The sequence below is a fragment of the Furipterus horrens genome, unplaced genomic scaffold (genome assembly GCF_987537825.1).
Source record: "Furipterus horrens unplaced genomic scaffold, mFurHor1.1.pri manual_scaffold_8, whole genome shotgun sequence".
Lineage (NCBI taxonomy): Eukaryota > Metazoa > Chordata > Mammalia > Chiroptera > Furipteridae > Furipterus > Furipterus horrens.
Genome location: NW_028327178.1, coordinates 74,604,610 through 74,748,788, shown reverse-complemented (window position 1 = coordinate 74,748,788; position 144,179 = coordinate 74,604,610). Strand labels below are relative to the sequence as shown.

General features: G+C 37.9%; 1 pseudogene across 1 annotated transcript; it reads left to right on the top strand.

Moving 5' to 3' along the window:
• The first annotated feature begins 64,775 nt into the window (after window positions 1–64,775).
• On the top strand, window positions 64,776–126,407 carry LOC150003173 (ADP-ribose glycohydrolase MACROD2-like; annotated as a pseudogene). Its single transcript, XR_016512606.1, has 6 exons — window positions 64,776–64,812; window positions 65,157–65,231; window positions 65,488–65,577; window positions 108,610–108,687; window positions 120,266–120,334; window positions 126,317–126,407. The product of XR_016512606.1 is annotated as an ADP-ribose glycohydrolase MACROD2-like (transcript).
• Window positions 126,408–144,179: the final 17,772 nt, after the last annotated feature.

Here is a 144,179-nt window from a genome sequence, read left to right as displayed (position 1 = left end):
TATTTTTATAAAAATTTTGAAATGTCTTGCATGTAGTATATGCTCAACATATAATGGTTGAAACAGTGAGGAGTAGGGTACTAATACTGGAGAAACCAAAAGGATGGCACCACTAGAATTCTCGCAGATTACTATGCTTTTGGGCATAAGAAAGTAAAGTATTATGTAACACTCTACATGAGTGCTGTGAAAATTTACCATCTGAAATAAATGCATGACCTTTTGGTATATTAATTAAGAGAATTTAGCTTCTGCACAACATTTTTTAAGCTAATGAAATAGCATGCCACTTCCTTGTATTTTCCCTTCCCATTTATTATAAGCCTTTCAAATCCCTTCTAAAAACCACACATTTAGATGCCCCACTTTACTAAACTTTTATTGTTTATGTGTTTCCTGTGATGACAGCTAGACCGACAAGGATGATAAAAGGAACTACTGTCCATATTAAATCCTTAAGGGTAACTATTTAATGGGACTTCTTTTTTCTACCAGTAGAAGCCCACTGTTTCACTCAGAACTCACCCATTTGAGGCATTTAAAATGGATGGAAACTTATATGCTGCCAAACTGTCCTTTTAAAAGAGAGTGAAATGAATGCTGATCTAATTGCCCAGGAATGCATAAACTGGTTCTTGAAAGCAAGACTTCTACATTGGTTCCCCCTGCTGGATTTGCAGATGAAAGTCTTTGGAAATTGATGAAAGCAATATACCTGAACCTTTTCATTTGAGAGCTTTTTACTCAAATGGCAAATCCAGCATTCTTCTAGAATGCATGTACTCCGTGATAAACATGCCAAGTGTCTCTTGAGCTTTCTGCCCAAAGGCAGTATACTATAACTAGAACACTCTGCAGCCAAGACTCGAAATGGAAAACAAAAGCATGTCCCTCGGGTGGCTGCATTAGGGGATGGCGTAGCACACATGGATAAAAGTAAAAACCCAGTAAACAGTAAACTAGGAAGACAGCCAGACTGGTTTTTATTATTATAAAGCTGGACCTGGGGTCTGATCATGAATTTACTTTTCATTCATTTAGAACTGCTGGAACCAATTTCTCACTTTCCTATTACTTAATTGTTGTTTCTCTTTTCCTTCTTATCCTCTTCCCTTCACAGAAAGCTTTTTACCCCCATTCCATAGGGATGTGGTAATCAGACTAATTTTAAAGGCAGCCTATCACTGTAGGCTGCAAGCCTATTGTGAAATCTGTGTTAAAAGGTCTGTCTGTTAGGTGAGACAAAAAAGCTGGCAGATTTTTCCTTCTTGACTCTGAGTCCATCTGATGAGAAGAAGAGGGGAAACACTGACATATGTTTTTGACACATACTCCTGCACCAACTTGGCCTTGTTAAGGGAGCAAGAGAAACAGTGATGGCTATTTCATTACTAGAGCAGAAGCCAATGCCATTGCCCACTTGGAGAGAATTAGAAGAGAGAAAATGTCAGATCATGTGTGGTACTTGTAAAACCGCCAGTGAGCACATTGGATTTAGATAGCTATAGGGCTGTCCCAGGTTCTCATATTAACACTTATGCAGTGTCCCCTAAGTTGTCCCCCATGACAAATGGCACAGTGCAGGGCAGAGGGAATTCTGTCCATACTTACATATTCATTGATAGCATTCCTTCCCCACTGCATGTCACTATTTTTACTTATGTATTTACTGTTGCCATTCTATTATAAACTTTTTCTTTTATCCAGGTCAATTCTGAATGTTTTCCCATCTGCAACCCTTTTCAGTAGGTTATTTTTCAGAGCTGCTCAGAGAAACATTTCCCCTTTGTTTCTCTGAGGCTCTTTCTGCAGCTCTACTAGCTGAGTTCTCCTCTGGAGAAAAACCATCCTCTTGCCTCTGGATTAAGAGCTGGTAGTAATAGCAGATGGTGGGTCAAAGCACGCAATCAAAACAAGACTAAGTGATCTGGCCTGGTTGTGGATCAGGAATTTTAAAAAGACTCAGCTGGGTGATTCTTCTGTTCCTTGTGTCTTTGGCTGAAGCCATGATTCAGCTGCATTCTTCTGGCAGCTGGGCTAGTTTAGAGGGCACCTAGAAGGCTTCACCCAAATGTCTGGGATCTCAGTGCTCCTCCACATGGCCCTCTCCCTTTCCATGTACCTCTCTCCATTTGGTAGGCTAGCACGAGTGTCTTTATATTATGGCAGCTGGCTTCCCAGAGGAGAAAGTGGAAGCTACTAGTCCTCTAAGGCCTTAGCTTAGACCACATTTCATTGGTCTAAAAAATTTACAGAACCAATCCGGATTGAAGGAAAGGGGAGAGAGATTACGCTTCCTGAGAGACATAGGATCTGTGACCTGGCCATCTTTAACCCATAGTAATATATGCTAGTAACTTCTACTTTAACTACATGTTTTATATCTTGTTTCTGTGTCTTTGTGTAAATTTATCATTAATTTTCATTCCAAACAAAGAGAAGTTTGGAAAACCTCCCAGCAATGAATTATAAAATATGCCTTTATTTCCCTTTGAAAAGTTTGTTTTTCTACACATAAATTCACAGGTCTATATTATACATTTCAATCCAAAAGAAAATTTTAGCTAACTTCTAGTGTATAGGCACCATTGCACCTGCCCAGTTATTTATTTTTCAAGGATTTATGTACTATAGCATAAACTTGACCAGCATAATTTGTTCAAGACAAAATATTTTATAGCATAGATATGTTAGGTTTTGGTGCACAAGTTAAATAAAAATAGATACTTTTGCAACATATATCAAACAGGAATATAAAGGGCATAAAAACTTAACCAAGTTTTTTTATATCATGTAGATTGTTTGAGTCAGGGAGAAAAGATTGGATTTAAAATCTGTATTGTGTTTTGGGAAATACTGTGCAAGGAGAGAGATGTTACTAGGACTGCTGAGTGAATTTTGTTTACTGCAGTTCAATATTTCATCAAGCAAATCATGTGCAATGGGAAGAGTATAAATGCACCTATTTATGTAGGTAATTTTTCTGTTTCATGCCTCTGATTCATTTCTCTGCCTTGTTTTATGGGTAGTCATGCTACATTGGTTATTAATTTCAGTGCTGCATATTAGCCATAAAGAAATATTTTATAAATTGACTTGATGTAATTGTTTTTCCTCTGTGGTTTTCTTGAAAGATGAGAATGGTCCAGAGAGAAAACAAAGTGCAGAAGAAATGGAAGGGCAGAGCCAGGAAGCAGGTGGGCTCAGATTCCTTTTGAGGAGTCTCCTAGGCCTCATCCACAGAGGTGAACAATGACTTTACTCAGTGTTATTTTCTGAAAATGCTTATACTTTTTACCAGGTTAACTTCACTGTTCATTCAGGTGTCCCTCAGGAAGCCACTAACTCTGTTAACTTTGAGCCAGGCCTTCCTATCAGAAGGGTGCATAGTCATGCCTCATTCACCAATTCCTTTTTTTTTGCATGTAATAACAGTTTGTTTAGTAATGACCTAAGAGGGGCGAGCAGAGGCTGAAGTGCCAGGTAAGAGGTTGGCTGACTTAGGGCAGGTTAAAGTGAGCAAATGTAGTTTAAGGGGAAAAAATAAATGAAAAATGTTTAAAGGAAATAAACAAGAGGCTTCTCTGTACAAAGAGTGGAGTGTTCTTTACTGTTTTGCATTAAATTGTGAAGAGCCATATTTCTTGTTATTTTTGTGTGTGTTGTAGGAGATGGTGTAACAGAGCCTGCCTGCCCCACACACAGAGTTAAAGCAAGATCCAAAGCCTTCTTGACATCTCCTCTGTCCATTAGAGAACAGATGTGTCAACTGAACATATTAAAATAAAATAGCACTTAAGATGCAAAATAGGTTGCCATCACCTTCAATTTATTGTCTCTTTCTACCCAGTTTTGTACTCAGGCATGCTCGCTTTTAAAAATAATAGACACAATTATGCAGCTATCAACACAATCACCCAAATAAAAATATCTTTCTTCTCTTTAGTTTGCAAGTCGTTCTCCTGGTTCTAATGAGCCCCATGGTAGTGGCGGCGGCGGTGGTGGTGGTGGTGGTGGTAGGGGAGCATTTTTGAAATAGGGGCTCTATCTAATGTGTGCCAGGCACGTACTAAGCCATATGCTGAACTATTAGAAATAAACCTGATAGAGGGATAAGTTGTTCACTGTAAACTTCCTACATTAACCTTGGAACTTTTGCAAAAGAACTGGAAGCTTTTATTATTAACCTGGAAGATGGAATTGAAGAAGGCCAATCGGAGAAAGCACTGAAGCAAGGCAGCAAAGACCTTGTGCGGCTGCTGTAGGGTCAGTGGGCTCTCTTCGCTGAAATGTAGTGCTTGCAATGAAATGAATTCTGATACAGCAAACTGTTGTTGTTCATGTCCCCACCCCAGCTCCCAACCCACACATCATTATGCTCTATGGAAGATGATTCTTATATGAAAAGCTGTCACTGTTTTTACTGTTTGGAGCTGATCAATATTAGTCAACTAACTGCTGACAGCTGAGGTTATTCTCTGAATGTTGAGGTTTCACAGGTTTTTTTCACTCAATCTTCTGTCCTAAATTGTCTTTACCAACATAAATTTTTCCTATCCCTGTTTATACACACAGGTATACACATGCACATGTATATACAAGCACACACATTTACCTTTGTTTTATTTATTCACCCTTTTCCCTTAATGAGTTGAGAACAGGCAGTTTCTGTTTTGATTTGGGATCACCCTTGCAAGTAAAATGTAACCTCTCCTCCACCTCTCGGAGCAATAGTGTTATCACCATCGTATGGGAACCTCTCAGTCTGAGAAGGAGTCCTAAATGCACACCCGAAGGGCTCCTCTTGCTCTTCTAAGTGAGACTGCTGGTGGGCATGGAGCCCAGTGGCAGGGTTCACCCATGATCCAGGCCAGTGTCCACATGAATTGTTATGTCCACTCTGCTCATTTCATAGCCTCCCTAATCTACATGCAAGGAAACTGAAGATGTTGTTCTGGTTATTAAAGCCCTTTTGACCTGCTGTTACTCTTCAAAATAAAATACCAGTTTTTATTCAATATAATTTCCAACTTAATTTTTATTATACAATTCTGCAGGCCTCTTTCACTTCAAAAAAGAAAACTACTCTCAAATTAACATAACCCAACAGTTTTTACTGTTACCATTTCAAATCAAATCAAAGTTGTAGATAATATTCCTTAGTCATTTAATAAATGCATACCAAAGGTTACAGGCACTGTCTGGGCTCTGGGATACAGCAGTAAACTGTAAAGACAATATCTCTGCTTCCTTGAAGCTTATATTCTGGTGGAGAGAGTCAAAAACAAAAAAACAAAAAGCAATAAACAACAAAAAAGTTAAAAAATGGTGACAAATATCTTTCAGAGAAATGAGGTAATGTAGAAGGAATACTGTGAAAGCCACCTTCCCTTGGCTAGATTGGGGAAGATTCCCTTAGGAAGCGATGATTAAAATGAGATCTAAGTGATGAGATGATGAAAGTGCATTCAAATGGAAGAAAAAGATAATGCAAATGCCTCTAGGTAAGTTTACATTTGGCATGTTGGCAAAAGAAGGTAGAATGGCTGAAGCACCGTGAATTGGAAGCACATGGTATGATATCTGGTAAAAGGACATAGTAGCAGATTACTTCTGACTATATAAGATTTCACTTTACTAGAACTACAAAGAAAAACCTATGGGCATTTTTAAGTATGAAGAGACATCAGCTATGTTTTAATAAGCTTGCTTTGCCTATTAGTTAAAATGGTCAAAAGAGCCAAAGTGAGAATGTTTAGAATGCTACAGTAGGAAAGCAATAATGGTGGTTTCTGCAAATGGTGACCCAAATGGACTGAATTGTGTTATATTCCAGAGATAGAGGTAAAAGGATATGCTGATGGATTGGAGGTGAAGAATAGGGGAAAGAGGAATAAGTCCTAGGTTTTTAGCATTAGTAACTATGAAAATGATGATGCCACTTACCTGTACAGTATATGGAGGACTGGCCACAGGGCACAGTTTTGCTGAGAAAGGTAATAGCTCAGTTTCGGCCATGGTAAATTTGTGAGGACTTTTAGTCATATGGGATGTCAAAAAGCCAGTTAGATATACAAGTTTGGACTTCTATGGAGAGATGTAGACCAAAGATACAGGTTTGAGAGTCATTGGCATATAAATTATATAAAACTGAATAAGATTCACTAGAGACAACATGTCAGTAAGGAAAACAATGAGACCTAGGACACTGTTATATCTACATATATGGCAACAGAGGAGAAGGAGCAGCCACAATAAGAAAGTGTTTCAGAAGGAACCAGAGTAAAGAAGTGCTACTGAGAAATCAAGTAATAATAATAAAAGAGAAATGACCATTGTATTTGGCAAAGGGAGGTCATCGGCACTTTTGATACAAACATCTGAGGAGGAATACTGAAGCCGATTGGTATGGGTTCTGGAAAGACTGTGAAGTGAGGAAGTGTACAAGGGTAATACACACAGCTCTTTTAGGGAGTTTTCTGTGAAGAGAAGTAGAGAGATGGGAAGATGTGACGTCAAGGTTAATAGTTTGTTCTTTTTTTTTTTTTAATAGAAGATAGTCACTTAACAAAAGAAAGTAATTCATCATCTTCAATTATCCCTCCACTAAAATTTTTATTCTGTGTTCCAATGATCTAAATGTAATAGTCATATACATTATGGACAAGAGACAAACTAAAAAGTGTGTGATTTGCCTTTAAATATATTAGTTGCCATGCTCCATCCCTAACCCTGTTACTGCATGGGAAAAAAAAAATGCATTCCTTTTCCAGTTGTATTAACCATTTTAAATCGTTTGATAATCTTTCATGTCTTAAATTTACCATTTTAGTGTTAGTAAGTTAATTATTTATCATCCTGGAGGCCAAATATGAGTGGAATCGCTGGGGTGCCCATGATACTGAGAAGACAGTTCAACTCTGACGAGGGTTATTGCTGCTATAAGGGGACAGAGGTCTCCAAGTTTCTTATTCCCCACTCTGTGCTTGGGTGATGTGAAATCTCCAAGGACTTTTGGTGCTTTCCTACAAACGATGCCCTCTTCGGGGCCTCTGCACTGACAGCTATCAGAGGAGCTCCCTGCAGTTTGGCAGCCTGGCTAAAGGAGCAGAAGTGCTGTGCTAAGAAAAAAACAAACTAAAATCGCACATATAAAAGCACTTTGTAGACACTTGCAAGAGCATACTTTCTTTCACAGTCTGTTACTAAGAAAAATAAAGTACCATTCTACTGTTCTACTAGAAGTAGGGAAGAAACAAAATGCTAAAGTAGAATAGTACCAACAAATAGCATTTTCACACACACAAAAAGAAGTTTTTAAATTCATTGGCTTCTCTCTTAACTGAAGGTTTGTGTTTCATCAATTATAAAGGGAATCACAAACCACTAACCCCTTCAGAGACAGACAGTTCAATACATTAGAGCATGAAGCAGGCTCGGACTTCCTGTGGTGCGGTGGGGAGCGAGCAGGGCTGGCAGGGAGGCTCCAGCTCAACAGTGTTAACTCTGAGACAGTGTTGCTCTTTTCTGCCTTACAGATGGTGTCAGTGCTGCTACTGTGCACAGCCCTGCTTTAGAAGAGGCAGCTGAAGTCTGTAAAGATGAAGGTATGAGGCTAACAACTATACCTAAAACTCAAAAACTCTTAGGAGATCATCTGGGTTTTGTTTATTTGGAAAAATGAAGTAGTGAGCGAAGTCTGTCTAATTCTCTTTAAGCATCTCTATTGCCAGCACAAAGATCCCATCCACTCTGTTTAATTCCATATCTGCCTTTTCCAGAATTTATCTGTACATTTACATTTGTTCCTTTAAAAAGTAACTTTGTGAAACAATATAATGATTGGAGAAAGTATGCTTCAAGAAGATATTTAAACAGAATTAGGCATTTCTGCTGTTTATAGCTACTCGTTGACATCTGGGAACCACCTACCAGAGAGATTCATTATCCAGGCATAAGAAAGAAGAAATCTTTGAAAGGCCTCCTTAGAAATAAATCTTTGGCAAGAGCATCATTCTTCATTCTATGGACAGTTACTTTAAGGAAATGCTGCTGACCCAAGTATCTCCAGAAGAAGCAAAAAGTAAATTGGATTTAGGTTCTAGAAGAAAATATGAGGGAGAAATAGTGAGAACATTCATGTGTGGAAGAGTATATATATATATATATATATATATATATATATGTATATATATATATATATATAAAGGAAAAATAAAATTAACTATCTGCACAGAAAAATAAAGATAGTATTATTTATTTTTGGTGTCTATTTTTTAATTTTATTTTTTAATTACAGTTTACATTCAATATTATTGTGTATTAGTTTCAGGTGTGCAGCATAGTGGTTAGATAACCATATACTTTACAAAGTTGTCCCCTTGATATTTTGAGTGCCAACCTGGGACTGTACATAGTTATTACAATATTATTGACTATATTCCCTATGCAGTACCTTACATCCCTGAGACTATTTTGTAACTACCAATTTGTAGCTCTTAATCCTTTCACCTCAGAAAGGTAATATTATGTTATATCTGTCACTGATAACTACTAAAAAATCCTTCTGCCGTATTTGCACAAATGGACATCTGGTAAATCATGTGGCCTACCTGGAACATTTGATAGATATGCTGAATGTATTTCTTCAGTTTGGAGTGATGTGAAAATAAACCTATACTAGCTATTCTTTGAAATGGTGTTTAGAAAATAAAAGTAGTCTTAAAATTTTAATACTCAGCTATTTGCATCATTCATTTCATTTCATGTTCCCTGGTTAATGGGATTTTCTAAATTAAGTGTTTTGTGTAGTGAGGGAGTTGCAGATGGATGAGGGCTGCCTTCAGTTGGCATCATCTACACTGTTCTTTTCAGTGGGTCCTTTCCTTGTTCATTGCCAGTTTTTACTTGAATCTCTTAACACCTCCCTTCATCTACTCAGATACGTGTTCCGACATTCCTGGTTTTACCTGGTATATCTATCCCTGGTAATTTGGTACATCTAAAACTGAAAATAATGTCAGATATCCACACAGGTTCTGATAAGAAACTCAAGGTCACCTTATAGAAATAAATCTGACCAAGTGAGAGTGAAAAGACAGAAAGTGATGTGATGTTCCTTCTAAGTAAATGATTTTGGACATTCCAATTATTTAGCTGTGATAGAAGTTTTTTTTTTTAATGTCATGAAGTTGAATGGTAGAGTTTAGGAAACAAGAAAGATCATCTACTTTAAGTGTTTAAAGCTGAGATTTTTCCTGTTGAGTCGTTTGGTTTGGAGATACCACACCTTTATAGAAATACACCATTTGTGATGTTTCTTGATGCTTTTATGATCTCACACCATTGCCGTGCCAAGATCAATTTCTCAGAATACTTTTAGGATTCTTTTTTCTACATGAAACTTATAATGGTAGTAACTCCAAAGAGTTTTGCCACATAGTACAAATGTAGTTCTCTAATAGTGACTAAATGTGAAATGCTAAGGATTTTACAGAAATTAATTGCTAATATCCATTAACATCTTGATCTAGGGGAAAGAAAGTGTTTTAAAATCCCCACTAGCATGTAATTCACTATAAATAGAAACACAGGATAAACTTTTTGCCTTTTCCTTCCGAAATAGCATGTACACTATTTTTAATTGATTATCAGTCCAAAGCTTAAGCCGAGTGTCTAATGCTCACAGGACTGCTGTCCTGACTGATAGATACATAGCTTATAATGAAAAAGAAATAAATTTGCCATCGAAATTCCCCAAGATTGAGGTCAAGATGAGGTTAAAAGGCAGTCATATAGGTTGAGGATTCATTTCAAACATTCACCATTATTAGTTTCATGCAGAAATATATCTCCATGGTGACAACTGGGCTATTTATGAGCTCTTCAGTTATAAGATTGCTTATAAAAATGACTATTATACCCTTTGATTTAAATGGCAGAACATGTTTGCTGACCAAAGATCCTGAAGGAGCCCTTGCTCTTGTGCCTTTGTTTCCAGACTTTTATCCTGACCCAACATCTACTTCTTTGGTTTAGAACAACCAATCTAATGAACTGCCTTTTTCTTTTCCTCTCTCTTTCCGATATAATTCCCATATATTTTGAGACTCATCAGTTATTTACAGCTTTGCTTGTTGGTTATCTGGCTTTATTTTTGTCATAACATTGGTTCCTATGGGAAACTAGTGCCTCTAGAGTGCAAGGACTAAAAACAAGCAAACAAAACAAAAGCTGGCCAATGTGACTTGGTTTGGGAGATAAGATTTTTTTTAATATTAAAAAGGTATGTGAAAGTTGAATAATTTCAACAGGACATGTCTTCTGGGGTGTCTTCTATGACAAAGAATTTGTCAAATCTTCTAGACATGTTTCCTACTGGGTTTCCAGAATGGATGCTTATTGCCATATACCTCGCATAACTGCTTACAGTTGAAGCTGCTGACAGAGGAGGTACCACTGATTGACTTATGTCTCAAGAGCTAGATTGTGAGCTACATACTAAAGATACCTGTTTCCAATGATTATTAGAGCCCTCAGGTGGGCAGGAACTGAGTTTGAGAGGATGAGATGTGAGACGGAAGAATACTGATGAGTAATTCAACCACACAGGGTACCTGCCCAGGATACAGCAGTCAGGACTGAATTGAAATGAACTTCATCTGGCTTGAGAAATTAATAGAAGTTCTAAGGTTATTTATAAAAATACAGCATTCATTTATCTGTTGAGAGATTTCTTTCTCTACTGGCAAAAATATTGATTTAATGGCTGTTTGCACTTTAAATCCTTAAAAACAAACCCAGGAGTACAAATGTTAAGGCTATTTACACTACCAAATATAGAGGCAATCAGATAAAAGGGAGTATAAACACAGGAATAAAATTTATACTAGAAATATTAAGTACTCTAGGTGAAACTGCTATAAAGTTTATTATTATTGCTATTGTTATTGTTATTATTATTATTATAAATATAGCCAATCTTTCTAATTCAAGGAGAACTCTTTGTTCTAGTTGTCTCAACACTCATAATAGTTCATCTCACTACGAAGGCCAAGGCACCTTGGTGGGAGGAAACTGCTGTTTAAACATATCTTGATTCTCCTGTTTTAGTTTTTAATTACTCAATTTGAATTTGAAGGTCAACTAGACCAAATCATATGCTCATTAATATTAAAGGCTAAATCAATTAATACTCGGGTGCATGCACAACGTGCTGCTATTTTTTTGGAGCTTTGTGTAAGTCATGCCATTGCTGTTTGGTATTTATGAAGTGGGAATGTCATCTGGCAAAAGATTTCTTAACCCTTAATCTAAGCTTAAGACCTCTTGGAGGTCAAATTTTCTATAAAATGGGAGAAAGATATAGCAGGAGTCAGCCTTGACAAAGATGACAAAAAAGAAAGGATGAGTTTACATATGAAAAAGCAGACTTGAGAATTTATGAGAGATGAACATAAATGTTCCTAACTGTACATCACCATAAGCCTTGGCTGGTGGAGTGGTCTCCAGATGGCTCTTAACATTGTCTCTATCTCTTATCTAAATCTTTAGAGAGAAACAAAACATTGTACCAGCCATGAAATTCCCCTCAGGCTTCTTCAAGCTGATTTATCTTCCAATTTTTGGTATTCAAAATCCCTCTAATAAGTGTCCTCCCACTACCAGCAAAAGTGGGACAAAGCTGTCCCCTGTCCTAGAGTTGCACTGGTAGGGTGTCTGGATACATTGTCACACACTTCTTAATTTTAAGAGTCTGAAGTACGGAATGAAAACTGCTGCTCTCTGGAAGTTCAGCGAAAGGGAAAGAACCAAGATATATGGAGAGTCTCCTATACTTAATGCTTTACATTTAGGTATAGTGTATTTTTTATTTTATAAGAGGGTAACCAGAGACTTGGGAAAGAGAGAGAAAAGTATGAGTGTAGAGGGTGGGAAAAGGAGAACCACTTCATTAAGGTTGACTCCTTAACTGATACCTACATGAGTTTACATAATCCTTACTTCATTTTAATACAACAATTATTTATTTTTTGTTTATACTACAGTTTTATTTTAAAAGAATTTAAAGACAGACAAATATAAAAGGTAAAAAAGTATATATAATCATTTTTCCATTAAAGATTAGATTGTTAAAAAAGTCTTTATTCTGTTTTGCCAGCTAACAATATTCTATGAATATTTTCCCAAATATTTTTAAGTATATTTTATTGATTATGTTGTTACAGTAATTCCAATTCTTTTCCCCTTCTCCCCTCTGCTCAGTACATCCCTTTCCTCCAGCATTCCACTCCACTTAATTCATGTTCATAGGTCGTACATATAAGTTCTTTCTCTTCACCCTTTCCTATATTATTTTTAACTTCCCCCTGTCTATTTTGTACCAACTGATTATGCTTCTTCATCCCTGCACCATATCCCCATTTCTTCCCTTCCAACCTCTCAGCTGATAACCCTCCAAATGATCCCCATACCTATGATTCTGTTCCTATTATGGTTTGCTTAGGTGGATTTTGTTTTTATTTTTTAGATTCAGTTGTTGATAGTTGTGTTAGTTGTCATTTTAATGTTATGATTGTTCTTTTTCTTAAATACATCCCTTTGACATTTCATTCAATAATGGCTTGGTGATGATGAGCTCCTTTAGCTTTACCTTGTCTGGGAAGCACTTCATCTGCCCTTCCATTCCAAATGATAGCTTTGCTGGATAGAGTAATCCTAGTCGCAGGCTGCCATTCATCATATTGAATACTGCTTGCTAGTCCCTTCCTGCCTGCAAACTGTCCTCTCAGAAATCAGCTAATAGTCCTATAGGCACACACACCCCACCCCCCCGTAGGTAACTCTCTGCCTCTCTGTTGCTGCCCCCAGAACTCTCTTTTTATCTTTCACCTTTGGCATCTCAATCATGATGCATCCTGCTATGGTCCCTCTGGATCCAGCTCACCCGGGAACCTCCATGATTCCCGGACCTGTATGTCCATTTCTTTCCCAAAATTTGGGAAGTGTTTCTCATTTTTTTAAATTCTTGTTTCCTCATTCTGCATTGGTTGACTGTTTTCTTCTTCCTTATGTTCTAATCATTGATTTGAACCCCAGTTTCCTTCCCTTCGCCATTGGCTTTGTGTGGATTTTCCTGTTTCACTTAGCATAGCCTTCACTTCTTCTCTTATGCATTTGCCGTACTCAAGCATATCTGCCAAAACTGTGAGCATCTTTATCACTAGTGTTTTGAATTCTTCATCTGTTAGGTTGGCTGTCCCCTCATTTGTGAGGTTGGCTATCTCCTTATCACTTAGTTTTCCCACTGGAACCTTGATCTGTTCCCCCTTTTGGGACATGCTTCTCTGTCTCCTCATTCTGACAAGCTCCTGTGTTTGTTTGCCTCCATGTCCCAGGTAGAGCTGTCGCTCCTGTTACATTGTAAGGGGTGGAGCCTTAGGGATTCTTCAGTACAGGGTGACCGGTTTCACCACCTTGTGGTGCTGTATGTGGGGGAGGGGTCCGAGAGGGAACAATGCCACCTGCCCAGCACTCGCCCCTTATCCAGGTACCTCTCCCACTTTTGCACTGGACTGGCACCCCTCTAGCTGCTACCCTTCCCATTGTTCCCAGAGTGGGTGGGTCTGCGGATGTTCTAGGACTGTGGGGGCCCTTTAAACAAGCGGACTTTGCTGAGAGACCCGCAGTTTCTGCCTACACACCAACCTCCACTGGTCTGCACTGTCAGAAGCAATGAGGCTTGGTTGGAGCATTGTCCTACACAGCAAAAGTTTCCAAATTTAATTCCCTGTCAGGACACACACCTAGGTTGTGGGTTTGTTCCCTGTCAGGGTGTGTACGGGAGGCAACTGATCAATGTTTCCCTTTCACATCGACGTTTTTCTCTCCTTCTTCCTTCCTCTCTCTCTCTTTCTCAAATCAATAAGAAACACATGTCCTCAGCTGAGAATTTTTTAAAATTGTTTTAAAGTAATAAACATTTATGAGATAAAAAATAAGCAAAAGAAGAAATAAAAAATATCACCCCTAATAATTTCAATCCATGGTGATAAGTGCTGATATTTAAATTGCCTATCTTTTCTAGGCTGCCACATACAGATATCAAACTTTTTAGGGTATTCTGTAATGTATATCATTTTGAAACTGTCTTATAAACATAACAATAGATTGTTAATTTTTTTATGTCTTTTCATAATCTAACATTATTTAATTGTATAGAGTGACCCTCCATAATTTACTTAGCCAGTCTCTGTTTTGAGTCCTTTCTTTAGTTCCAGTTTTCAATTTTATACTGGCCAGAAATATCCTTTTAACTTTATAAATTACATGATCATTTCTATAAGATAATTCTAATAGAAATACATAAAAAACTTTGTTTGACTGTAATGAATAAAGTTTTTTTTTAATTTTTTTCAATAATATATGTTCATTGTAGAAAACTCAAATAATGAAAGAATATATATGGAAGAGAATAAGCAAATGTGCAATCACAGTACCCTGAGATAATTATCATTCACACTTTGAGGACAAGCCTTTCATGAAGCACTTTCTAAATATACGTGCACAAAATTTCATATAAATTAATCATATTATGTGTGATTAAGAGTCTAGTTTCTAATTTCAACTCATGAAGTCCATATTCCGGCTCCACCCTGACTTCTGTGACCTTTGGAAAAATTACTTACTCTCTGTGCACCTCAGCTTCCTCATAAGTAAAACAGAAATGATAGTAACACCTCTATCACAGAACATTAAATCAATTTAAACATTTCAAGACAGTGGGAAGCTCAAAATTTTTATCTATTGTTAAATACACATTTATTTTATAAATATTGTATATTATACACATTTTTCTGTATCTTCTTTTGTTTCAGACCACAGAACTTTATGGTATTTCTCTGACTCATTCTGTATTGCTTTAATTCCTCTCTTTTAAAGTTTTCATGATATTCTATAGCTTGAATGCACTATAATATATTCAACCATTCGTCTACAATGAGCGAACACTTTCTTTCCACTCTATTGTCATACAAACAAAGCTGCAATAGGCATCCTTGCCCACATATCCTTATTAGCAATGCTCTTATTTGTATGGGAAAGACTCCAGGAGTGTGAGTTCTGCTTGGAGGAGTATGTGTTTTTAATGGATGTTGCCAAATTGCTTTCCTAAAAGTCTATGACAATTTGTATTTCCATCAACAAGCATTATTTTTATTCTTTCTAATTTTTGCCAATTCAATAGGTGGAAAATATTACCTCGTTGTTTTTAAAAGGTCGGTATTATTATTTCAATTTTTCAGGTAACTGAGGTTCAGAAAGTTTAAGTAACTGGTCCAGTTAACCAAAAGGTAGAACCAGAATTTGGAAACCAAGTCTGCCTGAACCCAAAGCCCATGCTTTCTCCATTCCCCATGCTGCATCCCATATCATGCTTTAGGAGAAGGGGCATTTATTGCCTCAGGGGATAGCAGATGGGTACAAAGCAGTCAGAGGGAAGTATGGGAAGGCTGAGACCCAAGCTGGGTGAGCAGGGCCTAAAGATTGTGGCAACAGAGAGGGGAAACAGCCTACTTGGTCCACATCACAACCTTGACTCTAACCGGGTCCTACAGTGATATGAGTACACAGAAATTTCCAACCATCTACACCACTAAAAATATATCCCAAGCTCCTTTGCATCTTATTCATGATTTTTCTGTAGTCTGGTTCCATGCCTCCACGTACCCTGCTCGGTAGCCCAATTCACTCACTTGTCATTTTCCCAGAGACTGCTGGCCTACAACATTCTGCCATCATTCTGTCACATCTATTTTATTCAGGATTCAAAAATCACCTTCCAGGATTTTACCCTTACATTGATCCTTTACTCCATTGTGTCTTTCTTCCCACCCTCTCTCCCATTTGTCCTCCCTTCTCTTTCCATCACAAATTATTTGAGCAAACATTTCATCCCCTACAATAGTGAACTGTCTGTTCTACTATTTCTTGCAACCTTTTTAATAAAACTTAAAAAATTATCATGTATCTTGTATAACTAGTAGTTATATATATTTGACATATCTGCCTCACTAGAATGTAAATATCTTAAGATTAAGTACAAAATATCATTCATTTTCATATTCTATACACAGCCCAACACAGCGACTTGTTGATCGTAGGTTCTCAGTATTGGATATAGAAGTTGTTGTAGAAAATGAGCCACTATTTTATTTTCTCTGCCTATTTTCACTTCACTTTATTTTGGCCATTAATTTTGGAGAGAAAGAAAGAAAAAAAGAAAGAAAGAAAGAAAGAAAATTTTAAAAATAAAGAAAAAGTAAGAGTATTCAAATGAAACAAAACTATTTTTAGGCCTCTTATAATTCTAATATCATGGCATTTTCACAAAAGACTTATTACTAATAATAGAGGAAATTTCTTTTCAGAATTCTCCTGTTTTGGGAGCAAATGTTCCTCAAAATGTCATGCGGCAAAAGCACAAAGATAAAGTCAAGCCAGAGACTTTCTTGTGTATTAACTTTCAGACTTGAATATTCTTACCCTATGAGAGGAGAAAATAAACATCTTCTAAGTGATAAATGTTTACAGATTATTTGCCATGGCTGAAGCTACTTATTTATGCTTTATTTATGAAGTTTTTCTGATAATTTTTTCAAATGCTTTGATTATATATTTATAAATTTGGATTAAGTAGGTGAAAATAAATGAAATCATTTATCTACTTTATAGTATTAAAAATATTTATCTACCTTTAGTGTAGTTTATACTTTCACATATATTATTTTTTCCTTACAAATAAAGTGTGGCTGCAATTATATATTTGTAACAGTTCAGTTATATAACCTCTTGGGACATATTTCTAAAGATTTTGTGGGTAAGGCTTGGAAACAAAATCATTCATACTAGGATACAGGGATTACTTGGAAGGATTGAAGCCCTTTTGCCCAACACCCAATTTTGGACCTAAACTTAGAGCCAGGTAGGTCTAAATTAATATGAACATCTCTGTGACCTATTTTTGGATTCATTGGCCTAATTTTCTAATTCTACAGGGCAAGTCATGCAGCCTACAAAAGCCTCAATTTATTTTGGATTTACATCACTACTTCTGTGTAACCTTGGGTACCTTTCCTAGGTTGTACCTCAGTTTTCTCCTCTATACAATGGGGATAATAGTATTTATATACTGAGTTGTGAAAAGTAAAAGATTAAATATATTCCAAGTGCTTAGAATAGCTTCTCAAGTACAGTAAAACTTCAACAGGTATTGGCAACATTTTTTTTACATTACTGTTATTATTAAATTTATGTGCTGGTTTTTGAATTCTAACTACTCCAAGTAGGACTCCCATATCTCATTGATTCATCACCAAGTCACTAAATCTATGGATGTGTGCATTAAGATTAGAAAGGCTCAATCACAGGTAATGTTCTAAATATTAAACAACAGACTTAGTCCACTACCTGGCCATAAAAGTGAACTCCTTCCAATGTGCCATTTTATATATATATATATATATATATATATATATATATATATATATATATATATATCAGTTAAATATTGAAAAACAGCTGTATCAAATGGTACAGGCAAGCAGAAACACTTCAGAACCTTCCATCTAGCCCCCATACACCAACAGGGAATTAATAGCTGGGTAGCCTGGCTTTAACACCAGTCACAGATTTTCCTTGTGTCCCTTCTATAGACCCTTCTACCTGCTTTGTGTTTTGTTCTCATATAGATAAGAAGTAAAATGAAAACCCTGTCTGTCCACATTTTATGATGCTTTTGTTAGCATCCTAATAAGAATAATTGGATATCTTCAAAATGAGCACATTTTTTAGAGTAATGTGGGCACAATTTATAATTATACTAGTAACAATTGGCCATATTGAGACTAGGGAAACCAAGATGTGTACTCATTTTACTGAAAATGCATGAATTCTTTTCCTTCTAAAAATCAAAATTATATCTGTCACTTATATTCAAAAATGTTTCTTGAACTTTAACCTCTAAAAATGTACTATTCTTAAAGTAACATTTTTATCCTGACCTTGTCAGTTTCTTGTTAATTAGTATAAAAATAATCTTTGTAGTTACTCTTTACAATAATCCTACAGATGGTATTTCCTAGTCAATCTGTATAGATTCAGAATATCTGTTAACTAAGTGCTGTCTATTTTTTATAAAATATCTTTTAGACTAGTTAAATGATTCTGAAACTTTAATATGAACTGCAGTCAAATATACATTAATATTTGAATAAAAAACTGATTACTGTATTTTAAAGCTGTTTTAAAGTATTTACAGAGTTAATTTTGAGCATAAGTATTTTTGGTACTATGTAAGATATGCTCAAGATGAAGGCCTAGACAGACACAGTGCATCTCCCTCCACAAGTAAGAAGGAATAAAACTACCTCAAAACGAGAGACAACCAGAAGTTCCAGAAAATCGAGCTTCATGGAAGTACAACAAACAAAGATATAAAGAAGAAATACTCACCCAGACAGGTAGAAGGGGCGGAGCCAGGGCAGAGAGGATGCTGTGTGGTGGCAGCAGCAGTGCAGCAGTGGCAGGCCAGTGGAAAGCATAATCACATGTTTTAAAAAGTAGAGACACCTGGGGAGCACCGGACCAGAACACACAGTTCATGGTTCCAATGCCAGGTATAATAAAGCCTCATTGCTTCTGAACAGCGGGGATTGGGGAAGAAAAAGAAACTGCTGCTCTCTCAGTAGAGTCTGCCTGTTTAAAGGGCCCAGATGGTCCTAGAATATCTGCAGACCCATCCATTCTGGGATCAATGGCCAGGGCAACACCTAGAGAGGCACCAGTCCCATACGGAAGTGGGAAAAGTGCTTGGAAGGACATCTGGCCAAGATGGAGGCATAGACTGACACACTCCATCTCCCTCACAACTAAGAAGGAATACGACTACTGCAAAACCAGAAATAAGCAGAAGTTCCAGAAAATAAAGCCACATGGAAGTCCAATGTATGAAATTATAAAGAAGCAGTGCTCATCTGGACGGGTAGGAATGGCAAAGTCGGGGCGGAGAGGTCAAGCTGTGCTGGAGGCAGCAGCTGCAGTGACAGCAGTGGGACAGCGGTAAGCACAGATGCCCATCTATAAGGGGAGGAGGAGAGAAGCGCCTGGGGAGGACCCCTGGCAGCAGACCAAACCCGGCAGCTCACAATTCCAATGCTCAGGAAGGCAGACCCCCATTGTCTCAGAAAGTGAGGGCTGGAGGAGGTAGGGATGGAGGAGGATGCTCCTGGTCTCTCAGCTGAGAGTGAATGGCAGGAATCCATCTTGGACCCCTGCCTCCACACAAAGTACCACAGTGTGATGAGAAGGGTCACCCAGTAGTGATGAGTGCATGGTGCTCTGCCCCCTGTAGCATATGTGGTGTGACAGCCCTGCCCAGGAAGCAAAGGTAAACACAAAAATGTCAGGATGGCACAGATCACGATGGAGATCCCAGTGACACAACTGGCCAGACAGCAAATATCTAATCTAATGACTCAACAGATAGGAAATCTTTCTGAGGCACAGTTCAGAGCTTTGGTTATACGAATGCTTACAGACCTAACAGCATATCTTAAACAAGACAGGGAAGGAATGAAGGCCAGTCCTGCTGAAATGAATGAAAACACATATGAAACTAGTGGTGAGGGAAAGAAAACCAGGGATCAAATCAACAAATTGGAACATAGGGAAGGAACAGTCAACCAGTGCAGAAAGAGGAAACGAAAAATGAGGAAAATGAGGAGAGGCTCAGAAACCTATGGGACAGCCATAAGCAGGCCAACATCCAAATCATAGGGCTGCCAGAAGGAAAAGAAGAAGAACTAGAAATTGAAAAATAATGTGAAAAAATAATGAAGCAGAACTCCCCTAACTTGGGGAAGGAAATAGACTGACAGGTCCAGGAAGCACAGAGAGTTCCAAAAAAAACTGGACCCAGGGAGAACCACACCAAGACATTATAATCAAAATGGCAAAAATTAAGGATAAAGAGAGAATCTTAAAAGCAGCAAGAGAGAAGAAGAGAATTATGTAGAAAGAGGTCCCAATAAGACTATCAGCTGATTTACTAAAAGCAACTCTGCAGGCAAGAAGGGACTGGCAAGAAATATTCAAAGTAATGAAAAGCAAAAACCTACAACCACGATTACTCCATCCAGAGAAGCTGTCATTGAGAATAGAGAGGCAGAGAAAGTGCTTCCAAGACAAAGTGAAACTGAAGAAGTTCATCAGATCCAAACCACTGTTATATGAAATGTTAAAGGGACTTGCTTAGGAGAAAGGATCAAAACTATGAACATTAAAATGAAAACTGTATCACAACCAACAACAGAAGCTAGGGAATCAAACAAAGGCAAACTAAGTAAGCAACGAGAGTGGGAAACAAATTATAGGTATGGGGCCTATTTTGGGGGGAGGTCAGTGGGGAGGGGGAAGGGGGAAATGGAGGGAGGTGGTACAGGAATTAAGAAGCATAGAAGGAGGAAGTGGAGTAGATAGGAATATGTTGAGAAGACCTATATGCACAACCAATGGGCATGGACTAAAGGGGGAGAAAGTTGTAGGGAAGGATGTCACTGGGTGGAGGGGGTCAAAGGGAAATAAATTGGGACAACTGTAACAGCATAATCAACAAAGCTTTTTTTTTTTTTAATGCTTGGAAAAGGGGTTACTGCTGAGGAAGTGGCATTGTTCCATCTCAAAATCCTCCCCATGTAGAGCACCACAATGTGGTGAAATGAGTCACTCATACTGATCAATAGCTAAGGCTCCACCCTTTACAATGTAACAAGTGTGACAGCTCTACCTAGGACACAGAGGCAAACAAACAAGGGAGCCTGTCAAGATGAGGAGACAGAGAAGTATGGCCCAAAAGAGGGAACAGATCAAGGTTCCAGTGAAAGAACTAAGTGATGAGGAGATAGCCAACCTAACAGGTGAGGAGATAACAAACCTAACAGATGTAGAGTTTAAAACACTGGTGATAAAGATGTTCACAGGCTTGAAAGATATGCTTAAGTATGGCAAACGTATAAAGGAAAAAGTGAAAGCTATGCTAAGTGAAATAAAGGAAAATCCACACAAAACCAATGGTGAAGGGATGGAAATCGAGCTTCAAATCAATGATTTGGAACATAGGGAAGAAAAAAACAGTCAACCAGTACAGAATGAGGAAACAAGGATTGAAAAAAATGAGGAGAGGCTTAGGAACCTCTGCGACAACTTTAAATGTGCCAACATCCAAATCATAGGGGTGCCAGAAGGAGAAGAGGAAGGGCAAGAAATCAAAAGCTTATATGAAAAAATAATGAAGGAAAACTTCCCAAAGTTGGCAAAGGAAATAGACATAGAAGTTCAGGAAGCACAGAGAGTCCCAAACAAGCTAGACCCAAAGAGGACTACACCAAGACACATCATAATTAAAATGCCAAAGGTTAAAGATAAAGAGAGGATCTTAAAAACAGCAAGAGAAAAGCAGAGAGTTACCTACAAAGTGTGGCCTATAAGACTGTCAGCTGATTTCTCAAATGAAACTTTGCAGGCAAGAAGGGATTGGCAAGAAGTATTCAAAGTGATGAAAAGCAAGAACCTACAGCCAAGATCATTCTATCCAGCAAAGCTATCATTTAGAATGGAAGGGCAATTAAAGTGCTTCCCAAACAAGGTAAAATTAAAGGAGTTCATCATCACCAAGCCCCTATTATATGAAATGTTAAAGGGACTTATTTAAGAAAAAGAAGATCAAAACTATGAACATTAAAATGACAATAAACTCACAGCTATCAACAACTGAATCTAAAAACTAAAAACAAAGTTCAACTAAACAAACCAGAATAGTAACAGAATCATAGATATGGGGATCATTTGGAGGGTTATCAGCTGGGAGGGGGCAGGGGGAGAAATGGGAAATGGGGCAGGGATTAAGAAGCATACTTGATCGGTACAAAATGGACAGGGGGAAGTTTAGAATAATATAGGAAACGGTGAAGCCAAAGAACTTATATGCACAACCCATGAACATGAACTAAGGGGAATAGGCTTGCTGGAGGGAAGTGGGGCACTGGGCGGAGAGGAGCAAAGGGAAAAAAATTGGGACTACTGTAACAACATAATCAATAAAATATACTTTTAAAAAAAAAGATATGCCCTCACTAAAAAAGTGATAGTTGATTTTGTAATCGTACAAAATTTGTTCGATTTGTAATCGTACATAATCATATTTGGACTGGGCAAAGACACTAGACAAAGCCAAAACTAAAGAAATTAGTTTCAATGTATAAGCAACATGGTGAGGCTCTTTTTTACATGGTCCCATGTTTAAAATATTATAGTATCATTCAGGATTTTAATAACTGTTTCTTGATAAAAGAGCTCAACAGTAAAAATAATATTAAAAACTACAAGATTAGACAAAGTTAAGTAGTTTCTGCAGTATAGGACTTCTCAGAGCCACTAACATGCTAACTTGCATTGAGAAGCTCAGGGGAGATGGAAGCATAAGGCATTTTCAACATTAATTGACTAAATCTTATTTTTAATTTTTGTTACATTTTATTTTATATAGGATTTTTTTTAAATCTCATAAAATACAGTTTAGAAAACAATTCCACATCCTATCCAAAATAATTAAAGAATGCAGTTTAAGGTTTTGATTTCAAGAAATCATACTATTATAATGCAAAATAAGCAATGGTAAAGTTACTTTAAAAAAAACAGCGTCTGAGTTTCTTAAATTAATGGTGGTACAATGTTATTGAGAAAGCGTTCTCCCAAGTCTCAGAAAAGGATGTAATACATCATAGTTTTTGACAATAGATTTTCATGTGTGAAAATGTGTTGTCCTTCCTCATTCCTAATGATGTTTGTTGTCATCGATTCTTCCCACCACTCTTCCCAAGGAGTTACTGCTCTTACAACAAAAAGAGGGAAAGAATGTCTCAGAATTACTGCATTCCTTAACAAAAGAAAGAAATAATTTTCTAGCTAGGAACAAAAACCGGAACATTTTAAAATCAAATACAAAGACAACACTTATCTTTCTAATAAGTATTGATGGCATTTAATGGATTTAGAAATTGGCCCTGACACTTTGCATGAGATATGTCAAACTGAAGTGGAAAGGCAAATAGATTATTTTCCTCAGGCAGAGAAATAGTAACACTCATGTACACATGTGTGCATACACAAAAACAATACATGTGGGGGGGAGTGGAACAGCTGTAATAGAAAAACAAAAATCAAAAAAAAAATTTTTTAATGTGTGCGCACATGTGCATGCACACACGCACCCTGTTCTGAGATCCAACACCAATCTGTATAAAACAACATTTATCCCAGCTTGATTTATGATGTTTCTCTGATACTAGGAGACTTATAAAAACCTAAGACTTTCAAAAGACATATTTCAAATGACATAAAACTGCTTCAGTTTACTTAAGCCATCCATCAGTGTTACCTAACTAAGCCAACCACATATTGAAGCAGAAGCAATTACTAAGTATTCACTCAATAACTCTATCCTAACTATTTAATGAGACAAACATTTTTGTCAACCTCATCCTCAGAACAGACAATTAAGGCCTTTAGACCACTACAAGCACCAGGCACCGGGTTTCTTTAAATCTTCCTTTTTAGTTTCAGGAAAATAAACAACCATTCTTTCTCATCCTGCAAATAGAAGCTTTCTGCTTTCTAGAGCTCCTTCTAGCTAGAAGCGCTGTTGTAGATCAGCCTAGAGAACCTGGATCTACAGCTGCTTATTTATTACCTAACACTCATGTTTACCACAGTCACCAGGGGGAGCTCAAGTGAACCCTTCCACACATATACCTTCCTCACCTGGACCACACTCTTTATCAAGAGTCAAAGCCCCTTACCAATTCTTCCCCAGTGCTTCCTCCAACGTTAAACTAAAAGAGAACATCAGTCTCTGCTTCAATGTTATTTCCTGAAACAATGTCTCCTAAATTTACAAGCATCAATCCTTCCATCTCCACTAAAGCCTTTTCCCTCCTCCTGCATAATGGGTCTCCTCTCTGAGCCACACTTCCTACTCAACAATCTCCCTTTAAAAAAAAAAATCAAGATAAAGAAACCAGGAATTCACTTGTGGTCCATATGGTGACCATCTTCCCTGGGTTTTTAAGTATATTTCTCACTCCAAAGATTCCATCTTCTTACCAGACCCCATAATGGGATTTCCGGGAGGAAAGGAATTTAAAAAAGCAAAAACAAAAACAAAAAAACCTTCTTCCTGATCATAGACTATCACCCCATGGTAAACTAGATTTGACTGTTGTCCACACAAGTTTTTTTGCTATGTTTTCAGAGAAAAGAAAAACAAAATTTAAAAATAATTATATTTTTATTCTTCATTCTCAAAATATCTTTTCTGTCATGTCATGTCATCTTTTCTAAATTCTTCCTTTATTTTGAAAATCCTTTCAGTAATAATAAAGAAAGTGTGTGTGCTAAGAACTTTATTCACAAATTCTACAGTAATGTTGAATAAGTGTCAATTTTAAAAATGATTAATTGTGCCCAAGTATTATCTCATTCAATTTTTCAATGACTGTTTGAGATGGAATATCTGATAGGCAATGCTAGCTGCTGTACACAAACATCAAACTAATACAAAAGAAATTTATTTTCTTACATAATAAAATTCACAGTGAGAGGCCGTATTCTATACAGTAAAATAATGCTTAGGACTAAATGACATGTTTACATTTTTGCATTCTGTTCTTTATATCAGAATCATTCTATAATTTTTATGATATTTTTATTCTTTATATCCTTCCTTATTTCGGGATCATATTTAAAGCAGTTCCCTCAAAAATGACACCTGTCACGACCAGCAGGGTCTTTACATAAGCTAATAAAGGTGAAGGTGTCACAATGGAGGCTCAAACATAAATCTGATTCATGAATTTGCTTATTGGTTTTCCAGTGGCAGATATCTTTATTATATTTGGTCTAAGATTTCATATGCACATGTGTTATACAGACAGCTGGTTTTAATAAATCCAAAGTCAAGTGTATATATGTTAACTCTGTATAAATCAGCTAACCTTATATAGTTGAATTTCATGGTCATATTAATGTCATACTTGAATATGGTCTCATTCCAAAAACAAAGTAAAAGGCGACAGCTCCTGAGGTCTACTGATATTACCAGACAAAATAAAATAAACATATCACAGCCTACTCCTTCTTGAATTCCTGTAATGCCTATATATTTCCTCAAAATAAAATGCAAAGGCCTAACTATAACCTGTAAGGTGCAGCATTAAAGATTCTCTCATCCATCCACTTTTATCTCACAGGATCCCCCCTCCTCACTGTGCCTCAGTCTCATCCAGTTTTCTCTGCTCATGTTTTTAGATGGAGCCCTGCTCCACTAAACCTCCATCCCCACCTCCTGTTCAATACTTCACAGCACAGCTACCTGTAACTATGTAAACCTCTGCTTCCTTTTGCATACATACCTTTGTCCATCTCCCTCCATTATAATTTAAGTTTCATGGTGGGGGTGGGAGACAGTATCTGAGTTGTCCATCACTGTATCCCTAGTAATTAGTACACAGTCTGGCCTACAGAAAATATCATTTAAAATGTTACAGTGTTTCTTATGATTAACAACAGATTTTTATTGGGTTTTAACTTTTTGTAAGACCTTCTGCAATATAAAGAAGAAAATATATTCTTTCTCATCAAGGAATTTACAATCTAGATGGAAAAATAAAATATGCTGGTGTGCGTTACAAAGCTAATATCAACAACAAAAATAATAATAGCAGCTGATATTTATCTAACCTTTATTATATATGAGATTCTATTCTAAGAATTTTGTACTCTCACTCATTCTACTCTAATCTATAATATAAATATGATATCATTTCACTCTGCAGACAAGCCCACTAAAGCACAGAGCAATACAATAAGTGTACTGAGCCCACAAAGCTAGGATGCAAGGCAGCTGACAAAAGAGAGAATGACAAATACCAAGAAAGGATTATACTGAAACATAGTAAAAGGGCTTGGGGTCAAGAAGCATCTCTGGCCTGAAGTAATCTGTGACATGTAGGAAGAAAATATGAGATTTGAGCTGAGATCTGAAAGTTGCACTAATGTAATGAAGTAGAAAGTAGCTACTTTTGTTAGAAAGAAGAGCATCCATGAAACATTAGAAGCAAGACATCAAAACATTTTAGGTACAATGAATAGATCCAAGTGGTTTGAATGTTGGATCCATCTAGCCCCTCATTAATTTGTTGCTAAATTGAAGCCCTGATTATAGGGAACTCTGAAAGTCAGGATAAAAAATTTGGGTCAAATCAAAATAAAGCAAAAATTTTCAATCATTGAATATTGTTTGGGTGTAAGTAATTTTTTTTAGTGTGGTAGTTTTAAACAAATTCATCATTCTATTTTCTCTACTAATTTCTTCTTAGAACATCCTATCTCTGATTATACCTAATTAGATATTTTTTCTTCCCAGCCATACCTATTAGCATTTGTAGATGCTTCCTATTAGCCTAATGTGATTTTCTAGTTTCTGATGAATAATTCTTTGGAAAGTTGCAATTTCGCATCCTCATAACTAGCCTTTAAGCATGTCGTTAATTATTTGTATAAGTCAGGCTAATACTAAATCCTCTAGAACAGCACTGTCCAACTGAAGTAAATGTGAACCACAAATGAGAGTCACATATGTAATTAGGTTTTCTAATAACCATATTAAAAAAGGAAAAAAGCAGGCAAAACTGTTTTAATAATATATGTATATGTTTTCCATTGGAAAGCTTTTTTTAAGTTTCTTTTTTAAGTATATTTTGATTATGTTGTTACAGTAGTTTCAATTTATTTCCCCTTTGCTCCCCTCCCCCCAGTAACCCCCTTCCCTCTAGCAATCCCACCCCCCTTAGTGCATGTACATGGGTCATGCATATAAGTTCTTTCTCTTCACCCTTTCCTATATTATTCTTAACTTCCCCCTGTCTATTTTGTACCAACCGATTATGCTTCTTAATCTCTGCACCATATCCCCATTTCTTCCCCTCCGCCCTCCCAGCTGATAACCCTCCAAATGATCCCCATACCTATGATTCTGTTCCTATTCTGGTTTGCTTAGTTGGATTTTCTTTTGAATTTTTAGATTCAGTTGTTGATAGTTGTGAATTTGTTATCATTTTAATGTTCATAGTCTTTATCTTCTTTTTAAGTACGTCCCTTTGACATTTCATATAATAATGGCTTGGTGATGATGAGCTCCTTTAGCTTTACCTTGTCTGGGAAGCACTTCATCTGCCCTTCCATTCCAAATTACAGCTTTACTGGGTAGAGTAATTCTGGTTGCAGGTTGCCTTTCATCACATTGAATACTGCTTGCCAGTCCCTTTGTGCATGCAAAATGTCCTCTGAGAAATCAGCTGATAGTCCTATAAGCACCTCTCTATAAGCAACTCTCTGCCTCTCTCTTGGTGCCCCAGGACTCTCTCTTTACCTTTCACCTTTGGCATCTCAATCATGATGCATCCTGTTGTGGTCCCCTTTGGGTCCAGCTTGCCCGGGACCCTCCATGCTTCCCGGACCTGTATGTCCACTTCCTTCGCAGAATTTGGAAAGTTTTCTCATTTTTTCAATTTTTGCTCCCTCATTCTGCACTGGTTGACTATTTTTTTCTTTTATATGTTCCAAATCATTTATTTGAACCCTGATTTCCTTCCCTTTGCTATTGGTTTTGTGTGGATTTTTCTTCCTGTTACTTAGCATACCCTTCATTTCTTCCCTTATGTGTTTGCCATACTCAAGCATATTTGTCAAGCCTGTGAGCATCTTTATCACCAATGTTTTGAATTCTGCATCTGTTAGGTTGTCTATCTCCTCATCTGTTAGGTTGGCTATCTCCTCGTCGCTTAGTTCTCCCACTGGAACCTTGATCCGTTCCCCCTTTTGGGCCATACTTCTCTGTCTCCTCATTCTGACAGGCTCCTGTGTTTGTTTTCCTCCATGTTCCAGGTAGAGCTGTCACTCTTGTTATGTTGTAAGGTGCGGAGCCTTAGGGATTCTTCAGTACAGGGCGACCAGTTTCACCACCTTGCGGTGCTGTATGTGAGGAAGGGGTCCAAGAGGGAATAATGCTGCCTGCCCAGCACTCACCCCTTTTCTAGATACCTCTCCCATTTACACACCAGACTGGCACCCCTCTAGCTGCTGCCCTCCCCGTCGTTCCCAGAGTGGGTTGGTCTGCAGACATTCTAGGACTGTGGGGGCCCTTTAAACAAGTGGACTCTACTGAGAGACCAGTAGTTTCTGCCTCTGTCCAAAACCCCACTGGTTTGTACAGTCAGAAACAATGAGGCTTGATTTTCCCTGGTGCTGGCACCGTGAGCTGCGAGATCTAGTGAGGAGCTTGGAAAGCTCCCCAGGTGTCACTCCTGACTTTTTAAAATGTGTGACTGTGCTTTTTGGCCAGCGTGTCACTGTTGGCGCCAGCACACTGTGTCCTCTCTGCCCTGGCTCCAACCCTCCTACCTGTCTAGATGAGTATTTCTTCTTTATATATTTGTTTGCTGGACTTCCATGCCGTTTGATTTTCTGGAACTTCTGGTTGTTTCTAGTTTTGAGGTAATTGTATTCCTTCTTAGTTGTGAAGGGAGATGCAGTGTGTCTGTCTACACCTCCATCTTGGCCAGAAGTCTCCCATATTTCCAATAATATAGTTTATTGAACCAATATATCCAAAATATAAAAACCTCATCAGTCAATACAAAAATTATTGGTGAGATATTTTATTTTTTTTTGTACTAAATCTATGAAACCTAGCACATGTCATTCAGACTGGAAACATTGCAAGGATCAAGGATTCACTGGCCATATGTGTCTGGGGTCTAATGTATTAGACAGTGTCTAGAACTAGCTTGAGAGGAATACATTTTGGTGATGATTTATTACTTTTAGTTGAAAAGATTTATTCTTTAGGGGCACTTGCCTGCATGATTTGATGCAAGCACAATGATATAACCTGGGTCCTTCTCAATACTTGGGCATGTTTGTTTCTGGATACATGACAAGCTGCAAGGATTTTCAGATTTTTAAACAGTAAGATCCACTATATAAAATGTTGAGGTGTGGTTTCTCTAAAAATGGCTCTCACGTCTTCACATACTGATGTGAGTCTCCTTGGATTCAGCCACTCATAGAGCTTCCTTACCACATGTGAGATGGGTACCCCCTGCAAGAGAAAACACATGGGGACTTCAAATGAGAATACTTATTTTAAAAATCCTACTTTAAATGAAAGTTGACTTAGAAAGAGAAAATAAATGCACACAAATGGTTTTTGGTTAACAAATTCAATATATTTTAGTGTAGTTCTTAGAGTGGTCCCTAGAGCAGCAGGATCAGCATCCTTCAGGAACTTGTTAGAAATGCAAATTGTCAAGTCTCACCCCAAACCTATGCAATTGGAAACTCTGGAGGAAGGCCCAGCAGTCTGAGTGCTAAAAAACCCTCTTGGGTATCCTAAGATTTAAAAACCACAAAGTATGGGGAGGCAATGAATGAAGTTTGGAAAGAGAAAAAATATTATTTTCACTCTTCAAATAAGATTCATCATATGATCTGGTAACATGGACAGTGTTCATGATGCAATTAAAATCCACTTTTTTTTTTATTTTGGTTTTTCAATTACAGTTGTCCCCTTTTCCCCTAATTTCTCTCCCCCACCCAACCCACCCCCTCTCCCGCAATCATATCCCTCCCCGTTGTCCATGTCCATGAGTCTTTTATACAGGTTCTTTGACTAAACCCTTTCCTTACTTATCCCCCTTCTCTCCCTCTCCCCTCCCCCCTATTGATTGCTATTCTGCTCTTTGTTCTATTTAGTTCCTTTGTTTGTGCTGTTCTTTAGTTTCCTGTATTAGGTGATATCATATGGTATTTTTCTTTCTTTGCCTGGCTTATTTCACTAAGCATAATTCTCTCTAGTTCCATCCATGTTGTTGCAAATGGCAGGAGTTCCTTCTTTCTTTCTGCTACATAGTATTCCATTGTGTAGATGTACCACAGTTTTTTGACCCACTCATCTACAGATAAGCACTTAGGTTGTTTCCAGCACTTAGCTATTGTAAACAGTGCTGCAATGAACATAGGGGTGCATAAGTTCTTTTGAATTGATGTTTCAAGATTCTTTGGATATAATCCTAGTAGTGGAGTCGCTGGTTCAAAAGGCAGTTCCATTTTTAATCTTTTGAGGTAATTCCATACTGTTCTCCATACTGCCTGCACCTGTCTGCATTCCCACCAACAGTACAGTAGGGTTCTCTTTTCTCCACATCCTCGCCAGCACTTGTTGCTTGTTGATTTGTTGATGATGGCCATTCTGACTGGTGTAAGGTGGTATCTCATTGTGGTTTTTATTTGCATCTCCCTGATTGCTAATGATGTTGAGCATTTTTTCATGTGCCTACGGACCTTCTGTATGTCCTCTTCGGAGAAGTGTTTGTTCAGGTCCTTTGCCCATTTTTTAATTGGGTTGTTTGTTTTCTTAATGTTGAGTCATATCAGCTCTTTATATATTTTGGAAATCAGTCCCCTGTCTGTGATGTCATTGGCAAATATGTTTTCCCATATGATTGGTTTCCTTTTCATCTTGCTGATGTTTTCTTTTGCTGAGCAGAAACTCTTTAGTTTGATGTAATCCCACTTATTTATTTTTTCCTTTATTTCTCTTGCTTTAGGAGATGTATCCATGAAGAGATTGTTACGTGAGATATCTGATATTTTCTTGCCTATGTTTTCCTCTAGGACTTTTATGGTGTCACGGCTTACATTTAAGTCTTTGATCCATCTTGAGTTTATTCTCGTGTGTGGTGTAAGTTGGTGGTCTAGTTTCATTTTTTTGCATGTCCCTATCCAGTTCTCCCAGCACCATTTGTTAAAGAGGCTCTTCTCACTCCATTTTATGTTCCTTCCTCCTTTATCAAATATTAGTTGACCATAGAGGCCTGGGTTTATTTCCGGACTCTCTATTCTTTTCCACTGATCTATATGTCTGTTCTTATGCCAGTATCAGACTGTTTTGATTACAGTGGCTTTGTAGTATTGTTTGATTTCTGGTGTTGTGATTCCTCCTGCTGTGTTCTTCTGTCTCAAGATTGCTTTTGCTATTCGGGGTCTTTTTTGGTTCCATATGAATTTATGGAGTATTTGTTCTAGGTCTGTGAAATATGTCATTGGTATTTTAATAAGGATTGCATTGAATCTGTAAATTGCTTTGGGTAGTATGGCCATTTTAATGATGTTGATTCTTCCCATGCAAGAACATGGTATTTGCTTCCATTTATTTGTATCTTCCTTAATTTCTTTCTTCAATGTTATGTAATTTTCAGAGTACAGGTCTTTTATCTCTTTGGTTAAGTTTATTCCTAGGTACTTTCTTTTTCTTGTTGCTATAGTAAATGGTATTTTCTTTTTTGTCTCTGTCTCTGCTATTTTATTGTTGGTGTACAGAAATGCCTTAGATTTCGGTATATTTATTTTGTACCCTGCGATTTTGCCAAATTCACTTATTATATCAAGTAGTCTTTTAGTGGAGTTTATAGGATTTTCTAGGTACACTATCATGTCATCTGCATATAACGAAAGTTTTACTTCCTCTTTCCCAATTTGGTTGCCTTTTATTTCTTTTTCTTGTCTGATTGCTGTGGCTAGGACTTCCAACACTATGTTGAAAAGGAGTGGAGAGAGTGGACAACCTTGTCTAGTTCCTGAGTTCAGGGGGAATGCTTTCAGTTTTTGTCCATTGAGTATGATGTTGGCCTCATATATAGCCTTAATTATGTTAAGGTATGCTCCCTCTATTCCCATTTTGCTGAGCGTTTTCATCATAAATGGGTGTTGTACTTTGTCAAATGCTTTTTCTGCATCTATTGATATGATCATGTGATTTTTGTCTTTCATTCTGTTTAGGTGATGTATTATATTTATTGATTTGCGAATATTAAACCATCCTTGCATCCCTGGAATGAAGCCCACTTGATCATGATGTATGATCTTTTTGATGTATTGCTGGATCCTGTTTGCCAATATTTTATTGAGGATTTTAGCATCGATGTTCATCAGTGATATTGGCCTGTAGTTTTCTTTCTTTGTTGTGTCTTGACCTGGTTTGGGGATTAGGATAATACTGGCTTCATAGAAAGAGTTTGGGATTTTCACCTCTTCTTGGATTTTTTGGAACAGTTTGAGGAGGATAGGAGTTAGTTCTTCCCTGAATGTTTTGTAGAATTCGCCTGTGAAGCCATCCAGTCCAGGGCTTTTGTGTGCAGGGAGATTTTGGATTACTGTTTCAATTTCCTTTTTTGTTATTGGTCTGTTGAGACTTTCCACTTCTTCTTGATTCAGTTTTGGAAGGTTGTATGTTTCTAGAAATTTGTCCATTTGTTCTAGATTGTCAAATTTCTTGTCATACAGTTGTCTGAAGTAATTTCTAACTACCGTTTGTATTTCTGAGGTATCAGTCGTGATTTCTCCTCTTTCATTTCTGATTTTGTTTATTTGGGTGTTCTCTCTTTTTTTCTTGATTAGACTGGCTAGAGGCTTGTCGATTTTGTTTATTTTTTCGAAGAACCAGCTCCTAGTTTTGTTGATCTTTTGGATTGTTTGTTTAGTCTCTATGTCATTTAGTTCTGCTCTGATCTTGATGATTTCGTTCCTTCTTCTTGCCCTAGGCTTTGTTTGTTGTTGTTGTTCTAGTTCTTGTAGCATTATGGTTAGGTTTTTTATTTGAGATTCTTCTATCCTTTTCAGATAGGCCTATATTGCTATGAACTTCCCTCTCAGGACTGCTTTTGCTGTGTCCCACAGGTTTTGGGCTGTTGTGTGCTCATTATCATTAGTTTCTAGAAATTTCTTGATTTCTTCTTTGATGTCATTGTTAACCCATTCATTATTTAATAGCATGTTATTCAATCTCCATGAGTTTGGGTGTCTTTGATTTTTTTCTCAGAGGTTGATTTCTAGTTTCAAGGCATTGTGATCTGAAAAGATGCTTGATATGATTTCAATTTTCTTGAATTTGTTGAGGCTTGTTTTGTGTCCTATCATGTGGGCTATCTTTGAAAATGTCCCATGTGCACTTGAAAAGAATATATGTTTTGTGTCTTTGGGGTGAAAAGTTCTATATATATCAGATCCATGTGGTTTAGTGTGTTGTTCAATGCCTGTATATCCTTGGTGTTTATTTGCTTTGATGATCTGTCTATTGTTGATAATGGAGTGTTGAAGTCCCCTACTATGAGTGTGTTGTTGTTGATATCCTTTTTGTGGTCTTCTAGTATTTGCTTTATGTATTTGGCTGCTCCTATGTTGGGTGCATATATGTTTATCAAAGTCAAATCTTCTTGATGGATTGTTCCTTTAAGTATTATGAAATGTCCTTCTTTGTCTCTTTTTATTGTCCTTGCTTTGAAATCCGTTTTGTCTGATATGAGGACTGCTACCCCGGCTTTTTTTTCCGGTCCTTTTGCTTGGAATATTTTTTTATATCCCTTTACTTTCAGTCTGTGTAAATCTTTTGTTTTGAGGTGTGTTTCTTGTAGACAGCAAATATGTGGGTCCTGTTTTCTTATCCATTCCGTTACCCTGTGTCTTTTAATTGGAGCATTTAATCCATTTACACTAAAGGTTATTGTTAACATGTATTTATTCATTTCCCTTTGTACCTCTGTTCCTCTCCTCTCTTGTTCTTTTCTTCTTTTTTCTTAGAACACTCCCTTTAGCATCTCTTGCAATGCTGGTTTGGTGGAGATGTATTCTTTCAGTCTTCCTTTGTCTGAGAAACTCCTTATTTCACCTTCTATTTTGAATGAGAGCCTTGCTGGGTAGAGTGTTCTTGGTTGTAGGCCTTTGTTTTTCATTGCTTGAAATATTTTTGACCATTCCCTTCTGGCTTGTAATGTTTCTGTTGAGAAATCAGTTGATAGCCTTAACGGAGCTCCCTTGTATGTTATTTGATGTTTTTCTCTTGCTGCTTTTAGGATTCTCTCTTTGTCTTGGAATGTTGCCATTTTAACTATGATGTGCCCTGGAGTGGGTTTTTGGGGGTATCTCTTCATTGGAACTCTCTGTGCTTTCTGAACTTGTATAACTTTTTCTCTCATCAGGTTCGGAAAATTTTCTGTCACTATTTCTCCTATCAGTTTTTCAATTCCATGGTCCTTTTCTTCTCCCTCTCTAATTCCTATGATCCTGATATTGTTTCTTTTCATGCTATCCTGCAATTCCCTTACATCTTGTTCATATTTTTTCAATCGTTTTTCATTTTGCTGTATTGTCTGGGAGTTTTTCTCTACATTATCTTGTAACTCACTAATCCGATCCTCTGCTTCATTTAGTCTGCTTTTGACTGATTCTACTGTGTTTTTCAGTTCAGAGATTGCATTCTTATGTTCTTCCTGGTTCTTGTTAACAGTTTCTATGTCTTTTTTTATGCTGGTGTAGTTCTCTGCATGTTCCCTGTAATTTTCTTGGAGCTGCTGGTAACTTCCTTGGAGGTTGTCATAGTTGATTTTAAGGATGTCGAGTATATTGAGCTTCTTTACCACCATTGTTTTGAATTCCATGTCTGACATTTGGGCTATGTCTATTTCATCTATCTCTCTTTCTGAGGATTCCTCTTTTCTCTTCATTGAGGGGTTATTTTTGTGTTTTACCATGTTGGATTCCTTTTGTTTGTTTTTATTTGTCTATTTATTTGTTTTTTTTTGGGGGGGTAGTCTGCTTTGACTTCCCTCCTTTGTGGTGTGAGATTCTTTATCGGAGATCTGGGGGTTTCAGTGGAGCAGTCTCTTTGATATCCTGAGCCTAATGTTCTTGAGTTACCCTTTATGTCATTTGTTTATGCTGTTTGGTTATATTTCAGATGTTCTTTGATAGGATCTTCCTTCTGGCTAGTTGGTTGAGAGTCACTCTAACCGCTTTGTCTTGAGTTCTTTTGTGGATATGCTGTTAAAAACATAAACACACAGCCCAGGCAGGAGACCCACACCCTCAAAACGTATCCCCCACTCTATCCTGCTATCGTCAGCCAACGAGCCCGTATTAATATAAATGTAAAGAGATTAGAGTTTTTATACTATAAGAAGAATAGATAAGAGTTGTTTTGGGGGAGGAAAAATATAATTTTTGATAGAGGGGGTGATAGATTAATAATGGTTGAGACTGTGCAAGCCAGTAGGTAATATTTACATTGTATGTTAATAAAAATAGAAGAAAAGGATAGAAAAATGCATAATATAGTAAGAAAGTGGGATTGTATTGTATTGGGTTTATATAGTAATTATATTCTATTATTTAGAGTGATAGGGGGGCTAAACTAGACACATAAACGAATAAACAACGATTAAAGAGAAAGGATGAGAAGGAGAGGTTATATGCAACATGTTAGAGATAAAGTTTGTTATTCTTTTTGGAAGGGGAGAAAAAAAACACCCCCCCAAAAAACCCAAGGAAATAGAGTAAAGAAAAGAAGAAAGAAAGAAAGAAAGAAAGAATATAGAAGAAAGAAGAGAGAAAAAAATTGGAAAAAAAATACCCTCAAAACCCCTCCAAAAAAATCCAAGAAAAGAGAAGAAAGAAAAGAATAAAGAAAGAAATAAAGAAAAGAAAGAATTAAGAAGAAAGAAAGAGGAAAGGGAGAAAAGAAATTGAAAAAAAATACCCCCCAAAACCCTCCCCAAAAAAACTCAAGAAAAGAGAAGGAAGAAAAGAATAAAGAAAGAAAGAAAGAAAGAAAAGAAAGAATCAAGAAGAAAGAAAGAGGAAAGGGAGAAAAAAAATTGAAAAAAAAAAAAGCAATGTTTTTACTCCATTTTAGCCTTGGTGTGTTGCCTTCTTTTTCTGCGTCCGCAGCTGGTCTAGTGTGGCAGTTCAGAGGTTCTTGTTTCTTGCAGCACCGGTGTGCGCCCGCGGTTGCCGCAATGGTGCGCACCCTCGGTTGCCGGCACGGCACGCTCCCTTCCTGCCCGCTGGAGCCAGTTGAGGTGCCCTTTCGCACGAGCCCCTGTGCACTCGGGCGGCCCGGGAGTTTGCCCCACGGTTGGAGCCTATTGTTGCCGGGCCGAGGTGTTTCTGTGTTCGCGCTGAGGTGTCCCTGTGTGCGCCCCTGCACGCGCGGGCGGACCGAGAGCTTGCCCCGGAATTGGCGCCTATTGTCGCCGGGCCACGATGGTTCTGCGTTCACACCGAGGTGTCCCTGCTTGCGTCCCTGCACGCTCGGGTGGCCCGGAAGCTTTCCCCGGGATTGGCGCCTATTGTCCCCTGGCTGAGGTGTTTTCGCGCTCGCGCGCCACCCGTGCCCTTAGTCCCGCTGATCCGAGCTCCAGGAGTTGATCTCTCGCCTCTTAGGACAGGGCCGCGGACACCTGTGCTCAGTGGAAGTGAACATCCATGAGTCGCTGCCTCCCGCTGTTCCCGTGCTGCAGCCGGCTGCCTTCCCTCACCCATCTGGGCGGGCACAAACAGAGCCAGTGCTAGTGGTCTGCTTTCTGGCCTGGGGCCCTGCGCCCATGGGAGCTGTCTAGGGGTATCTGCGCACGGTCCTCTGCATGTTCAGTGGGCCCTCCCTGTGCCCGTTGGGGCACTGATCTTATGTCCGTTGGGGAGTGTCTGAGGGACGCCTGGACTCACGGCCCCGCGCACCTGGGCCAGTGAGTGAGAGCACTTCCCTATGTGCACCCCCCGACCCAAGGGTAGGGTTGGGGAGTGGATGAGCACGCCTCTGTGCCTGTGCTCCTCAAGAATGGCCTACCACCCCCAAACTTTCCTCCCCTCTCCACCGTCCACTAGAGAAAGATATAAAGGAGAGTTATGTTCTCACTTGCCCGGCAGCACGCTGTCTCCTGTCCTTCGGCGCCAACGCCACTTGGTCGAGTCCCATCTCTGCCAGCGGGCAGAGATCCGCTCTCCTCCCGACTCCTCTCCGGGGCAGCCTGTGGTCGCCAAAAAGCCTTTGTGTGCTTCCCGCCGCAGCTCAGGCTGCCGCCCCAGTCAGGAATCCCGTTTTTCTAAAATCCACTTTTATAAGCAACAACATGAATGAATTTCCCCTTGCAATGTTGAGCAAAAGACACCAGACATGAAAGAGCACTTATCGTGGGTAATTCCATTTATAGAAAGTCTGAAAACAGGCAACTGATACAGGTCATTGAGAGTCAGAGGGGTCATTTTTGGTGAAGGCAGTGCCTGGAAGGAGGGATGAACAAGGCTTCCAGGATGCTGGATACGTTCTGTTTCTTGACCTGGTACTGGTTATATAGGAGTATTCAATTTGTGATAATTTACCAAGCTGTACACATGAAATTTTAGAAGTTCTACTTTAAATCAAAGTTGACTCAGACATAGAAAAGAAAGGCACACAGATGGGCTTTAGTTAACAAATTCAATATATTTTAGCTTTACTTTTCTTTATGCATGTTTATCTTCAATGAAGAGTTATGAATTCAAACTTTTTTACAAAAAATTATGAATGTAACTCTTGAGGAAATTATTTAGTAATATAAATAACATACCCTGTAACTTAGTAGCCCCCCACCACCTGCCCCTTTTAAACAACAAATAGAGATTTCCTGTTAAGGTGACTCCAGTTAGTACTTCTCAGGGTTAGAAGATCCACATCAGCCATCTTGATGCTCTCCTGTGTCTTTTAATTAAGGTCCTTGTCATCCTCTTGGTCTCTGCTCAGTGTCATTCTTTTATTTTTCTCAGCTGGCTTCAGACCCATTTCTAGCAATTGATTATCAAATCATTGCAATAACATGGTCTCAAGAAAAATCCTTCCAAGGAGATCTAAAAGTTCCCAAAAAGACAGAAGTTTCAAGTCCCAAAAGAAAGAAATGCCCCCTGGGAACTGTAAGAGGACTGTGTGGATATTTTGGAACTGATGGTTTTATCTGGTGTCCCCTTACATCTCACAATAGACAGCCATAGATCTATCAGCTTCATCTACTAAATAGCCACCCTGATCAGATGTGTTACCTCAGCATGAGTCAGGGAGCAGTAGAATAGTGTGTCTGAAACAAAGGGGCAGGGGATGTGATGCTGCCCTAAATAGGATGCAGTGTTCCAGACAGAAGTACTACTAACCTAATATTTTTGCTGATTCTATGTGCAGTGGTGCTTTATCAGGAAAGGTCACAAAAGAGGAGGTAACCACAAATGTGTGTTTGAGGATTATTCCATCCCTGCATGGTAGACAATTTGGGTCTATAACAGCAAAGCCACTACTTCTCATTTCTTCAACCAATATTGGAACATTGGAGTTCGTTGATTATTAAACTACTTACATTATCTTTGTTTTGAAACTTAGCAATATAGTTCTCTACCATGAACAGAACTTATATTCTGCTGCTATACACTAGTATTGCTGCAAGTTTTTTTTATCTGAAATATTTACATGTTTTTAAGCAAATAGTGACTTAATTCCCTCCTTGCAAGTAATTCCTCTCACTACCACTCTGCCATCCCAGGCACACCAGTGGGCTCCAGGATACTGCCCCATGCTGTGGATATACCATTCTGGTTGGCCAACTCTAATTCCAGTTATCAAGAGTTTAAACTATTATCCCAGAGTTCCTTATCACTTCCATTTATGCTATCAAAACACTGACTTGATGAAGTTTAAAGGTTGATGAAAACTGACTCAAGAGAATTGGAATGGGGAAAACAAACCTTGCACTTAGGGAAGATCTAGTTTGAGACTTTGTTCTGGTATGCAAGAGGAATACCAGCTTGAATAGCTCACATTCAAAGGTTCAATAAATCATTCCAATGGCCATGTGCACAAATGCATATACCAGTGTTATGGACAGAATGTTTGTTTCCCCCCAAACATAAATTTCATATATTGAGCCCTAACCAATGTGATGGTATTTGGAGATGGTGTCTTAGGGTTAGATTAGATCTTGAGGGTGGAGCCCTCATTATGAGATTAGTGTCCTTATTAAGAAGGAAAAGAGAAAGGGATCTCAATTTCTGTCTTCCCGCACATACTCACTGAGGAAAGGCCAGGTAGAGGACACAATAACAAGGTGTCCTTCTGAAAGCCAGGAAAAGGACCCTCACCAGAAACTGAATCAGCCAGTACATTGATGTTGAACTTCTTACATCTAGAACAATGAGAAAATAAGTTTCTGTTGTTTAAGTCACCTCATCTATGCTATTTTGCTATGGCAGTCTGAGATTAATGTGGTCAATGATTGCATTAGGAAAATCTATAATAATGATTTCTAGAACTTATAGTTAAACCTTGTCTAAATTAGTAGGATTAAAATAAATTTTTTCTAGAAATAAAAAATAACACTTTTAAGTTAATCTTAGTATACTTCCCAAGGCCCTCATAAAAGAACATTGTACAATATTTTATTTTAATACACTTTTCTCAGTTTATGAGGCAAAATGTTACCATCATCATACAAATGTCTCTGTATACCCCATTTCCTACAATACTAGTTGTCACCTAGTATTTTTTCCCTACCAGAGTCATTGTTGAAAGTGAAATTTACTGAACTGGTTTTATTCTGCATGACCAGGTGGTTCCCCTCTATAACTTTCTCTAAGTCTCTCAGTCCAGTATCTCTCAATCTGTGTACAAGCTTCATGAGGGTGCTGAATATTTGAAATGACTAAAAAGGTGAGTTTTTTTAATGGATCTGAAGGAATGCTATACTTCTTAAAATAACATTTGTATATATTTTACAAATTTTTAAAGTCTATATACATAGTATAATTAAATATGAACTTTCAAAAACCACAAAGCAAGTAAGTCAAAGTTTTTTGTTTTTTGTTTTTTATCCTCACCCAAGATTTTTTAATTGCTTTTATAGAAAGAGGAAGGGAGAAAGAAAAATTGATGCAGGAGAGAAGCATTAATTGGCTGCCTCCCATACATGCCCATACTGGGAACCACACACATCTGGATTGGGAAATGGGGATTAAACCTACAACCTAGGTGTGTGCCCTGACCAGGAATCAAACCTACAACCTTTTGGTTACAGGATGACACTCCAACCAACTGAGCCACACTGGCCAGTGAGAGTCAAACTCTTTTTAATTATGCAAAAGTGACATTTGCTTAATTATATAAAAGTGACACATGTTGAGATCACCTCAGGTGGTAGAAAAATCAGAGAGTGAGAAAACCATTTCATTAACCTCACAAACTGGATCATTTATTTGGGAGGCAACAATTCAAGCAGTTCTGGAAATTCAAAACTTCTCCATCTTCCACTCAAGAAGTTTCCAAGACTTTCACTATCCTCTTTTCCTCTTTCTACTCTTATAGTGCTACCAAGAAACTCTTTATTCTTCTTTGTTCTACTTTATCCATGGTTTGTGTTTGCTCCCTTCACTGTCAGTAAATCTCTGCCTTTACACAACTCTACACTTCAAAATTTCTTTGTAAATGTTACCACCAAACACTATGAGTTAAAGAAGCTAATGGATTCCTTTCATCATAATAGAACATTAATTCTCTATTGGTAGGTGGAACTCTCATTATAAGCTACCTTAATGTCTGTTGGCCAGCCTGTGGGTGATTGCCCAGGGCTCATCTCTCACCAATAATCTGTGGTCCAGCTCTCAGGGTTGTGTGGTGCATAACATGACAATCTTTTCTCCAACTTCCCCATGTCAGTGGTAGACACTTTTCCCAATGTTTCCTAATAAAAGGGAGCATGGTATAAAAATCATGAGAATAGGATGAACATTTACATTTTTGCTGCTAAGTAGCAGGAGACAGGTTAGTGACTATCTTGATTGTCTTAGTTTGAGTTCTCCAAAAGCAAATCCTAAGACATGGATGTGGGCACAGTGGGTTTATTTGTGAAATTATCCCAGGAAACACAGGTGAGGGGTGGAAAATGACACAGGAAATGGAGAACAGCCCATAGAGGGTATATTAGTGAGCAGGTTACTGCTGAGGAGAACTGAGCTGCTATTACTCTAAGAGATGTTTAGAGTAGATTCATCATTGTCTCCCTGATGGGTGAGGAAACTGAAGTTCTATCTCCTGAATCCTTTGGAAGTCAGGAGTTGGGTAGTTCTGTGTACGTCTGCTCATCTGGGGCAAGAAAACCCATAGTTAGAGTCTCAGAAATAATTTCATCTCCTGAAACCAACTGCTGCAATATCAGAGGTAGTCCAATGGGATATGGGCACTGTCTGCAATAAGGTTTAGCTGATATAGATTGTTTCTATTCTAGCTACTTTGGCTCGAAAGAGGTCTATAATCTCTAGATCTCACATGGGAGTGGGCCAAGAAGAAGTAACAGAGAGTTGAATTAATCCAGCCTTGGGACACCCAACACAACAACATAGGATTACTTAAAATGGATGAAAATTGAATTCAATTTGAATGGCTGATAAAAGAGGCAATAGTGAAATATCTTGTGGTAAATCCATATAATAAACCACTCGACGGTTATAAAAATTATAGAATTATATCCAAGAGCATGTGCAAAAGTTGAATAAAAATCAACAGAAAAAAAGTAAACAGACTTCTTGCCAAGATGGAGGCCTGGAAGGACATGCTCTGTCTCCCTCCACAACTAAGAAGGACTACAACTACTGAAAAACCAGAAATAACCAGAAGTTCCAGAAAATAAAGCTACATGAAAGTCCAATGTATGAAGTTATAAACAAGTGGTGCTCATCCTATGGGTAGTGGGGGTGAAGCCAAAGCTGAAAGATCAAGCTGTGCTGGAGGTGGCAGCTGCAGCAATGAGCATCGGGACCCGGTAAGCACAGACACCTGTATTTAAGGGGAGGAGAGAAGCACCCAGGAACCAACACTGGTTGCAGACCAGACCTGTCAGCTCACAATTCCAATGCCAGGGAAGGCAGACCCTCATTGTCTCAGACTGTGAGGCCCAGAGGGCATGGGGACAGAGGAGGAGGCTCCCAGTCTCTCAGTGGAGAGTAACAGCAGGAATCCATCTTGGACACCCACCCCCACACAAAGCGCCACAGTGTGGTGAGAAGGGTTGCAGAGTTGTGACAAGTACATGGGGCTCCGCCCTATATAGTGTAGGAGGTATGACAGCGCCCCGCCCAAAAGGAAAGATAAACAAAACAGTCAGAATGGCAGAATTAATGATTGAAATACCAATCATGCAGCAACCAAAAAGCAAATATGAGACTTAACTGATGAACAAATAGAAAATCTTTCTGAGGCTCAGTTGAGAGCTCTAGTCATAAGGCAACTTACAGAGCTAACAGCAGGACTTGATCAAGGCAGGGAAGGAATGAAGGCTAGTTCTACTGAAATGAACAAAAATACATACGAGACAAGTGGTTAGGAAAGGAAAACCAGGGATCAAATCAACAAATCAGAACATAGGGAAGACACAAACAGTCAACCAGTGCAGAAAGAGGAAACAAAAAGTAAGGAAAGTAAGGAGAGGCTCAGAAACCTATGGGACAGCTATAAGCGAATGAACATTCGAGTTATAGGATTGCCAGAGGGTGAAGAAGAAGAAGTAGAAATTGAAAAATTATGTGAAAAAATAATGAAGCACAACTTTCCTAACTTGGGGAAGGAAATAGACTGACAGGTCCAGGAAGCACAGAGAGTTCCAAAAACACTGGACCCAGGGAAAACCACACCAAGCAAGACACATTATAATCAAAATGGCAAAAATTAAAGATAAAGAGAGAATCTTAAAAGTAGCAAGAGAGAAGAAGAGAATTATGTACAAAGGGGTCCCAATTAGACTAACAACTGATTTCTCAAAGGAAACTTTACAGGCAAGAAGGGACTGGCAATAAATATTCAAAGTAATGAAAAGCAAAAACCTACAACTGCAATTACTCTCTCCAGCAAAGCTGTCATTCAGAATAGAAGGGCAGAGAATGTGCTTCCAGGACAAAGTAAAACTGAAGGAGTTCATCAGATCCAAACCACTGTTATATGAAATGTTAAAGGGACTTGTTTAGAAGAAGAAGGATCAACTACAAACATTAAAATAAAAACTGTATCACAACAACTAACAACAGAAGCTAGGGAATCAAAACAAAGGCAAACTAAGTAGGCAACGAGAGGGGAAAAAAATTATAGGTATGGGGAACATATTGGGGGGAGGTCAATGGGAGGGGGAAGGGGGAAAAGGGAGGGAGATGATGCATGAATTAAGAAGCATAGTAGGAGGGAATGGAGTAGACAGGAAGAGGTTGAGAAGAACTATATGCACAACCAATGGGCATGGACTAATGGGGGGGGGGGACAACTGGAGGGAGGGGAGGTCCCAGGGTGGAGGAGAGCAGAGGGAAAAGAAATTGGGACAACTCTAACAGCGTAATCAATAAAATAAAATAAAATAAACAGTAAACACGTCCATTTTTCATTTGGATGGATCTGAGGATTCTTCTAGGTGGGAAGAACAAATAGGTGCTAGTGAGCAGGTCTTTGAAGCTCACATAAAATAAATGACTCTCAGAAAGAGTTAAATGCTTTTCTTAGTATCCACATATGTTTCATCACTTGGGAAAAACAACTTAAGTTTTCCTCTATTGGGGTAGGATATGTCTCACACCTTGAGGACTGTAGGGAGTTTATGGCTCTCAGCAGCATGAAGTCCTGGCACCTCAGTCACACTCTCCAACCATCTAGCTGAAAACAGCCTGAGCCCAGAAGGTGAAGCATTTATAAATCTGGAGACAGATTCTGTCTACTTTCTCAACTTCTCCATGAAATAAAATAACTGAGAAGTAGTTGCCAGCTGCTAGGTTGTAACCCTGCTCAGAGTTAGAAGCAAAAAAGCCCTTATCATTTCTCATTTGGGGAAGGTCAGTAGTACAATCACAAACAATTTTATTATTAGATGGAATTAAACCAAAGTTTAAATAAAACACTTATATTCTTCTTAACTTATAGATGAACCTTTAATAGAATTCTAAGTCAGTTCTTATTTAGAACCATAACTAATTCTCATGCTTGTGACCTGGTCAGATTTTTTTTTAAGATGTCAAGAGAGTCTCTAGTGGGAAGTTTAGCAAGGCAGAGGGAAGCAAGAATGGAAAGAAATCAGAAGGATGGAGGTCAAAAATAGCAGGTCACAGACAACCAAAACAAGAGCAGATTTGCCTTTGTTTACTTTGCCAAAGGGGAAAAATTAACTTGATGGAAAGGGTAATTAAGCAATTCTTTTTCCATCATGGTCCAGCCTAGCTTTATATCCAGCTGTTCTGTTTTACATGGTAATGATTCTTCCTCAAATTGCAGACTTAACGATGGCCAGTGTGGCACCAAAGTCACATGGCACTACTCCCCTGACTGGTAACCTTTACTTTATAAATAGAATGAGAACTGTCTAACTGAGGTAAGCCTGGGAATTTTTACAGCAAAGTGTTGTTTCCTACGAAGAGAATTTGAACAGATCAGCAGATTAGCTTTGTAAGGTATTTGAGAGAGATTATCTGGCTCAAACTCAGTTCCTACGTGCAGAAACTAAGATTATGTAAGGGGAATGGGTTTTACTAAAGTAACTAATCTTAAAGTTGTAAATCTAGAATCCCAACCCCAAGCCACTGTCCACCCTAACATGACTGATTTTCTTATTTGCTTGCATATTCAATTACAACCTACAGATGAATATCACCTCCAATATAGGAATGAGCTGATTTACACAAATTCACCATTTAGAATTTAAAATGTTAGTGGTACATGATGGTACTTTTCCTAGTAGCTTCTCAAAGACTGTTAGTAACTGGATTCAATAACTCTTGGGGTGATTGGCTGCCTTTTAATGGGGGTTAATGAGAGCATAATGAAGATAAATGACTAGCCATAGCTCATCGGGCCTCCTGACGAACCAGGCAATATTTTGTCCTGTAGACCAAGTTACTTCTCAGGTAAATATAGTTTAGCCTTGTATGTCCAACTTCACAGGACCAACCTGAGTTCAAATCATGGCCATGTAAATACTCTGGGACCACATTACAGGTTATATTTTTCCTATATAGAGGAATAGTCACTGCAGAGGTTCAAAGAGACCAGAATTGGCTGTAGAGACTCTACATTATTGTGGATTAGGACACTCTTCAGATAAAGGAAATTCTGCTTTATTCTAATTGCTTCACATAATAAGCGAGTGATTCAAATAAAGCAGGGCAGGATAAATGTTCTTTTGCTTGGTATACTTGAATCAGTTTACAAGAATCAAAGAAAACCCAAGTGATTGTGTTTCTGTGCAACTTCTACGTCAAGCTATGGCACTCATGTGTGGATGTTTACATGTTACAGGGTGAGGATACTTCATATGTAGGTGTTTTATAGAGCATTTACTATTTTGTTCAGACCCATTATAACTTTTACACCAAAATCACCTCCTGCCACTACTTTAAATAGTCGTCAGGGGCTACCTCTCTTGCTAGGTGGCTTTTGGCTTGAAATGTCCTCAAAGACAGTTAATTATCTATACAGTTTCTTACATTATAGTCACCTCTAATTTTGTTTCTTGTGAGTTGGAGTGTCTTATTCATTTATTAAACATATCTCCATATTTTTTGTCTATTTCCTCAAGCCAAATATACCTCAAGAATTCAAGAATCACCATCATTGATGAATTAATGGAGTGGGCATCAAGTTCTGTAGCTAGTTCCTCAATAATAGTCCTATAAATGTTTTGTAAGATGACAGTGTCACTGGCATTTAGGGTATGAATGTCTGTAGTTATTTTCAACCTTATTGGCATTATGGGTCCTTATGAGAGTGTGATGGTAGCTATCTCCTCCCAGAAAAATGAACATAGAATGAATATATACACACATTTTGCATATCATTTCACAATAATTTGTGTACCCCCAGAGTATATTCAGAGAAACCTTAGGGTTAAGAACTTTTGTTCTTAGAGGACATTATTGAAAGAAAGCACGTATGTTTTAATTTATACTTTAGATTTATACTTTAGATATGTTTCTTAAAAATTCAATAGTTTTCATCATTTATTATCACAACTTAAATCTATAAATGTAATTTACTATTCTGTGTGGACATGTGTAAATGACTGCATTAAAAATAACCTACTTTTTGACCCTGGCTGGATAGTTCAGTTGGTTAGAGCACCATCCCAATATGGCAAGACTGCACATTCAATCCCAGGTCAGGGCACATACAAGGATCATCCAATGAATGCATAAGTAAGAGGAATAAGACATTTCTTTCTCTCTTTCTCTCTCTCCCTCTCCTTTCCTTTCTCTCTCTTTCTCTAAAATTAATAAATTTTTTTAAAACCTACATTTTTGGAATTTCTCATGTTTTTTATTTTGATCTATTTTTCATTTTAAAAGATTTTCAGCTTTCTAAATAAGGAGATATTTTAAATTTATGAAAGTATCTATTATTTATTCTTGTTAATCTTAAACGATAACCTAGCTTTAGAACTTTAGCTTGACTATTGGATTTAATATTTGCATTTGAAAAATATATTCTAATAGGACATTCACCTTAAAGATTTTGAAAGTCAGGATCTACATATAAATTTAATTCTAGTTCCCTGCTATTAAAATAACATTGACTGAATCTCAGAATTAGGTGATAACTCTACATTGTTTTTAACATTGTCACATGATAATTTTTAAAATTAAGTAAAATATGAATCCAAGGTGCTGCAAAAAGTTAGTTTATCCAACTACATTTTTTCATAATCATTTATAGAATGTATATAGAAATAATAAGCTCTTTTAGTGACCACATATACTGGATATATATAGTTTCTTTTTTTGTCATTATAAATAATAATTTTATATACTTGTGCAGTGCATCTTTACTACATATTGAATTATACAATTTTCTATAAACAAGTAAAACTAAAACACTCTCAAAATAAAAGTTTGGCCTGATCCATATAGTAACTTTTTCAATCATTGTTTATTTTCAGTGTTAATATGGAAAAAAAAGCATTCAAAGGATAGATTCAGAATTAAAAAACCATATATTAAGGGGAGCTGGTTTAAAACAATTTGACATGAGTGCAGTAACAGTTTGGAAAATGCATCTATGCTTAGTTTTGCTTCCAAATTTGGACTTTGAAACTTATTGTCAGTCTCAGACAGAAATAAGAAGCTGTGCAGATAATTAAACATTTGCCTTGGGGGAATTATTTGAAGTTAATTAAAACCATACACTTTGGGTGTATACTTGCTTCACTGGTTATTAAATTTGAATCATGTGTTAACTACCCAGGTTTCACATTTGTCCATCAAATGTTGTTTGCAGTATGTTTGAGAAACAAACTTTCTAATAATATTCCAAACTATGTTGTTCAAAGCTATCTCCTAGTTTGGGGAGAGAGAAAGAAGAGAGGGAAAGGGAAATAAAGAATGATTTATTTTAGATTTCACCAAAATCTGCTCTGTTAGGGAATTAAAATACAACTGGGCAATATGAACTCAGTGGAAAACCCATTTGTAATTTACAGAGGTGCCATTCTATCATCCCCAGTTTTCTTCATGGCCATATGCATATAAGATTAACTCATGGTTTTCTATATCTTTGGATTAACACCCTTTTAGCTGCATGAAAAATATCCACTAGATTGAAACCTCTATGAAGGCAGAAATTTGGCATATTGTTTATATAGACTTCCCAGAGTCAAAAACAGTGTCTGGTATAGAGTGGGCCCTTAATAAATATTTGTAGAATAAATGAGAAACCTGTTTTCTATCTGCTGACTGACTCACATGTTCTTTATTATTTTTCTAAGGAGCCTCCAAAGAGGCCTCCAATATCTAACAGGGTATCCTTTCCAGCTTGCAAGAGTACACAGTCATTGGGAACCTTTTAGCCACTGTTAAGTATATAATATGTTTATCCCATGTTTAAATGTGCTATACAGGGTGAAGATGAAATTGCACAGAAGGATTGAATTCCCTTTTTGCTATTGTGCTACTGTATACAGTTCCTAAGGAAGATAAACTTAATTACTACTAAATTTCAAATGTTTACATCTGGCTTTTTCAAGGATTCAAGATTTCCCTCTATGAACAACTACAGTAATGGAAGCATTAAGAACATTAAAATTAAATATTCCTTTAATCTTCTTTATTTTGTCTTCCTTTCATATTCTTTTGCACAAGTCTCCTAAAAACTTTCACTGTTGCATAAAACTTGCTTATATTCCTTCTTTGTTGCCAAAAATGTCCCAACCAACTCTACTATCTTTATCTTATAAACTTTGTGCTAACATCTCATGTAGTACTTTCAGAAAAGTGTATTTATTGGTGAAAATATTTAAGTATTTTAATGGTAGTTTTTTAAAATAATGAGTTCTACCCTCAAACATAAATCATATTAGTGCTAGAAGCTGCTCTATTTCCTGGTTGAAAATGGTGATTAGATGTTTTGCTTGTTTGTTGTGCCAGATTCTGCAAAAGATAACAGTATTACAAAAGACAGTGAAGTAACAGATTATTCTGTGTGTGACCAAGATAATCTGATTGGTAAGTAATGAGGTCTTTTTTCAGTCATTTTCTGCTTAAGAATATTACATTTTTTTTAAAACTCAGATTTTAGTTTTTTCTGGAAAAACTGAATCTGGTTATAAGACTTTTAAAGCAAATAGAAAAGTCAAAATCAGGTTACAAGCACAATTACCAAAGTCAGATAACCTTTAGCCTTCTTTTCCACAACTCTAAATACTAGAAGAAAATAGAGTAACACTTCCAGAGCTCTAAAGAACACAGTTTCTATTTTTAGTGGTTATTATTCGTGCACGAAGTCAAGAGTAATATTTTCTCAGGAATACAAAGATTAAGGAAATACACCACCCAAGTATTCATTCTGAATAAACTAATAGAAAGCCTGTTCAAAAACAATAAGTATAGAAAGGAAGGAAAAATTCAAGACTGGGAAAGACAAAGTTAGGTAGGACTGTATGATAAGAGACTCAGTAAATGCACAAATATGTTGAAATAATCATTTTGAATTAGTATCAAAATAGCCTATTAAACGTTTGCTTTTACCTTTGAAAATTATAGTATATGGGTTTTTTTATGAGAAAGGAGACACTTTTTGTATCAGTAATTAAATTTTAAATAAATAAGACCATTACTACATTACTTTCACTGAAGACAAATAGACAACCTAGAAAGAGCAGAAGTCTATTTAAAGACATCAGAGAGCTAGTCAGGGCACATGACTAGGTTGCATGCCAGGTCCCCAGTTGGGGGCACGAGTGAGAGGCAACCACACAGTGATGTTTCTCTCCCTCTCTTTCTCCTTCCCCCTCTCTCTAAAAACAAACAAATAAAATTAATTAATTAATTTTAAAAAAAAGACATCAGAGAGCTGACAAGATAGGTAGGGTATTGTCAGACTAGCTTATGGGAGCATATCAGTATTCAGAAATGTGAGTTCAGAATTTGAAACTCTTTTTACCTTAGGCCATTTGCTGATTCTCCAAAATGTATCTTGAATTCCAGTTCTCAAAAGTGTCAGGGGCTCTGGCAAACCCCAAAGATATGAGGGGAGACACAAAAAAATGAAATTTATTTATTTAAAAAATTGTGTATTTATTCTTACATGTTTAAATTGCAAGCACCTTCAAAGTACTCTCCATTTGATCAATACACCTATTGAGATTTTCTTTTCACTGCCCCAAACAGTTTTTGAACTCATCAATTTTGGTGCATTTTAGTACTTCTGCTGTTTTTTTTGTTTGTTTGTTTGTTTCATCTTTTCCATATCTGCAAAACTTTTTCCCTTTGAGAACTTTTTTTCATCTGAGGAAACAAAAAAGTCACTCATAGTGAGATAGGGTGAATAAGAAGAGTGGGTCATGAGGATCATGCTGTTTTGGGTCAAGAACTGCTGAGCACTCAGTGTGGTGTGGGCGGGTATACTTGTAAATCGCCCATCATGAAATGAGCAAATGCATTGAAAGAGTCTTCTAAAAAATCACAGAAGCCAAACACAACATCTTAAAATAATGCCAGCAGATACACTGATACAGATAGATTCCTAAAACATTAATCTAACAGGGGAATCCTGTACTACAAGGGGCCTGCCCTCCAGAAGATAATTCCTTTTTTTTTTTAAGCAGCAGTTCATTCTTCTGAAAGACTGCTGACCATCATTAAATGGTCTCAATCCCCAAATTAAAGTCCCTCCAAGCACCTAAAAAAATTAATGTAGAATATTTATTAGATTTTAAAAGGGTGCAAATTTTCAAACCATTTACATAAACAATTTGTTGAATATAATTTTCAGCACACACATGCAAAAATAGCCAGAATAAATGAGAAAACAAGGTAAGATGAAAACCAAACAAAGTCAAGAGTGGCAAGCCAATTGCACTAAAAATATTAGTTATAAACACAAACTATAAAATGCAAGAGCTATATACAATATAAAGAAATAAAGACAAGATTTTAAAATTTAGCTGAGAATTGGGAATTCAAAATATAAAAAAAGAGAAAAAGAAAACAATGTCTAAAAGTAAAAGATGCCACAACTAAAATGAACAATTCAATGAATGAATTTATGGTTTAACAGCATATTATACACAGACGAAAGAGAATTTGTGAACTTGGAGTTATGTCAGAAAAATATATCTTAAATAAAAACAACATAGAAACACTGGATGGCAAACACTAAAGAAAAGGAAAATACATGGAGGATAAAATGACAGCCATCACAGAAGCAATATTTGAAGAAACTATAATGAGAAATTTTCTACAGTGTTGAAGGATATCAAGCCATGTGCTTAAAAAGTCCTTTGAACTCTAAGCAAAATAAACAGAATACCCAAAAACAATTGTTAAACAATTGGACTGACAGCTGACTTTTCAATAGATATGATGGAAATAAAAAGACAATACAAATGGGGGATAAGTAAGGGAAGGGTTTAGTCAAAGAACCTGTATAAATGACTCATGGACATAGACAACAGGGAGGGATATGATTGCGGGAGAAGGGGTGGGCTGGGTGGGGGAGAGAAATGGGGGGAAATGGGACAACTGTAATTGAAAAACCAAAAATAAAAAATAAAAAATAAAAAAACATAAAAATAAAAAAATAAAAAAAAGACAATACAAGAGAATATCTGCCAACCAAGAATTCTAAACTCAGGGAAAATGTGTTTCAAGAATAAAGGTTAATCAAGGGTTTTTCAGATCAATAAAACTTAATTACTGTAGAATTCTGGTGTTCTTCAAGTAGGATGATACTGATTCCAATTAGAATGTCAAAGATGAAGGAGGGAATTAAGAGCAAGGTAAATGGTAATCATTGAATAAATCTAAATGAATATGAATGACAAATCAATAATGATTATTATAATAGTAATAATGTATTCTGAGGGCTAAGATATACTTAAACTGTAATTGAAAAATAAAATTTAAAAAATATATACTAGAATTAAAATATACTACAATAATGGCATTCTGGGGGATGAAGTAAATTAAGTGTACTAATGTTTTTTCATTGGCATGGAGAATAAAAACACCAATTAACATTTAAATTTGATGTCTCTGTGATAATTAAGTCAGGAAATGAGGTGAATCCTGTGATATCTCAGATGAATGCTTGGAGAGAATTCCCAGCCCAAAGCACAGGGAGAAGGAACTCAGACAGAGCCCAACAGACCCCCTGAGTTGAGGAGAGAGAACTGAGACTCCTGGAAGGCCAAGGTATTTAATATTTTCAGGGCAGAGTACTAGTGAAAGGGATCCAAAGAAAGAATTCTTTAGAGATGTACAAAGGCTTTCCCTCAAGTCTTCAGCTGAATATGATCAGTGCATGCACGAGAGCCTGAATAAAGAAAACTAAACTATTTGAGGGAATGATACCTGAAGGGCTGGGTGGTATGTCTCTTTCCATAAGCCAGACTAGAAAACCTAAAAATTCATAGAGGGCTTAGAAGGATTTTGCCTCAGTAGTGGACCAGAACTTGCAATATAATAAATGCTGCTATTGCCCTCCCCAGTTCAGCTTCAAAACAAGATTTGAAAAGATCAAACAGTTTTTGAATAACTTAGATCCTAAAATGAAACTCAAAATTATTTATAGAAATATAAATATATTTCAAGACCATCAGATTAATTGACAAAATTATTGGGCATAAAAGGCATTACAAGACAATCTCCATGCATCTATTGTGTTTCTGCATATTTTACAAGCAGAGGCCCTGATTGCATTTGTTTTAACTCACCTTTTTAAGATGTTTGTATAGTGAACAGTCTTAGAAGACAGAGAAACAGTCTTGGAAGATAAAAGTAGTGTCCCTCCCCCAAGAGACAGACATACTTACTGTCCATTATAAAATACTCAAACTCTAAGATTAAGGTCCCCCCCCACATATAATACAACCCACTGAGTGTGTAGGTATCACTTGGTCACCCAAGGGCAATTGAGCCTCAGGGAACAAGGACAAGTAGTCTAACTACTGCTTTTGTTCTGAATAATAAATTGTTCTTTATTCCTGGACTGAGAGTCCATCTTCTGTCATCAGTCATGGAATTGTGACTAGCTAATTTCGGGGGGGGGGTCGGCAGCCGTCCATCTCGAGAGACGATGGTGTAGCTTCTTAAGAGTCTATCTGCACCGCCGAGAATGGCTGTGCAGTCCGACTCGGGAGTGACACGGTATCTGTCTCCTCCCGTGTTGAATCGACATCTTGTGATGACGCTGGAGTGTCCTCTCCAGTGAAGCTGAAGCTACAGAGCCTGGGCAGGGTGATCTGGAGGGTCTGCTGTTGCCCATGCAGCAGACCCCCTCTCTCTTCGCAGCTGAAGGATCCAAGGGAAAGACGGAGTCAATACAGCTTGGCCTCTAGCTAATTTATTGGTTTACAAATGGGATAAATTCTCAGACCTTTCCCAGTTCTTGACAACAAGCAAAAATATGGCCAATAGAAGAAATCACTTGATAGAAATCAATCTAAAAATGGCACAAATAGGATAAAATAATACGAAATGTCATCTTAACGACTATTATTATTGTATTTCACTACTTCCAGAAGCTAAAAAGATTGTCCGAGTTAATTGGAGACATGGTGGAGATAAAAAAAATTCAGATTGAATTGAATTTCTAGAGATAAAAAACAGTGGCTGAGATGAAAATCATACTTAATAAGAATAATGGTGAATTAGACACTGCAAAAGAAAAGGTTAGTGAATTTGAAGCTGTAGCAATAGAAACCATCCAAATTGGCACAGAGAGAATAAATGAGGGGGAAAAAGGGCCATTGGAGAGATATAGAATAACACCAAGGGTAATTCTAGTTCCAACATACATAAATTGAAATCTCTGAAAGCAGGCATGGGAGGGAGAGACAGAAAATATTTGAAGTAATAATGGCTGAAGTTTTTTTCATAAATTTCATGAAAACTATGAATCCACACATCCAAGAAGTTCTATGACCCCCAAACACACACACACACACACACACACACAAAAAAAAAAAAACACAAAGAAAATTATACCTAAATACATCATCATCAACTTGCTCAACATCAATGATAAAGAGAAAAATCTCAAAAACAATCTCAAAGGGAAAAGACAAGTTACATAAAGAGAAACAAATATAAGGATGAAGCAGAAGTCTCATCAGAAACTACAAACTACAATAACAGGCAAAAACATAGATGAATCTCACAAACATAATATTAAACTAAAAAAGGCACAAAAGCATATATGTTATAAAATTCATTTATATTAACTTTTAGAACATAAAAAATAACTATAACACTTAGAAAGATGTGCTTAAGTGATAAAACTATAAAGAAAATCTAGATAGTTACTACTAAGATAGTTGATATTGATTAAACTTTGGTGATGGGAAAGAGCTACTGATTGGACTATGAGCTGAGCTTCTTTTGGGGTTGGATGCTTATCATAAGAATACATTATTTTCTTTTTTTTTTTTTTTTTACCTACTAAGGATTTCATTTATATGGTATTATGATTAAATTATTACATTTGTGCCAATTTCCCTTCCCTCTGCTCCCCTCCACCCGGTGGCCCCCCTCCCTCTAGTTGTCCCCCCCTTTAAGATTATGTCCATTAGTTGTGCATACAGTTCCTCCCAACCTCTCTCCGTCTATTCCATTCCCTCCTACCTTGATCCCCAATTCCTATATCATCTCCCTCCCTTTCCCCATTCCCCCTCCCTGTTGACCTCCCCCCAATATGCTTCCCGTACCCACAGTTCCTCTTCCACTCTCGTTGCCTATTTAGTTTGCCTTTGTTTCATCTCCCTAGCTTCTGTTTTTTTTTTTAAACCAGTCCCTTTAACATCTCATATAACAGTGGTTTGGATCTAATGAACTCTTTCAGTTTTATTTTGTCCTGGAAACACTTTCTCTGTCCTTCTATTCTGAATGACAATTTCGCTGGATAGAGTATTCGTGGTTGTAGGTTTTGGATTTTCATTACTTTGAATATTTCTTGCCAGTCTCTTCTTGCCTGTAGGGTTTCCCTTGAGAAGTCAGCTGATAGTCTAATTGGGACCCCTTTGTACATAATTCTTTTCTTCTCTCTTGCTGCTTTTAAGATTCTCTCTTTATCTTTAATTTTTGACATTTTGATTATAATGTGTCTTGGAGTGGTTCTCCCTGGGTCCAGTCTCTTGGGAACTCTCCTTGCTTCCTGGACCTGCAGGTCTATTCCCTTCCCCAAGTCTGGGAAGTTCTCCTTTATTATATTTTCACTCAATTTTTCAAGTTCTAGTTCATCTTCCTCATTCTCTGGCAAACCAATGATTCTTATGTTGGGCCTTTTATAGCTGTCCCAGAGGTTTCTGATCCTTTCATTGTTGCTTCCCATTTCCTCTCGCTGCATTGGTTGACTGCTTGTTCCTTCTCCATATTCCAGTTTGTTGAAATGAACTCTGGATTTTATTTCCTTTCCTTCTGTCTCGTATGCTGTTTTGTTCCTTTCGTTATGAAAGTTTTTCGCTTCTTTCATATCTTTTTCCTGCTCTTTTGTGAATTCTGTAAGCCACCTGATAACAATGGCCCAGAACTGAGCCTCTGACAGGTTTCTTATCTGTTCATCTGTCAGGTTCTCTATCTGCTGCCTGGTGAGTTGTGTTACCGGTATTTCTAAAGTTGTCTGCCTCATTTTGACAGATGCTTTTTGTTTTCTTGGGCTGGCTGTCGGGGGCAGTGCCTGTGTACGCGTCACAAATTAGCGACCGGCGCCTGCCTGTCCGGGACCTATTTCGCAGCCCTGTGGTGCTTTCTTTGGGGGCGGGGGTCCAAGATGGATTCACACAGTTATTCAGCTAGGAGACCGGGATCCGTCCTCCCGCCCCCCTGGGCCTCACTATTCAAGGCGATGCGGCGGCCGCTCTCCCCAGCTCTGGAGTCGTGCACCGCCAGGGGCTTGGCCGCCGGGACTCCTCGCCGGGGTCGCGCACCGCCAGGGGCTTGCGTAGCCGGGACTCCTCGCCGGGGTTGCGCACTGTCAGGGGCTTGCGCAGCCGGGATTCCTCGCCGCCCGCCGCTCCGGGTGCGACAGCAAACAGCACTGCCCTCTTTAACTCTTACCTGCCCAAATGGCACCGCTGGTTTATAACTTCATATGTTGGACTTCCGTGTAGTTTTATTTTCTGGAATTTCTAGTTATCCTTTGTTTTGAAGTAGTTGTATTCCTCTATAGTTGTAGAGGGAGACCTAGCGTGTCCGTCTAAGCCTCCATCTTGGCCGGAAGTCTCAAGAATATATTATTTTCTACTTGCTTTTGGTTATTTAATTGAGCTATATATATTTTGTGTGTGTATTTTACTCTATGTTGCATTTTTGCAAAATAATTAAAATAGGAAGAACAGGAGGTAATGAAGGAAATGAGAGCAAATGAAATAAAAAGAAATATAAAGTTTATAAGACAAAGATTATGGTGAGAATAGGGGGTGTTACACACAATGCTGGCTTTAATGGAGGTAATCAAAACCTGAAAATTATACTATGCTATGGATCTGACAATGTTTAGTTTAAAAATAATTTTGAAAGTGTTTATGATAGTCACAAATAGAATTTAAAACAATAGAGCTAAAGGAAGATACCTTACTTTCTAAATTTCTAGAAAGATCATACAAAATGTGAGAGTGTAGACAGTGCTGCAAATATTAATAAAAAGTGGCAGTATAACTCAAACACAATGTATCAAATAAGATGACAGAAATATATGCAAATAGTTATGATAGTATATGTAATTAGGTTACTTTAGTAAGGGTAGAAACCAGTCAGATTGAATTAATTTCAATAAAATACTAACGGTTTAAAAATAAAAGTTAGAAAAAGGTATATTTGGGAAATGAACATAAAAATAAAACATGAAAAACTACTTTGAATCTATACGGTTTGACTTCTAGCAAAGAGTCTGAAGTGAGAATTTTATATCAATAAAATTTAAACCCCAGATTAAATATAACAATGGTGGTTTTTCATATGTCAGATAATATGAAAAGATGCAATATGAATAAAATTTGATTGTAAATACAATGGGAAGTTCACAGATATATGACAGAATAAACAGACTAAAAATGACATGCAATCTTTGAAAAGTGTGTAGTCCCACTTTAGGCATGGACAGGCTGATCAATGAAATAGAATAAAGAGTTTAGAGATAGACTCAAGGAGACATGGGATCTCAGTGCATATTTAGGTTGACATTTCAAAAACAGATGACTCAATAAATGGTATTAAGACAACTATTTGACCATTTGTAAAAACAACCTGAATCCCGATCTCATTCCTTACACTAGCTTACTTCTAGAAGGAACAAAGATAAAATATAAAAATGAAACTATAAAAAAAAAGATCAAAGACTAACTTTTTAAATTTTGAAATAGATTACTTTTTGAGCTGTGAATATATACACACAGATAATTATTGTATAAAGTACATGTACATGTCTGCAATGGTGTGCATGTGTGTGTCAATATATGTAAGAAAAGAGAAACAGCTAAATCTGAATATATAAATTTTGACATGATAAATAAAGGTTATAATCAATTCTAAAGAAAACTACTAGGATAAAATATTCTCAAGTTAAATGACAAATAATTATTTTTTTATTACAAAAATAAGGATCTCATAAATCCATAAGAAAAAAATAACCCAGGAGGAAAATGGGCAAAGAATTCAATTATAATTTACAAGAAAGAAATATAGTCATTATAAAAATAAAGACATTATCAATCTCTTTATTACCTAAAGAAATGCAGGTAAAACATGACTTCCATGTTTTCAGTGTCTTTTCCTTTTGAATATCAAGTTTAATTAGGATTAAAAATACATAGAATTAGTATGAATAGGGTGTTAAACACACTCACACACCATTAGTGAGAGACTAATGAGCAAAACCTCCTCATCAGGAATTTTGACAAAATCTAATAAAAGGTGAAATGTTTAGATTTTGATCCAAGAATTATGCTTTAGGAATTTATCTTAAAATAACACCTAGCAAAAGTATGGAGATATTTATTTACAAAAGTGTTCATTGTGTAACAATTAAATGGCAAAAAAAGGAAACATCCAAAAGTCTGTCCATAACATGGAATATAATGCATCTTTTAAAAATAAGACTTCTGAAGAAATTATAGTAACAGTGTAAAGATCCTTATAAAAATATGAGCTCAAAAAGCAAATATTAACATGTAAATTTATTTTGATTCCAGCATGCATTTATATATTTCTGTATATGTGTATGTATGCAGATATACATACAAAGACACATACACATACAGTAGGTACATATATTTATATATGTATGTATACAAAATATTCATATATATGTATACTCATGATAATTATAGCAGTTTACAATGTTAACAGTGGCAATCCCTTATTTGTAAACTTATCCATAATTATCAATACTTATATAAATTTTTAGTGTTTCTATAAGCAAATTGTCTTTCTATTGTAATACAGAAAGGTAATTTTAGAAATAATTTACATTAAAGAAGTATTATTTGCCCAGAAGATAATCAAATCCACTCTAATTGAAATTTTGCTCTTAATCTGGGGTAGTTTTAGACATGGGAAAAGTACAGTTTTGAAGAGCAGCAGCAATCAAGTTTTAAGTTTAACAAAAGAACACAATTTCTATTGTCTTTAAGACAAGCATCAAAGAAACAACATCTTTGCTCTTAGAAACATCTAACCATCTAATAATCTACAAACAATAAAACTATATTGTTGTTGCTATTGGTTTAAAACAACTATTTACACAGTGAGTTTAGGTTTATTCTCTAGAAATGTTTAATTCCAGACTGACGTTCCCAGACCAATTTTATGCAAATTAATAAAAACACTAGCTTGAGCCCAACTTAATTACCAGGGGTCTGAGAAACAATCATTGATCTATTTCTATAGAAAAGTGAATTAATTTTTGGATTATCTGTTCTAATGGTCCCCTCCTATCAGTATGGATGATTGGGTTCTCTATATAAAAATATACATATAAACTATGGGATCTTTTATGTTCTTTTGTTTTCTCTGCCAGGAGGGATCAGGGCAAAGGACACAGGGTGGAATTTAACTAGACTGGATGTGGAGAAGCGAGCATAAAGCTTGCCCCCATAGGGTCAAGACAGCAAGATGGAATGTAGAATGTCTGAGTGCATGGAAGAGAAAGGCAGATGGGCTGGAGTCATCATTAACACGCAGCAGGCTTGGGTGTGGGGCAAGGAACTCACACACACCTCCTTTGTTTAATATGCCAAGTCCTGGCTTGGTCCAGAAATAAGCATGTATGAGTATTCTTGGATTTCAAAGCTGTACACCTCATTTCTTCCCCTTATTTTTTACTAACTTTCTCTTAGAAAAATTAGAAAAAAGAAAATATATGTATTTCCATTTCAAGCAATGATTGCTAAAATATGTAAACACATGGGTGAAATGGCAGGGAAGAAAAATACTTCACAAAAGCCTTGCAATGGTCTCTCATCTACAAAGTGAAGTGCCAGACCTTTCTAGTCACAGAGAAAAAGCCCTGGTATTCATCAACAGCCACAGGCTGCCTCCTCTAGCAGTCCCACCATTATCAGCAGTTCCCCTGGCTCTGTTAAACTGTGATCTTCCTATTCCTGATAGAATTCCTCTAAAGTGTAACAAGTAGAGCATTGGGACTGGATACACGCAAGGATACAGAGTGCCTGAGTCTACTCTCCAAATGCTCTACTCTATCCCTTCATTGTACAGATCACAAATAATGAGTTCTAGTCCCAGCAATGACCTTGAGAATTCCCCAGATCCACAGTGATAGGTAATTAAACTCAATAAATAAACAGTGTCCCTCTCAATTTCATCTTCACAATAAATAAATATCAATGTGACTAGAAATTTTACCAGGAGACATATCCTCATATACCACCAAAGATAGAAAGAATCTCATATTATCTTTTCTTTTTTTTTTTTTGGCCTTCAAAAATAGTAATAAATTAAAGCCCAAAGAGCATCCAGTTCTCCTTCCAGGGTTCTTCACAATACATATAACATATAAAGAGTTTAGTAGCCTAAGGCACTTACTTATTGCTAAAGGATGTGATAAGAAGTAAGTTACAGTCTCTAATTACTATTTATAGACATTGATGAGTTCTATAATAGAGAACAAATTAAATAATTCTTTATTAATCACTCATCAGTAGGTGCTGGGAAGGAAAATATGAATAAAATACAATTTCTATTTTATAATGATCATAACTTGGTAAGAGAGACAAATGTAGACATAGCTATATTACAGTAATAAGGAAAATAATAAACAGAAGAATGAGCAAAGGAACTCAATAAGCAAAGATGTACTCACTTTAAATGGTACTCAGAAGTAAGAAAGGTGGAAATGAGTCTGGGGGGGGTGACTTTTCATGGGTCTCTCCTCCATATTAAAGAATTTTGTGACAAGTATCATGACATCATAAAGAATGAAAAGCACAAATGGAAATCTCATACATTTCAGGTGGGAGTAAACTCTTTGGAAGAGTGTTTTTTAGTATCTAGTAAAGCTAAACATGTATATTGCCTATTCCTTAGAAATTTCACTGCTGGGATTATGCCCAAGTGATGAGTATATATGCCCACAAAAATAAATGTACAAGAATTTTTAGTAGTATTATTTACAATAGCCTCAAACTGAAAATAATGCAACATCTATATAACATTATATTAGTGAAATAGTATACATAAATTAAAAAATAATGAATCAATAACACAGCAACTCTGATTAATCTCACAGAAAACATGTGTGAAAAACTAAGATATAAAAGAGTATATAGTGTATGTTCTGTTTATATGAAATTCAAAAACAGAATGATTACCCACGGCAGGTGAGGAGTATCTGCAGATACCAATAGAGAGAGCAGAGCTACCACTGCTAGAAATGTTCTTGATCTGAGTGGTGATTGCACAGGGTGATACATGTTTGTATATTTAAAAACCTGTATTCTTAAGACTTGGGTGTTTTACTATATGCAAGCCATATTTCAACCTAAAAAATTAAAAAGCAAAGTAAAAACATTTCTAGAAAAAAAGAAATTTGTAGTCAGATAAACCTGAGAATTTTGAAAGCAGAATGGGGATTATAATACTAACTTTACAGAGCTGATATAATGATTAGAGAAAATGTGTATAAAATAGTTAGGCAAAGTCTAGCATTTGTATAGAATCAATTTACAAATATATTTTCTAGGCTAGTGCTTCCTGAGATTCAATGCACATACAGAGCACCTAGAAATTTTGTTAAAATGTACACTATGATTCTGCAGGTCTGAGATGAGACCTGAAATCCTGTATTTTTGAAAAGCCCCCAGGTAATTCTGATGTGGCTTGCCCGTGAACCATACTTTGTGTAGCAATAGGGAGAAATGGTGATGAATGAGGTTTATCAGCAGGGGAAAGGTCTTAAATTCATATCTTAAAAGATATTACTGTTAGCAGTTCATAAGATAGATTACTGGAGAAAAATTATAGATCTGAAAGAGATAATATATCCCTAAATGAATAAAGGGGAAAGGGACTAGACAGGGGAAAAAAAGCTTTTTCAGAAACATCAAGTCTTGGCATTTCATTGAATTTCAAAAGTGATGAGAGGAAGACATCAAAGGCAGCTTGAGGTTTTTGACTTCAATGAACAAATATATAAATATATTATAGTTGTAATTTTTTATTAGATCCTTTTGATCAAAACTGAACTCAGGAAGAATGGATGTAAACACACATACACTTATTTTTAGGAGTTGGTCTCTCTAGAGGAGAATAAACCAAAAGGGAAGACTTTTAACAGGTGGGTTAAGAATACTTGTGTTAGACTTCCAGCTGAGATGGAGGCATAAACAGACATGCTGCATCTCCCTCCACAACTAAGAAGGACTACAACTACATCAAAACTAGAAACAACCAGAAGTTCCAAAAAATCAAACTACACTTACATGGAAGTCCAGCAAACAAAGATATAAAGAAGAAATACTCATCCAGACAGGTAGGAGGGGTGGAGCCGGGGCAGAGAGGACTCGGTGTGGTGGTGGCAGCAGCGGCAACAGCAGCAGGCTAGTGGAAAGTCCAGTTACACATTTTAAAAAGCCAGGAGGGACACCTGGGGAGTATTCCCAGCCCCTCACCAGACCACAAAGCTCACTGTCCCAGCTCTGGGGAAAATCAAGCTTCATTGCTTTTGACTGTGCAAGCCAGTGGGGTTGAGATGGAGGCAGAAATTGCCAGTCTCCCAGCAAAGTCTGCTCATTTAAAGGGTCCCCACAGACCTAGAACATTCGCAGACCCACCTACTCTGGGAACAACAGCCAGGGCAGCAGCTAGAGGGGCACCAGTCCAGTGCGGAAGTGGGAGAAGTGCCTGGAAAAGGGATGAGTGCTGGGCAAGCGGCATTGTTCCTTTTTAGACCCCTCCCCCACATACAGCACCACAACGTGGTGAAACAGGTCCCCCATTTCTGATGAATACCTAAGGCTCTGCCCCTTACAACGTAGTACGAGTGACAGCTCTCCCTGGGACACAGAAGCAAACAAACACAGGAGACTTCTGGTAAAGATGGAGGCCTAGACTGACATGTTCCATGTCCCTCCACAATTAAGAAGAAATACAACTACTGCAAAACCAGAAACAACCAGAAGTTCCAGAAAATAAATGGAAGTCCAACATATGAAGTTATAAAGAAGTGATGCTCATCCAGACAGGTAAGAGGGGCGAAACCAGGAAGAAGAGCTCAAGCTGTGCTGTCCGTGGCAGCAGCAGTGACAGAGGCAGGACAGCGGTAATGTCCACAGCAGCAGCAGCGACAGAGGCAGGACTGCGGTAAGCACAGACACCCATATTTAGGGGGAGGCGAGAAGTGCCTGGGGAGCACCCCGGGCTGCAGGCCAGACCCATCAGCTTGCAATTCCGAAGCTGGGGAAGACAGACCTCCATTGCCTTGGATTGTGAGGCCTGGAGGGGATGCAGGTGGAGGAGGAGGCTCCCAGTCTCTCAGCAGAGAGTGAATCGCAGGAATCCATCTTGGACCCCCACGCCTGCAGAAAATGCCACTGCGTGGTGAGATGGGTCCTCCGGCTGTGACAAGTGCACAGGGCTCTGCCCCCTATAGCATAGGAGGTGTGACAGCCCTGCTCAGGAAGCAAAGGTGAACACAAAACGGTCAGGATGGCGCAGATCATGATAGAGATCCCAGTGATACAGCTGACCACACAGCAAATATCTAATCTAACAAAGCAGCACATAGGAAATCTTTTTGAGGCTCAGTTCAGAGCTTTGGTTATAAAAATATTTACAGACCTAACAACAGATCTTAAACAAGACGGGGAAGGAATGAAGTCTAGTCCTGCTGAAATGAACAAAAACACATATGAAACTAGTGGTGAGGGCTAGAAAACCAGGGATCAAATTAACAAATCAGAACACAGGAAAGCAACAGTCAACCAGTGCAGAAAGAGGAAATGAGAAGTGAGGAAAATGAGGAGAGGCTCAGAAACTTATCAGACGTCTATTACTGGGCCAACATCCGAATCATAGGGCTGCCAGAAGAAGAAGAAGAAGAACTAGAAATGGAAAAATTATGTGAAAAAATAATGAAGCAGAACCTCCCTAACTTGGGGAAGGAAATAGACTTATAGGTCCAGGAAGCACAGAGAGTTGCAAAAAAACTGGACCCAGGGAGAACCACACCAAGACACATTATAGTCAAAATGTCAAAAATTAAAGATAAAGAGAGAATCTTAAAAGCAGCAAGAGAGAAGAAGAGAATTATGTACAAAGGGGTCCCAATAAGACTATCAGCTGATTTCTCAAAAGAAACTCTGCAGGCAAGAAGGGACTGGCAAGAAATATTCAAAGTAATGAAAAGCAAAAACCTACAACCACGATTACTCTATCCAGCAAAGCTGTCATTCAAAATAAAAGGGCAGAGAAAGTGCTTCCAGGACAAAGTAAAACTGAAGGAGTTCATCAGATCCAAACCACTGTTATATGAAATGTTAAAGGAACTTGTTTAGGAGAAAGAGGATCAAAACTATGAACATTAAAATGAAAACTGCATCACAACAACCAACAGCAGAAGCTAGGGAATTGAAACAAAGGCAGACTAAGTAGGCAATGAGAGTGGGAAAAGAACTATAGGTATGGGGAACATTTTTGGGGAGGTCAGTGGGGAGGGGAATGGGGGGAAAGAGAGGAGATGGTACAGAAATTAAGAAGCATAGTAGGAGTGAGTGGAGTAGATAGGAAGTTGTTGAGAAGAACTATATACACAACCAATGGACATAGACTAAGTGAGGGACAATTTGAGGGAGGGGGGTCACTGGGTGGAGGGGAACAAAGGGAAAAGAAATTGGGACAACTGTAATAGCATAAACAATAAAGCATATAAAAAATAAAACAGTTGTGTTAAAGAGGAAGCTATAAAGATGATAGGTTGTATGTCAGCTTTGCTACAATAACAAATAATCCTAAAAGTCCCAGCAGCTACAACAACAAAGGTTTGTCATGTCTCTGATTGGTTCTGCTCCACAAGTCTTCATTCCAGGATCTAGGCTGAAGGAGCACACTCTTTTAGGAGCAGGAGAGCTGGGGGAAGCATGCAATGGATCTTGAAGCTTCTGCTTAAATCTGGTACACATCATGTCTGTTGCTGTGCCATTTTCTAAACCAAGTCACATGAATAGGCCTTGCATCAATGAGGTGGGAACATACACTTGTCCCAGAGGGACTGCTACAGGTCACATGCACATACAGAGAAGTAGTCTCCTCTTATAGAAAGGCATAGGAACAGTAGAAACAATGGTGCAAATACCACAGGGATGTACCCAGGCAAAGAGCCTAAGCTCCTCTGCATCCCCTTTCTGCTTATAACCAACCCTAGCTCTGGAATTTTTTTAATTCAATAGTGAAATATCCTCAGCATAAAATTTTTCATCAGTATGAGTAAAAATGGACAGATTATAATTTACTCCCTTAATGAACACTTAAGTGTTTTAAACTCTACAGGAAAAGGGAGGAGGAGAAGCCAGGGGATTAGGAAAAAAGAAAAAAACATTACTAGATAATGAGTCTCATCGAAACTAATAGTTGGCTGAATTCTCTCCTGACCTTTCTATATTTAGTAGGTGCCATTAGAGAATGCTTGAGCTGTTAGGTGACCCAGTCTCTGTGTGCTTACATTGCTCAAATTTTTCATGCTCCATTGATGGAAGAACGAAAATGCAAGTAGTGTTTTAATTTTCTAGGAATCCTCAATGCAGGAAATATCTATATCTTCAAGGAAAACTAAAGGTAATTAACTCATGCAGCCCAGAAATTGTTAAAAATGTCAAAATTTCTAGGTTGTGTTCACTGCTGTTAGAACATTCATAAGCTAAATATTAATTATATTAATCAGCTACAAGAAGAGTTTTTGCCTAAATTATCAGGGTATTTCTTATAAAATAATTGAGATAAATTTGATGATCTGCAAAGTAATACATTCCCCTTATGCTTTCATTCAAAACTGTTCTCTACTTCTCCATGCATGATTAAAACACGGTTTCTGACTTTTTTTTTTTTCAAACCATGGGTAAAGCTATGGTCATGCATGTCACACTTTTTAAAAAATGTTTTTTAATCATTCTTCTTAACAGGAGAAGAGAATGATTCAATGAAGAATGAAATAAAAATCAAGGCAAAGTCACAGAGCTCATACATGGAAGCAGAAGGTATTAAAAACGGCATATATTGTTACCGGAGAATGAGATAAAACTATGAACCATGAACACTTGTATGTATGAGAGCGGTGTGGGTGTGTTTTAGGCAATGATTTCTAGAGAATGGCAATAATTTTCTGCTTTGTATGACTGTTAAAACTCAGAGAGGTTGAGGGAAAGAACTTTAATTTTGTATGCTTTCGTAACTGTTTTCTCAGTGATTTCAGCTAAAACATTCCTGAGTATCCTTCCATCTCATTCTATTTAGAGCTTTCATCAAGCCGAGAAGATGCCACAATTGCAGAGCAACCAGAAGTGATTCCACTAACAGGTAACCAAGAAGAAAAAGGGGGAAAAGGTAGGACTGCTTTTAAATAACCCATCAAAATAGAGTTTCTTTGGAATCTTGCCTAGAATTCACCATCAGAGTTATCCTCATGCAATGTGCAGTCTCTTAAAGGGGAAATAAACTACTTTTATGAGTAGAATATAATCAATTAGCAAGGGAAGATACTTGGAACAGTTTTCTGTCCTTACAAGTAGTATGAATATGTTTTTATTATTCATTTATATTCAGTTTAATTTTTTTTAATGTAGAACTAAGAAAGTCTATAAGAAGTAGAAATAATGGACTAGATGGATGAGTCTTAGAAAATTTGAGGTGGCTATAAAACGAATAGATTGACCTTTTTGTACTGATTTCATCTGTCATCCTTCATATGATAGTAATTAAATAAGTTATATAAAATATATATTTTTATGAACTTCTAAATTGTAAGCTTTGTCCAGGAATATTAGGATATCATAATACTGAATACTGTTAAAAATAACTGAGTATTTTATAATATTTTTTGAAGACATTGGAATAATGAACACTTTGTAAAATTTAAAGCAGTGTTTAGGACAAGAAGTCAATACATTGGAGTAAAGATAGAAATATATTTTTTTAAACCTGCTTTAAAAAACCATTATCAAAAAAACAGTATTTATTGAAGAACCAGAAGAATTTTATTTTTTATATGTAAAGCAATCTCTTAAAAGAAACTAAAATATAAAGTATGAAGTGAAATAATTTCTCTGGTACACTATATCATAAATCATGCTGCTCTTAAATAAATATATGTTTGCAAAGCAGTTGCAAAGTAATAATTTGACTGGCCTTGTTTATAGGACACAGTGATCAATTTTGTTTCCAAATTAAAATGCAGACATGTCAATTGTAAAATCAGGTCAATAGTAGCTACAACTTCCAAATTATTGAACTCTTCTTGACAGAAACATTGATACAGTTTAATTGGTGCATTTAGAGCATAGTATTCTTCTATGTCCTTGCCTCTAATAACCTTTCTGCATTGCAAATACTAGTTTAGGTTCACAACACCATGCTCCTAGCAAGTTAAATAAATTGTATGTTTGATATATTTTATATCTGACAATGAAAACAGACATTTGATACAACCTTTGCTTTAGATACAGGTACACAACATTGCTCCTTTCAATTGTACTTGTAAAATATAAAATACCCAGTGGTGCCTGCCTGTTTAATTTTTCTATAGTAGAAATTATTTACTTTGTATATCATACAAGACATGCAAATGAGGAATATCAAATGGATATACATTTCCTCTTATTAACTTAACCTACAAATGAAAATTACTTGTTTTCAGCACACATGGACATGTCACCATTCTTGCAGTGGCTCCTCTAGCATTGAGTGTACCTCTAATTACTAACAAGTTAACTACCCACTTTTCACCTCCTCCTTGTGAGAGTACCAACCCTCTCCTGCAAATAGTGAAATAGTATGTGAGAAAGAAATGAGGTCAACTTCTGCTACTTGCTTGTCAAAACTTTGAAGTTGAATATTTTGATTTAACTTTTATCTATAGGGGAGTAATAACACTTGTGGGCTTGAATTAACCACATTGTCCTTTTCTTTCTTTAACACAGATGATTAACTTGGCCCTACCTTGAATATTTCTAAGTTTGAAATAACTTAAAATGCATCACCTTTACCATTTTATTTGCTTCAAAGCAAAATTTAAAAGCTATCCAGTTCCATATAAGAAAAGTAACCTAAGGAAAATGAAGCAACATAGATTTAGGGTGCTCTGCTCTAGCTCTGCCCCTAATTAACAAGCTAGATAACCTTGAGCAAATTATTTAATCTTCCAATGCCTCAGTTTCCTTATCTGTAAAATTGTGATGACAAAAGTCACATAGTTATGGTGAAATCTGAAAAACAATTCTAACAATACCTGAGACATAGAACGCACTCCATAATCAGTTAGTATTTATCATAATTTGATAAATTGATGATGAAGTCAAGAGAATTCACATGTAGAGTTCCTCATCACCACTTATTGTCCTTTCTATTTGAATCCATAGAGACTTCACATATACTACATTATCTTTCAACAAAAATTGTTCTGCACTATTCATTTTTAGCATTGTTACCTGCAAGGTGTTTCAAATATGCACATTTTATTCTATTCCGGCAGCCATCCGTCTCGAGAGACGATGGTGTAGCTTCTTAAGAGTCTATCTGCACCGCCGAGAATGGCTGTGCAGTCCCACTCGGGAGTGACACGGTATTTGTCTCCTCCCGTGTTGAATCGACATCTTGCGATGACGCTGGAGTGTCCTCTCCAGTGAAGCTGACGCTACAGAGCCTGGGCAGGGTGATATGGAGGGTCTGCTGTTGCCCATGCAGCAGACCCCCCCTCTCTTCGCAGCTGAAGGATCCAAGGGAAAGACGGAGTCAATACAGCTTGGCTTCAGGTGCGCTGCAGGAGTTGCCGGTGTTGACTACAACGTCAAACCGCCTTAGGGACTCCGGCTCCGAATTTTCTCTCGGGGTTTACTCCTTTAGCCTTTCCCCTGAAGAGGTATGCCGCAAGGCAGCGGAGCTTTTTTGGAGTCAGAGTTTTCCTTCTCTGATGTGCCCTGACTGGAAGATCGAACCAGCGACACTTAGCTCGGAGGCCGACGCTCAATCCACTGAGCCAAGCCAGCCAGATTTTATTCTTTTTTATTCTATAAAGGTATAATAATTAATGAAAGATGATGTGGGAGGCATCTCTCTTATTCATAAATTTCTTTTTCTTTGTCTTGATCTCAATCTTCTGTTTTAAAAATGCTGAGTGAACAATAATTTTTATTTTTCATTGAGATGTGATTGGCATATAACTATATTAGTTTCAGGTGTGTAACATAATGATTCATAAAAAAGAAGCCATTGACTTATAGGTAGATCCACAGAATAAAAGTAGTAATTAAGTTCAAATAATAGAATTTTTGTTTGTTTTCTATAGGTATTAAAAAGTCTTATTTAAAAACATTTTGATAAAATAGCTCCAGGTTTTGTGTGTATTCACAGTATCTCTTAATGGAAAGTTGAACATATGTATTCAGACTTATTCTTATCTGTGAACAAAAACAAATTAGTATTCTATTACATTTGTAGGCAGGTTTTCTATAGCTTTAGAAATAGTGATTCTCTTATTTTGAGAATCTTTCTAAGGAGACATAAAGGGGTTTCTTTCAAAAAGTTCCTGATGAGAAAAAAATGTATAATCTTTTTCTCTCATTTTGTAGCACTCTATAAGATTAGAAAATGTAGATAATCTTCAGGCTTCATCTTCTATGGCTCCCAGGTGTATGGCACAGATGTTGCAACATTAAGTTCTGAAGTTAGCTCTACCAAAATATGGGTTTTGAAAAGAAGAGAAAATATTCAGCATAACTTCATGCTGATAAAATTACACAATAGCACAATGGACATGTCCCTAGGAGACCTAAAATACAAAAATTTCAATAGACATAAAGTGAGATTTCACATATGGCACTTTTCTCATATTGCCACATTGCTGCCTCCTAAATGAGTCCAGTTATATGCTTTCCCAGCAGGATCTGCAGCACATATGAAATCCAGTGAAATAACATCACTTAGGTTAATAACCAAATAGGAAAGTAATATTACAGAAGATCTCCTCTAAAAAGGATCTAATATTTTAGCATAAACTACAAAACCAGCATTAAAATGTTTTCCTGCAGATTTTTATTTCTAGTTAAATTTAGAAATATTTGACACAAACTCTTAATTATATTAACATTGTGTTATTATATCACATAATTTTAATTTATTTTTTATTATGAATATATTAGATTTTTTCTAAGTGGTATGTAGAAAGCATACATCCCCATTATTTTTCTTGAATCAATTACTAAATGTAATATGCAGTACTAATCTATTTACCTAAGGTTCACAAAATTGATGGAGACTGAAAGAATATTGTGGTTTAAGTTCTTCTTGGGAAAAAAAAAAAGTGGATATAGACAGGTGGAAAGTGATGTGCAAGCTAGCAACAAGGATAAGTTGTAATGTCCTTAGGCTTACAATGCAGGTGCTGATGGATGACTAAGGGATTTAAGCATCTGAAGATTCTGTTATCCTGAGGTGGGCAGGCAGAGGAGGGATCCCGGAACCAGTGCCTGGAGGATACCAATATATATATATACAATTCACTTTCTCTATGCTTTTTTTCACTATCCCATATGAATTTTATAAAGTGTGTACATGTATGTGTCATAGGGTTAAGGCTCAGAAGATCTGACTTTTAGTTCTGGCTTTGATACTGCCTAACTATGATCATGAGTGAGCTTCTTAAACCTCTGGGAGCCTCAGTGAGAGATGTATTTATCCTCGTGCATTTTGGAGTTATGAAAAAGATAAAATGAAACTGTTTTTGAAGAATGGCTGGGATAAGCAAGGTTAGCAGGGGTGAGCAAACTAGGACCCATAGGCCAAACCTGAGCTGCTGTCTCTTATGGCTTATAAGCTAAGACTGGTTTTCACATTTTTAAATGGTTGGAAAAAAATAATAATAATTTCTGAGATCTAGAAATTACATTAAGTTCAAATTTCAGTGTCCACAAATAAATTTTTGTTAAAACATACAAAGCCTAAAATGATTACTATCTGGCCCTTAACAGAAAAAAAAATTTTTCTGACTTCCAATTTATAGCATCTATGTCAATGTAGCCCAAATTACCCTAAATGAGAAACCCCTCATTTCCACATGGAACTCCTTAATTATACAGTCTTTATAAGTATACACAGACATATATACATGTATGTTTCACTAGTATTGGGGAAACTGGATTATCCCACAATGCCTTGCCCTTCTGCATGCAGTGTTTGTTCTGTCCAACACTCCCCAAACTGGTGGGCTGGCGAAAATGGCTCCCCTGATGTTAACCTCCATAAAGGGGGCCCAAAGTGGAGTGGCTTGGGTCCCAAAAATTTCAACCTGTGGATGGCGCGAAGTAATCTCTCTTCCTTAGAATAAAAATGTGTTTCCTTTAAATATAATTCTTTTGCTGCTGTGCCTAAAAGGGGGTTCCATTTATTTACTAGTAAACCAACTGATCTTTGCTTTCTCTGGGTATACTGCAAGTAAGATTTGCATTAGGACTGTGAACTAAGCATCCTAATCATAACAATTTTTAAAGAAAGACTGAGCTGACAGAACTAAGAAAGACCATGTAGTGACAAGTCTATCCATAAAGTAAGTGGGGTTATTAGGAATTGTAATAATATAGATGTGTACATGTGTTCACTTACATATTTTGTTGTAAAGATCAAATTCTTGTCAACAAATATTTTAACATATAACCTTAAACTCAGATATTGGTTAGAGTATCTGCTGTCAAATTGAAGTGCTACTTTTCTCTTTGTTTTAGAAGTAATCCCAATTTCTTTTCATTACTCTATATATCAGGTGCCTTCATTTCAGCACAGTATGTAAAGAGCAGGTGGTATAAGGAGTACTTGAAATGTTAATTATTTTTTTCATTTATTTCACTGTGAGGATTTACCTTTCAATGTGTTTTTATAATCAAGATGGAAACAATTAGGGAGCTTGCTGCTTGAATGTTTCACTACATTTATTTTATAACATCTGCTGCAATGATTTAGAAAAAGAAAAAAAGGGAAGTAAACATTTTAACAAGAGCAAAGGGTTTGGTTCGATTGTATGCAGTACCTTTATTTCACTGTGAATCTTTAAAAGAAATGTTGAGATGAATCAGTCATATTTCCAACCAATAAATATCATATCGTTTTTAGAGCTTACACTTTTGGCATAGAAGTGTTATAGTTTATTAGCCTTGAATTTAAATGAAACTGATAAAAAATGCAAAGAAATAGAAATGACAGGGACAAAAAACCTGGATATTTCTTTTTAGAGGCATTTTCAAAGGATATTTTTTTCCATTAATAATATGTAGCTTATTCCTCAAATATACACAAAAATTACTTCACCTGTCCTTCCTTTTTCATATACTTTTGAGCACAGTCCATGAAATAATAATATTCAGGATCAAGAGATAGATATATGGCTCATAACATTAAGATATGGACATATAATTTTAATGTAAGGGAATACTTTTCAAAATTAATAGTCATTTTATACTGTTATATTACTCTTATTTTTCCATTAAAAAATATTATAGACAACCTTGTACAATAAATAAAACTTGCATAACATCTAATAATTAAATATAAATAGACAAAAAAATAGTTTGTGTGTGTATGTGTGTGAGAGAGAGAGAAAGAGCGAGCTTGAGATTTAAAGATGCTATGTTGCTAGATTTGAAGATGGATGAAGGAGGTCACGAGACAAGAAATGCAGGCAGCCTCTAAAAACTAGAATACGTAAAGAAGTAGATTCTTCCCCAGATCCTCCAGAAGGAAAACAACCCTGCTGACACCTTGATTTTAGCCCCATAAGACCCATTTCAGACTTCTGGTCTCCAGAACTATAAGAAAATAAATTTGTGTTATACACTAAGTCTATGGTAATTTGTTACAATAGCAATAGGAAACCAATATGTTTCCTTGCAACAGAATTTCTGCAAACCATGTTGAAAAATGTAGTCTTACCTTTATAGATCCCCAGAGAAAGCAGAGGCTTCAATATCTTCCCATGTTCTAGTTCAGAATTATTATACAGTTATTCCTCCTTCTATAATCCATGCTAAATTAGGCAGCATTTTTATTATCATGACCCATTCCTTTTTAATATCAGTATTTTGTTTGTTTGACAATTGAAATTTAATTCAGGCAAATCTAATTACTGTGGTCACAATAAATAGAATAGTTATGCATCTCTAGGAAATTCAGGGAAGATAAAATGAATTACAGCAAAAGCATTAGGGAAATAAAGAAAGGGAGGAGGGAAAGAAAAAAACAATGAAAGACGTAGGAAAAAACAAAGAGAGAAGGAAGAAGGATAGAAGGAAGAGAAAAAGCTGGTGCTTATTTTCTGGTCTGGGTAAAATAATGAAGTAAATATTCAAACAATACTTTTGGGAAAGAAAGAAGATATAAAACTCATGTCTAAATTCTTTCCAATTTGGCTCTCCCTGAGTAACACCACAAAATGTGAATACAGAACCTCTTGACCCTAAAAATCTAATATTTTAAGGCCAAACTGACCACAAATATTGTCAGTATATTATTCTAGTACAGCGGCTCTCACACTTAGGTTTGAATAAAAATTAGAGTGTTTGTAAAACACAGATTTATGGACCCATCTAACCCCAGAGATTCTGATACATTAGGTCCTGGTAGGCCTGGAAATCTGCACTTCTATTGAGTTTCTAGGTGATAGTGAAGCTGCTGGTCTGAGGACATGTTTTGAACAGCACCACTAGTCTAGTATTTTACCTCCAAATTCAGACTATTCTCTTTGAAAATCCCTTAGACCTTATCCTCCACTTTATTTTTGTTGGAGAGCAGGTATTTAAACACTGTAAAGATATCATGTAGATGGATGGATGATGGCAGATATATGATAGATAAGTGATTAGATAGATAGATAGATAGATAGATAGATAGATAGATAGATAGATAAAAACATAGAACATACTCCCTTCTCACTCGATCCAAATTACCTAGACACCTTGTTAAAGGATGAATTACTGGGCCATGTACCTCAGGTTCCTGATTCAGAGGATCTGGGGACAGTGGGCAGGCAGAAATTTGCATTTTTACAAGTCCCCAGGTGATGCTAATGCTGCTGGCCCAAGGACCACACTTTAAGAACCACTAGCCAAATCCTTGTTTGTTATCCACTCATCTGACATATCAGGCATTATGGGAGGTCTTCAACATCATCGTGGACTCCTGGGACCTGCAGCTGAACACTGAGCATACGGTAGATGTGGTAAGGATGTGGACTTCTTCCCAATTCGAATCCCAGTATGTCTGAGATCAGCTGTTTGTAAGCCTTTCTTCCCATTCGTGCTCTCCTTGTGGTCAATGACAGTTCGTCTCTTCCATGGTGGCAGGTCTGGAACCATGTGGAAGAGGGAACAAAGAGAGCGTGCAGAATAGGACTTGCTGGTCCACTGGAAAAGGAAACCCAGGGTACTCCAAGAACATCCTGACCTGGTTATCTGAAAATACATAGAATTCGAGTTTTGTATCTGAAAAATGTATTCACTACTGAAGTCATTTTTTTTTTCTGGTTTTGATGGAAAGTGAGTAATAAAAAGAAAAAATTTTCTTCACTGTTATCTCAGTAGTTTTGTCCATCTTCAGACACAGAAGCAAGATGGAACAACGTAAAAAAAAATGGCAGTTCCTCTGCAAAGGCTGAAAAAAAAGAACAAAAATAGGGTTGGAGGCACCACTGTGTTCTACTTCAGGAGTAACCCTACACAAAGTAAAAACAAAATTTGTTTAGTAGTCCCTGTCTATTTAAGTCAGTTTGTCTTCCAAATTCTAACGTTTTCTCAGCTGAATTAGAGGAGATTCATTATTTACAAAAAATAAACAGAGAAACTGAACAGGGCTTTCAGAGCAATGCCCATAAGCTGTTTGCCATATTGAATCAGCACCTGGGGCATTGATTTGAAAGCTAAAGGCAGGCGGTTCACCTGGGTTGCCAAGTAAAACAGAAGCAACTGTCTGGCTGACGCATCAGAAAGAACAGAGAGAACGCACGTCACCAGGGCCCCATCTGAAACTGCCTTTCCAGAACGCAGATAACCTAAAAAAGAAGCACAGAGGCTGTTCTGACGCCTAATTCCAGTTTAGGAGCGTATCTCCTTTTCTCCTGTCCATACACTCGCTACCTGTGATTTCTAATTAGAAACACCTTTCCAAACCAAGCTACCTAATTCCTCTTTCTCCCTTAAAAAGGGTGTCCCTTTTCTGCTGTCAGTTTGGTTTTGCTTATTCACTAAGCATTGTTGTCGCTTAGTTCTCTAAACTTGTTCGGTCAGCCTTTCCCAACATTCCAACCAGTAACTGACCGAGTAATTAAAGAAATCCAGTACCTTTTCACTCTATTTGCCCTCTTCCTTCTCTCTCTCTCTCTCTCTCTCTCTCTTTCTCTCTCTCTCTCTCTCTCTCTCTCTCTCTCTCTCTCTCTCTCTCTCCCTCTCTCGTTTTGTTTTGTTTTTAGTAAAACCACCAGCAGATGGTTAGAGATTTTTTACCCTTTCATAACTTTGTATTTTCCCCATCTCATCAAGCATATCTCAACCAAATGTAATTAGCTTAAGGCTTCTGAGCCCTTGTGGGAGATCAGTTAAAAACCTGAGCAACTGCAATAAAGAGCTTGAAAAGTGAATCCCGGAAGGCTATGAGAAACCACAAGAGAGCCACTATTATTTAGAGGCAAAAACCTCTCTCCTCCTCCCCATCACTCCTTCTTTTGGTATTTTAAATTCTTAGAATATTCATGAGGTCTCCAGGGCTTTGGAAGTCTATTGGGATCATTATTGGGTAGGTGGGATTTTTAAGCTTTTTCAGTAGGGTCAGTGTCTGGCTCCTTTTAATTGATTTCAATCAAGGGGTGCTTTTTAAGTAGCCCTAAGTGAATCCCAAATGGCAAACAGTTTGTTTGCTGAATCTCTTAGCATTTTCATTAAGTTTTTTATCCTTTGGTTGTTGGAAACTAGCTGGTAAGCCTTCTTTGTAGTTCCAAGCATTTGATATGAAGACTAAATTAATTAACTGCAATATAGATGTGCACCCTGCCTCTCAATGGCAGGGAAAGCCTTACTTCTGAGTAGCCACATGTATTTTAGCACTTGATACCACAGTCGAAGCCCTTTTCTCCATACTTGGGAGAAAGCAAGATTTTGAGGTAAAATTGAATTCTATTTTTATTGAAATAGAGTGAAGGTGTGTTTGAGCATGTGAAGCACAGATTTGTGTGTGTGTCTCCGGGGAGGGAGGTGTTAGGAGAGGAGCATGGCTCATCCTTGGATGGTGTGGTGTGTATTTATTTTCCCCTTGCACTCGAATGGGAGGCTCCAAGCCTCAGGTTTTGGGTAGTAGGATGATTAAGTCTGTTTTATTATCTGTTTCTCATTGCCAAGATTTGGATAAAAGGGGAATTATTCTATGTAAATCCACTACCATCTTGTTCAGATAAAAGGGACCAATGGCAACAATCGATTAGAAAGACTTTTTTTAAATCTCAAGTGGACTAATTAGGTTTTTGTAAGAGATTTATAATTCTATAATGAATATGTATTGCCACACCTTCAGAGGACATTAAAAACATGATATAAAGGAAAATTCCCTTTAAAACATGGGAAGTGTGTTATGAGCAGTGTTATGCCATGGAGTAGGCTTGCAAAGCAGACTCCAAACACTTATGAATTAACCTGTCCTCTCCAAAATACAACATAATGTTTGAAGTACAAATTGACTTACACAAAGATATGAGCAGAGTAACAGTTTTCTATAGATAGGACAAATAAAAAGTTGCTGTTCTATAGATGCTTTACTGGAATCGAGCTATCAATTCCAGTAAAGCTGCACTATTGCTGCTTGGAACACAATAGACCCTTAGAAACTGGAATATCCCAGCCAGGGGGATAGTTCTTGATCACAAACTAATAGTATTGTTGCCAAATTAAGACAAAGAGAAAAAGAAAATAAATGGCTGAGAAAACCTTCACTTTATAACAGGATACAGAGCTGGCCGATCAACAGTGGACATGATCTTCTCCCTACGCCAGCTGCAGGAGAAGTGTCACGAGCAGCATAAACCACTCTACCTCGCCTTTATTGACCTCACGAAGGCGTTTGATCTGGTCAGTCGAAGCGGACTCTTCAGCTTGCTACGGAAGATTGGCTGTCCACCACATCTGCTTGCTGTGGTCATGTCCTTTCACGACAACATGCACAGCACGGTGTCCTACAACGGCGCAACCTCTGAGGCCTTCCCAGTCAGCAGCGGAGTAAAGCAGGGCTGCGTCCTCGCGCCTACGCTGTTCGGAATCTTCTTCTCCATGCTCCTCCAATACGCCTTTAAGGACTGCAGCGAGGGTGTCTTCATTCACACCAGATCCGATGGCAAGCTCTACAACCTGGCCCGTCTACGAGCCAAGACCAAAGTCAAAGAGGTGCTCATCCGTGAGATGCTCTTCGCCGACGACGCAGCTTTGACATCACACTCCGAAGAGGGACTCCAGCAGCTAGTCACTTGCCTTTCCCACGCATGCAAGGAGTTCGGACTAGCCATCAGCCTGACGAAGACGAATGTTATGGCTCAAGGCACGGGGACTCCCCCATGCATCACCATCGACGGATACACCCTGGAGGTTGTCAACGACTTCACTTACCTCGGGTCCACCATCTCGAGCTCTCTGTCAGTCGACTTGGAGGTCAACCGGAGAATCGCCAGGGCAGCCACAGTTATGGCCAGACTGAACCGGCGAGCGTGGAACAATTCCAGCCTCACTGAGAAAACCAGACTGCGCATCTACCAAGCCTGCGTACTCAGCACTCTCCTCTATGGCAGCGAGACGTGGACCACCTACGCAAGGCACGAAAGGAAACTCAACAGCTTCCACATGAGGTGCCTGCGACGCGTCCTGCATGTCGCCTGGCAGGATAAGGTCCCCAACACCGAGGTGCTGAAGCGAGCCAATATGAGCAGTTTGCATGCAGTTCTTAGCGAGAGACGCCTCAGGTGGCTCGGCCATGTCAAAAGAATGGATGCAGGCCGTATCCCCAAAGACCTCCTCTACGGCGAGCTAGCAGAAGGCAAGAGGATGACAGGGCGCCCAAAACTGCGGTTCAAAGACATCTGCAAAAAGGACATGACACAATGCTCCATCAATCTCAACACATGGGAAGTTCAAGCAGACGACCGCCTAGCCTGGAGGCTCGCGGTCAGGCAAGGTACGTCACGCGCGGAGGCTGCGCGCAACGAGGAGGCGGTCCAGAAAAGATCGAGGCGGAAGCAGCGTCAGCAGCAGCAACAACAGCCATCTGTCTTCACCTGTACCAAGTGCGGCAGGGATTGTCACTCCCAAATCGGACTGCACAGCCATTCTCGGCGGTGCAGATAGACTCTCAGGAAGCTACGCCATCGTCTCTCGAGACGGACGGCTGCCGACGACGACGATAACAGGATACAAAAAGGCACAAGTTCTGTTGGCAAACTCAATGTCCAAAAAATGTGCAGAAATGACCTGCTACAGAGATCCTTTATACAACACTTTCACCATTATCCAGACTGCTGTGGGCAAGGATAAGTTTGTTCTTTGCATGTTCCAAATAACCGAAGCTTAATCAGAAAAGTTTTGGGGCTCATTATCACTATTTTAGAACTTTCCAAAATGACGATAGCCCTTCTCCTCCATTTTAAAGTTATAGAAATTAAGGATGTGAGGGGTAATGCACCTGGGCTGAGCCCTATATGTAGATGGTGGAGGCACGACCTGACCTTTGTTATCTAAGTTGTGGCCCTGTATTCTGTCCACCCTACCGTTTTCCCTATCAGCTGCCCTAAGGGGTTGTGCATAATAGAATATGATTTTCAAAGAGGTGTCTGCTGAATTTTAACTTAGTTCCTTTCTAAAATGGTAAAATCATCCTACTGTAATATAGGTGTTGGAATTGATACTGGAGTTCACCCAATTTAACCTCCTGCCCTGATGCACAAAAGTCCTATTTCTTCCCAGCAGATGTTATAGCCCTCACTATAGGAAATACATAATGGGGAGTTCGTTACCTTTCAGAGCATTCTTCTGTCTTCAGTTCATTGTGAGTGTTCAAAAATGAACTTGACTTTCCTGAAGCTTCTGCTCATTCATCTCAGTTCTTCCCTAAAGAGGGAACTCAAATGTGCATGGCCCATAAGGAGAGAGACCCTTGAGTATCTGAAGGCAGTTTGCAGAGCCACTTCCTGTATTTTCTGGTTAGTCATATAATTCATTCCTTACTTATATTAAACACCTCTCATATTACATAGTTTCCAAACTCTTCATCGTCTTGGCTGCATACCTCTATGCAAGCTAGATTTGCCAACATCCCTTTCAAACTATGGATATAGAATTGCACAGAATGATCTAAACCTTCACTTGTCAAATCAAAGGCTAGAGATTTATTTTGAAAATACATAGCATCAGGCCCTGGCAACTTGAGTATAAATATTTTTCTGGGTGATATGGTAAAGTACCCCCACAGTGGTACCAAGAACATCCTTGTTCACAGCCAGACTACCCAACTGGGCTTTTCTCTAATGAGCCAGGAATAAGTTATTTACCCTGGGCTTGGTTTCCTCACCTGTAAATGGGGATAATAATAGAACCTACCTCAAAGGATTATTGATAAGGATCATATGATCTAATATGTGTAAAGTTCTAGCAATAGTCCCAGGCATATAGTAAACTCTTTGTCAATATTAATTACTATTATCATCATTGTTCTGAACAGATATCCTCACATTTTTTGTGATGAACAGTGACAAATCTAAGAACTAGAAGAACCTGAATCAAGTGTTACCTTCTGCCCTAAAATGACTTAGCTAATCTACTCCCTAGTTCCTATAAGCACAATGTGGGACCACAAGGGCTCCCTGAGAGACATCCACTACTTTCATCCTGCAAATGTGCCCCAGCTATAAGTCCAGTAGTTTTCCTTTAGCTACCAACATCTTTGATAGTAAGCGAGCTCACCAAGGGATGCAAATGATGAAGAAAATCACCCTGTAGCCCTTGGATACTGGCAGATGTGCTGTGTCCTGAGAGTGTCACAGCTAGTACTATTCCCATGCAGAAATGACAAAGCCATGCATACAACTCTAAAATCTGGCAAAAAAAAAATAGGCCTGCCGACTTAAGGAATAAAACATGAATGGAGGTGGACCTGTGTGCTCTCACTGATATTCTGTTTACTTAGGCACCAAATAGTAAATGCTGCAGCATATAGAACATGACTGTCATAATCATGGTTGATGTTTGTATAGAAACCTGGAAAAACAGGGACACAGAGTATAGAAACAGCCATCATGCAGCTTGTAGATATAAAATTTTAGGATTTATTATTAATTCCATTCTCGTATTCCTGTTCTTTGTTCTGAGGTTTTAAATTTACTAGAATTGTTGCTATTGGTATCATAGCATATTATAAAGCAGGGAATGGAAATAACATTCTGCACCCTCCACCATCCATCCATCCTATGTAGAAACTCAAAATACCCAAAGGAGCCACATTCTCAGAGAGAAGTATTAGTTTGAGGACAAATAGAAATTCGGATTCTGGCAAACCAGTAACTGTAAGGACTTGCTGTGAGAGACAGTGGTAACTCATCTTAATCCTTCTAGGTCATTCCTAATGGGTTCAATCTTAGACAACAATGGCAGAAGTCCAATTTTTCTCTCTACTTAGTTGATTATAAATGCTTTATAAAAGCTACATTATCATTGGTGTCTTAATTCTTATTAAAATTATTAATGATTATGCAAATACCACCTGAGAAAAAGACAAGAGAAAGAGAATCAGATGGGCTTATGATATAAGTCCTGGTGCATCTGGGTCACCCAGGCAGCACCACACAGCCTGACTGCAGAGAGTTGACCTTCAGAGGCCCTCCTCTGCAGGGATCCCACAGGACCAGCATCTTGCGACATTTTGTGCTGGTACAAAATCCCACAGGCACTCACTTCTTATATCAGCATATGCCAGTGATCACAGGCACATAGACCATGGGACAGAATATAAAAGAATAGTGCTTTGCCTTCTTACTATTTTATCTTATTTTTCCTCTAGAATTTATATTTTGTACCAATGATATTGTAACAAGGAAGTTTTAGAGACTAGGGAAAAAATAGCACTATGAGTTCACAACCTTATTATATCAAACTTCTTTGGGTTTTATCCTCTTTAGAGTCATGATTTCAGCTATAAGGAGGAGTCTGAAAGCCCTCATGGAAAGCTCATCCCAGTCTTACATGTATGCTGCTCCTGGGTTATGGTCTTTGGGGTTTTCAAGAGCTTAGAGTATGAGAAACCTGTGGGGAGACTTAGCATCTCCTTCATCCCTCAGGGGGATAGATCAGAAACCCTTGGCAATCTCATTTTGAGCCCTGTGAATCCAGATTCCTAATGATTTGGATTCTGGTAAATCAGCAACTGAAATAAAAGCAGCCCCAATGAGGGAACACAAACTTGGGTAACCAGAGACAGAAACTGTACCCTCTCAAGACAATTTTATGTGGTCTTATCAAAACCAAGACCTTTCTCCCCAAAGGGCATTCTCTTATTCTCCCTTTTCAAAACCAAGCAAATCCTTTTCAAATGTCAGGAAAGTATTTCTAACATTTCACAGGCTGTGAGGAAAAGTTCCCCTGAACACACTATACCCCTTAAATCTGGGACTTTGAATATCTTGCCCTAAATGGAAAACAAGATGGTTTGGGTCAACCCATGGCTGGGGCTATGTTAGTAAGAGAAAAATGTTTGGTGCTGTTGGAGGTGCTGTGGACTGGGAGTCTGAAGAAGTGTGTCCTAATCCAGATTCTGGCAATTTTCTCTCTATTGAACAATAGGGTGTGAGACCAAATACTGAGGATGCGACATTTGTTTGTTGAAGGTGCATAGGTGCTCCCCAGCAGGATGACATGGCAACAGTTACAAAAACAATAACTACTGTTCTAGAATGAGCCAGTTGACCATACCCTTTGGATGAACCTGGCTTCTGCCTGATGTCTCTGGGGTAGTTGTAGAGCCCTAATTGTCTGGAGTTGCAAAGGTTGAAACACTAGCAGATTCTAGTGGTACTGAGTGGTACAAGTTGTTCTAAGGTGCAGAGTGTTAGTCTATGTCTTTTTAGAAGATGTTAAGGTGGGATTCATTGGGGAAATGCAAGGTGTTTCTTAAGGGAAATGCCTGCATGAGAGAAAAGGAGGAGGGGGCTGGTAAAGGCAGAGAGAGCCATCAGACCACACTATGAGTGTGACCTCCAAATGAAGGAGATAAGGAGGGAAGGTTGGGAAGCATGCAGTTTAAGGAAGTATTGACAAAGCACCTAGGAGTCCTTGAGACAAATTTAGCCAACAGCAGACTTGCTTTAGTTCCCCACAGTCATTGGGAGGAGCCTATGGGGAACATGGCCTCCAGACAAATGAAGTGACTGACTCCAGAGCCCAGAAGCTGTGGCCCTCAGTCAACGACACTCCCTGTGATTGGAAGTCTGCAAGGTATTGATTTGTGGCTGACACACAAAGTGCTAGAAATGTGGATAAGCAGCCAATAAATCACTCTACTTTTTAATCAAACAATTTAAGTGTGTAGCTAATTCTCAAAAAAAAAAAAAAGCATGTTTTGGCCCTAGCTGGTGTGGCTCAGTGGATTGAGCTCCGGCCTGCAAACCTAAGTGTCGCAGGTTCGATTCCGAGTCAGGGCACATGCCTGCGTTGTGGGTCAGGTCCCCAGTTGGGGGCACGTGAGAGGCAACCACACATTGATGTTTCTCTCCCTCTCTTTCTCCCTCCCTCCCCTCTCTCTGAAAATAAATAAGTAAAATCAATTTAAAAATTTTATAAAATTTTTTGAGAAGTCTGTTTTTCTCCTAAATTGGTTATAAAATGTAGTAACCAAGATTTAGACATCCAGAAAGTGAAATTTCTTTCAAAAAATAAATTTATTGAGGGCTCTGAAGTCAATCCTAATTGTAGTCAAATCTGAATACATGTGTGTCAAGGAACTGAGGATTTGCAGAGATTCCTCTGTGGGAGCCCCGCATGCCAAGCTTACCCTGCAATGGACACCAAAAACCAAAGGTCAGAAGATTTCTGTAGCAGCACCTTATTTTGCACCTGTCTTTTCCCTATTTTTTCTCACACATCACACAGAATGTGGGGCGCTTATGTTTTTATTCCTCTGACCCAGGTTGCCCAAAGTAGTTTTCACTTTTGATGAGTTAAGTTTCTCCTCTGCACATTCTATCACTCTGACATAATGTTATTATATATAAAGTGCAGAATGTTTGCTGGGACATCAATCCAATTCACTGCCTCTATAGTTCTGTAGCATTTTACTTACATTCCTATGAGTAACAAGTATTTTAATGCCAATGTTCCTTCCCTTTTTGGGGGACCAGAATATCAGAATTCCTGGCTGCCTACATTATAACTATTTTGGTACTCCATTCTGGAACATGCGCTTAGCACCCATGTTCTTAGCAGCCAAGTGAACTTTGACCATCAAAGATCTGGAGAACACATGAATATTCTCAGATCACCAGGGATCATGCTTCAAGTGTGAGAGACATATAAAGGTGCCTTATGAAAATACTTTTGGGAGCAAAAAAATATGCCAGATAATTTGTATCACCGACATGTTTTATTATTTTTGCACTTTTGAAATATGGCATGGATGCTTAGTCATGTCAAAAAGATAATAATATACAGAAAATCTTAAGTGAAAGGGAGTATAAAGACTTCACTGCCATATCATAGCTAATGTGTTTTAAATTGAATAGTTATATGTATATGAACTTTTTAGTGCTCAAACACATTTCTAACATAACTTAAATTTTAGCATTATGGTTTTTTCCCTATATTGTCAAGTTGAATTGAATAAGGGAACAATAATATATCTAGAGAGCAAACACTTATTTTTTTCCACTACTGTATTGCCAGAGGTTCACTTCACATGGCACATAGTGGGCACTCACAAGATATTTGGGGGACAAGTGAATGTTATTACTCTAGCTGCCAAGATTGTAAGATCTGTGCCCCACAGACAGCACTAGCTACATGGTGCTAAAATGGTGTATCTGTGAGTCTGTCTTCCATGGATACTATGAGAAGCTCTGCAACAGGTAAAATGTTTAATTCTCAGTTACTTCCCAGCCATTTCCCACAGCTCCTGGCCCTTAATGGTGCTCCACAGATGTTTGCTGAACTAACATGAAGTGGCAGAAAGGCCACACCAATTTTTCATCAAGTTCATTTCATTTGAAAGATAGACAATATGAATCACAGAGATTAAAATATTGCAAAGTAAATAATACAAAATGGTGGAGGGAGACCATATGACAAGAGTACACAAAAGAATTAAAATATGGGAAAATTAAGTGCCTGGAATTAGCTCTCATAGGGAAAAGAAATACAACAATGAGATCATCAATTCAGGCACTCACTTCAGAACAATGTCAGGCTTCTGGTGTTATAAATTCACATGGTCTTTTTTTTTTTTCCCCTAGGCTAAAAAATAATGTTATTGCTGTGCTATGTTTAATGGTTCCTGTAAGTCATCTTTTTGATTAGCCAAGCATACTCCTTTCAGTAGCTGTTCTAAACTTTTCTTATTCTTTTCCTTTTCTCTAAATCCCTTGTCCTCGCAGATGGTCCTCTCACTTTTCTGATAAAATCAGGATTACTGAAGAGGAAATCCCTTAACCTTCTATCTTCTTTACCAAAAATATCATTTTTTTTTTAATTTTATTTTTTGGTTATTCAATTACAGTTGTCCCATTTTCCCCCCATTGCTCCCCCCTCCCAGCCCATCCCTTCTCCCACAATTATATCTCTCCCCATTGCCCATGTCCATGAGTCATTCATATACGTTCCTTGACTAGACCCTTCCCTTATTTATCCCCCTTCTCTCCCTCCCCCCTCCCCCTACTGACTACTATTCTAGTCTTTGCCTATTTAGTTCGTTTGTTTGCGTTGCTTTTTAGTTTCCTGTATTGGGTGATATCATACGGTATTTTGCTTTCTTTGCCTGACTTATTTCACTAAGCATAATTTTCTCTAGTTCCATCCATGTTGTCGCAAATGGCAGGAGTTCCTTCTTTCTTTCTGCTACATAGTATTCCAATATCTTTGATCTAACACATGTTCCTTTTTATTCTCTTCTGTCTCTTCATAATAGCTATATTTTTCCTTTCCAAAAATTAACCTTAACATTGCATCATGGTCTCTTACCCTTTTATTTTTTGGTAAAACAATGCCTTGTCTCCTCAATTATTTCCAAGTTACCAGCATTGCATATAGCTTTCTTTCTAACTGTTCCTTCCCTTTGGCATTCCAAAATACACAGGTCTTCCCTGTCTTAGAAAAATAGTAGTGTCTATTGTTGCCCACTTCTCCTCATCAAGCCCATATTATTGTTCATGGCTAGGTGCCTTATATGTATGACATACTATATCCATTCTTCCACAGTAGTATCCCTCCATTATAACAAAGTTCTACTCATGCTTTAGGTCTTGGCTCTGTTCACATTGGACTCCCATGCTACAAATGTGAATAACAAACATGGATTTCTACATTTCGCATTTGGTAGCCTTTTCCCAATGTTGACTCTGCCTGTCTGTTATGCAGCATTAGTTCCATAAGCTTCCCTTGACTTTCAAGTACGATGCATGCACCTGCTTTTCCCTTCACACCATCTCTAAATTATTTTTATTTCCTAATTGCAGACAACATCCCAAAACCTTCTACTCTTTCTTATTGAAAAAGTTTTCCTTGATAGTTTGTTCATTTTTATGGCTTAAGTAAAACAATAAATCAATTTCAAAGATTACTGAGTACCTCTCTACAGCCAGTGTTTGGGCATCATGTATAAAATATTTGAATGAGTTATAGAAATAGGACACTGGATTAGTGGGTTAACCATTGAGTCAAACATAAACATGGTTTTTTGGGGATGCAAATAGAATAAAAATTTTTTACAGGGCTGCAAAGAGAAACAAAGTTCAAAAAAAAAGTTTAAAAAGAACAAACTGACTTAGAAAAGTAGGTTACAAAAGAGTAGAAGGTAGTAAATGGAGATAGAATGGACAATGAGCCAGGATTTCATCTGAGTAGTCATACTAATGGAAGTGATGTTTAAGCTGAGTAGAGTTAGCCAGCTTGGGATGGGGGTGGGTGAATGTTGCAAGGGAAGGGAGCAGCATGTGCAAAGGTCTACAAAAGAAGACACACCTCCATTTGTTCACGTTCACTGGGCACCTGAGTGTTTACTGACACATCAGCATAATGACTAACAATTATTTCTTAAGCACCTTATTTCATGTGGAACTACAGGTACTGTAAGGATAGTAAGTAGACTTCCTGGCTATCTATAAGCCCATGGTCTAATGGGGGAAAGGCCAAATGAGTGATCATTGTAAGTCCACTATGAAAGAGAAGAGCAAGTCCTGGGCTGGGGCCAACAGGAGGGGAAGATAAGCTGTCTTCAAACAACACCCACACTTCATCCAATTATGATAAAAAATGACCACCTTGCCAGTCAATCACATACATTATGACATTATCTAATATATTCCCTTCTACAAGTGCCACCCATGTTAATTTGAGCAGTTGAATTACAGAAACAAACAGGCTCCAAATCTCAGTAACTTAACATGAGAAAAGTATATTTATTACTCACCTCATATTTCAAAGTAACTCTGAGGAGGGAGAAGGCCTATCTACACAGTCACCCAGTAGTAACCCAGGATAATTTTTTCTTACATGTCTTGTAACTGCATTTCTTAGGGCTTCGGTATCCATAATATGATTCTTGACCCAGCAGCACCAGTGTGACCTGGTAACTTGTTAAAAGTGAAAATCCTTGAGCTCACCACAGACTGGCTGAATCAGTCTCTGGGATCTGGAAATATGTGTTCAATGAGCTGTCTGTGTGATTCTCAAGTTTGAGAACTACTGCCAAGATCTGGCAGAGGAGGGCAGAAAAAATGGAGGACCACACAGGAGAGTTGTTAAGGACTAGTCCCAGAAGTAGCATATTTGGCTCCTGCCCACAGTCCATTGGCTGCTACTCAGTCACAAGGCCTCACATACCTGTTTAAAAGGTGAGAAGTATAGTCTAGATCTATGCCCAGGAAGAAAAGAACTCCTCTCCTAACCATTTTTCCCACTTATCTTTTCTCCCTCTCAAATTCATTTTCACCTCAGTAGTCAGACTATTTTTCCTAAAAGGTGCATATGTTGTGCCACTTCCTCACTAAAATCTGCACTGGCTCATAGCCTCTGAATGATAAGTCTTAGCGTCCCAAGACTGCTGCCACTGGCTCCATGGCTCTCCACCCTCCCTTGAACTCCAGCTGTCTTGAACTGCTATGATAACAAATGGCTAGTCCTCTTACAAGACATGTGACCTCTTCTCTGGACTACCATGGCACCTGTTGCTTTTCCCATGCTCTCTTCCTTCTGGCCACTCCCATTCATCTTTCAGGTCTCAGCTGGGATATGACTTGTCCCAGAAACATATCCCTGAAACCACTCCCTATCCCTCCTTCTGGACTATGTTAGATGCCCTCTACTGACCCAGAATAATTCTTATCACTTTGAATTTCAATCACATAAGTCTCTGGAGGTCAGAGACTGCACCTTACATAGTGTTGTTTCCTTGTTGCCCATAAAGACCTGGTACATGGTAGATGCTCAGTGAATGTCTGCTAAGTAATTGATTTAATGTGATTTAATAGATGTTCAGTGGGTGCTTACATATGAGAATGTTGATTGTCTCTATCCTACTTTCACTAGAATTGTTATTAAATCCAATAGTATTACTCTTTCTCAATTAAGTACTGCACCTAAACTATAGCCAAAATCTTCAGGTCTGAATACCAGGGGGCTGCTGCATACAAATGAGACTGGGGTGAAGCAAACCCATTTCCATCACCAGAAAAAAATTAATTCAAACCCATGGTGTGGTCAGAGTCACCCATCTTTTTATAGACAGTCTGCATATTTTTATCCCATGTGAATTTACGTATGTAATTTACATAATAAATAAAATAAGCAAGCTCTGTATTTGAAGTGTAACCAAATTACATTGTTTAGAAAACAAAACAAAATAAAGCTTACTGGTACTGGTAGGAAAAGGAGATCATCTCTCAGTAGCTTAATTATCAGATAAATCAGTTCCCTATTGCTGTCAATGCTTCCGCCATGACTCATTCAGATGGAGTAATTAACAATTAAAAATGTTAAACTCAGAGGATGTTCTCTTAAAAAGCTATAGCAACACCCTTTATAGGGATATAAAAATAAGTAGCATTAGCCTCTGAAAGTTAAAATAATTCCTGTTCACAGAACCTAAACAGAAACACATGTTTCTGACCCTGGGATATCTCTCTGTTTCTCTCTCTCTCTCCCCTTGCTCCCATCCCCCTTCCCCCATTCTCCTCAGTCTACAAGCATGACTACTGTTTCCATTTCAAAAAAAATATGCCCAAATTAAGTCATGTCAGTTGAATTCTCCATGAAGTAGACAACTAGATGGAGTTAGGAGCAAAAGACCCTGATTCCACATTTTCTATACTGTCATTGCCTTTAAATTGGGATAGAGTTTCATTCGTCTTTGTAATCATATAACCCAACAAACTGTAGACATTGAATAAGAATTTACTTAATGAATGAATGAATGTATGAATGAATAAATAAAGTGCTTTTCCAGAATTTCTATCAAATCATAGAATTGTCATTAAAAAAAGGAAAAATGGGTCAAAGCAACAAAAAGAATTATGATCTTTTTTAAGAATGTGTAATTGAGATAATACTATTCCCAATGTTTCACTTTTTAAAAAAATATTAGCAATCATTTTTATGCTATAAATAAAATTTCTAGTAATTAATACATAAAGCCCATATAATAGAAAAGGTCCTAAAGATGCAGCTTTCTTCAATAAGACACTGAGAAAGGTGAGTATGATTTTAGGTCTTGCTTTTAGTTGTTTGCCTGGAACATCAGTCAAAAAGTAAATTATTCTCAAAGTTCCATGCCCACAGGAATCACTGGAGAAGCTTGTCAAAATATAGACTGCCAGGCCCCACCAACCCCAGATTCTTATTCAGTAGATTCAATAAGAAACCCAGAAATCTGCATTTTTATAATAATATCCAAGTGAGTCCAGTATAGATGGTCCATGGACCACATCTGGAAAAACTCAAGTTGATCACTGCAGCTGCCATCAGCTAATAAACCTCTATGTCACATATGAGATATATTTAAAAACACAGCTTTTTCCAAAGGTAAAATCACTACTGAAATAAAACTGTTTGATATCCATTATTTCCTATAATAATTTTTAGAACAGTATGATAAGTCCTGAGACCCATGTATGTACCCGTTTAACTTAGTTGGACCAGGGTGGACAAAACATTTCACAACTATTTAATACGTTTTACTGACTTTGTGGGGAAGAGTTAATGACTCGTTTTTCATATTTAATGTTTATGTCACCCCAGTAGGCTTTCTTTTTCCATTAATAGTAATTGAAATTATAATGCCTTCAATTATAAGAATTACTCATTTATTAAATATCACTGAGAAAGAAAAAAATTCCAAAATGGAGACTTCAATACAGAACAACAAAGAGATTAAAGGAGAAATAGGAAACAGTTGCCTTAGTTTGTGTCCCTCCAAAAGCAGATCCTGATCCAGGCCTTGTGTTCAGGTAGTTTAATTGAAAGATGTCTCCAGGAAACACAAAGGAGGTTATGGGAAAATGAGACAGGGAAGGGAAGGCAGCCAATGAAGCATGACTGATACAGAGAGATCTGATCAGATCACTGGGGAGAAGTAGGAGGGGCTGCAAGAGGAGTTTGCCAAGGCAACAGTAAACAGTCTAGGATAGGATTGGCTGAGAAGCTGAATGCTGCCAGAGCACATGGAATTATGGACAAGAAGATTTGAAATAAAAGGAGGGCTCTTGGATAGGTGAGTGTGGGCTGGCTCTGGGTCTCTTCCTGGAGGATGCCTGGATGATAGTGCAGCAACTGCCTGCATTTCCACACAGATGGTATTTTGAATAGAAGGGAACTCCAGGCACAGCCTAGGATTGGATCAGGCTGGTTTGGCAGAGGGTGGCAGGTTTAACATTTGGGTGTTCTACAGAGGATGACCTCCAAGACAGAAGCCTGCCACTCTTCCAAAATTGCATAGCTTATCTTATGTTGTTTTAGTTTGTAAACTTATCCTATAGAAACAAGATAATTAAAACTAACAGGAGGAATGATAGGAGAACTCAGTTTAGCCTTAACTGATAGGCCTACATGACTAATTCATGTGGAAAGCTGTTATTCCAAAACTGTGAAGGTTCTGAATAAAGGCTCCTTTCCTTTATCACCAAACTTATGCTTCTGGAATTTTTGCCTGGAGTGTTTCAGTGGGCAGTGGGACCCCAGTTGCTGTTTGATAACATGGTGTCCTGAGCAGATTGCTGTTGTGAGCAAACAGTTCAGTCTTACTGCAGATCCTTTGAGGCATTGTGTAGAAAGCATGTAAGAATTGCTGCATGGTGGGATAGGGAAGCTAGGTTATTATCAAATGACTCCCTTTCTTCATTGATTGAAGGGTGTCTCCAAGGGTGTTAGACCCCCAGTACTTTTTGGTGAAGAGTAGTTAAAAAGCAATTAATTTTTAGACATCCATGTGCACAGGACCACTGGGGTGGACCAGCTACCCTAGCACTTCTAATGGAGAAGCCAAGAGAGTCAGGCCCTGGAGCTGGGAGCTTTCAGAGTACATGGGGTGCTATCCACTGCAGCTGCAGGGGAACTCAGAGCTGGCCCAGGCGTGATGGCCCAGGTACCAATAGCTGCTCCAAAAAGCTAGGAGACTTCAATGTCTTACCTTTGGCTTTTATGGAAGATTAAAAAATATCTTCCATAAACATTTGAATCACAAGCTATTGATAATCATGCAGGTCTGTGTCCTGAATTCATGGCCCAGTGTGGTCCATGGAAAACCCACACATGGAATTTAATTTAAGTGACCTCTGGTTGGTAATACTGTCTAGTGACTAACAAGGAAATGCAAATCCTCTGTTTCGACTCAGCTTCAATCCAGGTTAATAGCAATTGCAAGGCCATTGACTGTTCAATTCATCCCAAGTTCCTAGATGTTAGATGTTAACATGAGAGAAAAAAATGTGTCCTCAAGTTAATATGAAATACAGTAGTAATAATTTAGCCACAAAGTAGATGCCACCTTCCTACATAAGAAAACCTTAAGGAGCACTCTTTTTTCACTTGGCATATGTGTACACACACCCCCATCATTACACTTCTAATATAAGTCTCTTTATAATGGGAGACACTTACTGGTATATGAGAACCCATCTTATTTCTTCCTCCAAGGTTTACAACCACACAAATAGTGTTCAATTGAAGTCAGCCAAACAGATACCAGATTAAATACAATGGAAGCAGAAAATTAAAATTTGTTAGCAACTTTTAATATAATTCTTTCCATTTACCCAAAGGAAACCACAGGGCAGAGAAAATGTTCCTGATCATAGCTGCATTATTTTCTACTTTCAGAAAAGATTTTCGCAACCAAAAAGTCTATACAATTCTATAAAAAGAAAGAAATTAAACTCTTGTTTTTTTTCTTCTTTAAAAAGTCTGGTCTTCAAGGTTTACTTGACAATCACATACAGACTGGTATACACCATTTTTAGAAAAGCATTGTGACCTGAGATCAATAAATCAAAACTGAATTGCCTCCTCCTCAAAAGTGAATTGTTATCTTGCTGAAGAGGTTATGTGACAGGCTCTCTGGTTTTATAAAATACATGAACAGAAAAAGGATTAAGATTTCTCTGCCTGAAAGGAAAAATTCTGGGTGGTTATTATTATTTTTTTTATGGGAAGGTTTTCTACATTGTCTCCTAGAACAAGAGATTAAATGTCGAGAGATAAAGCAGGTGCAAGATCTATTATTTAGTGACGTCAGAACCCATTTTCTCACTGGAGGCATTGTTTTCACACAGAGAATGAAGTCAGCTTGAAAACTACAGAAGAAGTAGCTATGACAGTCTTAAAAATGAGGCAAAAAGGCAGCCAAACAGATGGCTAGGGATTTCTCAGTTATAAAAATTCTGGAACAAGCAAGAGATTCATGACTATGGGAAAGACCAGGGTGCCTAGAGATATCAGCAATCAAGACAAAAGCTAAACTCAGCAGTCAGAGTCAATCAAGCTGTGAAGCAACAGGCCAGTAAGATGCTCGGCACACAGAGCTTCAGGAAGGGTACTGAGCACCCCAGTGATGTCAGCCTCAGAGACCAATACAGCATGAATTCAGGAAGGATCCTGAGGCATGGGGTGACATCAGCACAAAGCCAACTTCCGTCCATTAATCACTCTTACTGTTGAAGACCCATAATCCTCTGGTGCCCAAGGAAGCCATGAAACTTATGTCACTTTATTATTAGAATATTTTCCCTTGATACAGAACCAAAACATCATATACTTCTCATCCCAGTGGTAGAAGTTCCAGAGTGGCATTAACTTGGTGTTTTAGATTAAAGAAGCTGCAGAGTGAGGTCATCTTCAAAATGAGAATTAATTTACTAAGCTTTGACTCTAAAATACTCTCTGGCAACTAAGTATGGTCTGTGTTACAGGGCCCCAAAGATTCTGTGGAAGGGAACAGCCTTGGCTGCTACCATTTCTATTGAGCCTGCTGCCACTGACCACCAGGAAGTCCCAGGCTCTGGACTGGATGGGACGTACTCTCTTCATTGTGAATCAGTCTGTGCTATCTTCACCTGCCCAAGCCATTTTAGGGATATGAAAGATATTCAAGTCCATTGTTTTCAAATGAATTAAGGGTGACCAAGCACATTTGTGGAAAAATATCCTGGGCCACTTCTGAAATTCCATTCCCATTTCAGCTGCCTTCATAGGTCTCTCTCTCACCACTGTCACTAGCATTGGGTGATGTAGTGGAAATAACCCAGGAGTGAAGTTAGGACTTTTAGCCCCAATCTCATTGCTGGGGGGCCAGGGACAGCCACACCTCTTCTCTGCAGCTTAGTGTCCACTTATGTGAAGGGGTTTGGTTGGACTAAAATATGGTCAAGGAACTTTTTATTATGTCTTGAGGAAAGCAGTCTTATTCAGACAATAAAAAACAACAGTGACCTACAACCTAAAAGGTGAGGAAAGCCCCTAGACCAGAGGGGTTTGGCAAATACAGCATCAACTTCTCACAGGTAACTTAGAATCCTCTTGTGAAAAGCTTCTGGCTGAGTTGAATGTTTAGTGATGTGGCCTAGTCTATCTAGTGTGTGTGTGTGTGTGTGTGTGTGTGTGTGTGTGTGTGTGTGTGTGTGTGTGTGTTGCTCTGGCAGTATTAAACTCTCTGAAGGCAGAAAAATGGTTAACCCACAGAAGTTCAAAGATTAGGATCCTGCTATCTGTAATATGACTTTGTGAAGAAAAGCTGAATGGAAATGAACTTTCATTTAACACCAGGAGTGTTTGAAAACCTTTTCCTAGTAGGAAAAATTCTATCACTTTTCTTTGAAGCTAAAGGAATTGGTGTTGAGGGGCCAAGATCAGAAATGGAATAGCTTAGCAGAACTGAACACACTTACTTCCAGTTCAGAGCTGATAGCTGACCTCCAGTGCTTCTATAAATCTGCTAGTTATTTATTGGATGCAGCTTTCTTCCTGGATATAGATTTCTAGTACTTTGGTCATGGACAAATATGATGCACTAGATTTTATTAAATGTTCAGAATAAATTGTGATTTTTAAGGAAAATGTAAACATGCAAAGAGAGAAAAATCTAGTAGAAATAATTGAGTAATCTATTATTAAGAATGTATAGGATTAAATTTTTCTTTGATTAAAGAGCTATATATATATATATATATATATATAAAATCATGCAGAATTTCAACCCAAGCAGTCAGAAGTGCATTGTTTCAGGAATTTTAAGTGTGTGATCAAGTTGCTGAGAATCCAGCTTTGGTTATTTCTAGCAATAAGTTTCTTCCCTATGAAAGACTCCACATAAAGAACCATTGAAAAGCCCAAAGCTGCCCCACTGTGGCTCCTCACATAGTTAAAACCCTATTAGGGTGAAAGAATCAAGAGACTCCTGTAGAAAAAAATACTTATCTCTGTGTTCACTGGGACCCTGCTGCGTACAGATTTATCTGGTTGCTGTAGAGAAACAAAAGACAGAAATGGTGTGTGATGGTGTGGGGGGGAGTTTGAGAGACACCCAATTTGTATTGTTCCTGTTGAAAAGGCTGTGATCTTAGACCAGGTCTGGAAGCACCCAGCTGAGAAGAGCCTCCTTTAGTCTTCATTCCTCCCAGGCCCTGGTGGAGGTGCAGAATGCATAATGAGGTTTAATAAGAATTAGATACTTAATTGGGGCCTAGGAAAGGAAAAGAAAAATCAGACGTGTAGAATGTGATCAGAAACCTGCTCACTTAAGCCTAACGGGACAACATGTGGGAAGGCTTCAATGGTTGTGATCATGTACAGACAGGCTGGAACTGCCTTTTAGATTTCTGGGGGGGAAATATAACCAAAAAGGAAGGGTGGAGGAGGAGAAAAAGAGCCCAAGGAAGGCAGGTTGAAGATGCTAAACTAGGTCTTCCACACATTTTATACACATGAGTTATATTTTTACCTATCCAGAATCTTGGCATGAGTGCAGAACATTTGAAATGGACTCATTCAGCTCCAGCTTACATAACATCTCCTTATCCTGCAAGATTTTTCTTCATCCACTTTGGAAAAGGTGAATCACTGTTTCCTCTGGGCCTCCACAGTTCTTGGTTTATACTGTGGCCCTTGTCATTTGGCTTATGTGTGTTTAGTGCACATGCTCTCTCTCTTTCCCTCACATACACGTGGACACACACAGACACCAGCTTGTGAATTCCATGAAGGCAGCAATATGCTTCATTCATTTTGTATCCAATCACACATCATCCTCAGAGTGACTACATGGAGGCACATTTTCTAGATAAACACAAAAGAAGAAATGATATATATTGGAATCCATGCCCACCCCCAGCTACCACCACTGCCTTTCATTTCCTACTAAGGAGAGCTTCTGATTTTGTTTGGAGTAAAATATTCTCAATTAATACATGAAGAGGTGTGTTGCCATGAAAAGGATGTTTTGTGGAGACAAAAATTTTCTACCTGTATAATCCTGTCAGCTTAATCACACATTGTTTGACTTGGGAGAAAAAGCTATGGGCATATGTTTATACTGTTTGTCAAAGTTATAGAGGTAGTAGAGTGGTCAAGTAGTAACTTTAGCATTTGGTGTTTTTTGTGGAGAGAGGGGAATAAATTAGACAAGGGACAGATGGTTTACAGATATAGTTTTGTTCCAAAGAAGTATGAGCTAAATGTAAATCACCTGTATCAGTCTATTCAGGCTGGCATAACAACATATAGTAAAGTGGCTGGCTTAAACAATAGAAATGCATTGTTTCAGTTTCAGAAGCTGGGAAGTCCAAGATTATTGCACTGGCCAATTTGGTTTCTGGTGGCAGCTGTCTTCCTTGCCTGTAGATGGCCTCCCTCACTGTATTCTCACATATCATAAGGGGAGAGATCACTCTCTTCTTCTCTTCTTATAAGGTCACCAAACTGTCAGATTAGAGCCTCACCATTATGACTTCACTTAACCTTAAGCACCTCCATAAAGACCGTATCATTATGTTATCTAAATATAATTACATTGGGGTTTGGGGCTCCAACATACGAATTTTGAGGGAGCACAAACATTCAGTCCATAATATGGAGTCTGATCAGAACTACTTTTGATAGATATACCTGAAACCAGCTGCTGACAAAGTCCAGGGGTGTGTAGTGCCCATAGGAAACACCCAGTTACACAAATCAAAGGAGTCTAGGCACCTGGTCTTGGATTTAAGACGCTGGTATGAAGTTAGATTTCAAATCTCACACTCCTCTGAACACAACAATATGAAAACAGATAAGTAAAACAAGAAACAGAGAATAACAAAAACAGTAATCAGACAAAAGAACATGCTGGTAGCTAGCAGAAATACAGAAGACATAAACCTGGTGTTGCCCCAACCTACCTCCTAACTCCACCAGGCTCAGAAATAATCATGAATAAGATTTTATTAATACTAGTTACCATTTACCTACCTAACTGGGAGAGGAGCAACTAGGGGAATTTCCACAAGTAGATGAAGATATGCATGAACATCTTTTAGTCTACTTTCCCCCAAAGAGGCAGAAGAGTGTTCTGTAATTCTCCATTTTACTATCTCCTGCTGGGAGGAAAATGGGAGAAGAAAGGCAGATCAATAACAAATGCCTAGAATTAATTACCTCTAAAAAAATAAATAAATAAATAAAATAAAGAAAAAAATAAGGCATTTCACCAAATAGAAAACAAAAAAGAAAATAAGGCAAGATCTTTGGAGTGAGCAAAAAGCAAGCAAGGAGGCTCTCTAAAGGCCCAGGTGGAGTCTCTATGAAGGAGCCCTCTTTCCTTTCTGAGGAATCTATGTAGGGTTTGCAGAGGGTTTATTATCTTTTGGTTTGGGAGGCTGAGAGAGAAACAGCGAAAGAGAATTGGGAACATACCGGGCTGACTTTCTTGCCCTTGGAAAGAAAGTTCTAAGTCTCCTGATGAACTGAAAAAACCATACAAACCCCACTGATAGCCTCCCACTGTGACAGACAACAGTGTAAAGGAAGTGATGTGAACCTAGGCTGGGCATGAGACATACTTAGTGAGAAATTTACCACAATTAATATAGTTAATGCTCTGGCTACTTTACTCTGCTACGCTCACCCAAGAAAATTCACAAAAGAAAACAGTTTCTCTAGATAGCTCCTGGAAGGCCAAGATACCACACATACTGTGAAGAGTAGCTTGCTAATGTGTGCCATGCAAGCACGCTGAAGCCATAACTGACAGAGTGAGAGAGAGCGTGAAAAGGAAGTAAGCATGCAAGTTAACAAAAAAAAGGTGAAGAATTTATTATGGAAGAAAACATAACTTGAGAAAAATATTTAAATCCCTGAGATTACTGTAGAAAACTTCTAAAGAACATTACAGAGCTTGGAGATAAGGTGATAAAATGGCATACTGAACTGATATGTAAGAATCAAGAAGATAAATTTTTAATTATTAGAGTTATAAATTAATTAAGAACAGCAAAAACCAAATTTACTGAAAAATAAAAAAAGGCTTGAGATTATCACAATGAAAAAGAACACAGAAACTCTAAAACAATTATAGAGAATGTAACTTATATGGAAGAGATAACAAATAAACTGTTCTATGTGGGAAAAATTGGGGTTCCTGAAATTTAGAAATCACATATAGAAAAAAAAATTCCCTAAGATGAAGGGAAAATGGAAGTGTTCCAAAAAATCAATAGCTAAGTCTCACTCTGAGGATACATCTTCAATAAGCTAATAAATTTGAATGAAGAAGGAATTTTATAGCTATCTTGGCACCTAGGAGCCACTTTTTAAAAAATCTAAAACTTTTAGAAGAAAGTATAGTCAAGTTTACTTAATGTGTCTTAAAGAAAATCAAGATAGATGATAATCCAGGGAAAATAAATATTTGCAATATATTTAATATAGAGAGAGTTAATTTTCTTAATTCATGAAAAATACATTAAAGTCAATAAGGAAAAAATTGAACAACTAAATAGAAAAATTGGTAAAATATCAAAATAAATGACAAAAAAGAGAGAGAAAGAAACGGAGAGACGAAGAAGAAAATGGAAGGAGAAAGAAAGAAAAGAAAAGAAAAGGGAAAAGAAGAACAGGAGAGGAGAGGAAGAATCTGGACAACTAAATGCCAAGAGGTAAATGAAAATGAAAATGAAAATGCCTTTGAAATGCAGGACACTGGGTTAAAGCATGTGATTCAATTTAAGTACAGTGATTAAAGAATTTGTGTTAGCTTTTGACAAAAAATAAAATAAAATAAAAGTTTGTTCTTTGACCCTTGTAATTAAAACCACCCACATTCAACCAAAAATATAAAAGACTAAGAGAAAAACATCTTAAAATTTATATATAAAACTTGATTTTTTTTTTCATGGAAGACTTTGGACCAACTTGCCTTTAGCAAATTGGAATGAGCAAGTCTTGTTTCAAAACAAAAAAAGAGAAATATATAACGTTTTATTTTATCTAGAATGCGAAAGGCTAATTATGGACAAAAAGTAATAAAAGAAAAATGTACTTCTAAACAACAGTGCTTTCTCCTCTGAGATTTAATCCAGCTAAGACAGACTGCTATTTCATTAAGCTCTTTTTATTAAGCTTAATACATAGTAGGGACTCAATATATAAGGTGGGTGCAAAAATAATGTATGATTTCAAGGTCTATTTTAAAAATGAAAAAGCCCATGATTATGAAAATATTTATTCATTAACGTAACCTCATTTGCTTTCTAAAACCTCTTTCCATTTGTCAACTGGTTTATAAATGCCACACTTGCGAAATTCTTTAGGTTTTAAAGCAAAATAAGACTCCAACTCATTTTCAACCTCTTCTCTTGATGTCAACCTAAGACCATCAAAATGGTTCTGTAGTCCTTGAAACAAGTGATAATCAGAAGGAGCAAGGTCAGAAGAATATGGAGGATGAACATTATTTCCCAACCAAGCTCTTTCAAGAAATTTTTGGTGAGTCAAGCTGCGTGAGAACGAGCATTATCATAATGAAAAATGACATCCTTTCTGTTGACTAAGGAGGGACGCTTTTGGTTCAAAGCTGCTTTCAAACGACGAAGTTGTTCACAGTAAAGATTAGCAGTCATTGTTTGACTATTGTCTAACAGTTCATAATGGACAATTCCCTCCATATCCCACCATACACTCAACATGATCTTTGGATGAAGTCCTCCTCTTGGTTGTTTAACTCTTCTTCCTCCTTGACTGATCCATGACTGGCAGCATTTAACGTTATTATAAAAGATCCACTTCTCAGCACCTGTAACAAGCTTACCTAAAAATGGTGCCTGAAGGTGTCGCGAAAGCAATGATTCACAACAAGCAACACACTGTTGCAGATTCTCTGGAGACAGTTTGTGTACAGCCCATTTTCCAACTACTGAAATCTTTCTGATCCTTTTCAGTTTGCATAGCACTGTTGTATGGGCTAGGTTAAATTGTTCTGCAAGTTCCCTAGAGGTAATGGTGGGGTTTTCTGTGACAACAGCTTCCAACAATTCGGAATCAAGTTTTTTTGGACGACCTTCTTTTGGCTCATTTTTCAAACTAAAATCCCCACTTCGGAAATGGGAAATCCTCTCTAGGTCCAGCTCTTCTGGAACTCTCCATACTTCCTGGACTTGTATGTCTACAGTATTCCCTCACTTATCATGGGTATTACGTTCTAGCCGCCCCCACCCCCCGTGACATAGGAAACTTACATTTATTCTACACTCTTAAACCTATGTAACTTTAACAATATACATATATCGTCAGCGGCGGCAGCCGTCCGTCTCGAGAGACGATGGTGTAGCTTCTTAAGAGTCTATCTGCACCACCGAGAATGGCTGTGCAGTCCGACTCGGGAGTGACATGGTATCTGTCTCCTCCCGTGTTGAATCGACATCTTGCGATGACGCTGAAGCTACAGAGCCTGGGAAGGGTAATATGGAGGGTCTGCTGTTGCCCATGCAGCAGACCCCCCCTCTCTTCGCAGCTGAAGGGTCCAAGGGAAAGACGGAGTCGATACAGCTTGGGTTCAGGTGCGCCGCAGGAGTTGCCGGTGTTGACTACAACGTCAAACCGCCTTAGGGACTCCGGCTCCGGATTTTCTGTCGGGGTTTACTCCCTTAGCCTTTCCCCTGAAGAGGTATGCCGCAAGGCAGCGGAGGTTTTTTGGAGTCAGAGTTTTCCTTCTCTGATGTACCCTGACTGGAAGATCGAACCAGCGACACTTAGCTCGCAGGCCGACGCTCAATCCACTGAGCTAAACCAGCCAGGGCAATATATATACATATATAGTACCGCAAAATCCTGCTATAGAGCAAAAAATCCGCAATAAATAAATATAATATTTTTTAAAATCCCATGATACAGTGAGGCTGAGATAAAGAGAGGGATTACTGTATTTCCTTTGCCAAATTTGGGACGTTTTCCTTCATTATTTTTTCACATCAGGTTTCAATTTCTTGCTCTTCCCCTTCTCCTTCTGGCACTCCCATGATTCAGATGTTGGCACATTTAATGCTGTCCCAGAGGTTCCCAATTCTCCCCTCATTTTTTTCCAATTCTTGTTTTCTCATTATGTATTGGTTGACTTTTTTTTCTTCCTTATGTTATAAATCATTGATTTGAACCCTGGTTTTCTTCCCTTCACCATTGGTTTTGCGTGAACTTTCCTTCATTTCACTTAGCCTTCACTTCTTCTCTTATGCATTTGTTGTACTCAAGCATATCTGTCAAGCCTGTGAGCATCGTTATCACCAGTGTTTTGAACTCTACATCTGTTAGGTTGACTATCTCTTCATTGCTTAGTTCTCCCACTGGAACCTTGATCCATTCCCTCTTTTGGGTCATGCTTCTCTGTCTCCTCAACTTGACAGCCTCCTGTGTTTGCTTCTGTGTCTTAGGTAGAGCTGATGCACCTATTATGTTGTAAGGGGTGGAGCCTTAAGGATTCTTCAGTACAGGGTGACCTGTTTCACCACATTGTGGCGCTGTATGTGGGGGAGGGGTCTGAGAGGGAACAATGCCATCCGCTCAGCACTTGCCCCTTTTCTAGGTACTTCTCCCACTTTGTATGTAGCTGGCACCCCTCTAGCTATTGTCCTGGACGTCGATCCTGCAGTGGGTGTGTCTCTGGATGTTCTAGGATCGTGGGGGCCCTTTAAACAAGCAGACTCTGCTAGGCGATCAGCAATTTCTGCCTCCATCCCAACCCCCACTGGTTTGCACAGTCAGAAACAATGAGGTTTGACTTTCCCTGGTGCTGGGACCATGAGCTGCATGGTCGTGGTAAGGAGCTGGGAACACTCCCCAGGTGTCCCTCCTGACTTGTTAAAACATGTGACTGCGCTTTCTGCTGGCCTTCCATTGCTACTGTTGCTGCCACCACCACACTGCATCCTCTCTGTCCCAGCTCTGCCACTCCTACCTGTCTGAATGAGTATTTCTTCTTTATATCTTTGTTTGCTGGACTTCCATACAGTTTGATTTTTCTGGAACTTCTGGTTATCTCTAGTTTTGAGGTAGTTGTATTCCTTAGTTGTGGAGGGAGATGCAGTGTGTCTGTCTACACCTCCATCTTGGCTGCTCAAGTGTTTATTATAGTCAGTTATTATCTCTTTTTATCCTCAAATGTTATGAGGGAGATATCATTCCCTCCATCCATAAGTGAAAAAACTCAGGCTCTGGATATAAGTAGGACTTTGCCAAGATCACATAAACAGAAATTCAGAGCTTGGATTTGAAACTAGCTTTGCCCAGCTCTAGAGAGTCACAATCCATCTCCTGTCACTAGTAGCCACTTATAAGAAAGGTGACCAGATATGGGCTTTCCTGAGGTTCAGATTCTATCCTGGGTAATAGGAAAAGGAATTACGAGAACAAAACAAAGGCATATTCAATGGATAAAAGGAATTAATAGAGACCTGACTTGTGGTTTGTTGTGTGGCATTTGTTGTAGGGTGAGTGGTAAAGTTAGTTAAATACTGCCTGATTAAACATTGGCCCCTTTCACTTTATATGAACTTTCCCAGGAGTAGGTGTTTACTCCGTGCACCTTTATATATTATTATAAAATACCTGGATATGAAACCTATATGCCACTGAAGCAGCTATATAAATAGATAAGCCCATTCCATTACCAAAGACTGGAATTTTCTTTTTGAGATTAAATATAATGTGTTTATGGCTTTTGCAACCACATCATAGAGAAGAGTGACTTTTAAGATAATTTTAAATCGTGTTGGTGACTTGACTCTAAATAGCAGTTCATGGGGAAATACTGCAACACAATATAACAAAATGACTTCTTTTCAAGTCCTGTATTTTCAGTAACACTGTTCTTCCTCCATAAACTGGTCTTCAATCTTCTTTCACTTAGTTGCATTTGGATTCTATACCTAGAAAGTGAACATGGAAGTCTAAGGTAAAATAAGTTCTAACTGGGCTCATCTCTCCTAATAATCATCAGGCTTATAAAGAGCATAAATCAATGTCTATGCATGTGACAAATACCCTACACTCTAAGACCAGTTATCTTCCATTTCAGTACCATTATAAAGTCATCAGAGTTTAGCTTGTTAAGAGACTTCTCATTTATATACATTAATTTGGTATTTCTCAAAGTTTCATACATGCACCATCTAGTTCCAAAGACAATTTTGAGTCATGTAAAAATTAACACATTTATTATGTATTAGAAATCAGGCACAAATAAAGTTCCTGATTTATAGCTATAATTGCTATTTTTACAGAATCAAAGTGAGGGTTTGGCTGCCTGCTGATACAAATAGGCAAATTCTGGAAACAGAGGTTGATGAGAAAGAAAAGAGGTCTTGATTCAAATGCTTCACAATCTGGGAGAATGACAGACTCTTGTCTCGAAAGCCCATCCCCTATGAAACCCAGAGGAAAGCACAACCCTCAGCCAGACCAAAACTAAAGGCAGCATCCAGAATTCCTCCTATTTCAAGTACCATACTTTGGGAACTGCAGGCAGCTGCTGAGTGATTACAGGTGGCTTACTTGTTCCCAGTGGCTGTCCAGCTTCAGGCTCCTTCCTCAGAACCTGTGTGTGGGCCTAGTTTCACCTTTGGCCACGTGGGTTCCACGACCAGAAGTTCCTGCAAATACACTGGCCAGAACGTTCCTGAGATGGACAAGAGAGTGTCCCTTTCTTCCCTTGGAATTATATTAATTTCAGTTGTGGGAGAGGCCAGGTGCACTCTGGGAGGGTCCAACCCCAAAACCAATCCCTTCTTTTCCCCAGGCTAAACTGACAAGATTATTCCATACAACACCTCTCCCTGGTGCCATTTTGACCTCTAGGATGCATGAGCCTGCCTTTTTCTAGTCCCACCACCAATCAGGTACTGGAAGGAAGTAGGAGTGCTTTCCCCCTTAATAATTGTTCTGCTAGCCTTGTGTGTGCTCAGTGTAATGCTTCCTCCTGCCCTCCATCTTGCCCAGGGGTGGAGCATCTGTCACCAGAAGCAGAACTGGCCTGCTCTGAGGTGGAGAATTCACAAGGCACTATCTTTGTTACCTGGACAATAGTCTTGACTGCTGCCTTGGGAGATTTACAATCTCCTCCTGTGGTCCCTCCTTTCCCCAAAAGGTCTGGCCAGGCTATTGCTATCACTATGGGACAAAATTAAGCAACTAGGTTAAGATTGAATCAGATAAAAATCTATTAGCCAGTATCTTAGCTATTGCCCAAATATTGCTACATAACAAACCATCTTCAATCTCTGGCTCGTAGAACAACAACCACCTATTCTTTTATTCGTGGATATGAGGATCAACCACATTCCCTGGTCCAGGAAGAAAGTCAGGCTGTGAGTTGAGTTCAGGTCTTATTTTCCCTGGATCAACTGTTCCAGAAAGCATATTCTTGGGGCAAAAGGCTTCAACGGTAAAAATTCATTTCAAGATTCTGTTTGATTCATTCCTGCTAATATTCCATTGGCCAAAACAAATTCTATGCACAAGCCAATGTCAAGAGACAATGAAGTGGATTCCTATAGGAATAGAAGATAGGAAGAGAGTATTTCTGAACAATTACCTAATTCATTACATAATCCAGACAGGCCCTGCTTTCTATAGCTGTCATGACACCTATAAAACTCACATTCTGATAAATAATTGTTTGTAATTCTATTTATTGCATGAAATTTATTGCTGACACAAATTTCAAAAGAAAATCTTGAAGTTCCTCTAACATCTCTCCATGTTATGTATTTTAAAATCTGGTTAATTGCATTCTATATACATCTCCGTATATTTTCTTTGTGAAGAGACCTGCTTCATTTGTTACTTTTTATATAGTGCAACTGCCTTACAAAAGATTACCATAATCAAGACTTTGACGAGTACAGATGCAGTCAGTAAATTTAAAATGAAAATCATACTGAATGTCCCAGACTTTTTTTTTATCTCAGTACCTTTTTTTAACCTCCTGCTAGAAGCCCTAAAAGACACCTCTTGTTTGTGTCTCAAGCAGCAGCAATCAAAATGGGGGGAGGGACAGGCACACTAGAATGAAAAGGCTATAGAGGCAATTTTTGTTTTGATCAGATTCTGTTATGTGAAATAGACTCATTTCTCTGAGGCACTCAGTTACATTGCTCAGCAGGAGAGAAACCATTAGGATAATATTAGTTCCACACATGTCAGAGTAACAAATGTCTGTCTTTCTTTTTTCTCTTTCCCAACACACCACACACACACACAGAGATAACACCCCACACGCACCACAAAAGCACACACTTGCACAGGCACACACATGCACATTCATATTTACATAAGTATGCCACTGCATATGCACATAGTCATATATTCATACCATATATATACACATATATGCATGCATCATGCACCCTCATGATATTAAATAAACAAATAATGCCCACCAAATAAACTTAAAGAGTCTTTGAAAGCAGATCTAACAAACTATACCTCACTCTGCTTCTAGAACATAGCAGTGTATAGAGAGCTACCACCTTGATTTCTGCTTTCTTTCTCTGTATCATTGGATCTCAAACCTACAGTTGCATCTCGTATTAATCTGTTCCGATATGGTGGCACAATCAGAGAGTTCTTAGATGAATGTATTGTACTATAAAATAATTTAAGTTGAGAAACCAAAGCATTGGGCAACAACCCAAACATTTACTACTTTCCAATTTGCCTTTCAGGTTATGTTTTCTTCAACTTCTTCCTTCTTCTCTCACCCAGCTCCTAAAATTGTTTTGTATGCTCCTTCATTTTAATTAAGCATTGTTTAATTGATTAGCATTCTAACTATTAGATAGAAAGTTCCCCTTAATGTCAAAGAAGTTACTCCATAGTAACATCACTAGGGTTATTGCCATTGGTTATAATGAGTTTGAAAGCAATTTCCTGGAAGAATCAGCCACAAGTACTTCTCGATCCTACCTTACAAACAACAAACCTGAGGAGGAAGTTTAAGAAGTAATGGTTAAATAGTGTTAAGCCAATTAATTTTCTTCCACAGTAATCATTTCTTATAAAAATAACAACAAGGTTACATTTTAATTAGTTCTGGTGGTTTCCCAGATAGACAAGAAGTTAGAACATTTTATAGTCATTTTTAACAGTGAAAAAGTCAAGGCTTTTAAATACTATGAGATTACATAAAAATCATTTAAAAAATTAGATGACCAACCAGGATGTCCTCTTTTATGGCATATCTGTTTGTGTCTTTCTTTTTAATGTTGGATTTCTTATGTTTTCTATGTTATTTTGTATATTGATGCTTTTAATGTATTAGTACAAAGTCTTTTGTAAATTATTTATATTGCAAATGTATACTCCCACTGGCTTATTTTGCACTCTCTTAATGGTGTGTTTTGATAAACTAATGATGCTGATTAATGTTTGCTAGATTGCTAGTCTTTCCCTGATGGTTAGTGCTTTGCTTTTCCTTTGTAAAAAATATTTTCCTAATAATCTGAACGTCTTTTTCTATGTTACCTTTAACAGTTCATTTTATAATCTATTCAGAACTTTTTTTGAGTATGCTGAAAACTATTCCCTCAGGGTAGGTCTATTAATAACCAATTTCACATTTTATTTTCTTAATTTTTTTTTTTATTTTAAATTAAAACTTAAGAGAAGCTTTTGTTATGTACAAACATTTATATTGGAGATTTTTTCTTTTGGCACTTTTAAGGTGCCATTGCCTTGTCTCTGGCTTCCATTATTTTTCTTGAGAAGTCATCTATAGGTCCTGTTGTTACTATTTTTTTAATTAATGGATTTTTATTCACTATATAATTTTATATATTTTTTAAATCTTGATTTTTAGCTGTTTTACATAGATTAGCTTACATTAGGTTTGCTTTGTCTTAATTCTGTTGGTGGATCATAAAACTTTTTAAACATGATTTGATATATTCTAGTAATTTGATAAAAATTATCAGCCATTATCTTTAAAAATATTGATTTTGCCACATTACATATAGGATAGACCATATTTCATACATCTAACTCCTTTTTGTCTTTTTTAAATTGTACTCCTTTTTTTTTTTTTTTAACCTAGCATTCAGTTTACTAATTCCTCCTTTGGAATTAGTAAATTGTGTCTAATTGCTGCCCAATCCACCTATTGACTTTTTAACTTCAAGTATTGTTTATTTTTTGTTTTTAGAATTTACATCTGAATTTTTAATAGTCTCCATTTATCTGGCCAACTTCTTTTCCATGAAAATTTTCCAATTTAGCATTTAAATCTTAAATACATTAATTGTCATTTTAAAGTTGCATCTATAATATCTGAATCTGCTATGTCTTTGTTATCTTATTCTCTTGATTTTAAGTGATTCATTCTTATTCTTTTGAAATGCCAGACAATTTTATTTTGAATGCAGGACACTACACTCTGTGTAAAACATTTTAGTGCTAAGTTGAGGCTTGGGGTGGTTTAATCTTTTCCTAGGGAGAATTTATTTTGCTTCTGAAAAGCAGGTAAAACAGAGCATAGAACTGTATTATATATTAGGAACTGAATTGATTAGAAGTTGGACTTCAGTCTTTGTTTTTCGCATTTTTTGTTTTTGTTTTGTAGTTGATCAGAGACCTTTATTCTGATCCTCATTATTCATTACACAACCTACAAAAATATTTTCTTTATCTCTGCCCCAAGCAGCAGAAGCTGCATCTAGGCCCAAAATGAAAAGCACAAATAATGAAAAACCTAGTAGAGAAAAGCCAACAGGTGAGGTCTCTGCTTATCTTGGCTCAGGTGAAGGTAGAATAAGAGAAAGGTATAAGAAGAATATTTCAAAGATTTTGTTCCTCAAAGCTGAGATCTGCAAGAGAAGAACCAACTTAAAGATACAAAACTGCCCAGCTCAGCAATCATGGACATCATGTTTTCTTGAAGAGTTTGTCTTTTTCAAGTTCATCCTTGGCCCCAGAGTCTAACCCCTCAGAAGACCCCACAGAAAACTCAAAGTACTTACCAGGGCACCTTTTTGTTGGTGGGCCCTGACCTCCAAGTTTTGTGCCTCCCTCCTGCCTCACCCCTCCAAACCTTTTGAGACTTCTGGAGGCTCTGATCAACTTCTTGGAATGTGTGGAATGTCAGACTATATAGCACCTCCTTAAGAGTGTGCTGCTTTCATGGCTCTCTGGTGCCTTAAAATAATGTCTTATATAACATTTCCAGTGTTTCTAGCTATTCTTGGTAGGAAGGTTAGGCTACATCATAGTAGTCCACCTTAGGTAGAAATTCCTTTCTCAGTGTGATTTTAATTTGTGTTTCTTTCATTATTAACAATGTAAATCATTTTTCACATGACTACAGGCCATTTTTATTCATTTATTTTATAATGAATGATGGTTAAATTTCTTGTTCTATTTCCTATCAAATTCTTGATTTCTTTCATCTCTATTTTTAGAGTTCTTTATGTTTGAAAGATATTAACCCTTTGTCTTTGATAACAGATATAAATACTTTTCCTCAATTTGTAACCTTTCTTTTTAAAACATTGCTTATGGTATTTTTTCCATCCAAAATATATTATGCTTAGATAGTTAAATAGTTCCATTTTTTGGTTATTACTTTTGTGTTTTGAGGCATAATTAGCAAAGATTTTCTGCTTTCAGGCTTGGAGAAATCCATCAATGTTTTTTTCTGTAATTATGTCTTTAAGGAATATGTTGACAGCTAATTGAGAAATGGTCCACTTTCTAGAATTGACTGAGTGAGAAAGAATATGATATGGTGTTAAGTCCAGTTGAAAGCTTCAAGTTTTGTTTTCCATTCCTCATCCTCAGGAACTAATGAAAAGAACTCATGGACACAATTATTTTCATGTTGTTCTTAAAGGGCTTGAGAGCTGATGAGTCTTTTTTTTCTTTCCTGTGTTATCATTTCCTGACTTCTCTCATATCATCAGTGTTACTTCTATATTTATGTCTTTCAAATACATGTATATCTAATTCATATTTTTTTTCCTCAACTCTGCATGCAAAAGTCTGTTTGGCTCCTCCACTTAAATGACCCAGCACTTCAGATTTCAAATCTAAAATGGCTTTCTTCACTTTTCTCAAATCTGCTTATTTTATATGTCTCTCTATCATCCATCCACCCAGGTTCAGAGATTAGTCACCTTTAAGTCTGTCTTCTTGATTTTCAGTAAACCATTACAAGAGTGTGTGTTCTATCTTGGAAGATATTTTCCTTTGAAGAAATAATAAACTGTATCTTCCCCATCTTTGCTTCATTCTCACCCAAAGGCACACCAAATTGAATATACTGTAGGCTCAATAAGTACTCATGTAATGAAAATAAATTTAACCTTCTGCTTAAAAATTACAAAAAGAATTAAAACTCTGAAATCATAGTTTTTCCAGCACATTATTTGTATGTGTATTTGTATTTTCAAATGCTCTGGCTCTTCAAGTTGTGAAAACATAAGAGCTAGTTAACTAAGAAGAAGAAGATATTGACTATCTGAAAAATATTTCACAATAAAAAAATTCCTTTACTCCTACATGTAAGCATGTAATATAGCTTCAGTCACAGTGGGCGGCATGCTTTCCAAAGCTGTGCAAATAGAGAACAATCACAATAGAAATTAACTAAAGACTGGATTCGCAGCAATCCAAAATGGCAGCATCTGAGAGGTCTCCTAGAGAAGCAACATTCATTTGTGTAAAAAGAAGAAATTCACTGCCTGGATAATGAATGTTTCTGCTTTCAGGCATGCCTAAGGCAAAGTAGGTTTTCTTTTTTCCCTCTCTTCAAAGGTTAAGCTACATAAACTCACATGTGTACAAATTTTCCTAAATTTAAATTGTAGGTTTTTCTGATTAAACCAAGTTTCTCTGCTTTCATGCTTCCAGATTTCTAATTTAAAAAATCATGTCTCTATGTATGTATGTGATTATCTCACAAATTAGAGGATGTACAAGATGACAGCACTGAAGTATTCCAGAAACACAAACCACTACTTCCTTTTTTAACCTTTTCTACAAAAGAAGTTGATTCCCAGGAGTATTTTTAAATTTAAGAGCAATGGAGGGTGACAGAACAATTGGAAGACAGACTGTTCTAATTTTCTATTAATCAAGGGACTATTTTCTTTCACTCTTCCAGCTCAAGGTGAGGGCACTCCTCGAGTTGCTGTGAAAAGCGATGGCTCCCGTGACACAGAAAACTCAGCAAGTCCTGATGGTAAGATTCTAAGCACTCTGAGCCCATGTAGTCCATAAATGTGACATATTTTCTGTGTGAATCAAGGATTAAGGGAGCTATCCACTCTATGAATTAGCATGTTCAGTTTGAACAAGGTAAAGTTCAAAAGCCATTTTCTACTGGGAACAAATAAAATTGGCACTTATTCTAGTTCAGTTTAAAAAACCAAATGTGCTTCAGTTTAATCATATCTTGCCAAAATGAGGCCACACTGGGTAATTCCAAGGCTAAACTGGACTGCATAAAGTCTAGCTTGTTTACAAAAATATCACTTACATCTGAAAAAAGCACTTGTTCAACTGTTATCTCAACCACACTTGAGCCTTGTCTTGAGCTTGAGCTAAGGTTGTTCTAGGACCTTTACCATTTTACCTCACTCCATCTCATCAAATGTCTTGGCCAAAAACTTTCTGAGTCTTAAAAGCACCCTAGAAATAAATTTACAAAAATTTTTTTTCACATTTCATTTTGAAAGTGTTTAAATATTCTGAGCCTCAGGAATATGAGCATACCCTCACTTTTGCTGGGAACCCTTTGAAGTGTAATTACTTGCATTAAAAAATAAAACTATTATTTGACCACACATTACTTAATAAATATTTAATTCCACTGCCTCACAGAGCTTAGGAGAACCAGAATTGACCCGTGATCAACTTTTCATATGTATCTTGCTGTTTGAGTTATTTTAGCCAAAAAAAAAGAAAGAAAATTAATTTGAGTTTATACTGACCTTAGGAAAAACTCATCCACTGGTACAAGCAGTTACTTGATGGTTTTAAATAGAGTTTCCTATAGTACTGGGTATGACCCCCCGCTATCATCGCTTATTCATGAACTGTTTTTTTTTACTCACAGGCATACATTATCTAGGAGAATACTGTCTTTAAATAACGATCCATCCATTAAAAGCTACCACATGTTAGTCATACTCAGTTGAACAAAACTTGTTCAGCCTGGTTTTGCCACTATAGATATAATTCCTAACTAAGTTTTATAAAATATGTTCTGAAGAATACCAAGTTCATACAATGTTTATTGAATAAAATGGAAATAAATGTAATACTAATTTTTAGTTCTTATTTGAAAATTCACCATGTACATTATAGGCTCTCAGAACTCTCAGCTATAAAAAACTTTATTAACGTGATTTAAAATTACTTTTCCTAAATGTATTTGATCATGGAATACTTTTTATAGTAACATTTTATAATAGGTTTTGAAATTACTGACCTTGGGTTAGAGAAAGAAACAGAAAGTGAATGCTCTACTATAGTTTATTATGCATGCTCCCACACTGAGATGGACATAATAACATTGTAGACCAAGATTAAAAGTACATTTATGGGGGGTAGGGGGCAAAAAAAAAACCTGAAATTCATTTATTAAAAAAATTATGCATTTATTCTTACATGTTTAAACTTCAGACACATTTAAAGTACCCTCCATTTGATGCAATGGACCTATCGAGACCTTTCCCACTACTCAAAACAGTTTTGAACTTGTTGATTTTGATGTCTTTTAGTGATTCTGCAGTTTTTTGTTTCATCTCTTCCGCATTAACAAAAATTTTTTCCTTTAAGAAACTTTTTCATTGGGGAAACAAAACAAAGTCATTCCAGGAGAGACTGGGTGAATAATGAGAAGGCATGGGTATCATGCTGCTTTTGGTCAAAAACTGCTAAACACTCAGTGCTTCGTGAGCAGGTGTGCTCATAAATCACCCATCATGAAATGGTCAAACACATTGAAAGAGTCTTCAAAAAAATTTTTACTGAAGCCAAATGCAGCTTCTTACAACACCAGCTGGTACACTGATACAGATGGGTTCCTAGAATACTCACATAGTAGGAGAAACCTGTACTACAAGGGGCCCATCCTCCAGAAGATAATTGCATTTGGTGGGGGGGGGGAGGGCGATTCCCTTTTGTATTATTATCTTTATATTAAGTAGAATTTATGCCTCTGGCCAGTTTACACTTGAGTTTAGAGTGAGCTCACACATCATTAGAATCTTAAGCTACAGTGCAAGTGAGATCAAAAAGAGCTGTTTTTATGCATCCAAGATGGCAGAGGAGTAAGTGGAAGCTACACTAACCTCTTCCCAGGACTAACCTGGGATTACAACTTAATTGTGGAGAAATCTGGAATAACCAACTGAACACTAACTGGAGAGAAGCCTTATAACCACAGACAGACAAAAAATCCCACTTCATCACAACATGACTGGTAGGAAGTGTGGTGATGTAAGAGGGCTGGCTGGACTCCCATGGGTGGCAGCTGAAGGGACTGAGAAACAGCTCAACAGCCAAGGGATTCCCCCTGAGAAGTGCGGGGTCTAAACCCCCAGCTAGGCTTCCCAGCCTATAGCAACAGAGCCGAAAGTAAGATAGCATCCAGCTTTGAAAAGCCAAAGGTTTCTTTTTGTTTTTGTTTTTTTGCTGTCCTGAAAGAAACAGCTGGCAACAAAGAGCTCTTAAGGGGATCACTTTCAGAAATACATTGGCACCCACTTACCTGGGACTCCAGCAGAGGGAGGACAGAGAGGACTAGAGATTCTTAAGGAAAGTTTGGAGCGGTGACTTTGAGGAAAGAATTGAGGGAGCAGCCCACCAGATCACAGTGTTGACTCATTCCCCATACTGCAGGCAGACCACTGACTTCCAAGTGGTGTCAACCTAAGGGGAAGCAATAGCCCTGCCCACAGGAGTTAATCTGCCCCACCCTCAGTGCTTAAGCCTGATGGCTGATCATAGATTGAATAGATTAACAACTAAAGGAGAGATGATGAAAGCAGTAGATCTCTGGTAGTCTCCAACAGGCTGCCTAGGCTTAGACTGGGAAACAATCTGACACCAACCAGGGGTAAATTCAGGAAGTGCAGACCAATCAAAGGAACAGAAACAAACAAGAAGAGTCACTAAAATGGGGAGACAGAGAAACAACCCTCTATCAAAAGGAAAGGAGGGACCCCCAGAAAGAGTGCTAAATGAAATAGAAAAGCAAACTATCAGACATGAAATTCAAAATATGGAATATAGAGAAGCTCAATGAGCTCAGTGAGCTCATTGAAATTACAAAGAACTCTGGGGAAACTACAAGGAACTTACTGAGAATTACACCAGCATGAAAAAGGACATAGAAGCTATCAATAAGAGCCAGGGGGATATGAAGAATATAATTCTGAATTGAAGAACATAGAAGGAATCAATAGCAGGGTAGAGGAAGCAGAAGGTTGGTTCAGTGAGCAGGAGGACACAACGTGGGAAAAAATAACCAAACAGTGCAACAAAATAAAAAAAGACTAAAAAAGAATGAAGAGATTTTAAGAGAGCTGCAGGACAACATGAAACATAATAATATCCATATCATAGGAATACCAGAAGGAGAAGAAGAAGAGCAAGGGATAGAAAACCTGTCTGAAAAAGTAATGACAAAAACTTTCCTAAACTGATAAGAGAAAAACTCACGCAAGTCCAGGAAGCGCAGAGAGTCTCAATGAAAATGAACCCAAAGGCCAACTCCAAGGCACATTATAATTAAAATGGCAAAACACAGAGACAAAGAGAGAATCCTAAAAGCAGCAAGAGAGAAACAGCTAATGACATACAAGGGAGCTCCAATAAGGCTATCATTAGATTTCTCAACAACAACAACAAAAAAAAAAACACTAAAAGCCAGAAGACAATGGCAAAATATATTCCAAGCAATGAAAAACAAAGGCCTGCAACCAAGAATACTCTTAGCCAGCAAGACTCTCATTCAAAATGGAAGGTGAAATAAGGAGTATCCCAGACAAAAGAAGGCTAAAAGAATACATCTCCACCAAACCAGCATAACAAGAGACGCTGAAGTGTCTGCTCTAAGAAGATGAATAAATAGAGAGAGACAGAGAGGGATACAGGTACTAAGAGGAATGATGACAATGAATAAGTACCTATCAATAATAACCTGAAATTTAAATGGATGAAATGCACCAACCAAAAGGCATAGGGTAGCTGAATGGAATAGAGCATGACCCACATATATGCTGTCTACAAGAGATCCACCTCAGAACAAATGATCTACACAGACTGAATGTGAAGGGATGGAAAAAAATATTTCAAGTGATGGACATTTTTTAAAAAGCTGGGGTAGTAATACTTGTATCAGACAAAAGAGATTTCACAGCAAAGGCCATAAAAAGAGACAAAGAAGGACATTTTATAATAAGGGAACAATCCATCAAGAAGATATAACCCAACCTCCGGCCAAGATGGAGGCTTAGACGGACACGCTAGGTCTCCCTCTACAACTATAGAGGAATACAACTACTTCAAAACAAAGGATAACTAGAAATTCCAGAAAATAAAACTACACGGAAGTCCAACATATGAAGTTATAAACCAGCGGTGCCATTTGGGCAGGTAAGAGTTAAAGAGGGCAGTGCTGTTTGCGGTCGCACCCGGAGCGGCGGGCGGCGAGGAATCCCGGCTGCGCAAGCCCCTGGCGGTGCGTGACCCCGGCGAGGAGTCCCGGCTACGCAAGCCCCTGGCGGTGCGCGACCCCGGCGAGGAATCCCGGCAGCCAAGCCCCTGGCGGTGCGCGACTCCGGCGCTGGGGAGAGCGGCCGCCGCATCGCCTTGAACAGTGAGGCCCAGGGGGGCGGGAGGACGGATCCCGGTCTCCTAGCTGAATAACTGTGTGAATCCATCTTGGACCCCCGCCCCCAAAGAAAGCACCACAGGGCTGCGAAATAGGTCCCGGACAGGCAGGCGCCGGTCGCTAATTTGTGACGCGTACACAGGCACTGCCCCCGACAGCCAGCCCAAGAAAACAAAACGCATCTGTGAAAATGAGACAGGCAACTATAGAAATACCAGTAACACAACTCACCAGGCAGCAGATAGAGATCCTGACAGATGAACAGATAAGAAACCTGTCAGAGGCTCAGTTCTGGGCCATTGTTATCAGGTGGCTTACAGAATTCACAAAAGAGCAGGAAAAAGATATGAAAGAAGCGAAAAACTTTCATAACGAAAGGAACAAAACCGCATACGAGACAGAAGGAAAGGAAATAAAATCCAGAGTTCATTTCAACAAACTGGAATATGGAGAAGGAACAAGCAGTCAACCAATGCAGCGAGAGGAAATGGGAAGCAACAATGAAAGGATCAGAAACCTCTGGGACAGCTATAAAAGGCCCAACATAAGAATCATTGGTTTGCCAGAGAATGAGGAAGATGAACTAGAACTTGAAAAATTGAGTGAAAATATAATAAAGGAGAACTTCCCAGACTTGGGGAAGGGAATAGACCTGCAGGTCCAGGAAGCAAGGAGAGTTCCCAAGAGACTGGACCCAGGGAGAACCACTCCAAGACACACTATAATCAAAATGTCAAAAATTAAAGATAAAGAGAGAATCTTAAAAGCAGCAAGAGAGAAGAAAAGAATTATGTACAAAGGGGTCCCAATTAGACTATCAGCTGACTTCTCAAGGGAAACCCTACAGGCAAGAAGAGACTGGCAAGAAATATTCAAAGTAATGAAAATCCAAAACCTACAACCACGAATACTCTATCCAGCGAAATTGTCATTCAGAATAGAAGGACAGAGAAAGTGTTTCCAGGACAAAATAAAACTGAAAGAGTTCATTAGATCCAAACCACTGTTATATGAGATGTTAAAGGGACTGGTTTAAAAAAAAACAGAAGCTAGGGAGATGAAACAAAGGCAAACTAAATAGGCAACGAGAGTGGAAGAGGAACTGTGGGTACGGGAAGCATATTGGGGGGAGGTCAACAGGGAGGGGGAATGGGGAAAGGGAGGGAGATGATATAGGAATTGGGGATCAAGGTAGGAGGGAATGGAATAGACGGAGAGAGGTTGGGAGGAACTGTATGCACAACTAATGGACATAATCTAAAAGGGGGGGACAACTGGAGGGAGGGGGGCCACCGGGTGGAGGGGAGCAGAGGGAAGGGAAATTGGCACAAATGTAATAATTTAATCAATAAAACACATTAAATCTGAAAAAAAAAAAAAAGAAGATATAACCCTGGTAAACATATATGCACCCAACATAGGAGCATCCAAATATATAAGGAAAAGTTTGAAGGACTTTAAAAAGGATATTGACAGCAACACACTCATAGTAGGAGATTTCAATACTCCATCGTCAACAATGGACAGATTTTTGAGGCAAAGAAACACCAAGGATCTTGAGGCATTGAACAACACTCTAGATCAAATGGATTTAGTTGATATATATAGAACTTTTCAACCCAAAGAAGCAAAATAAACTTTCTTTCCAAGTGCACATGAAATATTTTCAAAGATAGACCACATGGTGGGACACAAAACAAGCCTCAAAAAATTCAAGGAAATTGAAATTATATCAAGCATCTTCTCAGATTACAATGGCTTAAAACTGGAATTCAACCTCTAAAAATAAATTCAAACATATTCAGACTCATGAAGAATGAATAACATGCTATTAAATAATGAATGGGTTAACAATGATATCAAGGAATAAATCAAAAAGTTTCTGGAAATGAATGATAATGAACACACAAGAGTTCAAAACCTATGGGACACAGCAAAAGTAGTCCTGAGTGGGAAGTTCATAGCAATACAGGCATACCTAAAAAGGATGAAGAACCTCAAATAAATAATCTAATCCTACAGCTACAAGAAGTAGAGGAACAACAACCAACAAAGTCTAGAGCGGGTAGAAAAAAGGAAGTCGTCAAGATCAGAGCAGAATTAAATGACATAGAGACTGAACAAACAATTCAAAAGATCAATAAAACCAGGAGCTGGTTCTTTGAAAATATAAACAAAATCAACATTAACCAGGCTTATCAAAAAAAAAAAAAAAAAAAAGAGAACCCAAATAAACCAAATCAGAAACAAAGGAGGAGAAATCACAAGTGATACCAGAGAAATACAAAGGATTGTAAGAAATTACTAATGAACAACTGTATGACAAAAAATGTGACTACCTACATGAAATGGACAAATTTCTGGAAACGTATCATCTTCCAAAACTGAAGGAAGAAGAAGCAAAAAGCCTGAATAGACTGATAACAACTAGTGAAATTGAAGCAGTAATCAATAAACTCCCGGCATGGAGAATCCCTGGATCATATGGCTTCACAGTCTAATTTAACAAAACATTTAAGGAAGAACTAATTCCTATCCTTCTCAAACTATTCGAAAAGTTCCAAGAGGAAAGAATCCAAAACTCTTTCTATGAAGCCAGTATTACCTTAATTTGAAAACCAGGCCAAGACACAACAAAGAAAGAAAACTACAGGCTAATATCACTGATGAACATAATGCTAGAATCCTCAACAAAATTATGGCAAACTGGATCCAGTAACACATTAAAAAGATCATACACCACAACCAAGTGGGATTCATCCCAGGGATGCAAGGATGGTTTAGTATTTGCAAATCAATAAATGTAATACACCACATAAACAAAATGAAAGACAAAAATCACATGATCATATCAATAAATGCTGAAAAAGCATTTGATAAACTGCAACACCCATTTATGCTGAAAACACTCAGCAAAATGGGAATAGAGGGAACATACCTCAACATAATAAAGACCATATACGAGAAACCTGAAGCCAATGTCATACTCAATGGGCAAAAACTGAAAGCATTCCCCCTAAGTTCAGGAACAAGACAAGGATGTCCACTCCCTCCACTCCTATTCAACATAGTCTTGGGAGTTGTAGCCACAGCAATCAAACAAGACAAAAAAGTAGAATGTATCCAAATTGGAAAGAAGGCAGTAAAACTATAATTATTTGCAGATGACGTCCAGGAAAAAACTAGTCAACCTAATAAGTGAATTTGGCAAAATAGCAGGGTACAAAGTCAATATTCAGAAAATGAAGGTATTACTATACACCAACAATAAAATATCAGGGATAGAAACTAGAAAAAATATCCCATTTACTACATCAACAGGAAAAATAAAGTACCTAAGAATAAACTTAACCAAGGAGCTAAAAGACCTGTACTTGGAATAATACATAACACTGAAGAAAGAAATTAAGGAAGATACAAATAAATGGAAGCATATACCATATTCATGAATGTGAAGAATCAACATCATTAAAATGTCCATACTTCCCAAAGTATGGACATTTTATAGATTCAACACAATCCCTATTAAAATACCAATCACATATTTCACAGATCTAGAACAAATACTTCAAAAACTTACATGGAACCAAAAAAGACCCCAATTAGCCACAGGAATCTTGAGGAAGAAGAACACAGTAGGAGGTATCACAATACCTGATATCAAACTATACTACAATGCCACTGTTATCAGAAAGGTCTGGTCGTCAGCCGTCCATCTCGAGAGACGGTGGTGTAGCTTCTTAAGAGTCTATCTGCACCGCCGAGAATGGTTGTGCAGTCCGACTCGGGAGTGACACGGTATCTGTCTCCTCCCGTGTTGAATCGACATCTTGCGATGACGCTGGAGTGTCCTCTCCAGTGAAGCTGAAGCTACAGAGCCTGGGCAGGGTGATATGGAGGGTCTGCTGTTGCCCATGCAGCAGACCCCCCCTCTCTTCGCAGCTGAAGGGTCCAAGGGAAAGACGGAGTCAATACAGCTTGGCTTCAGGTGCACCGCAGGAGTTGCCGGTGTTGACTACAACGTCAAACCGCCTTAGGGACTCCGGCTCCGGATTTTCTGTCGGGGTTTACTCCCTTAGCCTTTCCCCTGAAGAGGTATGCCGCAAGGCAGCAGAGGTTTTTTGGAGTCAGAGTTTTCCTTCTCTGATGTGCCCTGACTGGAAGATCGAACCAGCGACACTTAGCTCGCAGGCCGACGCTCATTCCACTGAGCCAAACCAGCCAGGGTAAAAAAGGTCTGGTACTGGCATAAGAATAGACATATAGATCAATGGAACAGAATAGAGACCCCTGAAATAAACCTAGTTCTCTATGGTCCAGTAATATTTCAGTAAGAGGGAAGGAATATAAAATGGAGTGAGAAGAGCCTCTTCAACAAATTGTGTTGGGAGAACTGGACAGGGACATGCAAAAAAATGAAACTAGACCACCGACTTACACCATACACGAGAATAAACTCAAGATTGATGACAGACTTAAATGTAAGTTGTGACACCATATAAGTCCTAGAGGAAAATATAGGCAGGAAAATTTCAGATATCCCATGTAGCTATATTTTCACTGATATTTTTCCTAAGGCAAGGGAAATAAAGGAAAGAACAAACAAATGGGACTTCATCAAACTTTGGAGTTTCTGCTCAGCAAAATAAAACATCAGCAAGATGAAAAGGGAACCAACCATATGGGAAAACATATTTGCCAGTGATACCTCAGACAAGGGATTCATCTCCAAAATATATAAAGAATTTATATGTCTCCACACCAAGAAGACAGAAAACCCTGTTAAAAAATGGGCAAAGTACCTGAACAAACACTTCTCCAAAGAGGACATACAGAGGGTCCATAGGCATATGAAAGAATGCTCAACATCACTAGCCATCAGAGAGACACAAATAAAAACCACAATGAGATACCACCTCACACCAGTCAGAATGCCTATCATCAACAAATCAACACACAGCAAATGCTGGCAAGGATGAGGAGAAAAGAGAACCCTAGTGCACTGTGGTGGGAATGCAGACTGGTGCAGCCACTGTAGAAAAAAGTATGAAATTTCCTCAAAAAACTAAAAATTGAACTGCCTTTTGAACCAGCAATTCCATTGCTAGGATTATACCTGAAGAATCCTGAAACACCAATTCAAAAGAACCTATGCACCACGATGTTCATAGCATCACTATTTACAATAGCCAAGTGCTGGAAACAGCCTAAGTGCCCATCAGTGGATGAGTGGATTAAAAAACTGTGGTACATTTACACAATGAAATACTATGCAGCAGAATGAAAAATGGAATTCCTTCCATTTGTGACAACATGGATGGAACTGGAGAGAATTATGCTTAGTGAAATAAGCCAGGCAACAAAAGACAGATACCATATATTACCTAATATAGGAAACTAATGAACAACACAAACAAAAGAGAAAAATTAAACCAGAGGCATGTAAACAGGAAGCAGACTAATGTTGACATGAGGGAGAGGGTAGGGAGAGAAGGGGATAAGAAGGGGAAGGGTCTAGTCAAGGAACTAGTATAAATGAACCATGGACATAGACAATGGAGTGGACATTGTGGGAAAAGTGTTGGGCAGGGTGGAGGAGAGCAATGGGGAAAAAATGTGACAACCATAATAGAAAAATAATAAACTATATTTTTAAAAAAGAAGCTGCTTTTAAAATCTTCCTCCTTGGGTTGGATGTCATTCCTTCTTTCAAGCCACTTTGGAGAGTGAAAACCAGCATCTACCACTATTTTACTTTAGCAAAACTTTCATTTTCAAGAAAAAGTGATTTGGGTTTTTTATTTTGTGCAAATAAATAAAGGCTACCAAGATAAGAAAACACAAGGATTACTGGTTCAGCTCTTAAAAATGTGTCATCTATTATTACTTGTGTTTGGCCAACTCAAAGGCAGTGAGAGAAGTGGGAAATTTTATAGTTAAAGAAAAGGAAGGTTCAAAGCATTCTCTAATTGAGGTTCTTGGCATGGGAAAGAGAGACTTGGGCTAAAAAGAAGAGGGACATCTTAGGGTATTGGCTTGGGCCTGGTTTGTCCTGTGTTGAAAGCATGGGGCAAGATATAGGGAACCTGGCATTCACAGACCATTCTGAGCTAATTTTTCCAGAGGTTGTGGTTTTGTTGTCCAGGCTGTTTCTGAAAAGGTTTTAGGTCAGAATTCTTTTGTTATATATGGTGTAGCCATTGTCTATTGTATATTGTTTCTCAGTTTATAATATGGGCATTGATGCTTTAAAAATACCAACCTAATTAAATCAATGACCCTTGAAAATTTTCAAGAGCGGAGCTGGGCCTGCTCTTGGCTACTTCTGGACAATGGCAGTAATTAAGCATTATATTTGTATACAATGCTCACATAGAACAGTACAAAAGAAAGTAAAAGCACAGGTTTTGTTTTATCATTGCTGTGGGATCTCATTAGATGTTTTGCTTTTCTATTTCATGGATCCCATTGCCACTGCACCCAGTGACAAATTTATAAGGTTTGTTTTGAATCTTAAAATTGAAAACGTGGTAAAACAAAGAGGCCTATTGACAGAGCCCTTTCAAAGGACACTAAGCAGGTCAATGATCTCTTTGCTTTGTGTTCTCTTTATTTTCTCATATATCTATTAAGGCCCTTGAATTTATCTAAGTATATACCCAACACGTCAACTCAAAAACCTGTATGAAATGACAACTTAGCATCTACAATTCATTAGAGGCAATTCTGCCCTCCTGATTCCTCTTTAGCGAAGATCTACAAGAATGGTCCCAAAATTGTAACTGAATGAAAATGAACTGAAAAGAGGTATAAAATAGGAAATCAGAATTTTGTCAACTCATAGACCATTTTAATGTGTTTAAGAGATTTGATTTTAGTAAATATTTAACTGTTTTGTTTTTCTTTCTGGTTACAGTTGAAATGAATAGTCAGGTTGACAGTGTAAATGACCCAACAGAAAGTCGACATGAAGATTAACTAATAGGTAAGTTGATGCTGTGATAAGATTTTCAATTGATTAAACTGTGGTGGAATTTTCAAAATTGTTTGTAAATGGTGTATTAGATTTCTCTCAGCTCTATTAAGTCCCACAAAATGGATCAGGCTAAACTTTAAAAGTCTTTATACCAAATAACAGAGTGTAAGCAGTAAGGACTACCATAGAACCTTGCCATCTTTAAGAGAAAAAGAAAAGGCACAGCATATTCAAATCATGCAGTATTCTGGTTTTCTGAGCTTTGACAACAAAAACAAAAACAAAAACAAAAAGGGTTTTGATCAATCTCACCACCTGGCCTCCTGGAGTGATTAAATTATTTCAGCAACTCTAAGCTGATTCTGAAGTATTGCTTTTCCAGAAGTTACCTGCTGAGTTCTTTTAGTATCTCTCTTTTTAAGCATAAGAACTAAACCTTTGCCCTGGAGAATGTGTAATGGCCCTTGAGTGTGTTTGGGCAGAAAGAAGCCTGTCTCATATCCTATGCTCTCATACCACTACGTGTGGACCTGTGTGTCTGCACATAGGTTTGTTGAGTTGAATGAGCCTCATGGAACTCCTAGGGAAAATAAAAGTTGGGGCCAGACTGCATTTAGGAGTTTTTCCAGACCAACACACTAAATCTCTTAGCAGAGGCTGAAGTATATCTGGAATGATGAGTGGTCTGTAACCCTTTTCTATATCTTGAGGGCTGGTGAGAAGAATTAGAGGAAAGAAGCCAGGCTTGCTATCCCAATTCCTAGCTTAAAATACTTAGCTGTAAAAAAAAAAAAAAAAAAAAAAAAAACCCTAGGGAATAAATGAATTTCGAGTTGTCTAGTGTAAGACACAAATGTGTTGCTACTGTTGCCTTCCAGCTCCTCCCTGCACTCCCTATATCTTCTGGTAGGCTCTGCACTCCCCCAGGAAGCCATGCTGCCCCAGACCCTGGAGCTTCAGCATCACAGCAGAATAAAGTTTGAGAATGTGTGGAAACACACACACACACACATCTGTCCTTCCCATCATGATCTTGAACATCATTTAAAACTAAATATAATGCCATTTGCATAATGCATGCATAGCTTAAGACTGCTAAAATTATAAACAGATGCAAACATGGTCTTATAAACATTTCTTCTTTTATATTGTTACCCTCATTCATGTATTTTAAATATCCTGCTAAGCTGATATTTGATAAAGAAGTTTCCATTAAAAAGTAATGAAGTGAGAGTAAACCTGAAGAATTTAAATACACGTTATTCAGTGTTGCCTTTCCATTTGCCTTTTTGCTGGCAATAAACTGTAGATTTCTTGTCTAGATTTTTTCTTACAGACACTATTATTTTCCTGTGAGATCAATATACAGATACAGTACCAGGACAAATCTGTTTTCCTTGGTAAATGTCAAAGCATTTTCTTTGACTATAAACACCAATTTATACCTTTACTCAAATGAGTAAGTTGTCAAAACTTAAAGTTCAAAATTAGTTTAAGGAAATTCAATTCCAGCAAGATAGTGGTTTACACAGGGTCACTTGGCTGATGGATGGAAGTTTACATACCCCCAGTACAAAATTCTTTGATAACACCAAATGCTCCTCAAACAATAGTGAGTTTTTGAAAAAAGTTGTCACAGAAAACAGTATGACCTGAGGAACTTCACTGTCTGCTGCAGAAATATTTACACAGGGAATGTTTACATAGTAAATATTTCAACAGAAAGAAGGAAACTAACTGGTAGTTCTGTGTGTCATGCCTTCAATGAAATTAAAGAACTACAGCAAAATAGAGTTAGAATTATAAATTTCAAAGATATAATACACAAATGTTTTGTGTCGTATAATTTATAATAGTAAAAATTCAGGGTACCATAAATAACAATGGAATGGGTTAATAAATCTATGGAACACTCTGAGAATGTATAGTTTTTAAATAAGTATTTGAGGTCATGTAAAGATGGTTATGGAGCTACAGAAATATGGAGAAATATGGCAGGCAGAGTATGGCTTCCAGGTTGGCTTTATATTGTATTGGCCAAAATGTTCATTTAGTTTTTTCTGTAAGATGGCTCTAGTAGCACTTAGTTGTCTTTAACCTCATTCAAAACAATTTTGTTAGATTGTATTGTGGCAGCTGTCATATCAGCATGCATTTTTTTAAAAATCAAAATTAGTAAATTTTTGTGTAGCCATTTTAATATTGAAGATGGAAGAAAATAAGCAACATTTTGGGCATATTATGTTTTATTATTTCAAGAAAGGTAAAAGCTCAACTGAAACACACACAAAAAGATTTGTGCAGCATATGGAGAATGTACTGTGACTGACAAAACATGTCAAAAGTGTTTTGCAACGTTTTGTGCTGGAGATTTCTTGCTTGATGATGTTCCACAGTCAGGTAGAGCAGTTAAAATTAATAACAATCAAATTAAGACTTAACTGAGAATAATCAACATTATCCCATGTAGGAGATAGCCAACATACTCAAAATATCCAAATCAATAAAGTTAGTGAAAATTTAAAAACGTGTCTTTTATGTAAAAATCTTAAACTGACTTTTTGGCTAACCCAATAACTTCCATTTTTGCTTACTAAGAATGCTTGCCCCTGGAATTCAACAACCTTGTACAAAGCTCAGACTCTTCTATACTATGACAAAAGCCATGTGGAAAGAAACTAAGAGGTTTTCTTTGATGATCTGGCTCTAGTAGATACCACCTGGAGCAGATGAACTGCCCAGCTGAGGCCAGGCCAAATTATAGAATCATGAGAAATAATAAATAATTGATCTTTTTAGCCACTAAGTTTTGGAATTGTTTGTAAGGTAGCAGTAGGTAACTGTAACACAGGGTAATGCAGAGCCCCTTCCAATACAAATGCTTATAAGTGAGAGATAAACTATAACAAAAATATTTTAAAGAACAAAGCTCAACTGACATGAAAGCAAATGTACCAGAAGTAAAGAAGAATGTGAAAGCAAAAATAATAATTTGGTGAGCTGGAGACGCAACATCCCTAAGGGCTACAGATTGGTTTTGATGCAGAGATAGGCCCTGTGCGTAGGGATTGGGTTCTAATGCCCACCTGGGACATTGAACCGCTCCGCATAAGGACTTGAAACTGATACCTCTACATATATAAATCTAGGACTCTCAGCTCAAAAAGTTAACAAGGAGACTGGTGTCTGCTCAGGGTGCTACATTAAGAAAGCAAAAAGGTCCCATAATAAGTAGAAAACACAAGTGCACCATGAATTTGAAACAAATTTATGCCATCCAACATCATACAGTAATAGGCAAACAGTAATTAATTTAATAGTTCATTAGAGATCAGTCTTATCCCTGGTGTAGGTAGAAAATGGAAATGTTAACATATTACTTGTAATTTCTATGGAAAAAAATTTCTCTTGATAAGTTCATAATTTTGACATAAAATACACAAATAAATGATCCATCAAAAATGAGAGTCTGTGGGTAAAATTATGAGATAACTAGTATCATAAGAACTTGAGAGAATAGAAAAATTTGAAGACATTATAAAGTAAATATACATATAAATGACAGAAAGATAAAAAGCAGATATAAAAAAGAAAATAACAATACTGAAAAATTAACAGTAATTTGGAAAAAGCAAGTAAAAATGTAGTAATATAAAAGACATATGGAGAGAAATGAAAGATAAGAGAATATCTAAGCTGTTTTGTGTTCAATAGGCATTCTAAAAGGAGAGAATAGATTGTCAATATTTGAAAGATAATGACTGAGAATTTATCAGAATTGATAACAGTCATACATTTTAAATTAAAGGAAGAACAATAACTTACAAGGATTTGTATTTTATTTAAAATAAATTCACATGTAGGCACTGCATAACACCAAAGAGAAAAAAAATTAAGCAATTTGAGAGAAAGGAGGGTTAACTTAGAAATAAGTCAATATTGCCCAGGTGGCAGGCTTCTCAACATAAGTATAGGTCTGAAGACAATGGAATAGTTGTGAGTTTTCAAAATATGAATAAAAATAATTCTCAATATAGAGCCTATACTAGTTTCATTATAATTTAAGAAAATGATATTTGCCATTTCCAGGAAGGAAAAATTTGCTACTCACTTTCTTTAAAAGCTCCTAAAAGTACAATAGTAAAAAGAAAATTGAGCCCAGAGGAAGGAATAGAGTTCAGGGAACAATTGTGAGCCAAGAAAAATAAGCACAAAGGCAAATCAAAATTCATATTGACTATAAATTTATAATAATGATAAGTGGCTGGTTAAAAACAGGGTAAAGCAAAATTACTATTTATGTACATCTTATAATACACAAAGTAATACTACATACTTTTTATTATGTGTGTGCATGTTTATAAGTGTATCTGTTAAAAAGTATAAAAACATGTCAGTTATTGATTCAAACCAATATCAGGATTTGGTATTCTTTAAAAAGGAAGAGAAATAGTTTTAATTTATTTGTAAATTAAGTTAATTTATCAATAAAATTTTTAAGTTATTTGTAATATTTTAATTTTTAAAGTAAAATAAAAGTTACAAAAGTGAATTTGAAAAATATTAAAACATTAAATCTGGATAGTAGATCTATTGTAAGTATATTATCTTATTGTCTAATTTTCTTCATGTTTACAATTTTCATTGTTAAAATTAGAATTCATGATTATGTACATATGTAGGAAAGATAGAGCAAAATCCTACAAAGAAATAATCCATAAGATTAACTACAGAATTTATTGTTAATGCGAAGATGACACAGGATTCTTTCTTTCCTTGTCTACTTACGGATATTTTAAATATTGTCCTCAATGAGTACAATATTGCTTTTACATACACCTAAAAACCTCAAAGGTATTTTTTTTTAAGACTCATACGATACTACAGTAAAAAGTTAGCTCAGAGTACATCTGCTCCGATTCTTCCTTGAAGAAATGTAGAAATGTATGGTAATAGAAATCAGATCAGTCATTGATTTCAGCAGGAGTGGGGTTAACAATTAGAAAGGGAACTTTCTGGGATAATGGGAATGTTTTATATCTTGATAGTGGTGTGAACTAAATGTATGCATTTTTTAAAAAGCAGACTGAAGTGTGTTTAAGATCTATGCATTTCCCTATATGTGGATTATACCTTATTTTTAAAAACATAAAAATATAAAGTGTATAGGCTCTTATAAGGCATAATTATCTTCTTAGACTTCTCTCACATGGAAACACAACAGATAATAAGCAAGATCTCAAAATGATAAGATGATCATCAATGCCTTTTGCAAATGAACATTATATAAATTGTCGTTATTATTGTTTCTGTGCTGAGATCTAGAAACTAAAGTGTATAAATGTCCTGCAAAGGGAGGACACATCAATTCAAGGTTAAGTCTTTAAAAGAATACTTTGAAGAGTTGTCTTAATCATCAGCAGAAGCAAGATGTCAATGTAGCATACATTTATTAAGCAGTGATTTATATGCTTTTTAAAGATACCATGTGCCAGCAGTTACATCTCAGATATCCAAAGTTCTTTGATAGTCAAATAAGACATTCCCTAAGCCTATTTGAGGGGCAAGAAATTTAAATGGCTGTACAGTGGTCCATGCTTATCTATAGTTTTGCTCTTCACAATTTCAGTTATTTGTTTTCAGTGGAGGTCTGAAAATATTAAATGGAAATTCCAGATATTTTGAGAGAGACCACATTTACATAACTTTCATTATAGTATACTGTTAAAAATTGTTCTGTTTTAGTTTCAGTTATTGTTATCACTCTCTTACTATGCCTACTTTATAAATTAAACTTTATCATAGGTATGTATGTAAAGGATAAAACATAGTATATTTAGGGTTGGCTACTATCTGAGGTTCCAGGCATCTTGGAACATATTTGTTCTGCAGGTAAGGGGCAACAGCTGTATTGAAAATAAGATTCTTTGCTAAGCCTATGAAGATGGGTTATCTTTAATCTAATATATAGTTTCTCCTTATCTTTGGCAGGGGCACAAGATGAAGCAAAGGAACAAAGAAATGGAAGTCAGTGCTAGTTCTCAGCATTACAGCCTCTGCTGGCCCTGGGGAAGAGCGGGAAAAGAGCAGCCCATGCTGCGGAGGAGGGTGGGGGTGGGGGAGGCAAGTCCAATGGAAAGAACGGAAATCCTTTGCTCTAATTTTGCCAGCTGCATTTTGTTCTGTTTACTTGAAGTAAAAAGAAAAAAAATATCTGATTTGGTGGAATGACCCACATTAACGCATCTTTCAGGCTCTATTCCTGTGATGTCTGTCTTCTCTCTCACACATTTGCCCCAGGGTCATGGTTTAGCACTCATGTGTATATCCTGGGCCCTGTCTGTTTTCTCAGTTATTTCACAAAGCTGGTCGAACTGTGATTTCTTCAACGAAAGAAAGAAAGGCAATTGTTGGATAAGCTGCAGTCTAAATATCAGGAATCACCAAGCCCAATATCAGTATAATCAATAAGCAAAAGAGGCAGAATAGAAAATGGGCAAAACCCTCAGAAATCACTTGGAAAAAGATCAGAATGATGAACCGATAATGATATTTTCTTCAGGGATTCCAAGGTACAGTTTACAGTTTTGTTCTATGTGGTTAGTGAGGAATGTGGAAGTAGGGCTTTATCTGGAACAGAGCACAGAGGTGTACCAAGATGCAGGCTCTGACATTCTTGAGTCTCCTTTCATTGGTAGCACAGTAGGGGTGTTCTTCCTTGGCAGTGACTTTTAGCATAGGTTTCTTGGTTTATGAGGTCTTTACCAAGTGCTTTAGCATGGAGCCCCCAGTGAGTTGTGGCTATGTTACATCATTATAAGGGATGACACTTTTCTGGGTGTTTTAGCTAAGAGAGGGGGCTTCTGTGTTTAGGATCCAAACATATGCTTCTGAAATTAAAAATTCCACTTGATATCTCACTTTATGTATATGCTTTCATAAAGAAAATAAATGTTATCTTTACCCAAGGTTTGATGGCTCACTTGAAGTTAGAGGCAGTTAAGTCTTTCTTGCAATTTTGGCTTCCTGGTTCCTTTTAAACAGTGTGGTTTGCTCATGACAAGTCTAAGACTAATATGATAGCTGGTCCCTTCTTTAGCAGATTATGACCTCTAAGGGGAACAACAGTACTAATGAGCCAAGATGCCAGAAGTATACTGGGCATAGGGATGAAAGGCCAGGAAAAAGTCTGACATTGTCACAAATATCTGTCTTAGAGCCAACATGAACAACGACCCTATGGAGCAAGATGACTGCTTCCCAAAGCCTCTCTGAGTTCCAAGACCATTCTATTTTTTTCCCCTGTGGAAATTGTTATCATTTCTTGCATATATTTTTAAATCCATTTTCTTTATAAAAGCTTTAAAATTTTAAGTTAAAGTTTTTTTCTAGTAGAGGAATAAAAGTCATGGATCAAATTGAGTATTTCTAAAACAAAAGGATGTTCTACTTTCTAAATATGCCATGAAATTCTTCAGTTTTTACCTTTCTTGTATGGAAATTCAACTTCTTCCTGTGAATTTTGTGTTAGCCTTTCTGAATTTTTGCCCCTCTGCATAGCTTATTTGGTATAGTAGAATCAACAGCAAGTTATATTTTTGCATATGTAATTTATTTTTATCATTCCATTTTTTTTTAACTGCTCATCAACCTAGTAGCCATTCTGTTTAAGTGATCCATGATTTGGAAGCATGGTCATTGCTCCTTCTGCCATTTATTCTACAGTCCTCCACTGCCATTAGACATTGCTTTCTAGAAAAAGAAAAAGAAAAGAGAAAGGCTCATTTAAAATAACTCAAGAAATGATGCCATATTAATACTAATATTTTTTATATTTTTTGTCATCTTTATAACTTAATTGAAAGTCACTGTCATTCTTGTGAAGTACTTAACAAGTACAATCTGTTAGGAGCACAGTTTCCTGTGACTCCCAAACATTAGTGCTACTCTTGCTCAGTAATGCATTACCGTTCAAAACACATGAGAGAGAAAAGAGGGGTGGAGATTTTTAATGGAAAAAGATGAAGGAGACCTAATGTCCCTGTTGGGAACAGTTGGGATTGGAATTATTTCAGTCCTGGTTCTCCATCTCATCCAGAACAGTCCTTTTATTCATTCATTTTTAATGTGGGGGAGGGAGGAATAAGTTCTCTGCCTGAAAATTGTAGCAAAAGGAAAGTCAGCTTTGAGTCCAGGAAACTAAGAGTAAGAGGAGTAACTATCATCAACCCCACTTCTGATTTGTTTAAACTTCATTTGATGATAAAATGGTATTTTCATTTTTGTTTTATTATGCTTTTTGAATGCTAATGGGCTGTAAGATTTTATGCTTTAAAATAAATAATAAAGTTAATTTCCATTTTAATAATAAAATATTAAAAATCTAGCCATGGGCCAGAACAAAAACACCTCAACACAAGAAATCCTTGTTTCATTGGCACTATCATCGCACAGGCTGCACAAGGGAAAACTGGAAAAGCTGATGTGTTCTCCAATGCATGAATTCCATTTGTCAATTTCCATCCACACTGCAGCCCAGCTATGTGGCATGAGGGGTTACAGGACAGGGGCGATAGCCCCCTACTAGTCATGTTTGCATACAGAGGATTGAAGTAGGCTTTCAACATAATAGTTCTAATTTTAAAGGTACTGGTTATAGGAAAGACAGAGGGTCTTGTCCTCTAGCTGGTAACTATTCAGATGATGGACAATTCTTCTTTCATAAGAAACTTACAAAGGAGGCATCTGAAACACTCTATGATATTGGGTCACATATTAGGCACCGCAGCTAATTGTAAGTCTTGCTCTGAAACACTAAAAAGCCTCTTCATGAATTAATACAGTCCTGCTTGATGCACTTGATTTGAAATGACATTTCCCTGTATGTGGTGCATGTCAGCTTTGCTTTGAAAAATAACAAAGTTAGCAGAATGTTTAATATATTTTCTTGCGGAATAGGGTTTTTATCACATGATTCATTAAGGATTTGCCTTACCCTGATATTTGTGATATAAAGAAAAATCAGAAAAAAAGTAATTTTCTTGATCAAGATATGTTTTTACTTAATGCAAATCAATATAGTCTGTTGCTTGCAAGGAAAAATATGTCTTCTGATATCTGGTATGAACTGCTAAATAAAATAATATGTGCCTCTTATGTTAAACCAGCATTTAAACGCTGGACTGCTTCTAAATCTGTTTCTTTTCATCTATGCCATACACTAAGAAACAATTGTTGCCTTCATACTATATTTGTTAGAGCAGAATACAAATAAAATTTGAGAGGATAAGGTGAAATGATCTGTGTACTGTGAAATTTGTTCCTCAGTCATGAGCAATAATTAATAACTCAACATGTTCATCTAATACTATATATTTTGTTGCAGGTATGTATTTAAAACCGCCCTGTTAAATCAACTTCAACTTACCAATATTCTTCCCTTTCAAACACTGGTTAATGTTTTGTCCATGTTTTTCAACTATAAACTATAGAGTTGTTTGTACAGACAAACATCTCGATGTGTAACTTTTCTCTGAATACTAATTAGCTAATTATTCTAGCAGCAGCCTTTGAGGTGCAAGATATAAGTTGTTAAAATGAAGCCAATGATTCCATAAACATCAGTCGATCCTTTGAAACCATTATTCATTACTGGAAATCTTTATGAGCACCTTTTATGAGCCAGTCCCTGTGCTAGCTATATGATCACTGCAGGAATGATCTTCCTCAGTCTATCATTGATGGAATTATGATTGGCAATAGAGCAACAAAAATCAATATGTGAAAAACACAATGTTCTTTTGAAAATGAAAATCTGTATTTCATCAAATTTAATTCCCTCCATTTCCTGTGGAAGAAGCTCAATCTGGTTTGTTGTTCTAGAAGTCAATAAAGAAAGTCAACGCCCTCATCCAGAAAAGCCAGAAATCTAATAGATAAGGCTTTTTCAATTGTTGTACCAGAGAAGCATTTTCTAACAATAAACACAGCTTAGTGAGAAAAAATTGTAGGCAGGACAGTCTTATGATGCAATGCTTCAGGGTGACAGTAAAGAGAATTTGACATGATTCAAGCATGGCCAGATGCATTTTTAATCTACATTCAATTTTTCATCTTTTTGCCTGTCACTCTTATTGTTCTCCCTGAATACTCATGCCCCTTTGCCTTACGTTATCCAAAGGTGCTGTTAAGCTTTGCTTATCTTTACTGGTGGCTTTCAGGACAAAAGGGATAATGGCAAGCGTTTAAAATGTTCTTGGCAGGACTCTGGCCCAGTTGTGGGACTTTGAAAAAAAAGTACCTCCATTTCTTGGTTTGAAGATGGAAAAACTAATATATACCTGAACTGTCTTACAAATTTAAACATGAGTAAAGTGCCAAGAAATTATACTTTGCCATTTGGAAAAGCACTTGGTAAATTATTACCATTAGATTCTACTTTTAATAGTATAGGCAAATGGCTCCTCAAGATCAAGACACTTAACCAACAAAATAAAATTTCCTTACAATTGGGGAGTAAATATGAAATTCTTTCTACTGAAGTAGTTTAAATTTTGCCTCTAAATTAAGGACCCATGAGAATCAGAGAAAATTTTTTACAAAACCTAGAGAAATGGGAGATTTGAGCTCTTAAAACATGTATCACAAAGTACTGATACAATGTAAATCTTTGTAAGTAATCATTTCTCTGATAATAACTATAGGAGATCTATGAATAAGAGTAAAAGAGATGCAACTCTATCTCTTGATTAACATGCATAAAAGCATGTAGATTTACTAGGTGATGATTATACCAACATTCACTTCCTTTAACTGGGGGAGGAATATGCCTCCTCATCCTACTGAAATTGGACTTGATTATATAATTTTCTTTGGCCAATGATATGTGGGCAGAAGTTTGAAGACTCATGGTCTTTTCTTCCCTCTATCATAGTGACCAGAACAACCTAGATAGGCTGTTCTGTCAGCATAGAACCTGGAGTGAAGACATGGAGTTGAATTTCAGGCAAGCGCCACTGAGAAAATTACATGAGTGAAAAATAAACCTGTGTTTTGAGATTTGGACACCGTTTGTTACCCTCACCCATACTAACTGATACATATGCCATCAAACCTTTTAAATAAAAAGTTCAAGAATCTGTATGACATGACTTTCCACCCTCATCTTGTATGACTTTCAAGTTGGCTAACAATGCTGCCAGAACACGACCTTCTGTCCCTTCTTATAATAGGTCAAATTCTTTCCAAATTCAAGGCCTTTGAACTTGAAAACTTTTCTTCCCATTCTTGATTGGCTAGCAACTTACTATACTTGAGATCTCACCTATAATGTTGCTTTCTAGAAATGACTTCTCCAAGTATTCTATTCCAAAGTAAATCTCCCTCTCTTACTGAATTTGCCTTCCTAATGCCATATGTAATTACTAGTTCAAAACACTTCAAGAATTTCCACTTTGTAGAATTTTCACTGTCCTTGAGGGTCCTACAACTATTGACACTAAAATGTGTCAGTTTGAAAATAGCTTGTTATTTTAACTAACATTTCTTCATTTAATAATAAAGTTAAACAGATTTCTGTCAGCTGTTTGTATTTCCTGATTGGAGAATTAATCTGTTCATGTTATTTGGATACCTGTCAGTTGACATTTTAATTTTTTATTGATATTTATGAACTGTTTATGCATTGACAGTATTTTTGGTCATATTTCCTACATATAATTTTACACGTGCTTTATTTTATCATTTTTATTGTGACGTTTTCTGACACACAGATTTCTTTTTATGTTCTATGCAATCAAATCTCTCTTTTCCTTTGTACTGACTTTCAATACTTTTGTAGTTAGTATTTATTACTTCTACCTGTTGAGCATCCATTCCTGCTTCTTCAGCTGATAAAGATTTTCACCATGGTAGAAAACTTCTTTTATGCATTTTCTGGAGATAACCTCCCAACCCTAATCTCTAGAGGGGACAGACATGGGATTCAGATTCGCCAATCATAGGACTCCATCTCCCTGTTCTCAGTGACTGGTATAGAGAGGCCCTGTGACCCAAAGTCGACCATCATTGTCTTCTCTGAGACTTAATATGTGGTTACTGGAAGAGAAACTCACAAGTTACAGTGAGCACATCAACCTGAAGATTTTGGTAGCTTTTTCCTAGATTCAGTTATGTGACTCAATAGATTCCCTTTTTAAATAAGTTTGAGTTAGTGTCCTCGCTCTTGTAACTGAATGGCTCTCTAATGCTCTCATATTAAAGAACAAAATTTTCTAAATTTCCTAAGGGTCCCACATAATGTTACACACCCACCCTCCATTACCCCTGCAAACTCAGCTCTTCCTTCTTCCTCCAAGAGTCCCATTCACGACTCCTGCCATACTATCTCCTCAACTACACCAGGCCTCTTTCTCTCCTTGAAGCCTATGTTAGCCCTTCTAGAATTCACTTCCTCTGATGTACTAATGGCTACTTTGCTCAAGTCTTTGGAGTCTGTTCAATGCCTTCTCAGGGAGGCTTATCATGACAACCCCTAGCTCTGATCCTCCTCATTGGCTCTGTTTTTCCCTCTCTTTCATGGCACTTATTACTTTCTAATATTCCATATGATTTATTTATTAAATTCACTCTAAAAAAGTATGATTGAAAAGCTATCCCTGCATTATAAAGTAAAGATAGGCTAGATGACACAGGAATTTTTGACCAATTTGTTCACTGAAGAGTCAAAAACATCAGAGGAGTAAGTGCTTGGCATATATTAGGTGCTCATTAAATATTTTTTTTATTAAGTGAAGTTTTGCTCAATTTTTGTTCTGAGAAACTCTTAGAAAAAAATTTTTTAATGAGAATAGTGACCACCTGACTAGGATTTTTTTTTTTCTTTTTGTGGGGTAAGGGGGTGCAATATAGAGGAAAGATGAAATTAAACTGTGGCTATTAAACAAGTTAACAAAGGCTACATCCAATCTCAGAAGACAAGTATCAGAACAATGGGAGAGCTAATATTGTTTGCAAAATTATTGTGAAAACTCCCTTTGGTTCAGAAATTATGCCTATTCCCTATGGGGTGGGGAAGAGAGAAAGAAAAGGAGAGAGAGAATGAATCTCTCCATTAATCCTGCCTCAAATAAAGCAAGAATTGTGTTTTGTTGTTACCATGGACTTTCTTTCTATCCAAGGGTAAGGGTAGGTAATGGCAGACTGTTCAGATGGGATTAGCTAGGTTACTCAGGGAAAACAGTGCCATCTCGATGGCTGAACACAATGAAAGTTGACTTTTCTCTCTCATCACATTCTTGTGAGTAGGGCAGCTTTCCTACAGGCAATGACACAGGGGCCCCTGCTATTCTACCCCATAGTGCTGTCATCTTTGAAATGTTTTCCCCCAGATCACTATGGAACAAGAGGAGAGAATGGAGCTTGTAATGAGCCATGCATAGGTGAGATGCACACCTGCTGCTCACTGTTTATGGCCACAGCTCAATCACTTGGCTCCACTCTAACTCCTGGAAAATGTAGACTGGCCAAGTATCTGGCAGGAAAATGAATTATGTTTGGTAATCAGCTAGCATTGCTTTTGCCTTGGGAGCAGAACAACTTCCTCCTTTAAGACAGAGCTGTGTGCTGCCAACAAGCCCTCTATTTCTACTTCCCAAGACCAAATGAGCCACAGAGACTATGGAAGGTAGTGATGTCTGGGCATCTAAGATGATCCAAACAATCCCATGTTGGGCAAAGGGCTTAACAGTGGGATAGAAAAAATATGAATGTTCTGCATCATCTTGGATAGAAACATAAGGATGTAGTAGAATAAGCCTTTGACTGACCTCTATTACTCATGGTCCAGGAACTGGTTTGTTTGTTTTTTTTTAATTTATTTATTAAGAAAATCAAAAGAAGACCTGTCCATGTATGGTGTATATGTCTGATTTTTTAGGTGCTAAAATGTACAGCTTTTGAACTGCAAAATTTATTTCCTTGTCTGGAGATAAAAAATTATTCCAAATGTTCATCTATATTTTCTTTTTAGATCTTTGTGCTTATGTGTGTGATTTCATTTTTAGATCTACATCTTTAATGCACCTTGAATTTATTTTGGTATTTGGTGAGAAGTAACTTGATAGAGTGGCTAAAAATATTGCCAGCAACAATTATTAAGTAATACATTTGGGTCCCATTCCCTTGAGTTTATATCTTTAACATACACTTATTCTACATTTATATGAGTCTCCATTTTCTTGACTGCATCTTCCTTTGACTTATCTAGTACCACTCTGTTTTAATTAATGAAGTTTTACAGTATGTGCTCATGTCTATTAAGGCAAATTCAATGCCTCCATTCTTCTTTATTTTCCAATGTTCTTGTCTATTACTCATTGTTTAGTGTTCCAGCTATACCTCAAAATAGCTTTGTCACATTTCCCTCCTATAGTTAAGTCTTCCTTTTTCAATTCTCCCTCTCTCAATACCCCCAGAAAAATAGATGATCCAATCAGTTTAGTTAGCCCACACTTAGGTCAGACAATAGGGGAAAGGGCATATGTTATAAATGCAGTTTCCTGAGATATTCCGGAGAAGAGCTGCACTCCTGTTCACCCCTGGCCTCCTGACAAGGCTGGGCTGTAGTAATTAGTTTATGAATATTCTGCTCCAAAGCATTTTCCTACTTTGGCATCTAGTCCCTTCAATCTCAGTCAAGACATTTTGCTCAGCATAGTGAGTTGGGAGGCAAAAGCTAGGTAAATATCACCATGTCCTGAGTAATCATCATCCACTTTTTAAACAGGTGCTGAGGGGCTCAGTGGAACTGGTCCACAAAACTCATTCTCAGAGTCCAAAGACAAAGGAATACACCATTTGCTCACCAGATGCTCCTGTTATCACAGCATGGGTATGAGCTTTTCCTGAAGCAAACTGAAATGCAGTCATCTGTCTTTTGGTTCCGTCACACCTGATACTGTGTGCTGGCATTATCAGCTCAGCAGTGATTCATTAGCAGCGTAGTCTGGCAAAGATAGACTTGCTACACTGAGTTGCTGGGTCTTCCTTAAAGGATTCATGCCAGTCAGGAAAAATAACGACAGGGTTTTATTTTTGTTTCAGGTTCTTTCTTTGTTTGCTTATACTGCAAACAGAACATATAATAAATATGGAAAGAGAACAAACTTATAGCTAATATTAAATAAGGTCATTCATTGTTCAAATCATTTTTTATATGTTAATAAACTTAATCTTGAGAACAATAAGATAGCTAACATTATTATCTCCACTTTATAAATAAGAAACCTGAGGCGCAGAGAGGCTATGTATCTTGCACAAAGGTCATATATCTCATAGGCAGTAGGGCCATGACTTGACACAGCAGGCCTGGAGCCAGTGATATGTGTACTCAAGATTCTCAGAGTTGGTTTGGCTGAACTAAGTGGCTGGAATACAACACGGATGCCAGCCTGTTAAACCAAGCACGCTATTGTCCAGGGACAGCCAACTGACCTGGAGTCTGCACGATCCTTCCCCATGTGGGAAGGCCACCTTCCCCTCCACACCCCCACTCTTATTAGGGATTTCTGGACCCAAGGGTAGGTAGGACGATGACCATGTCCAGCTCGAAGCAGCTTGAGACCTTCGCCCATTGTCCTTCATAAGATTATAAAGGGTTTTAAGTCTGAGAGGGAGGGATTGTTATTTTTTATTGTTCAAATAATTAGTTAATCATTTATTTATTTTAAAAAATAATAAGAAGAATATATGAAAGGGTGAAGCAGGAGAGCTTGTATGTATGACCCATGGGCATGGACTTAGAAGGGGGTATTGCTGGGGGAGAGGGGGTGCTGGGTGGAGGGGAGCAAAGGGGAAAAAATTGGAACTATTGTAACAATATAATCAATAAAATATACTTAAAAAGAAGATTCTCAATGTTGGGTAGGCAACTGAATTACCTGCAACTTGATAAATCACAGATTCCTGGATCCTGACCTCAGAGTTTCTCATCCATGAGAACAGAAGTGGGAAGCCAGGATTTTACACTTCTATCAAGTCCCCAGCACTGCTGTTGCTACCTCAGAGACTACACTTTGAGAATCACCGCACTGTATTTCACAGAAATGATTGGCAGGTGTGCTCCTGTGAAGAGGAGAAAGGATAAACAAATCTGCAGAATAATTAAGCCATAAAGATAATTCTCATTTCTATAATTACAATATCTATATTCATCCTGTCTCCTAAGTGACTCAAAACTAGTATTGCCTTCAAGGTCCACCTCCTCCCTATTTATTTTTTGGCTATAGGCAGCTACTCAAATATTGGAGAGAATTCAGAGCACTGATTAGAGCATCAAAACACATGGGTTTAAATTTTAGTCCTATCAGTTACCAGCTGACTTAATCTTTCTAAGCTTCATTTGTCATATCTATAAAATAGTGAGGATCATTATTTGACACTTAGAATTTTAGTAAAGGCAAATTTTATACATACACACATTATCTGGTGCATAGCAATAATGGTTGTTATTTATTTTATGAAAAGAGCATATCTTCTTTCCTTTCTTTCTCTCAGACATGAGCAGAAGGATATAACTTTGAGAAGCCACTGCAGTAAGACTTGCCGGGGTCACATTGGGCACCCAAACATTTTTTACAGTTTATAACTGTGACAAAGATGAAAAAGAGAGCAGCATACTTGACAAACTGCTTCCACCCTATTCTGTTGAAGGGAGAGGGAATTATTGGCTGACTTACCTCAGGGGTCATCTTTTCTTATGCAGAAGAAGTAAGAGGTGACCTGGAGAAATGGAAGGTGCCAGAAAGGGAGGGGCAATCTAAACCATGGTAGTCTGGACAACTGGCCAAGAAAAAAAGAGATTATAAAATAATCTTACTCAATATTATTGTATAAATGGGGTCTCCTCTTAGTCAAAAATTAAACTATTTTAAAATTTCTTTTAAACTGTTTTACATTTATTTGACAAATATACATTGAGCACCTGCTCTGTATCAGTCACTACTGTAGATTCTGGAGATAAAGTGTTAAAAAACAAAACAAAACAGGCAGAAATTCCCCTGACATGGAGCAGAGGAGGGAGATGTGCAAACTCTGTGGGGAGGGAGAGCGAAGTGGGAAAGTGGGCAGGACTTGAAAGCAAAGACCTGAGGGAAATGAGGACTCTAGCTGTGTGGTCATCAGAAGGAAGAGAAGAGCAACTGGTAGAGGAAATGGCAGGTGCACAGGACTGAAGGCTGGCTCATGCCCAGCCTCTGAGGATGGCCAGTGTTAGCAAGTAGAGGAGCAGGGATGTGAGAGATGGGGTTGGAGCAAAGATCAAGTCCCACCACAGAAGGCCTTGTGGGAAGATGGGTCAATATTCACAGGCTTTTAAGCAGAAGAGGGACATGATCCAACTTTGAAAGCAAATCAATGTCAATGCAGAATGAGTGAGTTGGGCTGTTACTAAATGAAGTCTCTGACTTCAGACCAGGATATAGAAGGGAAAGAGAGAAAAAGGGAATAAAGAGTAGAAGTCCAGGTGAAAAACCTGAATTGAGACTGAACAAAAGATGCATCCATGTTCTGTTATCCTATATTCTCTTCCCCAGTCTTCACCTCACAGTTTTCTCATGACCCTAAATGTTAGTTTACTAAGTATAATGATCCCAACCACCTTAGGTCATTGTCCTCAAACTTAGTTGCACATTATATTCATCTAGGGAGAATTTCCAACATGCCTTTCCCAAAACTAAATTAAAGGACATTCTACAAAATAAATGGTTAGTACTCTTCCAAGGAGTCAAGGTCAAGAAAGACAAAGAAAGACAGAGGAGCTGTCCAAGATTAGAGGAGACTCTGAGACAAGAGTACTAAATGCAATGTGGGATCCCAGAAAAGAACATCAATACGACAATCAACAGAACGAGTAAGAACAATCATAACATGATCAGTGTTAATCTCCTGATTTTGATCATGACACTGTTGATATGTAAATCATAAACATTTGGGAAAGCTGGATGAAGAATACATAGCAATCTTTTTGTACATTTTTGCATCTTTTTTAAAATTGTAAATTATTTCAAAATAATATTTTTTTAAAATATCATTTTATTTCCCAGGCCACACTCCAGACCCACACATCCACATCTTGGGACTGGAGCCTGGCTCTTTTTAAAGTTCTCTAGATGATTCTACAGGGCAACCATATTTGAGGATCACTGCCTTGGTTTCCAAGTTTTTAGGGGACTTTCCCTTAAAGTTTTCTTCTGTTCAAGGGACACTAAAGGGTCCCTTCTTTCTGAAGTTGTGTCAGTTTCTGCCAGACCATCTGTGTGCAGCCCTACCCCTAAAGGGAACCTCTTCTTGGTAGAATCAGAGTGAGGTGAGAATAAGGGGGATGTGATTGTGTAGTCATGGGAGATGCATCCTTTGAGACTCTGAAAGATGTTTCTCTAGAAGAATCTGAGTCTTTCTCCTGCAAGAGATCAGCACTAACAAAGGTGGCTATAGTTACAAAAACATTCCTGCCCTTTGGGAAAAATAAAATGATCAGGTAGCATCTTAAGATCATCTCCATCTTCAAAGAGTATTCACTTCCACTGTCAGCTTTGGGGACATTCCTTTTTCAAACAATTTTATTATATTGCTACCCAGTAGGATGTGCTCTTCCTATGGAAACTGGCAGACACTAAATACCAACTTCACCCAGCAAACATAGCTGTAACAAAATGAAGCTTAGCCTGCTTTGATTAATAAGGAGGCAGCAAAAGGCTGAGCATGGGCCGAAGAAGGCAAGGAAAAAAAAAAAGAAGAAGACAAGTAGAAATGTGTCCAGAAAAGCAAAGGGAAAAATCAGGAAAATTAAGCAACATAGAAAGACCTCTAGATCCTGACTCAATTTCAGTGGTTGCAAAAGCAAGGCTCTTGGGCTATTTGCATATAAATGTGCATGAGGTGGGGAGCCACAGTGCTCAGCTGTGCATTCAAACTTTCTCCTCAAAATCTGTTTCTAAAGCAGCTGCAGAAATAGGCTGCAAACTCAAAATCTAAAAATGACAGTCACATGGCTAACCTGGGGTGGAGGAAAGAGAGGACAACAAGGGCACCAAATGGTGCTCCAATTAACCCATTGTGGCCTGTAACCCATAGACATTGCCTGCGAGCCTTCAGACACCTCCGTGTCCAGGCTGCACCCCAAAGCAGGTAAATCAGATTCAGGGGGGTCAGACCCAGGTACAGTGTGAGAATTTCCCAGGTGATTCAAATAAAAAGCTTTGATTTAGTACCAGGGTCCATTCTAGAGCAGGGGTCCAAAAATCTGTTCTGTAAAGGGCCAGGAAGTAAATATTTTAGGATTTGTGGCCCAGGTGGTCTCTGTCCCAAATACTGGACTCTGCCACTGTGGCATGAAAGCATCCAAAGTATTTAAACCAGTGGGCATGGTTGTGTATAATAAAATTTATTTACCAGAAAATAATTTGCAGCCCCTACTTTAGTCTTTTGTTAACCAAAGAATGGTCCGTGGGCCAGCAGCAATGGCAACTCATGGGAGCTTGTTAAAAAAAAAACAGATCTCTTACCCCACCCCAGAACCCTCCCACAACAGAGTCTGTTTTTTTAACAAATCTCAAGATGAGCAGAGCACATTGAAGCCAGAGAGACAGGCATCAGGCAACTGGTGCCAAGATCTGAACAGCCCTGGGAATCCAGGTTGCTGGCTGAGTCTTGGAGTCTCAACTTCTTTGTCTATAAAACTGTCCTTGGAGTTCAGGGCACTTGGGTGTTCCAGGGACATTTTCCCTATGTAAGGACTTGGAAATGTACAAAGGGTTCTGGTAATGTGAGTTGTTCATGCATGGTAGTGCAGGTACTGGCCTCTGGTCAGTGATGGAACTGTCCCTTCAGCAGGTGCTGGCTTCTCCATCGTCAGTCACAATGAGGCAGGAAGGGCTGGCCATGCAGGTCCTCATTTCATAGGCCAAGGCACTGAAACCCCAGGCTCTACCCGCCTGCCACTCGTAACAGCACAACTGCAGAACCTGAAGGCAATTACTTTGAGTCTGAAGACCTGGAGCTTGGAATAGGCTGGCAAGGTTAAATGCCACCAAGTTTATTCCTAACCTAACATGTTGCTTTCTGCTTTTATATATCTCTGCCCTGTGCAGGGAGGGGACCCATTCACTGACTGCTGCCTCCTCAGTACCCTGCACAGCATCAGAGCTCAAAAGTCTGTAATGAGTAAATGACCACAGAGGCTAAGATGCTCACTGCAGTGGCATCAGTCTTCAGGTCATGAGTGTCTAGAATTGGCAACTGACCTTCATCTATTAGCATGCAGAAGAGCTGTGGCTTTTTATATTTTCCAAAGTAACCATACCCACATTCCTTGCAGTTATACAATCTGACAAATGACAACATAAACTATTTTGTAATCTGCTGCCTGGAGGAGAAGGCTTAAGGGCCTGTGTTCTGGCCCAGAGAGTTAATGGAACTTCTGAAGGCACTTCAGTATATTCTGTTTTCCTGCCAGCCTGGGCTGTGTTTTTACAAAGAAAGTAATGAACTGAGCAGCTCTTTCTCCTAGTGCCTGTGTGCCAGTCAGCTGGGGCTGGCCCACCGTCAGTGGATGTTTGCCCTAGAAAAATGCTCTCTCAGAAAGCCCTGGCAGTGATGAGAGGGTTAAAGGAAGCATGCCCACACCACTTCATAAACCCCTTGCACCTGCCCCAAGGGTCTCTGAGGAGCACAGTTTTGACACATTGTGTGTAGTGGACTTGGACAGAAGGTGTGGACAACATTTATGAGCCACGGAGAACTGGGACGATGTCCAGGGCATCAGCAGCCAGAGGAGCCACCTGGTGGTGAGAAGTAGTTCTCCAATCTATTGTGCAGATGGCGTCTCCTGGGCATCTCCTGGGCATCTCCTTGACTACAGACCCCTTGGCTACAGAAATATGATTCTGCATTTCTGACAAGTCCTTGCTGCTGCTGAGCTTCTGCTCTGTGGATCAGCTTTCCAGTAGCCTGAGCATAGAGGAAGGAGCACCAGACATGCAGTCAGACTCCCTAGCTCAATTCTTTCTCAGACTTCCCCCCAAAGCACAGGTATCGCAGGTCTGTTCTGAAGGATGGCCAAATACTATCTCCCACCCACATGCTCTTCTTTCAGTATGACTGCAACTCTCCTCCCATGAAGAGGTGGCTTAGAGTGGGTTGGCCTTGTGACTACCAAGGAAGTGAAGCTGTGACTTCTGAGAGGAGGTCATGAAGGCACTATGGTTTCTTTCTGGTTCTTTTGGGACACTCGATCTTGGAAGCCAGCTACCATAGTGTGAGGAAGCCCAAGCATCCATAGAGAAGCCCAGGTGAAGAGGAATTGAGGGCTCTGGTTCACAGCCCCAGCTGAGCTCCCAGCTGACAACCAGCACCATCTTGCCAGCCATAAAATAAACTGAATTTTAAAACTCCCCAGATCCATCTATGGATCCTCTCCCTCCAGTCAAGTTGCTGTACCTGAAAGTATGTAGAGTAGAGATGAGTATTCCCCACTGAGTCCTGCCCACATGACACACTTGTGAACAAAATAGTTTATCATTGTTCCCTTTGGCCTCAACGTTTACTGGTATTTTTTTTTTCAATTTTATTTTGTATTGGTTTAGGGTGTAGGGCTCAGTTGTTAGACAATCACATACATCAAAATTTAGGGGTATTTTTTAATGCAGTATTAGTACCCTGGCTGGTTTGGCTCAGTGGATTGAGCGTCGGCCTGCGAGCTAAGTGTCGCTGGTTCGATCTTCCAGTCAGGGCACATCAGAGAAGGAAAACTCTGACTCCAAAAAACCTCCGCTGCCTTGCGGCATACCTCTTCAGGGGAAAGGCTAAGGGAGTAAACCCCGACAGAAAATCCGGAGCCGGAGTCCCTAAGGCGGTTTGACGTTGTAGTCAACACCGGCAACTCCTGCAGCGCACCTGAAGCCAAGCTGTATTGACTCCGTCTTTCCCTTGGATCCTTCAGCTGCGAAGAGAGGGGGGGTCTGCTGCATGGGCAACAGCAGACCCTCCATATTACCCTGCCCAGGCTCTGTAGCTTCAGCTTCACTGGAGAGGACACTCCAGCGTCATCGCAAGATGTCGATTCAACACGGGAGGAGACAGATACCGTGTCACTCCCGAGTCGGACTGCACAGCCATTCTCGGCAGTGCAGATAGACTCTTAAGAAGCTACACCATCGTCTCTCGAGACGGACGGCTGCCGACGACAACGATTAGTATTTGGAACATGGCTTTACCTACTCCCTGGGTCTAACTTTCACTTTGTACACACTTTTTACATAACCTGGTTACTCCCATTATTCAGTTGCCATTTTTCTTGGACCCCCATTCATTGCTAAATAGTTGTATATCTAATTGCCTATCTAATATCCCCAATATATATAAATCTTTATCTCCTGGTCTATCCCATCTCCACCTCTCCTTCTTCGTGTCTTTTTAGTGCCACCATCAATTTATTTAATTGATCCAATTTTCCCTGAATCCAACTCAAACATTAGGTTAGTGGTTCCATCATTTAATTCCCTTGACATCTCTGGTATATGTCCATCCCTCTACATTCTCATGGGCTCCACCTGCCCAGGTTTCTGCCCTCAGGTCTGCATCCTGAGTTGCTCCAATTATTTCTGAGTTCATCCATTTGTTTTTTCATTGACCCACTCTAGTCACTATCCTCCACTCTATTGTCAAGATGACCTTAGTGCTCCCTTTCAATAGCTCCATTACTTTGAGAATAAAATCTAAAAAAAGCATAAGCTGCTTTTCATGACTTGGTCCCAACCTACTTGTGTCCTACATTAACTACCTTGTTTTAATTTTATGTTCTCACAAATCAAGCTTCATGGAGTTCCCAAAATGCAGCCTCCTCTTTCATTTCTGCAAAACTTTGTATGTGTGCTCTCTAGTTAAAATTGTTTATTTCATACTCCTTCCCATTCTCCTTGTCTTTCTAATCCCAACTCAGACTTCACCCCCTCCATGAAGCCCTTTCTGAGCCAAGTCCCTCTCTCTCGCTACCACTGTACATGGTTCTATTTTTAAACTCATATTTTAGTGAACTCTTCTCTTTACATGCCTGTTTTGATTCTAGACATGGTTCCCAATAAGAGTTCCCCCAGATAAACAACATCAGCATCACCTGAAAACTTAAGAAATGCAAATTATCAAGTCTTGCCTCAGGTTTACTGAATCAAACACTCTGGGATTGGCCCCACAATATGTGTTTTAACAGGCCCTCCAGGGATGTCTGGTGCACATTAAATTTTTGGAACTGTTGTCCTGGACCAGTTGGATGAACATTAGAACCACTTGGGAAGTTTGCAAAAATATCTGCTCAATTAAATCAGAGTCTTTGGGCATAGAACCCAGGAATTAGTGTTTTTAAAGCTCCCCAGGGAATTCCAGTGTGTAACCGAGGTAGAAAACCACTAACCTAAGTCATTTTTGCCTCAAAGTGTAGTAAGTAGACCAGCAGCAGAAGCTTCACCTTGGAACATGTTAGAAACACAGGATCGTAGGTTCCATCCCAGACATGCTGGCTCTTCAGATTTACAAGATGTCCTGGTGATCTGAGTGCATGCTAAAGTTTGAGAAGCACAGTCTTACACATCTCTACATCCAAGTTCCTAGCAAAAAGTTTGGGACAGAATAGCAAGTTGATAAATCAAATAAAAATATTAATAAAATGTGTATTTTGCTTCACATAGTTTTTAAGAATAAATGGAAAATTATGGTAAAGTGCTTTATAAGCAACTAATATTAACTGACATATGAAAATTTTGGTTCATTGGGTTTTTCATTCCAAAATATTCAATGAGTGCCC